At 39.5% G+C, this 126,228-nt stretch overlaps 6 protein-coding genes across 14 annotated transcripts; 3 read left to right on the top strand and 3 right to left on the bottom strand.

Moving 5' to 3' along the window:
* Positions 1 to 20,404: 20,404 nt before the first annotated feature.
* On the bottom strand, positions 20,405 to 22,749 carry trim13 (tripartite motif containing 13). Of its 2 annotated transcripts, none has more exons than XM_084907576.1 (2): positions 22,661 to 22,749; positions 20,405 to 21,963 (listed from the first exon to the last, which is right to left on the bottom strand). In XM_084907576.1, exon 2 carries the CDS (start codon positions 21,955 to 21,957, stop codon positions 20,749 to 20,751), a length of 1,209 nt encoding a protein of 402 aa, XP_084763702.1. In that variant the 5' UTR covers positions 21,958 to 21,963; positions 22,661 to 22,749; the 3' UTR covers positions 20,405 to 20,748. The 2 variants fall into 2 exon arrangements, with proteins under 2 accessions (XP_084763702.1, XP_084763701.1); XM_084907575.1 differs by lacking the exon at positions 22,661 to 22,749 and adding an exon at positions 22,099 to 22,654.
* spryd7b (SPRY domain containing 7b) lies at positions 21,841 to 31,216 on the top strand. Its single transcript, XM_084907583.1, has 6 exons — positions 21,841 to 21,931; positions 23,497 to 23,794; positions 24,755 to 24,871; positions 25,292 to 25,458; positions 28,945 to 29,047; positions 30,039 to 31,216. The coding sequence occupies exons 2-6, from the start codon at positions 23,689 to 23,691 to the stop codon at positions 30,134 to 30,136; spliced, it is 591 nt and encodes a 196-aa protein (XP_084763709.1). The 5' UTR covers positions 21,841 to 21,931; positions 23,497 to 23,688; the 3' UTR covers positions 30,137 to 31,216.
* A 180-nt stretch (positions 31,217 to 31,396) lies between these two features.
* kpna3 (karyopherin alpha 3 (importin alpha 4)) lies at positions 31,397 to 51,302 on the top strand. Its single transcript, XM_084907573.1, has 17 exons — positions 31,397 to 31,622; positions 34,200 to 34,244; positions 38,403 to 38,492; positions 39,681 to 39,710; positions 39,832 to 39,884; positions 39,978 to 40,073; positions 41,655 to 41,740; positions 46,664 to 46,750; positions 46,870 to 47,039; positions 47,353 to 47,397; positions 47,544 to 47,675; positions 47,765 to 47,893; positions 48,231 to 48,335; positions 48,612 to 48,683; positions 48,972 to 49,134; positions 49,266 to 49,360; positions 49,469 to 51,302. Exons 1-17 carry the CDS (start codon positions 31,554 to 31,556, stop codon positions 49,565 to 49,567), a joined length of 1,566 nt encoding a protein of 521 aa, XP_084763699.1. The 5' UTR covers positions 31,397 to 31,553; the 3' UTR covers positions 49,568 to 51,302.
* Positions 51,303 to 53,992: 2,690 nt separating this feature from the next.
* On the top strand, positions 53,993 to 70,000 carry LOC146370864 (RCC1 and BTB domain-containing protein 1-like). Its single transcript, XM_084908901.1, has 12 exons — positions 53,993 to 54,134; positions 57,160 to 57,407; positions 59,929 to 60,079; positions 60,162 to 60,328; positions 61,778 to 61,936; positions 62,034 to 62,141; positions 63,561 to 63,703; positions 63,780 to 63,970; positions 65,330 to 65,456; positions 65,571 to 65,722; positions 65,934 to 66,064; positions 68,850 to 70,000. The coding sequence occupies exons 2-12, from the start codon at positions 57,282 to 57,284 to the stop codon at positions 68,988 to 68,990; spliced, it is 1,596 nt and encodes a 531-aa protein (XP_084765027.1). The 5' UTR covers positions 53,993 to 54,134; positions 57,160 to 57,281; the 3' UTR covers positions 68,991 to 70,000.
* phf11 (PHD finger protein 11) lies at positions 68,354 to 79,538 on the bottom strand. Its single transcript, XM_084908899.1, has 18 exons — positions 79,271 to 79,538; positions 77,375 to 77,479; positions 77,156 to 77,289; positions 77,005 to 77,039; positions 76,813 to 76,916; positions 76,038 to 76,108; positions 75,878 to 75,927; positions 75,711 to 75,790; positions 75,599 to 75,621; positions 74,340 to 74,410; positions 74,156 to 74,244; positions 74,019 to 74,038; positions 73,661 to 73,695; positions 73,509 to 73,561; positions 73,120 to 73,279; positions 71,662 to 72,042; positions 71,498 to 71,569; positions 68,354 to 70,725 (listed from the first exon to the last, which is right to left on the bottom strand). Exons 1-18 carry the CDS (start codon positions 79,370 to 79,372, stop codon positions 70,649 to 70,651), a joined length of 1,662 nt encoding a protein of 553 aa, XP_084765025.1. The 5' UTR covers positions 79,373 to 79,538; the 3' UTR covers positions 68,354 to 70,648.
* A 722-nt stretch (positions 79,539 to 80,260) lies between these two features.
* On the bottom strand, positions 80,261 to 125,996 carry mcf2lb (mcf.2 cell line derived transforming sequence-like b). Of its 8 annotated transcripts, XM_084908897.1 has the most exons (34): positions 114,125 to 114,647; positions 104,346 to 104,429; positions 103,157 to 103,271; positions 98,166 to 98,256; positions 94,625 to 94,744; positions 94,380 to 94,496; positions 93,239 to 93,388; positions 92,992 to 93,116; positions 92,277 to 92,391; positions 92,085 to 92,204; positions 90,806 to 90,997; positions 90,519 to 90,710; positions 90,147 to 90,306; positions 89,405 to 89,463; positions 89,238 to 89,323; positions 89,020 to 89,086; positions 88,815 to 88,930; positions 88,638 to 88,707; positions 88,450 to 88,542; positions 88,003 to 88,095; positions 87,771 to 87,896; positions 86,551 to 86,772; positions 86,365 to 86,457; positions 86,195 to 86,273; positions 86,018 to 86,120; positions 85,761 to 85,867; positions 85,399 to 85,491; positions 84,860 to 84,919; positions 84,271 to 84,336; positions 84,045 to 84,122; positions 83,505 to 83,614; positions 82,630 to 82,742; positions 82,438 to 82,541; positions 80,261 to 82,341 (listed from the first exon to the last, which is right to left on the bottom strand). In XM_084908897.1, exons 1-34 carry the CDS (start codon positions 114,618 to 114,620, stop codon positions 82,262 to 82,264), a joined length of 4,095 nt encoding a protein of 1,364 aa, XP_084765023.1. In that variant the 5' UTR covers positions 114,621 to 114,647; the 3' UTR covers positions 80,261 to 82,261. The 8 variants fall into 8 exon arrangements, with proteins under 8 accessions (XP_084765023.1, XP_084765024.1, XP_084765019.1 ...); XM_084908898.1 differs by lacking the exons at positions 84,860 to 84,919; positions 114,125 to 114,647 and adding an exon at positions 125,446 to 125,996 and having other exon boundaries at positions 86,018 to 86,087; XM_084908893.1 differs by lacking the exons at positions 84,045 to 84,122; positions 84,860 to 84,919; positions 114,125 to 114,647 and adding an exon at positions 125,446 to 125,996.
* Between the last annotated feature and the right edge of the window lie 232 nt (positions 125,997 to 126,228).

Raw genomic sequence — 126,228 nt, 5'->3', positions numbered from 1 at the left:
ACAATACCAGTAGGTTCAGGTAACATATAATTGAATCATAACATCTCAATGGAAAATGTAAGGAGACTATCTCCGATCGGCATTCTTCCAGTGTATCTGCTAAAATTGGGGGTTTGGGGAAGGCTTGCGAGGCCGATGTTGACTTTGCATTGGTGAATAATATTTTCCAGCCTACTTAGTAATGTTTACTCCCCCAACATAGTAAGTAATGGTTCCCTAGTAGTAGTAGTAGTAGTATTGCTATGATACCTGCACCTCTTTTTAAGTCAACTTGAATATAAGGATTGCTGCTCTCACACAGCAGCAAAGTGACCACCAGATGTCAATAAGCAGATTAACTGCTGCCTGTCCTCAGTCTCCTCATCCTTAGCTAAAGTGCCTGAGGTGAAATGAAAGAAATTTGTTCAAATTTTGTCAGATTTTATATACAGATCAGCATCGGTAAGCCTACTACATGCTACACAGTACTCAGAAAGCTGTGGACTCCAAATCGGCTGCATAGAGCAACTTTGTTGCAATAACACACAATGTGCTTTGTGGCAAGCAGCATCACTGGTTTCCACCTGCTATACTGTTGTACACAGTGGTAACCTTTGAGTATTTAATGTATTCAAATGTAATGTTAGATGAGTATTTTCTTTATTTCAGGCCTCATTAGTACTACTGATATGTTCTCTGATATCATTCAGTCAACCTGAAACCAACATTTAATTGAGTTAAGCGTGTCATACTCAAATCTAGACACTTTGTTTTTATAATAGCACAAAGTCATTTATTAGTAACTTGAATTAGATGTGATTGTATGTCCCTTTAATGTAAACAATGGCATCATGTTTAATGAATATTGCCCTTTCATCAGCTTACAGCAGTTAAGAAAACAAAACAAAAAAAATTATTAAAATCTGCACTAATCTTACTAAACTGACTTATTTTCAGAGCTAGAAAGCATTATGCTACCTAAGGACTGCCGTGACTTCAGTGTGTTTCTCATAAAACTACAGGCCAGTGTTTTGGCATCAAAGTATAGTACAGTATGTGAGTAGTGTAAATTCTCATTTTCTCGGGTATAGAAAGCAAGAACAGTATTTGGTAATGTTCCGAGCACATTGGGTACTTGAAGATTAAGTAATAATTAAATAAAGCGCATTAAAAACCAGAATGTTCCACCACTGTGTGTATATCATTTTCAATATATTACTGTCATTCCAGTATTTACTTGTTTCACAAATATACATCATGTAAAATAACAGCTTTTTTCAAATGTGGTCTTGCATGCATCAAAAGTTAAAATTTTTCGGATAAATAGGCTTAATTGAAATGTTTCTGGACACAGGTAAAAAAGTGAGACAGACATAAAAGCAACATCATCTCAACGCCGTGACTTATACAGTGTGAGCGTAGGAATATTGCTCAGTGCCAGTAAATACAGTTTATGAAATCTGCCAGAGGTAGTAGTGGTTTTTAGATACATGCCATTAACTAAACACAGTTAAATGTCATAGATAGCATCTAGCAGAGAGCTCGCAATAGACTATCAATAAAAGAAGGACTGGCCAGAGGGATGTTTTTATTATGTGAGTCTCCTTTAGTCTTTTGAATGCCACTAGAGTTCATAAATGATATTAGACACACTATAGTCATTTTAAAACCGTCTGCTTGGCTTTGTGAAGCTTTCGCAGAGACTTTTTGGTGTATTTCTTGTTCTAGTGACTCTAACTGTTACAGGATTTTAATTTTAATGTGCTAATTTGATTAAGGGGCATGCAAATATGCATATAAAAATGATTTGTTTACATTGTTTCTGTATAGTTTGGGTCTTAGAAGACCTGTGTTGATCCTGCTGTTCAAACAGTACTTGGCTTTATCTTTTTTGTCATCCTCAAATTTAATGATAAAGAACATAAGCCCAAATATATCGGCAGTCATCAGCTTGAGGCAATGACCCCCCCAAAAAAAGAAAACACACCTAGACAAAGTGCTCGTAACACCCAAGGTAACTCTACTGCCCTAAGATTAACTCTTGCTTCTGTTTAGACTTCTCTGTTATCCCTCTCACAAATCTGCCTTGAAAATAAATAAATAAATAAAAATAGGTGGTGTGGGGTGTGGACAGTTTAGTTGAGATTTTTTAAAAAACAAACTACAAGTTCAGGAAGCAGCATGAATAATGTTTTGTTGTCAGATTTATATTTAAACCTACCTTGAATGGAAAACGGCTCTCATTATGTTACACACCAACGAGGCCACTTTCACTCAGGATGCAATAACACATGTCAATGCGGTTATGCTCCATTTTTTTTATTTTTCATCCATCAGGCATGGGATCATTTGGCCTTTTGGCACATGACTTCTCATTTAGTCTGGAAAACACAGTATACTCATCATCAACTGGTATCAACGGAAAAAGTGTCCAAGAACACAATTTTAGGATGAAAATTAGGCGACTTGTGCTGGCTTTGTGACTGATGCTCGTTGTTTGCAGACTGCATGGAAGTCTTTGCTTATCCTTTGGCTAATATAGAGAATTTCTCTGCTTTAGCCTAGCCTTCTGTGGAATCCCTTTTTCTACTCAATCTGCATTAACACCAGGACAAGTATAGTTTGTCCCCATAATTGTCCTCTGTTAGTGATGTCGCTTTAGCCTGTCCAATGAATTGTGCCCACTTAATTTGATTGCTGTGAGAATGTGTGTAAGCTTATGGAGTGAACAAGTGAAAAGGGCTTCTTGTGCTGTAACATCTGAACTTGCTGGCCAAGCATGTGATAGTGTTTAGAAGAATTCTGGCTGTTAGAGTTCATCTTTTTCTTTTTTTTTTAAAGTGTGTTTTGCGTTCACCTGAGCAAGTTATCTGTCAAGTAACTTTATTGAGCGAAAGTTTGTCATAAAGCAAAATAAGAAACATTATTTACATGCAAACGAGTCGCATGCATGTGTGGAGTGCACGTGTGTGTGTGTGTGTGTGCCAAATTTTAAAGCACCCAAGGGCTAATGTGACCACCTTTCAGCCTTTGTGCTAAAAAAAAAAAGGTCAGAGGTCTCTGTTGTGTTTTCAGGATGACCTGCTAGTGACTATTAGCCATTGACAAATGTGATGTCCCACAAGTGTGCGGGCCGGACCCCTCCAAAGGGGGAGGTGTCGTAACACGCCCCACGCTAACCTCCGAGCCAACCCCACCTCAACTAGTGCATACACACACGCTCTGCCCTGCTGACAGGAGCACAAGGGGGCAGCTGCTACAGATGTCTAGAGGGGGAGGGGAACCAAGGAGACATCAATGGAGAGTCTCTCTCTAGTATGGAGTTTTCTGTGGGGCTCATTGTGTTCTCTAAAGACCAAGACGAGGGCCATGTTAATATAGTATGCCTATGGTATCTTCAGCTTCGTTTCAGGCTGCGTTGGTCATAGGGCTGCCTCGTGCATATGCTGCTTTCAAAAGGAACTCTACTTTGATCCGTGCTGCCAAATGTTCCTAAATGTTACACAGCTTGATATTTACCAAGAAGAGTGGCAGAATAAGCGGTTTCTCTCCTTAAAAGTACTGTTTAGTCTCGAGTCTAGGATGAGGTGATATTTCTTTGATTTTACAGTGTGAATGGATCAGACTGTAATTAAAAATCACGATTATCCAAATTTCACCGATACAGTGGGAGAAGGGAAAAAAAGAAGAATTAATTTCACAACCTGCTCTGTTGTGTTGGTTGATTTAATCCAGCAGGCAACAATGTGCCACAGAGAGCTGACAATGTGCGTACACTCTCCGATCTGCAAACACCTAATGCTCCTGAGCGAAGTTAAATCGCCTGCAGTTGCCTTAAGTTGACAGAAATACTGCAAACTTTGTGTTTTCTGTGCTACATAGGTGTTTATTCCTGATTTAATACCACCATTGACCCTCACTCACCCCTTTTGGGTGCTATTAATGTGCTTTTTTTGTCTTTTGGGTTTGTTTGTTTTTTTAAAATAAAGAACGATATATTCAGCCTGTTACTACTGCCTATTTCCCCACCTTTTCATATCACGCAGCCCCAAGTCTGGTGGTGGTGGTTTTGGGGGTGGGCATGTTTTTGAAGCACATGAATCAAGTTGGAAATTAGCCCTTGGCTATAATCTGGTATGTTTACATTCATGTAATTTTTTTTTTTTACATTTATGTTCATTAACATGCACTGTCCTAAATAAAAATACATAAATAAGTGAGAGAACCAAAATAATGTATAAAAACCCCTCACTGAGTGGGTAGCGGTTGAGTGTAACAGCCAACCATGCACACGAGTCATCTAAACTGAAATCAAATTATGCTGAACTAAAACTACCCCAGCGTAGCAACTTTGCAGCCAGGTTTGCCTGCAGTGGTCAAACACCATGATACGTGACACTGTGGCTCTTGTTCGGCGCGTCTACCAGAGGACAAGGGAGAGCTCCACTCTGTCTCAACCCTCAAATGAAGAGATGCATTATGATGTGGATTTCATTTAGGCCTGCAAAAAAAAGGGGGAAAGAAAAAAAGAAAAAAAAAGCTGCCGTGGATAACGGAGCAGTCTGAGTAGCATGGCTCATTTGTGTAGTGACATGTGACTTGTGTTTTCGTGAGTCATAAGGATCTCCTGCCTAATGGAAGGCAGTGTGTGCTCATGTGACGGTGACACAATGCAGGATGAACTGTATAGTGTTCACCAGAGCTCAGCTTGGCTACTGTTTTGGCACTGCTAATAGAGACCCATGAGGGTCTTGTTAATTTTTATCATAGTGAAACCAAACAAACCACAGTGTCGGTCACTTTAGGGTTTGGGCGATGATGATTACGCTTTTTGTTTGTTTGTACACTAAGGATCAAAGCTGGAAGCACTGCAGAAATGCATGCATGCACTCGTGTGTATGTTTGTGTGTGTGTGTGTTTGTAATGTCTTTGAGTACTGCATCCTATTCTTCCCATGGTCATAGTGGTGTTTTTGCTGGCTCATCCCTGCCTCTCCACATGCCTGTTTAACAACACAGAGCTCCTCCTTACTGGCTTCCTGTCCAAACCAGTTTATCTGTAAACAAGTGTGTTTTTTTTCCTCTCCACCCTATTGTCCACACTACACCAGAATGCATACACAATGGGCGCCCTCTCTCTCCTGGTCTGCTTTTGTACTCAAAAAGTAAAAGGCATTATGTTTTTACTACAATATACTGCAATGTAAAGAAATTATGCGCTTCCTGAAATGCTCTAAAGACATATTAAGTATTTAAAGGTCATTAGCACGAGTCAAAATGACTTAAGGCACAGTTAAAAACTAATAGCCGTTGCCGCTAATTCTTTTTTCCAGTGGAACCAACTGCTCACATAGCAGGTGAATGCTATGTGTTGTTATTATGTGTGCATTGGGATGAAATGGCTGTCTCTGTTTATCTTGCCTGAGGTACACTATGCTACAGTAGATGTGATAACAGTGGGGTTATTGTAGTAGAGCCCAACCCGTACGTGCTTTGGCTACCGCATGTATACTACAATGGTACGTGTAGTTATAGAGTGTTGCCAATCTAATCCTAAATTGAGAGAAAACGGTTATCCCATTACTTACTTATGGAAGGTGTTATTTTAACAGAAATGTCCAAGCCCACTTTAAAAGGCGTGGAAATAAATCAGTGAAAAGTTCAAAAGAAAAAAGTGTAGCCTCGCTAAAAAGGAAAGTTAATTAAAATTAGGCACAGCAATATGATGTCACAGCAATTTAAGATAAGAAAGCAATGTTTGAACTGTGGAAAATAAAACAAAGCCAACCTCAGAGTGTGATTGAAAAGAGTTAGGAAGGAGGACTTTAACTGCTGTCTGAGCCTGTGTTACCTTACTCAGTCAGTGCTTTTCTTTTTTGCTCATTGTTACATTAACATTATTTGGTTTGCATCTTCATAGCCTCGGGACTGTTACTTGTTGACCTATAACACAGATGTTAGACTTCTGTCTACAGTATGCTTAATTTGGCTATTCTTGTCTTTGATAGGCCTGTCACTCCAAGGCAAGCATTTTAGTGCTAACGGCAGATAACCACACCATCCTATAAATGACTAACCGAATTTGAATAGACATTCATAGTGCTTATATGAGAGATGGTAAGAGAAGCATGGGAGAAGACAAGTAGAGAAGTATTTCAAATTCTTATGCATCCGTAGGAAGATGCTTTTACATGCTTTCCATGGGATCGATCCTCCTATATACAATATTCTATGGCAAGTATAATTAGAAAGATTGCTTATACACTGGCAAAAGCCTTAAGAAGAAATAATCAGTGAGTTGGAAAAGAGCAAACTATTGTAACCCCAAGCATAAGTGCAACATCCTTGCTATTTTGTTGTGGGTCACTATGGACTGAATTTGCTCAGTGTAGCCAGTACAAATGGATATAGTTGCAGGTGTAAATAACTGTAGCTCTCGGTAAATGTTTATTCCTGTACAATCATGCCTGGTAGGACACATTATGCGTGTATTTCTAACGATATAGATTTTATTCTATGAATATAGGCCAGCTTGTATTCTGTTGATTGTTTTTTACACACACTCTTTTATTCCCACTTTTACTATGTATTTAGACAGACTGCAATGTTTTGTAAATAGTGCGCAGTCTCTATTAAGAGTATTCGTGTCATATCAGAAATCCTCGTATGAACTAGTTTGAACGAAAAGGGTTTCCCGTTAGTTGCTGCCGTAAAAGACACTGCGAGGCCTGAAGAGTTAATTTGTTGATCGCTGCGGTGGGCTGCGAGATCATTCGAGAGTGCATTTTCAGCAGCCAATCAGCAGGCAGACTCTACACCGTATTTAGCCAATAGGGCGAATGGAAGGCTCTATCGAATTTGAATGAGACAAGTCTTTCGGCGCCATTTTCGAGTGAACAGCGATTGCCTCGACAGCTGCGGGTAGAGGATGCTGCGAATGTAGAAAGCTGTTCCGAGACGGGGGGGGGAGAAACCAAGCGCTCAAAAACTGCGCTTTTAGAGAAGGAGTCGTGTTATTTCAACGGAAACACAGGTAATTGTAGCCTCAAAATATTTAAATTGATTTAACTGGAGTGCACGAACGGACTTAAGGCGAGGAGTACGTGGAAAAAAGACCGCGGAGGGGAGACGTTAGCCATTTGGCCAGCTTTGCCAGCTTGTACTTCTTTAGCAGCTAGCCTACTAGCTTAGCGTGCTAGCACGTAGAGAGGGATATCTGACTTTGCTGCACTGTAACGGTGAAAAAAAAAACGAGAGCGGGTCGTTTTAGTCAGGAGATGAGGAAGAATTATTTGGGTGAAAAAAGACTTGATGGGAAATTATACCACACTGAAGACGCGCTTCAATCGATTGTTATTAATCAAAGTTAAACTATAATGGACTATTTATTTTGCGCTGGAGCTCAGTTTTGAGCGGGAGGTGTAAAAGCTGCCAAGCTGGAACAGAGGCGAAGCGCATTCGGCAGTGTCAACAAATGCACACGGCACCTACGCTGGCTTAGGAGGGAAAAAAACCCAAAAGGAGACCGGAACAGACACAGTGCTTTTTGTAGGAACTTAATTTGACCAAGCTTTTTAAGTTAAGACAGGCGTTTTTTCCGAGCTGCTAAACTGCATGTGTGATGTTGGAAGTGTTTTGTGGATCGTTAGACAAAAAACACCTGGTAAGTTTATTATTATATCCCTGTATGACCTATATCCCTGTAATGCCCGCAATAATAATGACGGAGTTTTGTTTTATTTCCCTATCTCTGTCATGAAGTGGCTACTAGCGTTTTTTTTTTTCTGTTTGTTTGTTTCTGGCCGTTACTAGTGACAGGTTGTGTTATAATGCAACTCCGATGACTAAAAATATGACTTTATCTTATCTAGAGTTGAGTACTTGCTTTAAATTTGTGTCAATATATTCTAATGCCTCAGATTAATGTAAGATGATCCGTGTGGCTCTTAGCCAAGGGACAACAATCATAACTCGCGACATGATGTTTCTACTTTAATAGCTGTGTTAAAGGTTTGACGAATGGCTGTCACAGCCACTAACGAAGCAATAAAGTTGAGGTAAGGTTAGATTTACAAAATAAAAACGCACAAAAAACGAGGAATTGGTAGTTGTGGTGATTCCCGTGGCATGCTGTAATGTTAGGGTATTCGGTTCATTGTAGTTTGATGTAAAAGACTTGGAGCCACTGCTCGCTGCCTCCCTTTGCCCCTTCCTTTCTGCTCTTACTAGCGTCGCAGCAGTTTCTGTGTGCCATGGACCCTGATTTAATTCAAATAGAGTGAACCGGGGAGGGGAAACTGCGTGGTCTAACCTCTAACGAGTGACCGAAAAAATGGGCCCAATCATGACGGGTAGGGGCTATTTTGTGACCTTTTTTCAGTATTATATTTATTTAGTTCTTAAAAACGAACAGGACTACTCGAGAAATAAAGCATATTGAAGGAAAAGAGAGGCTCCATATAATTGCGCGTCTGAACCCGCCCTTCTACTTCCTTCCAAGTAGAGATCGGTTTAATATGTTACATAATGTGAGGCCTTCGTATCTTTTGCAGTGTAGCCTTTATTCATACAACTACGTATTCACATTAGTAAACAGGTGATCTTGCTTAAGTTTATTTGAAGAAAGAAAAAAAAACTCTTTCAGATGAGGGATCTACAGAGTGTAGGCACCCCTTTCCATTTTTCTTGAAATGCATTTTTTTTCTAGGACCATGGCTTACTAATAGCATTTTCCCTGGATTTTTATTTTGTCATACATATTCTGCAGCAGTAAGTAAAGAATTGTTTTAGGTTTGCATGACTTTGAATGAAAATGTAACTAAATGGTTGGAAACAACAAAGTTGTCTTCTGTGGAATTACATATTACACCCATAGTATGATAATTATTGTAGAAGTGGGGCAGCATTTTTAAATGATTATTTATTTATTTTTATAGTGAAACTTCTAAACCAAGATTTTGTATATTTTTAAGGGGAATTGGGTTGTGGCAATGAGGGGAAAGCTCTTTCAAAGAGACATCAGAGCAAAGAAGTGAAGGAGGAGAAAATTACTGTACAGCATCATCTGGTGTGTCAGGCTTACAAGAATAGTAGATTTTGTGGGATTATGAAACTCTTTGAATAGTATGATGACTTAAAATGTGACAGGCATGTGATCACCAGTGTTAGGAATAATGCAGTACCACGTAGTGTACGAAAAACTGGAACTCTATATTTAAACCAAGTTCCCATTTCATTCTACTGTAACTGCCAGTTTGAAATTACAGGTTTTAAAAATGTTTCATTGATAATTAAACCATATGTTACCCCTACAGTGTCAAAAACGCTAAGTGGGTCACTACACTTGAGCAGAATTAAAGAATGGGTGTAAAGTAGAGCTTGGACAATGTAGGCATTTAGACACCTAATTGTAAATATTTAATGGATTCTTAACATTTGTCTATCTGCTTATTTCGTACTAAAAGTTGAAACTGTCAGCCTGTTGAACCATCGTGGTGTCAGTTTAGCAAGAGGCAGTAAGTTTTTAAGCTATGTAGTCAAATGTTTGTAATACTTTAGGTGGATGAGGGTATTGCTGAGTACTTGGTTGTTAAAGTGTAGTTATAAAACAAAGTCACACTGAAAATGTTTTGTTTCAAAAATCGAAAAGTGATAGAGTGATTATAAATGACACTTTGTTTCAGTGTAGATTATTATGAAGTGTTTACAATATCTAATTTTGTCTAGTTTAGTTGAAGTGGGCTTTAATGTTACTATATTAGCTGCAGCATGAGTAGTTATTTGTGATATTAGTATTGAAGGGGAAAAGTGAGAAATTGCACCTCTAATGTCTAGAAGAGAGCGGGCAGCACCTTGTCAAAGTGAAATTTTATGATCAAAATATAGTATCAAAGTAATATTTGGACTCTTGCTTGCTGGTAACTAGGTTTTAAAATGTTTCTAATGTGCTCATATAGGTAAAGTGGGTGTAAATATTTACCTCATATTCTTTTTAATTTTAGAGTTACAATGCAGCATTATTCTACCACCCCTCACAATCCCTTAAAAAATATTAATGCAGTGCCTTCAGTTGATCTCTATTAAAAGCTACAGGTTTATGTTTCCTCTCCGTTCTGTGGTATTTGCCTTTTCACACTCTTTGCAGAGCACCGATGTGCTGTTTCAGACATTCTGTGACTCATCATTCTTCAGACCCCTCTGGCAAAATAGGCTCCCACCCCCCATTTCCTGATAAACTGTGACTCTCTACTTGTACTTGCTCACATGTGCTGTAGCCAGACTGCAGAGAACCCCCACCCTTCTCTCTCTCTCTTTTTTTTTTTTTTTTAAATTTTTTTTTCTTGCAGTGCAAAGTTGATAGTATTCAAATTTGCTGTGATAGGGACAGCTTTGGATCTTTCTTTTCTTTTTTCTTTCTTTCTCTCTCTCTCTTTTTTTTTTTTTTTTAACACTTACTCGAGGAGTTGGCCTTGGCTTCAGCTCTGCACCATTAAATAGAAGCTGTCAAATGGTCAGTCACTTTTCTGGAACAGTTTTAAGCACTGGTCATTCTAGTTAAGCCTCAAGCTTAGATGTGATCTTTTGAGAATGTGTGCTGATTTGCATGATGATTTTTCTCTTTCTCTCTCGCTCTCTCTCTCTTCCATCCTACAAAGCATATAGTCTAAGGCTGATGGTACTAGTTACAGCAGCTAATTGCCTTGCCACATCTTTAAATACTGCCCTTCTATTGGCTTTATTATTATTTTCTAAAAATGTATTTTTGCATACACTAAGTGCTATAGTGCATATAGCCTTACATTTCTTTAACTAAAAAGTTGTAAGGTTAAGCAGTGTAAGGATTAATTAATCTGACTTTTTAAAAAAAAAAAAGTCAGTTTTATGTATAATTGTTATCGTTTCATCACATTTTTTTGTAAATCTGTTCAGTGGGGAAGTGCACTTTTGAGGTCATCCTAAAGTAAGGTCATGTGTCTCGAACACTGAAGTGATTAGGCTGGTCTGTGTTCAGAATATTAGTCATTTTAAATGGTCCAGTACAGCTCTCTAAAACATGTATCTTTAAAAATATATATTTATTTATTTATTTATTTTTTTAAGTGAAGTTGTGCCTCAGACAGCATGTTTAGAAAGGTATCAGCTGTTACAATGCTAAGGAATAATCTACTAGATGATTACATTTTAGATTTTAGGTAAGTAATATGATAACCTGCTGCAGCACCACCACTAAGATTAAACATGGCAAGAGTCTGCCTCCTGGTTAGACACATGGTGTTTTCATTGGTGTTTTTCTGTGGCACAAACTTTTTTTTTCTCAGTTTTTTTTTCTTTTCTTTTTTTTTTCCACACAAGGGTTATAGAGTATCTCACAGTATTAACTAGTATGCCGTCAGATTGGAAAGATTTAATTATCCAAAAATATTCAACGCATTTTTATGTTATTATTTTTATTTTATTGCCCTAAAATAAATTACACCTCACCCACTACCCCCAGTAAGGGAATGTGTTTGTGTTCACATAGACCAGATATTTTCATACAGTGTGACAAACAGTGTCTTATTTAGTTAGTGTTAAGTTTTAAAACTATTTTGGTTTATTTCCAACAGTAATATAAACCCATGTAATTTTGGGTTTACTGCTTTATCTTGTGTCGATTCACTGGTGTGTAACTGTCACTCTAGCTGTAAGCAGATAAGTCGAGCCTAATAAGGAACCTGGTGAAAACGACAATCATTCTTGTAATGTGTTTTTTTTTTTTACAGACTTTTTTACAGACACACAATAATCATAATACACTGTTTGTGTATTTATTTTTTATTTGTGTTGTTTAAAGTCAGCCAACTGCAGCAAAACTTTACATTTTTTAAAAGCCTTATTTTTGGCAGATAAGACTTTTGCTTGTGTTGTGTGCTTAACTTTTTTTTTTTTTTTTAAAACACTGAACTAGGACAAGTTACTAAATTTCACCTAGACATTTGTGCTTTAATAAGCAAAACAACAAAAACAAGTATAGTCTGTGTTTGTGTAATTGCTGCATGAGTGTATGGGTGTGTGATTCAACTCTCTCTCACTTTGCCTTTCCTTCCTCTTTTTGCCCCTCTTGCATATGTAAGCATGCACATTCAACATACATGCTTACTTAGATCCTAATTTCAGTCTTACTCATCGATCTGTAAGTACTGCTTGAGTGTAATGAAAAAACTTCTAGCAGCCATTTTAAAGGTTGTGGTAGTTGGGATTTTTTTTTTATTTTATTTTTTTCTCATTTTTTTTAGTATTATTTTTTTCAGGGTAGTTGGAGCCCAAGGTTTTCTTAACTAACCTCATGCTGTTGGTCAACTATAAATCGGGTTCTCAGGTCGTACTTTTGATATTGCATCACAGTTTACAGCATTGTCTGCATCCTGTTTATGGCTGCTCTGTCTTTTGCGACAGTAGGAGGAAACTTGAGAGAGTTCAAGTTTAGGAGTAAAAAACTGGAGAGACCAGAAATGTATTTGGTTAGTACTTAGTGGTACACAGTTGAATTACTGTTTATACTGTAGTTCAGGTACAGCAGTTGTTTGGATTAAATATTTCACCACACATTGTGGACGTACTTGTATATTTAGATGACAGACACTGCTGTTTGGCATGGGGGAGTCTTACAGTGTGGTCCGTACTTTCTCTGGAAGTGGTTAAAAATGGCTTTAACTATAAATAAACACTTAAAAAAAATAAATGAATGGAACAATGAGTCAAATTAAGCTTTGCATATTAGTTGATTGTTGTTTGCACCAAATTAGTTTGTTTGGAAAAAATATTGCTGGAGCTTCTAGGGAATCCCAGTCACTGCTTTACATGTGTGAGTGGCCATGCAAATGTAACTGGCTTTTCTTGAATTAACACATACTGTCATTACAGTGCTGTTTTGTTTTTTTTGTTGTTGTTTTTTGTTTGTTTGTTTGTTTTTTTTGTTTTTGTTTTTTTCTAGAAAGGAACAAAGCAGTTCTTTATTGGTAGCATCCTTGGACTACTGTGAACAGTAAAACTATTCATCACCTTCTGAGTTGCTCTTAAACAGCTCTTAAAGGTAATCTGCCTCTTCTTTTTTTTTTAATTATTTTTTTTCTTCCCCCCTGGGGGGGGGGAACATGACAGTTGATTCCTTTGTTATTTTGTGGACTGATCTATTTTGTGTGGAGATGATGAAAAGATCTCATGCTGTGTAAATATTGCCCAGTAGTTGGTGAAACATTTCATCATTAATTGTAAAGCTGTGGCACAGTGAACATAGTATATTTTTACCCTGTGCAGTTGTCTTGCCATATGCAGAACAACAATGATTTGGCTAGGCTAATCCCTGATGTTTATCTGGCTTACATGCTACATGAAACGGATTTGTAATTGGGTAAGGATATAGCTTGCTTGTAAAATGGAGAAGAAAATGTCTTAGTGTGGTTCCATGCACTGTAACTCTGGGATGGCCAAATAGTTTTAATCAGTGATATTTTTGCAAAGACCTTGTCACATGGATGGATGTGATTGCTGTTCCCTGTTTTTTTCGCAGTTGATGATTTCAATGCGGCTCTCCCTTTACTTTGTGCTTATACTTGCAGAAGACTCTGTAAAACAGACCAGAAGAGGCTAACCCAGACCACTTGATCTGGGGAGGTGATGGGTTGTCATGTCCATGTCCCTTTTGCCCAACTGGGTGTAGGAGGTTACTTGACCTTTCAACCTTGGGGTCAGGTGACTCTTTAAGGTCATTGTATGGGTAGCAAGTGTCTGTAGGAATGGGTTAAAAAGGCTGAGCAGAGAAGATGACATGTCCGGGCATGCTTCCTTTAAAGGAGAGAGAGAAAAATAGGGAGAGGTTAGAGTCAGTGATGTGAACAGTTCCACCTGGACTTGGAAAGAAATGATCAGCTTATAAGGAAATTGTACAACTTACCTGGTTTGTTTCTTTGTGTGCTTTTTGTTAAGTATTTTAGGTTTGTTTGATTGCAACTTCAGTGTAGATCAGGCTGTTCTGCAAAAAAAAAAATGGTGTGTACAAACTAAATATGAGATGAGAAAATTATACATGATTATTCTGCAGGAAAGTAGATCCACTGTAACAATAGTGGGCTGTCATTGTTTTTTATAACTAGCAAAACCTTCTTGTAAATCAGTGAATTTATTTTTCTCATAAATTTATTTATTTATTTTTTATGATTTTAAAAACAATGTCTGATGTCATTTCTCACCTGCAGCTTTGCAGAGCACACTCATGTCTTCTGTCAATTTTTTTATTTAATTTTATTTGAATGGCTATTGCAAGTTATTCCGTTTACAAAGCTTAAAAACGGCAAATCCCTGTGATCGGGAAGTAAGTGTGTGTAGCATTTTTGTTTGAAGACTAGTGTCTAATTTTTGTTGCACTCCTAACAGGCAGTGTGGACTTTATTAGCCTAGGAATAAAACAAGAATTTGCCCCACAAATTTGGCAATTGCACAGTCCTGGTTTGTAGTTTTAAATTAACAGCAGCTTCAAATGTCTTAACTCTGTTTTCTTAGTAACAATCTTATTTTTATTCATTTTTGTTTTTTGTCATTTAGGTGCAAAAAATATTTTAGGTATGCATGATATCAACTGTAAAATTAGAATTGAGGAAGTGTTTAATTTCATACTGACTTAGCTTGTACTATGTTTTTTTCCATGTGTTTTTTAATGTTAGGCAATAAGGGACATTATCTGTGAATTACAGGCTGGACTTCTACTTATAAACTGGGTAAGTAGAAGAGGGAAGTGGAAAGGGGGCAAAAAAAGTACACCACACTAAGTGGTCTTCACTGTTTTTCCACCCACCTGCCACTCTCAGGTAGGTCTGGCTGAGTTGTGCTGTTGCACCTGTGTTGACTACATTGGGTTACGCAATTGGGCTGTAATCATGAATGCCTCTCATTAATAAAGATGTTTAATTTGCCTGAAGTCAGAATCACGCGATGTCCTTTAGATATCAGAAACTTTGCGGTAATGGCACAGGAGGTAAAATCAACATTTCTATGCAGGCTGGTATAACAAGTTTTAGTTTGCCAGTCATCATAGTTCAAGTTGCATCTGTTTAACACTTTATTGAGAAATACAACATGTTTGGGGATTTTTAAAGTCAAATTCAAATTAAAGACTTTTGTCTGTTACAGTATAAAGATGAAAGCAGTGCCTTTGTGCCACTATTGTTGTTATCCCTACTCACACCTTCATTATCACATGAAAAAAAATGTTTGTGGCTTTTCTTTTCTTTTTAGTCTTTCATGTGAACTAGACTGGAGTTTGTGTGAGAAAGAAAACAACTGCCGAACTTATCAGTGTCTTTTTGGAGAGGAAGTATGCAAGAGACTTTATCAGATTCAGGCTATCATGTCCATTTCAGACTAAGGTCATAATTACAGGTCCATTGAGACCTCTAGTGGTAACAATTGTTGGCCTAAATCTCCCATGGGATTATTATCGGGATAATGTTTGTTTTAACACCTTCTACATGTTTTAAGATTTAAATGTTTTGTTGACATTTACTACAGCAGCCTAAAACTTTTTACATCAAGGGTGGCACATTCTTCAGTTGAAATAACTGGAAGATATTTTATTTGCTGAGCTGTTGTTTTATGTTGTGGGCAGATTGCTTTTTTTTTTTTTTTTTTTTTTTTTTTTGCATTTGCTTTCATCTACATTTCAGATGACCTATTGTGTGCTGGCTCCTGAAAAGGCAAAATATCTGTTAGTATTCATGCAAATTTTATATTTGTGGTCTCTCCATATGACCCCCTTTCTTTGTTTGAATTTTATTTTTTTAAAGTAAACTATTATTCTTATTCTTTTGATTTTGCCCTATTTTAAGATTAATTTTAAACCTAAGTTATTTTCAGTAGTTTCTATGGAGTATGAACAGTGAACTGCACTATATGCTAGCTTTACACTTGGATGTTTGAACATCTGCCAGTAGCACTAATGGGAGTGGAATGAAAATGCAACAATAGTTTGCAAATTTACATTAGGGCGAAATTTAGTAATGATTTCTGACTTTTAGAAAAGTGCCTTGTCAAATAATTTTACACTGCTGACATAAATCAGTCCATGCCTTATTTGCAAGGGTGTAAATAAATAGTCATTTAATTTTGACTCCTACTTGTGTTTTTTAATAAAAGTAGATTGCAAAATCTTTAAACTTCAGATGTAAAACTATAAGTACATTACGAAGTCAGTGGACATTGGTGCTCCTATAAGCTGCTTGGCTCAAAGTTGAGGGGAATCCTAATTGTAGAGCATACAATAATATTTCTGTATTTTAAATGTGGCAACAGTTTGGGGAATACGTCTTCTAGTTTCAACAGTGCTTCATGCATTGAGCAATATCTATAAAGAAATATATTTCCAAGTTTTGTGTGGAAGAACTCCACTGGCCTACACACAGCTCTGACCTCAATCCCTTTGAACAGCTTGTGGATGAACTGGAGGCCGACAGCTAGCCAAGGGTCCAGGCCTTATCATCCAGCATCATTGTCCGACCTTACATTGTGGCTAAACTGGTGCAAATCTTGGCAGCCAGGCTTTGAAATCGTGATAAGTGATTTCCTGGAAGAGTGCAGCAGCTTAGTAATGCCCATAGAGTTTTGAGATGAGGCTTTCAAGAAACGCAAGAGTGTGAAGCTCTCCTGTCTACATACTTTTCAGCACAAAGAACACTTTAATACTTAATGTTAATATTTTGAGAATGACTTCTGTATTATATTAAACCTTTTCTCTCTCTCTTTGTCTTTTTGTTTTGTGTGTTTCAGATGCCGAGTCTCCTTGGCCACTTTAGGAGAAGACTGAAAACTTCAATCTGATTCTGGTGATCACCTGAACGTCTTTAGGTGGTTTAAATAATAGGTAATGGCTCTGTATCCATCCGTAAACATGTGCTAAGGATTAGAAGGCCAGAAGATGAAGACAGCGCAAATAACACAGAAGCAGAGACGGTTTTGAATGGAAGGACCGCAGCAGCAGTTCTGGTGATGTTGTAGCAGCACGGAATGGTTTGTGGGTTATACTGAGATGCAGGCCATACTGTGCTGCCGCACTAAAGCCTGAATATACTACATAGCTATTATCTCACAGTCTCTCCACCAAACATACTGTTGCAGTGAAAGCTTGAGGTAACAGGTAACGTACTGTCACTTTTGCATAAAACGGTAGTCTTTACTGACTTGAATTAATTTCTCATAGCCTTTCTTCTCCCTCCCCCCAGCTGTGATGCGAAAGTTGTTTGGGCTTCCCCATTCTCATTTTCTGGTCGCCTTACTGTAGCAGCACGTAAATATTGGAGTTAACACTCTAGCTGAAGTCTCCAGTATTGATCGTACTGCTGAAGCAAAGCGGGCCACTCACAATCACAGCAACTAACCACCACTGAGTGTACTCAGACCACTCAGGTGGTGGCAAACAGAGGCTGGCCTTTAGAAATGTTTACAGGTACAGGTTGACTCACTGATTCTTACTTAATGTCTATTCCATATTGTATTGACATGTAAAATATGTATACTACATTTTATTACACTTCACTATTATGTGTAAATCTTTTGAGAATAAAAACGTTTTAATTCGGTTTTGTCTGCAGTGTGTTTTCAAGTTGTCATGCTAAACTTGTGTCGGTGTGGTGTGTTTAGTAGTCTTTAGTTTAAGGGACAGGAAAAGCGTTTGTGTTCCTGATAGCGGAAACTATTAACGCGGCTTTAAGAAGCGCCGCCGTCCTTGGAGAAGAAATGCTCACAATGGCCTGCGTGGCCTTTCTGCAGCGCTGCTGGGATATTTAGGCCTATTCAGCAAAGCGCAGTGACAGATTTGCTTCGGATTCAAATCGTTACAATCATGCTTGGATTGTCACCCAAACACCAGGAGTGCTTCTGAAAAATCAAGATGAATTCACTGTCCGTAGTGTGTTTAAAAAATAAATAAACCAAAATAAAAAGAAAATACGGTTTTTAAAATAATTTCGGCTCCGTTTATTCGATAGTTTGTTTTCTTTTAATAACTTGCTTATAGCGGTCAGAATTTACCTTATATTCTTTTGCATTATAACTGCCTTTATATATTTTAATCTATAGCGATATATTTTGTGCACTAAATCTGCAGTTGTGCTCGGGCGGCGGGCTAAACCCTCCATTTTAAGTCCTGCCAGGATGATGCTGACGATGATCCAGATTCAGACTCCCTTAAATAAAAAGCGTTTAACTTCGATTTACAGGCCTTTGGTATAGGATCGTTTAAGCTGGTTAATATCCGTATTCTTTCAAAACATCACGTAGGCTTTATGTGGGTGTATAAATTAGAAAAGATTAATAGAGAAGTTGACTGCGTTGTTACACTCCTCTGTAAAGTTATACATACCAGACCTTTCCGTTTTTTAAAGTTTGTATGAAACACAAACTAAGTGCTTGCATTTTCTTTCTTTTTTTCCTTGGGAACAGTGAATTCTGTCTAGTCCAACATTTCCCCTTTTACTGACGAAACGCAGCTGCAGCAGTTTCCTTCCATTTGGCCTTATGCGCCTTTTTTGTTATTATTATTATTATTAAAAGTTCAGAAAATCACGTATTTATGAAACTAAGAGAAAAATAGAATTGGTGCATTTAACAAGGGTGATATTTATGAATTTCTAATAAAAGAGTGTCAGGGGTTTTATTATCCCTGATTTATTTCTTTGCAAGAACTTTTGAGTTTTACGAAATTATACAAACAATATAACCCTCGTACTTGTATATACACATTAAGCATATTTTATACCATTCGTACGGATTTACTAAATTATCTATAATATCTTAATCTTTAATATTGCCAAGACTATACGGTGGACATAAAACAGCTGTGTGTGTGTGTGTGTGTGTGTATTGACAGGGTAGGTGGGAAAGGGGGGAAAAATGTTACTTATAATTTTGGAAATATTTATATCTTGTCTTTCTAAATGCTATGATTTAAATGCTCAGTGTTGTATTTAAATTCCATTATTTTGCGCATTGGAAAAGCAACAGACTCCGCACACATCAAAATGTGGAAGCAGCGATAATCGACGTGCAGTCTGAAATTCCCTATAGTGACAACATAGTGAAACAATTCTATCACTGCTGATATTTTTAAAAAATGCATATTTACCTGCTTATACCTTTCGACGCATTTTATTACCTTTGCCTACATTAATATACGGCTGTACATTAGTTCCCATATCCACCCCCACACCAAGAGAAATTGGTTCCTGGGTAAAATTTGTACCCGCTAATGAGAAAAATAATGGGAAAACTCATTATTCAATAAAGCAGCAATTTAAAAAAAATTACAATCACATGCTGGGTTTAAAAACGTCCCAGAGTGCTGGAAATGCTCCAGAAATGTGATATTTGCTACACTGAAAAGATTATTCACAAATTATTTGAGTATTTAGTGACCGCCGAATGTCCAGATGAGAGCTTGGAGTTTTTTTATTCTCACTTTTGGTATAAAGCGGCTGACCGTGCGCTGTCTTTATGGCCGTGTTAAAAAGTCAGTTATACAGCCGCCCAGTAGTTTTGTTTCATTTTTATCTAGTTAACATTTAACAGGCTGTGTTTATATTTGCGTGAGATTAAAATTAAATATTAATGGAGACTCCTACTTTTATACCCATGCTGTATTTGCCTGGCAACAGAAAGCTATATATATGTACATGCGTGCCATGACGTAGATCCTGAATTATGGTCAGTGCTGACATCACTGATTCGCTTTGTGGTGTGATCTTATGGAGTCTCCCTCTCCAAAATGCATATAGGGAATACATAAACAACAGGATAACTGATCCTTAGTCACAATCCGCTGTCCTTTTACTCTGATCCATTAAAAAAAAGAAAAAGCCAAGTATCTGATTTGAGTTAACCCAGATTAATTCAATTTAACCACGTGTTTTGAGTTTTAGGCCTCAAAGTTACTTTCATTTCTATTCAGACGCATAGCAGAAAACCAGAGAATATACACACTTCTATTAATTACCCACTCTGCAGGATTGACTTCACTGTCTGGACACAGTCATGCAATGAATGAGTTGCATAACAACAACAAAAACTAGTATGCACCACTGCCTGCAGATCTATGATCTGACAGACACCTATAAGGATGTAAGGTTTCATCCACACACGTCAACGAGCGGTGTGATCACCGGGAGCTGCGGTGTCTGCAGCCTGCTGAATTTTTCACACGGGCCCTGTTATGTAACGCTTATAACCTTGAAGAGGCTGCAGCATCACTGTGGCGCAGAAGCCTCTGTGGGAGAGAGGCCGTGGATCACACTGCATTCTTTCATTACGCACTTGCTTACTTCATCGAATTGCATTTACATGTATACATTTGGAAAAAGCAGCCCGTTCTGAGCTGTCGCATTAAATAAAAACAAAGAGTTGACTCAAATTTCTCAGATTTATTTGTGAAAATCACGTTGAACAAATATGAAATGATTTGTTTTTTTGTTTTTTTTCTTTTTTAGGAAAAAAAAAGGAATCGATTGCACATGGGAAAAAAAGTGAATTGGTGTTTACTTGATGAAAAGACTATAACCTCAGAGGATTAAGGGTTGATTCGTTTGATTCTATGGCTTCATCGAGGTTGCAGCTTGTTCAATAAGGCAAAAAACAAACAAACAAAAACAACTAAGACAATGTAAACAATTAGATGTTTTAAAGTACTCGCTAGAGTTTTACATCTCACTTGTCATGTGTAAATTATCTGACAGCTGTGAGTTAACGCTGTCTAGTTAGTGGGTAATTTATAACTGTCAATAAAGCGGGCAGTAGAGTCGATTAACTGCATGATATATTTCTGACCTGCATCAACCACATCTATGTAAATGTCCTTGATTTCCTGGAGGCACGCACCGGTATGTGCAAAGAGAGAGAAAAGTGCAGCGAGAAGTGATTCAGCCTCCCTGGTCACATACGCTGTGAAGGTGTGCGGCAGCAGCAGAGAGAGCACCAACGAGCTGATAAGTGTGAGGATAAGAATGCTGATCCATCTGGGCACTGCCATGCGTTTGTTCCCTATTCGGTAGGAGCCACTCTCGTGGGGGACCGACATCCTGTCCACTTCCCTGAGCCTCAATGAATCCCAGTTTTTAACGTCGAAATTACGCACAAGGGGACCGACGTCCATGTCTTTCCGAGACGGCAGTGGAGTATTGTTAAGCAGCTTTAACTTGTCCCGGAACTCTTGCATCTGCTGCAGAAAGCACAGGGTGTCGGAAACGCTCCCGAAAGACCCAGCGATGCTGAGCGCCCGTTTCTGCTCCTCCAGCGCTGCGCTCAGCTTGCTGATCTCCGGGTCGTATGCTTGCATCACCACCAGCTTTAGTGTTTCGAAGTCGGACAGGATCTCATTCTTTTTGCATTCAAGGGCACTGATGAGTTTCTCGAAATAGTTTTTTACCTTCTCTGCGTCCTTACTGACCGACAGAAGCGCCCTTTTCTTACTGGCTTGTAGTGTATCCAGGCAGGACAGGTAATCTGCGCTACGCCAGTTCTTCACCCCGCAAAGCAGCTCATCAAACGCCTTCTTTTCCCGTTCATACGCATCCTCCAAGGAGCAGAACTTGTGCCCTTCGTGGTCATTCGTCGCTGCGCAAAATCCACATATTAATTTCAAGTCGGTGGCGCAAAATATGTTAAGAGGCTGACCGGAGTGTTGTTTACATGCAGACATTTTGGGTATAACCTTTATTTTGCTGAACTTCTCGACTATCCCGCGCAGAGAGTAGTTGATCTGCAGGCTGTTTGCGCCGTTGTGGGGGGTCTCTTTGCGGCAGGTGGGGCATTTGAAAGGTGTCCTAAAAGCTGGACCTCGATTCCCCTCCAAGAGTCCCTCCAAGCATTTCTTGCAAAAGCTGTGTGAGCACAGCAAGACCCGCGGGTCCTCGAACAGACCGCAGCAGATTGGGCATGTAAGTTCCTCTTCTAGCTGCTCCATTGCACCCTGCAAACACATCATCCAGGCGTCAAATCGATACTCAATTTGGAAAACAAATGAAAAAACAAACCAACAACAAAACAAAACAAAAACCCAACAGCAAAAAAAAGGACACGATAAAACGCACTACACAATACGCACCCACTAAGGGATGCCTCCCCATAAGGCAGAAGATGCAATATTTGAACACGAAAAACAATGATGCAGCATCGCAAAGGATACAGATTTGGCTGTCACGTTCCAAATGTGTGTGGAATATCCCCATCCCGAAAGTGAAACCGACTCGGATCCCTGTACGCGCGTAAAAGCTTGGATTGAGCTCTGCCAAAAGCTCCGTTTGAGCAATTTGGGTCACGCAACATCCTGATTTTTGATGTATCTCAGTTGCCAGTTGGCGTTGTAAGAAACTTTTAAAAAGAGAGAGAGAGAGAGATCTCTGCAGGTTGGATGCGAATCAGAATCATCAGTAACTTTATAGTTAACAGTAAATCATTATCTCCTAGCTGTGTATTGCAAAATAGGACGGTGGTTAGCTGAGCTGAGCCCCTAAATCCTCGTCGTCTAACCAATCCAATGCGACAAATTATCGACAAACAGCGCTCGCGTTAGAGTCGATCCTGTTGGCAAGGTACTGAAGGAGGGCTGTGACAGATTTTGCAAGCGCATAGTAACATGCAACTACTGGACCAAAAGATTCACTCACCAGCTGCTGACTGCTGAGACGCACAGTGCAACGCAATCATGGCGCTTGTTGCTGTGCAGACTTCGCCCTTTTCCGGGTTTGGAGTTAACCATTTCAGTGGCGTGCCAAATATTTTCTGCAGCATAAAAACTCCTCTATAACAGCGCACTTATAATTCAAACTGCACATAAATCCATACCGAAATGAAAACTATTGGCGTTTTAAAGCGATTTGACAGGTTTCCCCTTGAAGATCGGGATGTTTACGTTTTTAGCCCTGCGGGTAATTTGCAGAGGATCCCTGCTTGTCTGTTGGGGGAGGGGCTGTTGCTATGCAAAACATTCCAGCGTGAAAAACTGTCAACTAGGTTTTAGTCGCAGCTTTGCCGTTGCACGTTTTTTTTCTGCAGTGGACTACTTCTGTCCCTCGTGTTGGCACTTGTCAATATATACCTGCAAACGATTTACACGCTAAGAGGCGCACGTGTGGACCCCCATCTGTATTAGCTTATATATATATATATATATATATATATATATATATATATATATATATGTGTGTGTATGCATATTACAAACTACATTTAAATGCTTTGTTATTATGGAGCCTCAAGTTTGAACCTAAACTGAAAAAATAATAACTTAAAGTACATCAGGTGCACTGTGCTGGGCGAAATCAAATCTACATGGGTACTCTTCCATTAGTAGGCTATGTATCCACCATTAAACCTTTGATGTTTTCCCTCCAAAATTCACTCTCTCTTCGTTTCGGGTTATGTAACATCGATATCCAATAGTTACTTAGTCACGTGTAGAAATGTTGACCTTGATTTTCTTCCCTTGTTTCCATGCCATCAGGAGCAACTGCCTATCTTAGGCGCTGTGATTGGATACAGCAGGGGTAGCAGGGGCTTATGCTGCACCGCCCTCTGCCGCTGGGTGTCGCCGTTGCGCAGCGGGACCTCTTGACGCTTTGACGTCCAGCGCTCTTTGGTTTCTGGTCTAAGTTTGTTTCCGGATGTTCGGCTGGTGTCGTGGAAAAAAATAATAATGGCTGCGATGTTTACGTGTTGTCTAGGCTGCTGCGGAGATGGCGGATCGGGGCATATTCCCCTCAAAGAAATGCCCACAGTTCAGTTAGATACTCATCACATGGGTAAGTGAAGTTTGCGTGTAATTCTTGCTGCTCATGTAGGAGCAGTTTATGTCTACACACGCCCAGCTGCCTCTCTCTCCGTGTATGTGTGTGTGGGAAGGTGGTTTGCTACTTCCGCTGCTACTTCTAGCTCGCTAGCCGATAGCTGCTAGTAAATTTTCCTGCGCTGCTAGGCTAAGTGTTTCTGTTTGTTGCAGTGAGCTGCCCTAAAACGTTCATTTGGTAAACTTTCAACAGGGCTTTCAGTTGTTGCTAACCGCAGCTTGACATGACACAAGACAAAGACAGCAACAACTGACCGGACAGAAAATTGAACCTGAGCTCTTTTACAACTGTTCATGGATGGAAGCTGTCAGAATCCCCCTCTTTGCGCCCCAAAGAGAATTTAAGACACACTAAATTACTGTGATTTTAAGCAGAAAGCTGTATTTACTTTGTATCTTTGGACACAACGGATTAATCAGCTCGTTTCAATGTTCACTGATAAATGGAGAAATATACACATTTGTCCATTTTTATCTTGGCCACAACATTGTAAAGTATGACCTACTGCTTCCTGGAGATCTACTTAAGTAGACTTCACAACCGGTTGTGACAGTAGAAATCACGACACGTGTGCTTTTGTATTTGAGGGGGAAAAAAACATGTTCACCTGTCTCAGCCTCTGCACATTAAGATGGAAGTGAACTAGTAATTTTTAGAAGATACAATCATAATTTAAAAGTTATGATATTTTTTAAATGGTAGTTGTTACCGTAAAATTAAAGGGATGGCCTCGCCTGGATTCATCATAGAATTACAACTTAAAGGCTATTTTTATTAAAGTGGTGATGGTCTGGATCAGAATTATTACAATATTAATAATGTAAAAGTCTTTTTAGCTGTTTCACGGGTATCATGTGATCTAGAAAGTGCATATTATAAGTTGAAAGTAAAATCGAGCCTTGCTTTGTCTTGCAGGCACAGATGTTGTCATTGTAAAGAGCGGCCGAAGGATATGTGGAACCGGAGGCTGCCTGGCCAACGCTCCTTTGCACCAGAACAAAAGTTATTTTGAGTTTAAGATCCAGTCCACTGGTGAGCACTTGGTTTTTAAGCCTTTTAGTTATCGTCTTCTTTTCCTTCATGATTGCAATTTTCTGCGTTCCTGCTGGGAGTTATTGACACACTATTTTTAGATGCAACACTGATCTTGTGACTGCATGCTCACTGGTTCATGCTTACTTTTTTTTTTCTTCTTGCAATGACCATATTTGAAAGCACACATTATATTTTTGTACATGTAGTTTGTGGTAAATGAGTGATTGAGATGACATTCTCAACAGTTTTAAAACATATAATCAGATCTCAGTCCAGAAAAACATTGTAGTAAAGTTTGTAACATAGATTGGAAGTCATCAAATATCAGGATAGTTTGGAATGCACGTTTTAAAATGAACATGTTATTGGTGTGTGCCCTTCACATCTTCGTACTTGAGTGGTGTGCTTTGTGTGTAGGTGTGTGGGGGGTAGGTGTGGCAACCCAGAAAGTGAATCTCAACCAAGTGCCTATGGGCAGAGACACAAACAGCCTAGTCCTGAGGCACGATGGCTCCATTTACCACAATAATGAAGAGAAGAATCGTCTACCCGCTAACAGCATTCCTCAGGAGGGGGATATTGTGGTAAGTCACAAAAATAATTGGGCTTAATTACATATTTAATTTTGATGCCCTGATCTTTGAAATGTTTAAGTGTTATTAGTTGGGCTGTGAAGCTAAAAATGGAGAACTGTTTTTTGGGGAGAGGGTTTTCTCGGAATCTCGTGGAATCAATTAGAACTGGGGTGGGAACTAAAAACATTAACTTTTATCCTAAAGGCTGTTCCAGAGATAAAAATATCTTCTGTTGTAAGTACCGAAATGATTCATTGCAGAGAACATACTCTACACAGCTGCTGATCACCCTTTTTTATTACATATTATTGGAATCGTTCACAAAACTGTCAGGACTCTGAAATAAGTTTTAAAAAGATACAAGTTTAATGAGTTCAGACTTGAGGTTGGAACAAATTGATTTTTTAAAAGCAGATTGATGGTGTAGAAATTCCAACCATGCTCTTTATAGGGCAATGTTTGGTTCTGCCACTACTATACAGTTTTACCATAATTTAAACTTTGGTCACCGTGGAAACCCTTCAAGTCTGTTAGTAATAGTAGTATGAGTGCACCAAAGTCACCTGCCTTAAAAGAAAGCAAGATGCTATTTCTACAGATTAACTTGACATACTGGAACTTAGGGCTGCTCGATTATGGCAAAAATGATAATCACGATTATTTTCACTGAAATTGAGATCTCGATTATTTGACGATATTTATTTAACAATAACAATGTATTGAATAATGACTTTAAAGATTGTCAAAAATAATATAAAATAGTGTGCAAATAATGATAACAGTGCAAATGTTTGCAATATAAAAAAGAAATGAAAAATGTAAACATCTATGTTTAGTGAACTTTGCAGTGTTGCTCTGTGGTGCAGCTACGACACTGTAGCAAAGTTTACACACTATGTCTACTTGATCCACGTCTGACTCCGGGAACCCATAATGTTTCCACACCACTGAAGTTTTTTTACCTCTCTTTTCAACCAACAGCAGTCACTCTCCTCTCCAGATAACTTCTGCTTAGCTTTCCGAGCTTCCCTCGGGTCCTCTTAATCAGCGGTCCCCAACCCCCGGGCCTCGGACCGGTACCAGTCCGTGAGTCGTTTGGTACCGGGCCGCGAGAGTTGAGGCTCAGGTGTGAAATGTATAGTTTTCAGGGTTTTTATCGGTTTTCAGCGTTATTTTGTTATCGTTTACTCGGTTTTCCTTGGTCTTTTCATGTGTGTTATGAATACATTTTCTTTTTTTCGGTACCGGTACTAGTTTTATTTTGTTGTATTTGTCCGCGACACCTTAAAGGCCGGTCCGTGAAAATATTGTCGGACATAAACCGGTCCGTGGCGCAAAAAAGGTTGGGGACCGCTACTCTTAATTGTTGTGACACGTGTTCGAAATGCAGAGAGGTGCGCTCAATTTGCCACAGCAGCGCGAGAGTAAAGCACGAGGGAGGGGCTAATAATCGGCTCAGTCATTTTTAATGATCGTTGAAAGCCCAGATCGTAATCGAGATTAAAATTCGATTAATTGAGCAGCCCTACTGGAACTACGTAAATGCAAAGGAAGAAACTTGTGCAAAGAGAATTATGAACTCTTTCCCCCATAAAGACATTTGATGACCTCCCCTGTACCCTTTAATGGCGTTTTTTGACACAGACACTCCTTTTGATTCTTTTCCCCATAAAGACACGGTTTGATGACCATTAGAGTAGTTTCCGTGTTTTTCCAAGGATAGCTGCATAGGCAGAGACCACCCTCGTAATTTCTGATGTGAACCCAGTTATTTGGTTTTATAAGCAGGCCTAAACTTTGACAGAAACCACTCAGATCCCAGTAGACTCTTAGTAGGCTTTAAAGGGGTAAAGAGTAAATCTATAAGTGATTATCATTAATTTTATTATGACACAAAGTATTTTCATTTTCATCAAATTTAGATCAGTCACTCACTCTGCACTGTGTTTCAGATTTAGCTGTTTGAATCTTGTCTGACACACACGGAGCAATCCATCTCTGCAAATATTTTTGCTAGAGAAACCAACTTGTATGAAAGTTGTGATTGATCACTGAGTTGTTATACTGAGATTGTTTGACGTGTGTGACTGTGAACATGCACACCATACACACAATTCAAGATGAGCTTATATTTTTCAAAAAGCAATAGGATTGATCAGATCCAGCATTTGATCTGTGGTGTTTGTTCTATCCTATATGATGGTATTCTGCAGCCCATGTGCAATGAGTCTGCACATTTAATATCCTTTATTTATATCAAATAATCATAAAGACAGATGCTGTCACAAAGTTAAAAAGAATATAAGTGCACGGCCTCTCTCAGAGACAGTAACTGGACAGCTTATTAACAGTCGGTGCTTTTCGACAGTTGTTTCTATGTAAGTAAGGTGAACTTTACACAGCTTGTAACTAACTAGCTTGTAAGGTTGTGGTGCAACACACATGTACGTTATCATCTGTTCTCTTTATCACTTCTTACTGGAACACTAGGCAGCTAAACAAACTGACATTGGCCCTCACTAGTGTTTCTTGAGTGATTCAGGCTACTTAGGCATACTTCTAAACTCTTAAGTCTTTGATTACAAAGGCTAAAATTTAATTTACGGGTTCAATTGGCTAAGTGCTGATGATTATTGCCTCTTTTCCGCTGATGCAGTGCAGTTTTGAGTCAGTTCTCGCTCGGCGCCTTTTGAGTACAAGCTCACAGCATCAGGGATAGCTCAGTAGGTAGAGTGGCGGCCCCATGATCAGAAGGTCGGGGGTTCGACTCCACTGAACGGCTACCCTGAGGTACCCCTGAGCAAGATACCGTCCCTACACACTGCTCCCCGGGCGCTGCATTGGTGGCTGCCCACTGCTTCACTGGGTGAATGGGTTAAATGCAGAGGAACTATTTCCCTATGGGGACTAACACGCACACTTTACTTTACTTTTTACACATTTTGACAGGTTTGAAAACCAGCTGTGTGTGGCAGAAGTTGGGGTGATTTCTGTGGGAAGAATGTCATGAACACATTCAGTCTGCGGGCTGTAAATCATCTTTTTTGGGGGTAGCCCCTCCCATTGATGTCAGTGGTTTCAGCTTTGGGAGCAGCAGTTTTGTGCTACAGTGTTGGTGGGTTTGTTTGTTTTTGCTTTAAATGCCTAGAACCGGTTTTGGATTAGACACTAACACTTTATTGGTGGCAGAGATTTAGCATGAAATGCCTTGGCATGTTTTTTAAATCCAACTTTGTCAGTCACATTTTCATTTGCCATAAGAGGAGAAAGCAAAGAAGTCTGTGAGATGGGAACCTTAGTGTCTTGTATTGTCTTCTTGTCTTTGTTTATTTGATAGAAGTTCTGTTTAAAAGAGAAAAAAACAACTTTTCCTGCTTCTTTCAAAATATAGGAAAGATTTTAAACATGGCACAGATGTAAGCTGTGACCTCCCGAGATAAGATACTTCAACAAGAGTTTCATGCTTTTCTCAGCTTGTGTATTTGTGTTCCTCAGGGAATCACATATGACCACGTGGAGCTGAATTTATATCTGAACGGAAAGAACATGCATTGTCCTGCCTCAGGGATCCGAGGCACTGTATACCCTGTTGTTTATGGTAAGTTGATTTCATATGTTCACTAGTTACCAATGATTGCTAACTATATGATCATTGTTGCCTTACTTGAATATAACAAAAAAAAAATGTATGGATCTTTTTGTATTCGTTACAGCAGTTACAACTTGATTCCACTAGAGGGCTATATTGCACATCTTTGCACAGCTGTTCTACAGACAGGCTGACAGTTTTAGTTGAATTGAGTTTAATAGTTTTTAATGTGAATATTTTGCCACACACAGGAAAGAGTGCTCTATTTGAACTGATCAAACACAGCTTTCATCGGAAGGCAGCGGCCTTGCCACGGAGAATCAAGACATGCATAATTTCGTCCAGTAAAAAGTTACTGCAATGATTTCAGTGACTTGATTCAGTTCTCCATCTGATGTGTGGAGCTTGTCCAGATAATCAGCTGGCGGTTTTATGTTGGACAGCACACATGTAGGATGTTTGCTCTTGACCTGAACTCACTAACTAAAGCCGTGATCAGAATGCAATCGCAAGTGTCCCAAATTGTATTTAACATGGGGGGGGGCATCACCTGGAACCTGATCACATCACCTTTAATTTGGACTGATTCCATGTGTACTTGTAAATCAGATCTTGGTGTAATATTGTGGCATAAACAGCCAAATCAGAATTAATTCGCTAGCATTTCCTGAGTGTCTGAGAGTTGTAGGTAAAAGTTGATGAAATCTGTTTCATTTATGCCCCCAATCCCAACCACTGCAATTCTGCATACGCAAACACATGTATAATGTGCTGTTTTCATCCCTGTGTTTGGTAACATTCTCAGACAACACACGTACACAGGCTCAGGTTGAGGTTTTGAGAGTTTATCTTATAAACAGAAGAAAACCTAAAGCTGTTTTCACAGAGTATATACTTTCAGGGTCTTTAAAGGTGAAATTCAACCATAGAAAAGTTAAGATGTGAACAAGAATACAGTGTCTGAACTTATGATTTATCGTGTCTTTATCTTCTGTTCTAGTGGATGACAGTGCCATCTTAGACTGCCAGTTTAATGACTTCTATCACACTCCTCCACAAGGATTTGAGAAGATCCTCTTTGAACAACAAATCTTCTAAAGGAGCACTTCGGCCTCGGCCCCTCTATATGTTGTCGCCCTCCTCTATATCTCTTAGCAACCTCTGTATCACTACAGTTTGACCTTAACTGGTAGTATCATTATGCGTGGCTTGGAGGCATCTTGTTTCGTTCCCCCTGTTTACTCTCTCTCCACTGCTGCTCTGGATTGACTTTAGAGTACCCATGAAGAAGTGGGGATTTCTCTTCCTTGTTCGACTACAATCGGCTGTCACAGTCCATGATGATGGAAAGATGTAAAATCACAAACTTATGTAAATAATAATCAATCTGTATTAATTGAAAACCTTTCAGTTGCTGCTTTAATCCACAATACATGTGTGTAGATAACAGACAATGGATGTAATGGTATGTTCACTGTTTTTGAGGATGAGAAGCCATGTGTTATTGACATTGCTTTATATATATATATATATATATATATATATATCATCCAAAATATCATACTAACATCTCAGCATACACCCTGTATTTATTTGTATTTATTTGGTTTCCAGATCAAAGTTTGGCATCTTATTTTTTTGATATAATATGTATTTTGTTTTGGCCAGCAGAAGTTAATGACCCAATGAAGGGTCAGCTATAATTCTAATACATTAACTATTACGCTGCCTTTTTGAATTATCACGCAATGAAAACATGGAGGTACCGCAACACCTTTATGATTAATGTCGCTGCATTATTTAGAGTTGATAGGGAGATTAATACAAACAATAAATCAGTGCACATTCCAGGAGGTGATGGTGCTGGAAACTGACATATTTCTGAAATTGGAAACACTAATATATATAAATCACTTCTTTGAGCAGCCCTTTTTTCACCCTAAAAAATATAGATTGTGTGTATTCTAACTATCTGAATATTTCCAGAGCTGGTGCTGGTCGTCTCTGATTAGAGATACATCAGAAACGTGGAGTTGTCGTTATGTACAGGCATTGCATATCCGCTGCTGAAGTGTGACGAATAAATATTTCAAATGCTTGTCCTTGTTTGCACTAATGATGTTATTGTATGAAACCAAATATTGTTGATTCATTAAAGTTTTGTGTCTGGCGGCATCATTCTGGACCACTGTCATGTCTTGAGATTGTAGATCATGAAGCTGAGTATTTTTCATTTGCCTCGCTGTTAACGTAGCGGTTTCGCAGCTTTTTTACGTCCGAAAGTCGTCGTCGTGCGCAATAAATCGCAGATGAATTTATTGTCACTGCATCGAGGAAAGCCGTGGAAACCAGGGCAGCCCAGACAGGAGGTATGCAATAACTCCTCCCCTCGCTCTGCGATCTGTTACGTACTCCTCCCTCTCTTCGGAGCCAGCAGCGGCGCAGGAGCTGCCGTGCCTCGTCTTTCACGGAGGAGATCCCGAAAGCCGGAGTAACAGCTAAACCCCATACAGCCATGGCAGAAAACGCCGGCTTAGAAAACCACCGCATCAAGAGCTTTAAAAATAAGGGGCGTGATGTCGAGGTGAGCTGACATATAAATGCTAGTCTTCGTAACATGACTCGAATTAGATTTATGTAGAAAACGACAGTCTTTGGGCCTCCGTGGGGAGCCTGGCCCCGGCAAAGCTCCCTGCCAGCCAGCCAGCCTGCTAGTTAGCAAGCTAGCTGGCTAATGCGAGCTATCGTGAGGAGTTCGCCATCAAAGGTGCTATCTTGCTACCGGTAAAATTCCTCGTAATGAACCAAAGGTGGTGATAGCTATCAAGTGCGTACCAGTGGCTTGCAAATATTGTAATGTTTGTGAACGATAAACTGTGTTCTATTTGAATCGTTGGAACTGGGGAAATTAAAGGCAGACGATGTAACTGTCAGTGCCAGCTAGCGTTAACTAGCTACTTGCAGAGACACCGGTCACAAGCAAGGCTGGGCCCTCCCGGCTCCGTAATCCTGATGTTCGTTCTGTTTTACAGCCAGCTGAACTCAAATGACACCCGTTTTAACTAGCGGCTGTCTCACACAATTGCCATATTAAGCAAAAAGATAAGTGCGTGTGTAATTAAATGTCTGTTCCACATCCACCCTAACCAAATATTGCCCCTCCTTGTTAGCTTGCTAATGTCAAGCAAATGACTAGCATGCGATGCCAGGTGAGGCGGCTGAAGAGGGCTGCTAACTAAGCCACTAAATGGTTAGCTGAAAGGTAGTGATGCGGTGACCTTAGCTTTACGGTACATTTTCAATCAGAAAAGCAAACTACACTGAAATTGCTACAACACCACGATGAAGTGAGGAGAGTCACTTTAGGCACAACATTAAGCTTGCATTGCTGTTAATAATAACTTTTTCTGACACTGCGGTTTTTTATGAAATTTCTTAAGTTAATCTTAGACATATTTCCTTATAAACAGTGCTGTTACAGAATAAATGGTGAGGACATTCATATCAGATTCGCTGCTAAGACTCATTCTAGAAAGCGCCATCAGTAGTCTGTGTGCACAGCTGGCAAATCTACGCTGGGCATTTTGCAGCATCATTCATCTAACGAGTCTAATTATAAATTTCTCTGACAGCATTTGACTGCAATGCTCATTGACATGATTACCAAACCATTTGGGTAAAGGCTGGGTTCAGAGAAGTCAAGATAAAGGAAGCTGGGACCAAAGGCTGTAATGAAGTACCAGATATCTAGACTTTTTTTTATTTTTTTTTAAAGATTACATATGTTATTTTTTTGAATTTCATCAGAAAACAACGCTCAGCCATGGCATTCACCAACAAAGACACACTTGTGCTGGGTTGTTCTGATCTATTAGTAATCCTGTGATAATCCTCAAACAAAGGTATGTCTGGAAATGGCCTTTCAAAAGCCACCAGTTTCCAGAAAAACTCCAGTTTCTAAAAACACGGATTGAAAACCTTTGGGTGGTTGTTTTGAAACTTGGAGTCACTTTGACAAGCACATGGCTACTATGACAGGCAGATTTGTGCAAAGTGAATTCCGGATGCTATTTTTGACAAATTGTCTGACCTGGGTCCTCTTAAGAGTCTCAGCGTGAATTTGAGTTTTTGTAAACGAATGACTCAGACTACAGCAGAGGGGGGGGAAAAAGCCAGTTTGGGGTTTTATTTATTTAGGTCAGGCATAACAGATTGCTCTTCATGTCTGACACCATTTGCAACAGCAATGAATTGCAAAGCAGTAAAGTCTCGCTGCTACAGGCCATAAAACCCTCCTTTGTTTTACTGCACATCATACACAGTGTGGATATTGGACAGGTTGTTTTTTGTTTTGTTTTTTTGACTCCCAGTAACAAATCTGAAAAGAGTTTGTTTGTTTTTTCCTCCTCTTTTGGTGTGTCTGGTAGTGCCTGTGTGCCCTCATCAATTTTAATTTTATTTACACATAATTGTTGTACCAGTATTGTAGGAACTTTTAAATCTTTTAGGTCCATCAAACAATCAGAATTTCAGCAATGAATCAGTTTAAATGTTTTGGTCTAGTTTAATTTCTCTTGATAGTCAGGCTGGACGGCTACTTTTCATCTCGGCAAAGGAAAACATTTTTCAGCGTACGCGTCGTTATTGTTGTTTTGCCACGGTTGGGAGACACCTCTGCTCTGCAGCCTCCCAAGTTATGACTTTCCCAAATTACGTAAGAGGCTATTTAGGAAAGCAACATGAACCTCTTCAAATAGTCACAAGATCTGAGACCATCTCAAACTGTTCTGGATGAATTGGAAACCCAGCAGACGCACAAATACAGCAATTAGTTACTCTCTTTCTGAGTTGTTTTATTATGATTTCACTTTCAGTTGGATTGGTGATGGTTGCCTTTTGTGAGATACAGAATCTTGGTTTTTCATCAATTTTGTGTCACCTGTTTTTGACTAGTGTTTTTTATTTATATATATATATATATATATATATATATATATATATATATATATATATATATATATATATATATATATATATCCATTAAATCACTTGGCGTAAAAGGCTACAGTTTCTATTTTCTAACCACAGTAAATGACATGATTTCTCAAAAAAAGTGGGGGGAAAAATTTCTCATTTCCTGTTGTGTTTGTTTTCATTGCAGACTATGAGAAGACATCGAAATGAAGTGACAGTTGAGTTGAGAAAGGTGAGAAACAATGCCCCATTCATCTACACACACAAGTATTGCAAACCTTTTTCTGTTTTTCAACCAATGGATTTGGGCGTATTAGGCTTTAACATGGTTCATATGGATGTTTCACATTAAGAGTTTCTACAAACGCTTGGGACATTTGGGAAGAAATCTGCCTTTGCAACCTGAAATTGCATAGACTGAGGGTTTAGCTTTAGCAGTGCTTTAACCAAAAAGTAGCAGCAGATTCTCTGTGCCATCTGTCTGCCTAAGAAGCATTCAGGCACATGATTGAGCTATAGCATGCTTGCCCTTGTCCAGTACACAATCACTGTGGTTAGATGCACATCCGGGTGTGTAGACTGAGTAAATTACAAGCCATTATGCCGTTAATTAACGCAGCTGGATTGATTAAAATAGGATTCTGTGTGTTCTGTCAGAAATGTGAGACGGGCAACTGAAAAACAGAGCTGAATAGCTGTATTAATAAATGCAGCTTATGAAACTTCTATATTTATATTTTGTAGAGCACAGTGAACATCCTGATGCTGTTAATAGAAGATGATCTGCACTGTAGGTCTGCTTCAGGTGGTTCTGCCAAGAGATTTGCATACTCAAAAAGGACTGGGATTACTTCTGATAATTGTTATGCCATCTGCAAATGTATTTTTGCAGTAAAATAGGATCTTAATTGAATGCAGTGTGCGCCAGTGCAACAAAAGTACCAGAGGCTTCAGAATATATTCAATTTCTACTTTGTGTTGCTAAATTATGTAAAACGGCAACACAAATGGTTCTGGATTAAAGTTTATTTGATCAACTTAAATGCGGAGTTTACATTGAAAGGGCAAAAATAACCTTAATTGTTTTATCTTCCTTTCCTGTCTGCATGGAGTGTTAGCTTAACATATGAAGGGGAGGTAGATCCCCTCTACCTCCCCTTCATAAGGTGTCATTTGGGTATTTATTTTGTTCTGCACCACAAAAAGAAATCAGTATGATGTTATTAAAATGCAAACACAGATTTTTTTTTTAATCCACTTTACCTAATCAGTTTATTCACTGCTAGTATGTTTAGTTTTGAATCCATATTTTTGGGGGTATTTCAAGGATTGGCCAAATCGTTAACCTCTAGGTATATCATCACTTTTCATTTGCTGGGTAATATTTTCAGCTAATTGTGCTGCTTCTTTAGGGTGTGGAGTCATTAAAAGAGATGTGATTCAGTTAACTGATCTTAACTGAAAAGAAGTATTGCATTCATTCTGCTCTCTGTTGTGGCTTCATCAGTGAACACTATAAATGAGTTCACTGAAAAGTCTGCGTGTCTCAACAATACCTTTTCTACCCGATCACAAGTGATGTGCTGCAGCTTGTATCATGTTTTTCTGTATGTAATTCTATTGGCATTGCTCTAGTATGGGTGTTTTCTATTGTTTTGTTTTTTTTTTGTTTTTTTTTTTTGGGTGTGTGTGTGTGTGTGTGTCTTTAGACAACTCCCTGGCTGTTCTATATACAAGAACTAGAATCCATTTAGGTTATGTTGTTGAAGCCATTCCGACAGAGGGCTCCTAATCTGTTAATTTGAGTTATCAAGTAATCCCAAGTTTGCATCAGATTTTTAAAAAAAATTTTTTTAACATGTTTGAGAAGAATCATTGTTTTTGTTGCACAAGTTGTTAGTCTTATGTAGATTTCTACAAATGTAGCCTTTGTGGACACTTTAAAGTGCCAGATAGATATTCCTTACAGATCCTGCAATTAACACCATGAGGACAAAGTCATTTGTAGATATTTTATAGTCCGATTTTATGATTTTAAATGACTGGAAGCCGGTCCTCAAGAAGCTTTAGATCAGAAACAAGATCTGTATGATCATGCATTGAGACTTTGAAATTTGTCTTTCATTGAAATTGTGGCTCTTAAAGATTCGAGCTGTTTACCAGCAGTTCAGTTTTTACAGCAGGGAAACCAAATCCCAAGTGAAACCACTTCTTAGAAACTTTCTTTTAAGCTTACTGATGTGTCAGAGCCTGTTCTCACTTTTATGTAGTTGGAAGCTGATTTCAATTTATTGCCACTGCTAGCTTGATGAGGAATATAGCAGGTTTTAATGTTCGACTTGCTAGGAAAATGGGAAGTAGGTGGAGTAATTTATTGAAACTTGTGCAAATATGCATGGAAACATACAGAATATGAGTCAAATTCTAATGACCTTGGAAGTCAATATTTTGTATGACCACCATTTAAAGCTCGTTGGATGTTGCCTGCTTTTTTTTTTCCTTTTCTTTTCTTTTCCTTTTTATTTATTTATTTTTTTAAAACAATCCCACACAGTTTCAATACTGTTGCCTCGAAGGAGTCATTTTTGTATTTTTGTTGTTGTTTTTATGTTTGTTTTTTGTTTCCCCACCCCCCCACCCAGGTATGCTTTTTGCAGCGTGTTTGGGTTTGTCATGCAAGGTGGTGGATTAAAATTTTATGGTACTTTTTTCTGTTCATAATTCCACCTATTTTGCGAACACCTCCAACACCACTGGCTAAGATGGAGCCCCAAACCATGATGGTGGCTGCACCGTGTTTTTCAAATGGGTGTAGATACACTCTTATTGACAGTCATTTGAACTATAAATTTCAAATTTGGATTAATCTCTCTAACTGAGCACTGACTTTCAGTCTAGTTGATGATCAATTGAAGGGTCAGATGCATCTCTCAGTTCTGTGAGAGGATCCCCCCCTGACGATACTTCTTAAGGACATGACTTTCAGATGCTGTAGAAGATGGCCTGGCTGCTTTCTTTCCTTTTGTAAAGCTCAAGACTCTTGTGCAGGGCTGTATATTTCATGTTAAAAAAGCAAAACAAAAAACTAAAGCTTTAAGATAAATGTAGTGGAGTAAATGCTGTGCCACTCTTTAGAATCACCTGCATGTTGCAAGAGGGAAGCTGGCTCCTCTCAGCTTGAGCAAAGTGTACAGGAAGTCTGCCATATTTAAAGCTCCAAATTAATGTCTGCAAATACTTAGAGATAACTTTCTTTTATTTTCTTCTTGATTTAGTTTAGCTGTGTTTGTCGCTGTGTAAAACAAACCACAAGTGGGTGGGTGAAGCTAGAAACATTTTCTTCACATTTAAACTTTGCATAGGTGGTTTGATAGAGGACCTTTATTGGTATTTTAATGTGAAAATATTGACTGCTTATTTATTTTTAAACTGACCCTAGGCCAGTTGGCAGTTGGTTAGGGTAAACAGGGTTCTGTAGAACCTGCAAGAAATCCAGAAGCATGTTTTTGTTCATGTCATGTTCATTTTAACCACGTGTGTGAAATTGACACACTGTCCCTGTGTTTTTGTAGTTCCCAGTTTCCCCATATTGGAGGGGTATCTGGTTAGTGGAAGGTGAAAGTGACTCTACTCTAATTTAGTGTAAAGTGAGAGAAATTTATATTGACTGTTTCCAAGTAACATTTCTATAAAAATCTGTTCTTAGCAACACAGCATTGAATCACTGAACACTATTAAGACAGTTGCCATATATAATCACCACACTTGGAAAAAGAAGCGTATAAGATGTATAAGACCTTCTAAACTTGAAATTCAAATTAACACGTAGTAAACTGTGGCATTGTGCTTTCAGGGAGAGTCGGAGAATGTTGGTAAACTAATGCATAGAGCAGCACAGCCTTCAGTAGCTGGGGATGTTGAAACATAAAATATTACTGCTGAGGTGGTCTCAAGTCTGGTACATTCCATTTGGATCAGAGGAACAAGAAGCACTGCACTAGCTGATTAGTCATCAGTGACGCACATCGGCACTCTGAGCTGGAATGTAGGGCAAGGGAATCTCCTCCTACCACTGACTCGCATGTCCTGTAGATTGATACCGAATGAAAACGTTTGATGGGGACGCAGAGTGTGTTGAGGGTTAAAGGGTAAAGGTTCAGCGTCTGTTTGCTTTGTGGGTTCTCCTGCAGGCATTCTTTTCTGGATTAACCCCTATGATACGGGATTCTTTTCATCTGGCATGCTGGATCTCCTGCAGAAAATGAAAAAGTTTGGCAAAGAGAAAAACGCTATGCCTAGACTCACTGTTGGTTTAAGAATTCATGAATGCATTAATGAATACTTTCATCTCCTCCTCTCATTGGTCTTCTTGTCTTTTTCCTCTTGTCAGAACAAACGAGACGAACATTTACTGAAGAAGAGAAATGTCCCGCAGGAGGAGAGTCTGGAGGACTCTGATGTCGACTCAGACTTCAAAGGGGTAAGTGTGGGTGTGTGGTGGGTTTGATTTGAGTGAGCGAGATGTAGCGAAACCGGACTACATGGATATCAGGTCAGAAGGGTTAAAAAGGTGGGCAATGTACCGCGTATGGGATATGTCAATAGGATTCCAGTTTAAAAAAAAAAATCACTTTAATCTCTCATCTTTTTAGATGACGAGGTTGTTAATTAGTATGCCAGGTGATACTGAGAGGAACCCCACTTAATTATTATTTTTTTTAATTATTATTCAGCCTGCATAGTTCTCATACAACCAGGGGAGGATGAAGAGAAAAAAAAAAGCGTGACTTTGTGTAATATCTTGCCAGAAGCCTGAACACTAGGTGTCAAAAGCAGGGAGGGTTCATCACACTGTTAAGACTTAACAGTGACTAATGCCATAGAAGATCCCAGTCTTATAAAATCTCAGTACAGACTTTGACTCACTGTAATTGCAAGAATTGTGCAAAATTGTTTAGAGTCTTGTAGTTGGGTATAAAACATTTCATTCACCCCATACCAAAGCCCAGAAGAAACGTTTACCCCTTTGGATTTTCAGAAACAAAGGTAGTCTGATATAAAGGTCGAATGTGCAGCTTTCTGCTTTTTTTGTCTTCATCAGTATTATCTGAAAGCAACCAGGAATTTCACATATGTGCACTAGAGGTGCTCCCTGATGAACTAGCAGGTGCATATTTACAATACCAGTTTATTATTTGACTTGTGAGGCAGAGAAAGAATGTGTTGCAGTACCAAGAAATACACAATTGTAATGCACTACTTTGTAAAATGTAAATCTTACAACCAAGCCAACTGTTTAACAATACGAGCAAAATCTGTAGTGATTCTGAATGTGTCACAACAAACAGCAAGTAGGCTATGCAGCGTTAATGCAAATGGCTAATTTTTGTCTTAACGTGGTTCACATGATGAGCCATCTTTGCAGTTGGTCTGCAATGTTCTTCATCTTTTTGGAGTCTTTCCTCTCAAAATGATCCCACACTTTGGATTTCCTGTCCAGTCTAGTAAATTTAATGAAGTTAGTTAGTTAGTTAGTTATATTAACCCCGAATAACGAATAAAATGCACCATAGTGACAATGTGTAGCGTTAGCTCTTCACTTGCTATTGATTGCATGTTCTTAGCAAATTACGACATTGCTAATATTCTTCATTTTCTCTTTGCTTAGCAAAATGTTACGCTCGATGCCATTCTACAGGTACGTTTATCTCGTTCACACCTTTTAACAAATATTGAATCCTTTCCCAAATGTACCAGCAGTACCACCCTAACTTTTGGCTAGTTATGCTGATGTCTGTTATTGTTCTTGTTCACTGCAGAACGCTACCAGCGATAATGCGGTTATACAGCTCAGTGCTGTACAGGCAGCCAGGTGAGTAGCTGATGAAACACGTTTGTATAAATACCAGTTCTTCCTTGTGTTTTCTGGTGTTAACTTTTATTTTTGCATTCGATTTTTTTTTAGAAAACTGCTCTCAAGTGACAGAAATCCTCCCATTGATGATTTGATAAAATCTGGGATCCTGCCTATTTTAGTCAAATGCCTGGAAAGGGATGACAAGTAAGTGTGCTTCCTAAGTAGTACTTTTTTTTATTAAAGTTTTTTAAAATTATTATTTTGTTTAGCTTTTTGTTAATGTAATAACTTTTATTACTGATCCTGCTGCATCATTTCTCTGCTGTAGTAGAATCATTGTGTGCATGAGAGTGTTTCCCACTGTGTCCACACGTTAGAGTGTGTGGAGGCATGCAGGGCAGCTGGCTCGTCCTCTCAGTACAAGCCAAGCCAAATATATCAACATTCCTGTCTCTCGGAGTTCCCCAATTCCCAGGACCTTGTGTTCACTGAGGGGGGGCAGGAATGAAAAACTCGAGTGAAAGAGCTTGTAAGGAAGTAATTGTAAAGATTTTACCATGGCAACTAACAGCTGATAGCATCATGTTGACATTATTAGATATTTGTACATCAGGACTGAACTATTAAACTAGTTGATTGGGGGGTTTTGGGTTTTTTTACCCCTCTCCACTCCTCCCCACGCCAGCGATCATCACACTTCACTTCACCTAATTGTTGCCAATGCTGTGGCTATATTTAGCAGCTTTAAACACCCCTTTTTTTTTTCTTTTTCTTTTTTTCCCCCCTCTTCCCCAAAAGTGCCAAACAAGTAATTAGGGAATAAACACTCAATAGTGCTGCACTACAATGACAAGCTTTTGCTCTCTGATGGCAGACACAGCACTGCTTTGTGTGTGTTGTTTTCAGTGAGTGGCACTAGCAGCAGTATCCTTAAAATATTCACTGCTGATTACTATTGAAGCTCCTGAACCCGAAAATCGTATTCAGGGCAGCCCTTAATATGTTGCCATAGCGCTGTGGCAGAAACCCAAGCCAGCTCAGCTTGATGTAAAGCCTCACAATAGAATTTACAGCATGAAAACCTCTGCCAATTAAAAATGGACAACCTATCCTTTGGAGGTCTATAAATTATCTGTGAATGCCTGGCGGGGCAGGAAATAAAGCGGGTCTCTTCACAACTGGTTACCTCCCAAAAAGAAGCTGTTTTATTCTTTTAAATCCCAGAAGGTGAAACTTAGAAACTTCAGATCATGACAGGTTGTCTGATGAAACATTTCTTTGGGAAGACGGAATTACCATCCTTTGTTACAATTAGCTAGCATTTGGCTGGTGGGTGGCGTGAGAATCACTTTTATGTGTGTGATTTTTATTTTGTGTTGCATCAGTTTTCCTAAACTCATTTTAATGATGGTTCTCCATTTTGAGTGCAGTTAAACTGAATGATACAGTTTCTAGACCTTTCTGGTGTCAGATTTGTTATCTGTCACAAGATTTTGGACTACCTGTATTAATTCTGCTGTTGTAGTTATCTTTTTCTTGAAAAGCCAGCCGTTGAAAACTCGGTTCTCTAAATGAGCACCACAGTTTGGTTAAAGCATGTTTTGCTCTAATTAGTTCAAGAAGGCCCAAAACAAATATGTTAAGAATTTGAAATGGCAAGTGGGGGGGGGGGAGATTGCACATGGATATTATTAATCCCTGCTCCTTCCATTCTGTCTCGTTTACTGCAGAATAAATGAGCTTACTTTGTTTTCTAACTGGTTTTGTTTTTCCTCTGTCTTACAGCCCGTCGCTTCAGTTTGAGGCAGCTTGGGCTCTGACCAACATTGCCTCTGGGACGTCAGCACAGACCCAGGCTGTGGTTAAATCCAGTAAGCTGACCCCACGGTTCATGTTCCCCTGTGTTACCCCTTCAGTCTGTGTTTATATTCTGTCTGCAATTTGCCAAGCAAGCATATTTATTTATTTTTTCACCCAGTAAGGCTTAGTTAGTTTTTTTTCTGCCTCAAAGTAAAACATGGTTATCTAATAAAGCTAACATGACTCTATAGCTAAAACCATGTTTAATATTCAAAAGATAAGATGGCTGTTAGAGATATGGAGCAACTTAGTTTGAAATTATGGAAAGCCCCATATTAAAAACATGCTTGTTTGCTGAGAGTTATAATGAGGGGTAATTTATACTTAGACGTCTACATGGCACATTTAATCATGTTGGCATTTAAAAAAAAAAAAAAAAAAAAAAGACACAGCATCCCTTTCTGTTGCTGGGAAAGCTTTGTGCTCACTTGCTATCGGTCTAACATATTTTAATGATAAATTTGTAAATTTTGAAGATCATGAACAAATTGGTTTAGACAAAAGGTTTCTTTATGGTCCAGCCAGTGCATCGAATGAATCATACTATAATGGTTGTAGTGTATGTATATATTTGCATTGCACTTCCATTTTCTCTAGATGAGTGGGCCAATCTTCACAAAATTAGCATAAACACTGCCAAGGCACTTTGAGTGCCAACATCTATGTCAAAGGAGCTTGCAAAGAAAAGCATCTGGACTTCTTTAAGTTTACTTGAAGACGTTTCACCTCTCATCCGAGAAGCTTCTTCAGTTCTAAGGTCAAATGGTGGAGAGTCCCAGATATAAACCTAGTGGGAGTATCCCCCCACAGAGGGACAAAAGGACCCCCTGATGATCCTCTAATCGCCTGAGCCAAGGTGTGAAACTGGGTGTGGGTCCCAATCAGCCAGAGTTTCGGGTGTGTTCATTGTGAAACCTGGCCCCACCTTATCATGCGAATTCCTGAGGTCAGATGGCCCAGGATGTGAGTGGGCGTTAAGGCGTCTGGGAAGGGATCTCAAAACTGGATTATAGATGGCAGAGAGTTGGTGTCGTAAACCCCCGCCTCTGTTCAAAGATGGTCGCTCACAGTGGACATAGATGGCTTCTTTCACTCCTCTTTCAAACCATCTGTCCTCTCTGTCCAAAATGTGAACATTGGCATCCTCAAAAGAGTGTCCTTTATCCTTAAGATGCAGATGGACTGCTGAGTCTTGTCCTGTGGAGGTGGCTCTTCTGTGTTGTGCCATGCGCTTGTGAAGTGGCTGTTTGGTCTCTCCAATGTAGAGGTCTGGGCATTTCTCGCTGCACTGTACAGCATACACCACATTGTTAAGTCTGTGTTTTGGCGTTTTGTCTTTCGGGTGAACCAGTTTTTGTCTGAGCGTGTTGCTGGGTCTGAAATGCACCAGGATGTCAAGCTTGGAGAAAACTCTCCTAAGTTTTTCTGATACACCGGCTACATAGGGGATGACAATGTTGTTGCGTCTGTCCTTCTTATCCTCCCTCGTTGGTGTCTGGTCTTCTTTTCTGTGCCTCTTTGCTGACTTTAAGAACGCCCATTTAGGATAGCCGCACGTTTTGAGTGCTTCCTTTACATGTGTGTGTTCCTTCTTTTTTCCTTCAGGCTTAGAGGGAACATGTTCTGCCCGGTGGTGTAGGGTCCTAATTACTCCAAGTTTGTGTTCCAAAGGGTGATGGGAGTCAAAGAGGAGGTACTGGTCCGTGTGTGTGGGCTTCCGGTAAACTTCGATGTTGAGTTTGCCGTTCTCTTCAATGTGCACAGCGCAGTCCAGGAAAGGCAAACAGTTGTCCTTTGTGTCTTCCCTGGTGAACCTCCTCCCATCACCCTTTGGAACACAAACTTGGAGTAATTAGGACCCTACACCAACGGGCAGAACATGTTCCCTCTAAGCCTGAAGGAAAAAAGAAGGAACACACACATGTAAAGGAAGCACTCAAAACGTGCGGCTATCCTAAATGGGCGTTCTTAAAGTCAGCAAAGAGGCACAGAAAAGGAGGCACAGAAAAGAAGACCAGACACCAACGAGGGAGGATAAGAAGGACAGACGCAACAACATTGTCATCCCCTATGTAGCCGGTGTATCAGAAAAACTTAGGAGAGTTTTCTCCAAGCATGACATCCCGGTGCATTTCAGACAAAAACTGGTTCACCCGAAAGACAAAACGCCAAAACACAGACTTAACAATGTGGTGTATGCTGTACAGTGCAGCGAGGAATGCCCAGACCTCTACATTGGAGAGACCAAACAGCCACTTCACAAGCGCATGGCACAACACAGAAGAGCCACCTCCACAGGACAAGACTCAGCAGTCCATCTGCATCTTAAGGATAAAGGACACTCTTTTGAGGATGCCAATGTTCACATTTTGGACAGAGAGGACAGATGGTTTGAAAGAGGAGTGAAAGAAGCCATCTATGTCCACTGTGAGCGACCATCTTTGAACAGAGGCGGGGGTTTACGACACCAACTCTCTGCCATCTATAATCCAGTTTTGAGATCCCTTCCCAGACGCCTTAACGCCCACTCACATCCTGGGCCATCTGACCTCAGGAATTCGCATGATAAGGTGGGGCCAGGTTTCACAATGAACACACCCGAAACTCTGGCTGATTGGGACCCACACCCAGTTTCACACCTTGGCTCAGGCGATTAGAGGATCATCAGGGGGTCCTTTTGTCCCTCTGTGGGGGGATACTCCCACTAGGTTTATATCTGGGACTCTCCACCATTTGACCTTAGAACTGAAGAAGCTTCTCGGATGAGAGGTGAAACGTCTTCAAGCAACTCAAAGAAGTCCAGACGCTTTTCTTTGCAAGCTCCTTTGACTACGATGACCTGGATGACTGAGAACCTTCACAGACATATTGCCAACATCTATATGACACACATTTTATACAGATCCCACAATCATCCTTTTTTTTTTTTTTTTTGTACATTTGAGAGTTCAGTTAAGCACCAAATGGAGTGTTGGATTGGAATAGTGTGTCACACAATATAATGTACACTATTGCCAAAAGTATTCACTCAGTCATCCAAATCATTCAATTCAGGTGTGCCAATTGCATCAATGTTAATGTGTATAAAATCAAGCACCTAGGCATGCAGGCTGCTTCTACTAACATTTGTGAAAGAATGGGTTGCTCTCAAGAGCTCAGTAAATTCCAGTTTGGTACCATAATAGGATGTACCCAGTGCAGCAAGTCCACTTGTGAAATTTTCTTGCTATTAAATATTCCACAGTTGACTGTTAGTGGCATTATAACAAAGTGGAAGCTACTGGGAATGACAGAAACAACAGCAACTCGGCCAAAAAGTGGTAGACATGATGGTCTGCACAGAGGTCGCCAACTTTCTGCAGTCAGTTACTACAGACCTCTAAACTTTACATCACCTTTAGCTCAAGAACAGTGTGTAGAGAGCTTCATGGAATGTGTTTCCCTGGCCTACCAGTTGCATCCAAGCCTTACATCACCAATTGCAAAGCAAAGATTTGGATGCAGTGGTGTAAAGCACACCACCACTGACTCTAGAACAGTGGAGACGTGTTCTCTGGAGCAATAAATCACTGATCTCCATTTGGCATCCGATAGATGAGTCTGGGTTTGCCAGTTGCCAGGAGAACCGTACTTGTGTGACTGCACTGTGTCAATGGTAAAGTGTAGTGGGTTAGTGGATTATTGTGTGGGGCTGTGTTTTAGGATTTGTTATAGCGAAAGGCACTCTTAATGCGTCAGCATTCCAAGACAATTTGGACAATTTCATGCTTCCAACTCTGTGGGAACAGTTTGGGGGCAGCCTCTTCCTGTTCCAAAACGACTGCGCATGAGTACACAAAGAACGGTCCATAAAGACATGGATGAGCAAGTTTGGTATGGAAGAGCTGCACAGTGTCTTGATCTCAGCCTGACACAACACCTTTCGGATGAATCGCAGTGGAGACTGTGAGCCAGGCCTTCTCATCTAGCATCAGTGTCTGACCTCACAAATGTGTTTCTGGAAGAATGGTAAAAAAATTCCATAAATACACTCCTAAACCTTGTGAAAAGCCTTCCCAGAAGAGTTGAAGCTGTTATTGCTGCAAAGGCTGGGCTAACATCATTTTAAACCCTGTGTATCAGGAAGGATATGTCACTCATGTTCCTATGCATGTGAAGAAGATGAGCAAATACATTTGGCAATATAGTGTGTCATAGCATCATACTGTAATGATTGTAACACATACATGTTTATGTTCCCATAGTAAGTTGAATCAAATGTCTGGATTTCACATCACCAAGTTGTGATTGTGACCATAAAGAAACAGAAGTGAGTATAGGTCCTCAGCATTTTGAGAGTGATTGCGTAGAGCCAGTTACCAAACCATTTCATTAATAGCCATAACACATTACACCATGTGTTACAGCTGTTTTTATAGTCATTTAACACCTGAGCCATTACTGTGCCCCTGTAGAAAGCTGTATCAATTAGCATAGAAGCCTATTGTCTAGAAGATGTAGTACTTGGGAGTATAGCTGAAAGCTTTCTTCATAATACAGAACCATCTCTAAAGTGGAGAGGACCTGCTTGTATGAGGGGTGTATGTGAAAAATGACCATTCATCTCACCCCTCCATTATAACTGTTAGTCCTAAATGAATCAGGTGTCAGTTTCATCTCTGTTAGTCTCTATAGAAATACAAATGTCTTAACCCATTGTGGTCCAGCATGGTTGCAGAGTTGGAGCAGATGTAATGATGGTTCAACACATTACTGTGCGTAAGGCAAAAGTCTGTGTTGGCTCATTCTGCAAGACAAGTGGTGGACATTTGGACTCATGCTTTGTTTGTTTGTTTTTTTTATCCCCCTTGCTAGGTTCTGATCATTTTAAAGGTGGCAAAATAAACAGTCCATCACCCTGGGCATATCTGATAGTTTAATTTTTGTGCTTGCAGATGCAGTGCCCTTGTTCTTGCGACTGCTACACTCTCCTCACCAGAACGTATGTGAACAGGCTGTGTGGGCTTTAGGAAACATTATAGGTGAGTGTCCCTCTATGATAGATGTGCTTTTTGTTTTTTATTTTGTTTTTATTTATTTTAATACTGCTTGGAAGCAACCATCCAGAGTTCTGTTGACCTCTGCCCCCTTGCACAATCAGGTGATGGGCCACAGTGCAGGGATTATGTCATCTCTCTGGGTGTGGTCAAGCCCCTGCTTTCTTTCATCAATCCATCAATCCCCATCACCTTCCTCCGTAATGTTACCTGGGTCATTGTTAACCTCTGCCGCAACAAGGATCCACCACCACCCATGGAGACTGTGCAAGAGGTGGGTGTGACTGTATGTGTGCGCGTGCGTGCGTGTGTGTACCAGCTCTCATGTGCCATACAGATGGTTGTGTTTCTTTGCATTTGACTCTGTCACGGCAGGCTGAGTCACGCTGAGCTTTTACAGCACATTTTCAGTAGCCAAATCAGCCTCTTCACCCCGGGGAACTTCTGACTAGAAAGCTCTTTCGCTGACAATTGAAGTCTGGTTTTGACAGCTGTTCCTCTTGTGATGTTTTTTTTCTCCTGTTTTTACCTTCATCTATTCCTTTGCCTACTTCCAACCCACTCACAACCTACTTCTTTCCCCACAGATATTGCCTGCCCTCTGTGTGCTAATATATCACACCGACATAAATGTAAGTATCTGGCTGTGCTGTGATTACTCAAGTTATCGGTTTACTAATGTACATAAATTATAAAGACAAAATTTAGTGCTTAGTTTTTTCAGTTCTAGCAGTATAGTAACTGTCTCAATTCTTACGTGTTCTGACTCTGTGTATAGATCCTAGTAGACACAGTGTGGGCTTTGTCCTATCTGACGGACGGAGGCAACGAGCAGATTCAGATGGTCATTGATTCTGGAGTTGTTCCATTTCTTGTGCCTCTCCTCAGCCATCAGGAGGTGAAAGTTCAGGTAAGACTAATTCAGTCCTCCCACCCGGTCCACACTCTGAAGCCAATTTTTATTTGAAGTTGTATTCCTCTTTTGTTCACAAACTACAGACGGCAGCTCTGAGGGCAGTGGGAAACATTGTGACGGGGACAGATGAGCAGACACAGGTGGTTCTCAACTGTGATGTTCTGTCACACTTCCCCAACCTGCTGACACATCCTAAAGAAAAAATTAATAAGGTATGAGATCCACAGCCTCAGCCTTTAAGCTCATTATGCTTTTTCTTCTAGTTTCTTATAGCTTTACATTAAAGTAAATGGAGAGTAAAGTAGTATTTATTGTACAGATAATGTAACAAGAGCAGGTTTTTTTGTTGTATGTAGTTATTTTATTTAATTACAACTCTCAAGCTTTTTGAGTTTAAGTTAAATTGGTACTAATCTGTACTTAAAATCCATTATTTAGGTGAAATGTTAAAATATTTTTTATTGAAGCAGATTCATTCTATATAATACACTGAATGCAGTCTTTCTTTTTTTTTTTTTTTTTGACCATTTGTGATTGGTCTGTTTGCAGGAAGCAGTCTGGTTCCTGTCCAACATTACAGCTGGGAACCAGCAGCAAGTCCAAGCTGTGATTGATGCTGGTCTGATTCCTATGATCATTCACCAACTGGCTAAGGTTTGTGTGTGGTTAGAAATTGGGGGAAGGGGGGAAAAAAGCTCAAGATTCTCTCTAGTTTCTGTTCAGTTCTGTCCCTGCATGGTACCAGACACACGATGTATAAATTCACCTTGGCATTTAGTTGCACTGACACCTTTTTATATTTTCTAGCCAGAAAGCAGAACAGTTTCTGATAGAAGACATGGAGACTGAATGCCTATTTGGCCTACATATTGTGTGTATTTTGGCAATTTGCTGTGTAGTACGTTTTGGTGACAGCCTGGCTCTCTACAGGGTGATTTTGGCACTCAGAAGGAGGCAGCATGGGCCATCAGCAACCTCACCATCAGTGGGAGGAAAGACCAGGTGAGCTTGGCTTGTGGACCAGACAAGATTTTTTTTTGTACTTGGTTTAAAAAGATTTGCTACAGTGAAATGGGTATATGTTGTTTTAATGAAAAAAACAAACTGCATTTCTTCACTGCAGTAGGAAATGTTTGCCTCATTGTTTCTTTCAAGAAGCAGAAAAATAATAATTGTAGGCTGAAGCTACACAACATTGACTTAAGTTATGAAGGTCACTGTGAGTGCACTTTCCACACTTGTAACCATGTACCTATGTTGTAATCAAGTATGGATGTGGGGTTTGTGTAGGTGGAGTTCTTAGTGGAGCAGAATGTCATCCCTCCGTTCTGTAACCTGCTGTCCGTGAAGGACTCCCAGGTGGTGCAAGTCGTCCTGGACGGCCTGAAAAATATTCTCATCATGGCAGGAGATGAAGCCAGTACTATTGCCGAGATCATAGAGGAGTGTGGAGGTCTGTGTTTGATGGTTTCCTTGTATCCTCTTAGAAACTTGGTGCAATTGGATTGTTTATCTTACTGAAGTTGCTTTTTTTTTTTTTTTTTACAATGTTTGTTTCTAAAACTGTTGTTTTGTCTTTTTCAGGTTTGGAGAAGATAGAAAATTTGCAGCAGCATGAGAATGAGGATATCTACAAACTAGCCTTTGAGATTATTGATCAGTACTTTTCAGGAGACGATGTGAGTTAACCGCCACCATGCGTCTCACTTTCTGTTATTTTGGATTTGTTTTCCTTTTTGGGCAATGTCTTACTCTAGCATTCGATCTTACAATGTTCTTTTTTTCAGATTGATGAAGATCCTAGCTTGATTCCTGAAACTACTCAAGGAGGAACCTTCAATTTTGATCCAGCTTCCAACATGCAAACAAAGGAGTTTAATTTCTAAAAACCAGGATGTTTGGTTCAACCAGTTGCACGGGTACTCTGTAATCACCCCAGACATTCATCCATCTCTCCTCCAATCTGGCAACCTGGTACAGAAGGATATACTTAGCATCACGTCAACATGGAAACTCACCACTGAAGGGTTTACCCACCCCCACCTCTGCACTATGGGGTGTTTTTGATTTTTTTTTTTTTTTTCTTCTTTTAAATTGTCATCGTTCACAGAACACTGCAACCCTTCATAGGAGTCCTTGTTATACAACAGGCACATTCACCATCTGGCAACCTGCATCAGGAAGATTGTCAGTATTTTCTGCCAGTGCTTCTAAAATGTCACACAGAAAGGAAACCAGAAGGAAGGAAAAGCCTTCACGGAAAGATTCAATTGCCAAATGTCAAGTTCTCACAAAGACGGAAAAACATAAGCACATTTTCAGACACATGAACACGCATGCATATACACGCACTTTTTTTTTTGACACTTAGAAGAATTTGTGTGCATACTTCAGTTAGAAGCCATCATATCACTCATGGGGAAGAAATACTGCTGTTTGTTTGTGCTTTATTTTGTGCTTTCCCCTTCCCTGGATTGTCCTCTAGTGTTACTTCACCCATGCACACTGACATACTACAAGTACATGCATTAATACATTTCGTGACACTGATTCCTGATAGCCAGGGCACACCAATACCCTCTCTCTCACCCAGTTTAAAGAGTTAATCCCAGAGCTAAGCCATGATTAACCACGGACCCCCACTGCCCTCCCAGGAGAGTCCTTGGGCAGGTGGAGGGGCGAAAGGGCTCTAAGGCAACAAGAGGACTCCGTGGCAAACTGACTGACGGGACTTCTGACTCAATGGCGTCACTTTTTTAATGTGACCTCTGTTGAATTATCAAACTTACTGTTTGTTTAAAAAAAAAAATCATCAAAAATGTGAAGAAAATGCCATAATTCTTTTTTTTTTTTTCTTCCCCAACACAACTGTTAAGACCTGCTAATTGCCTGCTACTGATTAAGCAAAGCGGCAAAATTTTTATTTTAACGGATGTGAATACCTGTCACGGGAGGAAGCACCTTTGGGCGAAGGCACAGAGACTTAAGAGGAACACGTCAGCTGTAGCGTTTATCTCCCCCCGCCACCCACAGGACATCCTCCTTCTGAGCTCAGTCACGTCCTGGGATTCAGTAAACTATTTGCTCGGGACTCCCCTGTAATGTGAAACTCTGAATGGAGGGAGGGGGTTTAACGAAAAGAAAGAAAACAACTTAAAGCTAAAATCATCCTAATTGCGATATGACCTTTTTTTTATTTTAAATTTCGCTACAGACAAATTGGTTTCATGTTTCCGCTTCTACTGGTTGGGTCTGTGGAGCTTCCTTTGTATTACTATTTTATTTTTTAGGTTTTCTTCAGTCTTATGCACACGTCTGAGAGGCATAACGATGTCTGACTGCAGAAACGACAAAAAGGACCTACACTCACTGAAGACTAGACTTGTACAACGAGTGCAGGTCCTGATCTTTACACTACTTTCGATAAAGAGGTCACATGTCATCACTCAATTTGAATAACTGTACAAAAACGTGATGTGTATCTCTCCTTGCCGTCTAATGAATATATATTTACATAAAGCCTGTACAAAGCTGCTGCAGCTGACAGTCATTGGATGGACGATAACTGTCAAAGATGGCTGGGGAGGGTCTCTATTTTTTTTTTTTTTCCTCCTTTTTGAAGCAATATTGTTTTATTGTTTTTACTTTCGACTTGCATATGTATTGTGATGACATGCTGATAAATTGGAACAGGCTGGTTTTGTTTTTTTTCCTCCTCTCTCTGTAGTGGTGACGGGCTGTTTAAAATGTACCGTCCCGTGTCCTGGTTGATGTGCAGGCTTGGGGTAAATGTGTCAAACTTTAATCCCAATCATAGCCCTGGTCTGGAAGACTTAATGATCCCACCCCCCCGGTTGGCTGCTAACTACTTAGAGGGGTTCAGAGCTGGGGTTTGGGGTGGGGATTGGGGGGGTGGGGCTGGGGGTTACACTGGGGCTTTAAATACTGAGTGGGCTTGTTATGAGCAGCCCAGGCTTTTTTTTTTTTTTTTTTTTTTTTTGTTTTTGTTTTTGGTTTTTTTGGGACTAGCTGTTTATTACTGAACAAAACTATAGAGAGGGTGTACAGTCATGAACTAGCAGACTAGACCGAGCCACTTTAAAGATTTACAATTTCGTTGCCTTGTATCCGCATTGGATACAAGCTTATGTTTGTTGCAAGATTTTTACTTGCTAATGAAAAGTTGTTTTAAATAAAATAATAGGAGAAAAGCAACAGACAGCGTTTTGGCCTCTGATTGTTTGTATCTTTTTATAAATTTTAGATTGAATTCTTCTCTTTAAGGTGGCTCACTGATGCTTTCAACTCTTGTGCATATTAAAGACGAGAATGAGTTGAAAATCATTGTGCCTTTTGTTTTTCATTTCAACTACAGCTAGGTTTTATCGAATAGAAACGAGACTGAGTGACTGGAGAATCTCTAAATAGGGGACGTGGCTTTAGTAATGCGTAGTCTCCTTGTTGTTGGAGTTTGCCAGTAGAAATGGTCAATGCTGCTCTCTGCTGTTGGAGAGTAACTTGCTTCCCTTCTAATGTCATTCACTGAATATTGTATGACACCATGCATCCCGACCATTTACCTCCCCTCCCCTTCTCTTGGAAAAACCACAAGCCATCATTGCCATATTTCAGTCGGGGGGGATTCTGATATCTCCTCCTCATCTTTGACCCTCAGGACATGATCTGTGTTTCTGATCCTAACCAAAATAAACTTGCTGTTTAGCCGTTGGATCTTTCGTGCTTTTGTGACTCACACATATGGTAGCTGTTTTAAGTTGTATGGATGCGAGTTGCTTTCTGCAGGGATTCATTTGATCTAAGTGTTTGTGAGGAAGATTGAACTCCCTTTGAGCTCAGTTTTTACGCGCTCTGAATATATTTTAAGGATGAGCATCGCTTCCTTTATGTGACTTTAGCAGGCTGACCACCTTGTTATGAAAAAGCAAATGTAAAGTACTCTTTCTCCTTTCTTTGGCTTGTCCTCTTTATAGGTCAGACATTTCAGCAGCTAATTGGATATTTATTTGTGGTTTGTGGCTGTCTTTCAAGTAATTTTTAGAATTTACTCTGCCACCCTAATGTAGACTATACCAGACTTTTGGCTCTGCTGTACATATTCACAACTGAAAACTAGATTAGAGGAATAAATGCCTCATTTGTGCTGTGAATGTTTCCGTTAGCCGAATCCTTACGTGAGTGTTGATGAACACACTGGCTCACTCAATGATTAACTTGGACTGCAAACACTGAATCTGGGTTTCCTGTGGAGTACAAAAAGAAGCAAAATAAGATAAGAGGCCTCCAAATGGAACGTTAATCCTGCTTGACCCAGATCCAAATGCACCAAGTTAACCGCGTGGGGAATTGTTTTGTTTTTTTAGGGGGGGTGAAGTACAAGTATTTTACATAACATGGTGCATTTTGGAAGAATATGTAATCAATAATTCTAAAGAGGCACACTGCAAATCAGAGAATGGGTCATCTCTTGAGCGAGGATGCTAACTTCTTTCTTGACCTTTGGAAGAGCAGGCGACTAAAATGTCCACTTAGATCTGAAGGTTTTGGTTGCATTACAAAAGCTTCCTTTGCAGATCCGGGCACTCGGTTGTCTTGAAACTTAAAAAAAAAAACCCAACAAAAAACAGGGAGAGACACTCAAAGTATATTTCAATGATGAGAAAATGCAATCAGAGAAAGAACGACCTTTTATTATAGAGAGGTAAGGCAAACTTTATTTTCAGAAGATGTTTTTCCTGCTGATTCTGGTACCTCTGGGTAAAATCTGATTTTTATTTATGTAGTCTGACATAAGCAATGTACATAACTGATGTTTAAGACATTAAAGAATACAGTACTTTAAACTGTGCGTCAGGATTGTTCTTTACACTTACAAATAACACACAAACGCACTACTAGTCTCCCCACCGCATCAAAAAAAAAAAAAAAAAAAACCTCCATGAGTATAAAAATATTATTAATTCTGAAATTTGGGCTGCAAAAGACCAGATGTCTCCAACTTCAAATCCTAGGTGTTTATTAAGTTTTGGTTATATCCATGTTGCATTTTGGATACGGCATAAAAGAATATCTAACAAAACAGTCTTATTTTTCTTAAACCTGACCAAATATTCCTCTTCGGCGAATGAATGTGAAATCTAGTGTACTACTTGGAGGTTAACTACATACTAATCCAGCCGGAAACCGCAGCTAGATTTGGTAGGAAAATGCGAGGTGGGGATAGAGGCGAAAGGGAAAAATTGGTGAAATCTGCAATCGACTGTGCTGGTCTTAGAATCACGTGACATTATTTTTCTCCTCACTTCCGCAAATAAACGCACTTGAGCACGGCGGCCGTGGCAGAAAGTGAAAACGGACTGTAGTCAGCCGTTATGTGCCATGGTGAGGCGGCCAGGAGCAACCGCCAACGGCCGTAGAAGCAGACCTGCCTAACGGGTGAGTCAACGGGAACGTATTAATGTTGTAACTTTTAAAAAAAACAAACCAACTGAAATGTGTTTTTAAAAAAGTCTTAAACGCTAGCTGTAGCCAATTAAAAGATAAGTTAGTACCGATTTTCCCAGCGGGTGCGTCCAGTACCAGCTGCATTCACGGTGTGTTGTGATGCGTCAGCTGGACTCACTGTGCTGAGTAATGCCTTTGTTAACAATAGCAAACATTAAACAGCAAGCTGTGGTCATGTAACAGTAACTACGAGTGGTTTTAATCATTACACATGATGCAGGTGGGAGGGGTGGATATTTACGGGATGACGCCTGTGTTGTGTCAAAAAGGGATTTTCGGCATTTGTCAAAAATAAACAAATAAATAAATAGTCCGTCTTTAAACTGTTGTAAATTACTTGTCAAGCACATCTCTTCTGAATGATACCAAGTTAGTTTTAGTCAGAAAGAACATTCATGTCATAAGGTAGACGCTTTTAACAGGGGAAAAAGGCTTTTATATATCCTTTGACTCCCATCACCCTTTGGAACACAAACTTGGAGTAATTAGGACCCTACACCACCGGGCAGAACATGTTCCCTCTAAGCCTGAAGGGAAAAAAGAAGGAACACACACATGTAAAGGAAGCACTCAAAACGTGCGGCTATCCTAAATGGGCGTTCTTAAAGTCAGCAAAGAGGCACAGAAAAGAAGACCAGACACCAGCGAGGGAGGATAAGAAGGACAGACGCAACAACATTGTCATCCCCTATGTAGCCGGTGTATCAGAAAAACTTAGGAGAGTTTTCTCCAAGCATGACATCCCGGTGCATTTCAGACCCAGCAACACGCTTAGACAAAAACTGGTTCACCCGAAAGACAAAACGCCAAAACACAGACTTAACAATGTGGTGTATGCTGTACAGTGCAGCGAGAAATGCCCAGACCTCTACATTGGAGAGACCAAACAGCCACTTCACAAGCGCATGGCACAACACAGAAGAGCCACCTCCACAGGACAAGACTCAGCAGTCCATCTGCATCTTAAGGATAAAGGACACTCTTTCGAGGATGCCAATGTTCACATTTTAGACAGAGAGGACAGATGGTTTGAAAGAGGAGTGAAAGAAGCCATCTATGTCCACTGTGAGCGACCATCTTTGAACAGAGGCGGGGGTTTACGACACCAACTCTCTGCCATCTATAATCCAGTTTTGAGATCCCTTCCCAGACGCCTTAACGCCCACTCACATCCTGGGCCATCTGACCTCAGGAATTCGCATGATAAGGTGGGGCCAGGTTTCACAATGAACACACCCGAAACTCTGGCTGATTGGGACCCACACCCAGTTTCACACCTTGGCTCAGGCGATTAGAGGATCATCAGGGGGTCCTTTTGTCCCTCTGTGGGGGGATACTCCCACTAGGTTTATATCTGGGACTCTCCACCATTTGACCTTAGAACTGAAGAAGCTTCTCGGATGAGAGGTGAAACGTCTTCAAGTAACTTAAAGAAGTCCAGACGCTTTTCTTTGCAAGCTCCTTTGACTACGATGACCTGGATGACTGAGAACCTTCACAGACATATATATCCTTTACTTATCCAGGGAGAAAGTCTAACTGACATTTAAAATGGCTTTTTCAAGAGAAAGCTAGCCAAGAGGGCAGCAAAAATTGGGGGAAAAAATAGAACATCACAGTTCTTTTGGGATATTTAAAGTCACCTTAAAGGTGTGGAGCAATTGTAATGTGGATGCATAACACAGAGTCATAAAGATTATTGCAACAAAGGTCATTTCTTTATTTTATATATGACCCCTTTATAAATCCTGTTGATTACAGTCTACCAAAATAAGCAAAGATATTACACTTAAAGTTTTAGTTAGTGTTTAGCACAACACTGATTTAGCCGTGTTGTTACCAAACAAAGAACCTCTGTGACCCGGCTTACTACGCTTTTAACACCCATTTTATCAGAAAACCTTAAGACCTTGAGGATCATAAGCTGTGTTTACCCATAACCATATAAGTGAGAGTTAAAACAGCATGTGTGTGTGATGAATATAAAGTAGAAGATTCTCCAAAGCAGAATTATACTTTTTAAAACTGAGTTAGAGTAAGCTACGGGGGAAAGAAAAGTAAGGATGCAACGTTACATTTGCCCAGCTCGCAGTGTCATCTGATATCGGTTGTGAAGAGCAGAATGATAATTTTTGTAGCACTTGCTTGAATCTGAGCAAGAAGTAAAGGCTGTACACGTCATAATTCACCTTGCTGCTTCTGTGAGCAGTCACATCACCAATGAACGGTAGTGGCCTAGCTCCACTGGCATCCATATAAACTTAAACAAACAAACAAAGCAATTACACAGAGTACAACATGTAGTGAAATGCTTGTGTCCGAGCTGCGGACAGGCTGTAGACGTAGCCGCACCACTTACATTGATCAGAAAGTTTGTTAACTTGTTGCCTTAGGTCCCAAGACTCATATGCTCTAAAGATTTCCACTAAACTTAGAGAAAGAGCATTAAACTTTGCAGCTCTTTACTCCTAGAATCAGATGCAGGCCTTTTGGTCTTGCTGAGGTTCCTGCTGCACTGATTCTTTTAAAGAATGTAGCAGATTGTTGATTAGACTCCACCTAAAGTTTTTTTTTTTTTTTTTTTTTTTTTTTTTAAATCTCTGATATGTTTTATTTTGTTTTTTCCACCTAATGATGACCTCCTCCACTTGCACTGATGTCTCTTTGGACCTCATATTTAAAATTACAATAAAAAGCAATAAAATGTAAATTAAACACTTTGTCATGAAATAACAAGTGAATAGCCTTTATCTGGCCATAAAACTTCTGAATATGTATGAAAATGGCTGTACTTCCAAAACAGCCATTGACTCTTTTTTTTTTTTTTTTTTAACAAACCAAAAACCCTTGACTTAAACCTGAAGCCCTTTGAATTAAAGCTACACTGAATTAACAATATATTGTGAAAAGATGATTATCTGGAAGACATTACAATTTTGCTTGTGTTTGTGTCCAGTGACTGCAGCACTGGCAGCCTTGCCTCTTCAGACCTTCCCCCTCTCCCTGTCCCGTGTCCCACCTGTGGATTGAAGTTCATCCTTCTAGCCTGCCGCCCTTGCCACATACTGTGAGGACACCATGGTGGATGTAACCAAGTGGCCCATTTTCAGCCTGATGGGGCCTCAGGAGCTCGCTTCCATACGGAAAGCATGCGTGTTTGGATCATCTGCTAATGAGGCCATCTACATTACCAATGATGATGAGGTGAGGGGTCAGAGGGAAAACAGGGTTGTGGTTGTGTTAAAAAAGAGCAAGATGACTGAAAGCTTTGAAGCTTGCTTCATGTTGCATAATTGATAGTCAGATGACCTGTTGTTTTTCCACGTTTTTAGCCTTTAAGCTACATTTCATGTTTACATTATTATAATTTCATTCAGCCTAGTGTGGATTGTTGGAGTGTCCTACCTTGAAAACAGCTGTTGGGTTCAGTTTACACCGCATTCAACTTTAATCAGTGGTAGAAGAAAACATGCTTACAGTAGGTAATCCACCACAGAGCATGCTTACACTGCATTGCATTTTTTTATGTCAGTGTTATTGTAGCATGATAAACAGAGACTGCCTCTCAGTAGCTGTGTGTTTTAAGCTGTAGTACTCAATATTTCTGACAATAGCTCCAGGGAAAGAACCAGATTTTTCATCTGGAGACCATAAAGAGACCCAAAAGTTAAAGAATAAATAACAATAATAACAATTTTAAATGTTGTATTGTAACAGCCTGATGTGTAAAGATTGCAGTTGAATGCTAGTGTTGAAAATCAGTTATTTGCCATTTTAAAAAAGCTCAAAACTGTTGAGACTTGCTGAAAAGTATTTATTCACACGATGTAACACAGAACAACAACAGGTGCCTCAAGGCGCTTCACCTTATATTGTAAGGTAATAAAGACCCTACAGTAACTCAGAGAAAACAGAGAAACCCCCAACAATCAGATGACCCCTTTTAGCAAAGGCTTTGTTAAAAAACAAATAGTTTCGGAAAGAAAAGAAGGCAGGTTTTACAGGGATATTCAGTGTATCACGGTTCACAAAGCATTCACAAGTTCTGCTGTCTGAACACTGAAAAGATGCTCCTGAAAGATGAGAATTATCTTGTAATTACAAAATTACAAAATAAGCTTAAAGGGTTCAAGACAGTTGTTTAAAAGGATGGATCTCTGGTCCTTTCATCCTTTTTTTAATTCGTACTAAAACTTGCAGTAGCTAGCTAGATGATTTGAATTACTTTGATGTTGTTGGTGTTTTAGCTCAGTGGTTCTCCAGGATTCTGCAACCCAGCTAAGGGGTTTTAAATTTTTTTTAAATAAAATTTATATACACAGTTTATACCGTGTTGTGTGTCGTTACCTCTTAAGATGTTGATTCCACTCTTGTGAAAGTGTTCGATTATGGTGATGCAAGGGGATCTTCACTGTGCTTACATATGCTGGATTCTGTCTATCATGGAGCACTGAGATTTATTACAAACCTTAAAGCTTTTAAGAGTCACATGCTGTACATTGCATGCTTAGGTGATCTGCTTTGTCATTTTGAAGACTCAACCACCGATATAGTCTTATTGATAATATCTTGGTCTGTTCCCATCTTACTGACTTACATTGATCAGAAAGTTTGTTAACTTGTTGCCTTAGGTCCCAAGACTCATATCTTCTGTGTGCTCTAAAGATTTCCACTGAACTTAGAGAAAGAGCATTAAACTTTGCAGCTCCTTACTCCTAGAATCAGATGCAAAATTAACCACATTTAAGGAACTGGTCTCACTAAATGAACTTAAAGAGACTGCAGTTCCTTCAGCCTGAAAATGTTTTGCCTGAATATTATTACCCTCGTTACTAACACTGACTTATTATAAAGACTGTTGAGGTTTCAGGCTTTAATTTTGGTTGGTTTCGTTTTTTTAATCGGCTGTATTTTAGTGTAGTTAATTTGTGTGTGTGTGTGTGTGGGGGGGTGTCTGTGTGTATTTGTCTGTGTTGCATAAAACAGAGTTGCATAACACACACACCTCTGTTGTTTGTACTGCTGTCTTTCTTGGCAAGGACATGGTTGTGAGTCATATTCTCCTGGTTAAATAAAGGTTAGCTAACTAACCAACTAAATAAATAAATGAATGAATAAGAAAAAGTGTTACTGTTTGGCCAGAAGAAATTCTATGTTAGTTTGTCATAAAATGATTTGTTTGTAAGGCTGCAAAAAATCACTCCTTTTGGTTTGTATCTTGGCACATTATCTAGCTCATAAGCATTAACAAATATTTGAGTCAGTCTACATTATCAGGTGATGCGAAACCCAAGCCAGCTAAATCAATGTTAAGATTTTAGGAGAAAGGGGGGTCCTTTCCCTGGCTCCTAGAAATGTGAGCACCTCTGCTTTAACACATGCTAAGTGGCTAAATCGTGGTACCACTGTGATAAGAAAAACACTTTTTAGAGGTTTGTGAATGGGAACTTTGTCAAGTGTAAAAAGATTTTTCATACCATTGTAATGAATTTAAGTCAGGAAAGAAAATGCACCTTTCTTTTAAAATGATCTTTTCTATTTGTGTTATTGCACAATTAACACACATCTTCCTCTCAGTGTTGCCTGCTGGTGTTGATGTTTCTGTGTTTGTACTCTGACCCGTTCCCTACTCAGCTGACTGGCGCTGTCTGTTTAGCACTCCTTATCACCAATCAACACTGAATTCTTTTTTTCTTTTTCCCTCTCCCCCGACCTCCACACTCAGGTGTTTGTGTTTGGGCTGAACTGCAGTAACTGCCTGGGAACAGGGGACAGCCTGAGCACAATTGTACCCAAAAAACTGGACTTCCTGAGTGGCAGAAAGGTGGTTAGCCTGAGTTACGGTAGTGGACCCCACATCCTGCTGGCCACAGAGGGTAGCTTAACAAAAGATGTAATCCTCCTCTTTACAGTTGGATTAAAAAGTGCAGGAGAATGACTAAACTCTTTGTATTTCAGATGGAGAGCTATTTGCCTGGGGCCATAATGGCTACAGCCAACTGGGAAATGGGACAACCAACCAAGGAGTGGCTCCAGTGCTCGTGTCTGCCAACCTGCTCAATAAGAAGGTCACAGAGGTGGCCTGTGGCTCTCACCACTCAATGGCTCTAACTGATACAGGAGAAGTGAGTTTGTAGGAGTTAAAGAAGAGAGACAAAAATAATTTACTTTTACAGCAGATTTACAGAGAGGGAAATACAGACGCCTGTTTGAAACTTTTCTAATTACACAGGTGACTCTGCTCTGACTAAAGCTGTTACCTAGTTAATGGACCCTAACACTTACCCGTATTCCAGTCACAGCTACATTTGAGCCCCCTGAGTTAAGAACCTGGAAGAATAAGCCCAGCCACAAGGAATGTATTGTGCTTTGAGTTGCTTCACACAGTTAGTGAGCTCTGTTAGATGCTGGCTGGTCAAACTTTTTTTTCCCCCTGTTTTTAATATGAGGGATGCAGCTATCTTGGTAGCCAGAGAGTCTGTGTATTTTTCTTGTTATACAGCTGATACAATAATCACATTTGGAACTTAATAAATCCATCATTCACTGCTGTGAACATGGCTGACATGTTCTTGCAAATCTTACAAAAAAATTAAACAAACAAAAAAATTAAACAAACAAAAAAACAGTAATAACCATAAAACATGAGCCAAGTCAGCTCACTCTTTGTACAGTATTTACATTTAAGGGGATAGTGTTATATTATTTAGTATAATATATTTACATTTCATTTGTTTTACACATACTTTCATAAATGATGTTATTAAAAATAAAATATAAATGCATACGTTTGTAGTACACTAAAAATGAGATAAGGGTAGCATGACATGTTTGCTTTGATTTCAAACATTATGGAGGAGTAGGTAAAAGATTATAGGTATTGATTTGTAAATGACTTAAATAACACAAATAACTTGAGCTTATTATATAATAGAATAGCTTTTTATTGTCACTGTTACAAGAACAATGAAAGGCAGTTTGGCATTTCTCCATGTGTGTGAAGTACACAATAGCGTAAGTATTTACACAATAACAGAAAAATTTACATTTACACAAGAAAGATATGTACAAGTTATACATACACCTGCAAACATACATGCACATACATACATATATGTATATATACATGTATGCATCCGTACATACATACACACACATATAATATTATACCTCATCTCTGACAGTAACCATGCAGCTCATTCTTTCTCTCTACAGTACTTTCTTTAAAGATGTAACACATTATGGGGTCGGCTTAAAAAAAGCCAGATGTGAAATGTAAAAGTGAGGTCAGAGGTCAAATGTGACATGATATTTGGATGCAAACCATAATGTGATATTTATAATTCCCATATATCATTCCTTGTATGCCTTTATGTTGTCAGTACAAACAATGTAAGCAGTAAGAACTATCATTTTAAGTAGCTTTATATTACATTGTCACTTTGACCTTAAGATAAATCTGTTGACTCGAAGGAGAAGTGAGAGGGGGTAATAACCTTTTCAAATTATTTTTAAAGTATCTGGCTTTTATAGAGAATTCCATCCTGTTCTTATTCTTAACTTTTGCCTGGCAGGTGTATGCATGGGGTTACAATAACTGTGGTCAAGTGGGCTCAGGCTCCACAGCGAACCAGCCCACACCCCGCAGGGTGTCCAGCTGCCTGCAGAACAAGGTGGCTGTGAGTATCGTCTGTGGTCAGACCTCATCCCTGGCAGTAGTGGACAATGGAGAGGTGATTTTTTTTTTTTTAACTTATCCTGGAGCTTTATGAAACAGTATTGGCTTACTCTCACTGAAGCAGCACTCATGTTCTCTTTTTGTCTCTCTAGGTGTACGGCTGGGGCTATAACGGCAACGGACAACTTGGACTTGGAAACAATGGGAACCAGCTCACCCCCTGTCGACTTGTTGGTCTGCAGGGTTTATGTGTGCAACAGGTGTGAGATTACACACGTCAGGTTACTGTGAAACAATTTTCCTACTTGTATGAACTTTTTAAAAAAATTACATATATTTTAATGTTTTTATATGCCTCAACTACAACTAGATCCTGAGGTATGATGTTTTTGGGTTGGGCAACTCTTAGGAATGCTTTGAGGGAATTTGGCAAAAACAAGGACCCAGGAATGAACTGATTATAATCACTAGACTTGTTTGTGTCAGAAACTCAATAATCTGTATGCTAATCATAGAAAACAAAAATCCACACATACCAGTATCTAAAATGATATATAATAACATCTCTATCCAAAATATCAAAGGTTAGGCCTTTTCTTATTTTTTTTTAAATGCAGAAAAGTACTTTCATAAATAAATTAGTAAATTTTACTATTCCTCCCAAACTGCAGTAAGTTGTTTCTTTCGCTGAAACAACTGAAAATAAAGTGCTCTGCTGCTGGAAAGAAAATGAAAACGAATTGCTGTCATATTATCTTGCTGTACAAAAGCAGTTACAACAAATTTCTATAACAAACCAAATGTCAGGAACTTACATCATTTACTAATATATTTATAACTTCAACAGAAAGCAGGATATTGACCTGTTTCTGTTATTTCGCTTGTCTCCATAATTGTCCTTGTAACTGTTTCAGTCCTTTGACTGTTCATACCGAGGCTGCTGGATTATAGCAGGCTTGGAGCTCTGGATAATTTTAGCTTTAGCTTTGTTTTATTGGTCTTCCACCGTTGTGTCTTCCTCACTCACAGTGAAGAACTCGTCATGCATGAGTTCTGTACGAACGACTGTTTGTTGCACATGTATGAAAGACTGTACATTTTGGATTACAGTTTATATTTGCTTTTATATTTTATATGTTCTTTTGTGCAGAATAAATGGCATAAGTAGCTCTATGTTAGATATGGACATTTATGCAGGGCCTGTGACTTTATTTATTTAAATTGTAGTTGGGTTTATATTCACTTGCTTTTATGTTTTGTTTTTTTTGTTTTGTTTTTTTTCCTTAAATGAGCATTCTTTACAGTAATGATTTAAAATCTTAGCACTCCTGTAAAACTACTGCCAGAGTAATTATAAAACACCAGAATTTGAGTGTGATGCTGTATGTTGTCCAAAAAGGAGTGAAGTTCCCAAAATACAATATTTTACACAGGAATCTTTGTATTATTGTAGGGTCTACCTTACAATATAAAGCGCCTCGAGGCAACTATTGTTTTGATTTGGTGCCTTATAAATAAAATTGAATTGAAACCACAATTAAGAGGCTGTAATAAGCAAATCTGTAGTACAGAATGTATTAAAAATGTTGCTAATAATTTAGTATTATTTTATTTATTGTAGACAAGAGTTTAAAATACTACGTTATATTGAAAATTGTTTGATTTTTTCCCCTCTCTAGATCGTGTCAGGATATGCACACTCCATGGCACTAACGGATGAAGGGTTGCTTTACGCTTGGGGTGCCAACACATATGGACAACTGGGCACTGGCAACAAGAGCAACCAGCTGAGCCCAGTTCAGATTCTGACTGAGAAAGAGAGGTGAGGTAAAGCATCACACATCTAACTCATCCTGTCCCTGCACCACCATCCACTGACTTCTCTGCTCCTTTAACAGAATTGTAGAGATTGCTTCCTGTCACTCCACACACACGTCAGCTGCTAAAACCCAGAGCGGTCAGGTGTACATGTGGGGCCAGTGCAGGGGCCAGTCCATAGTGCTCCCTCACCTGACACACTTTGCCTGCACCGATGATGTCTTTGCCTGCTTTGCCACCCCCTCAGTAATGTGGAGGCTTCTTTCAGTGGGTAAGAGAATGATCTGAAAGAGTTCAAGGATAGCACTAATTATGTAGTATTACTAATTTTTGGATTTCATTCCATTAACCACAAATGTATGGCTATTGATCACTGTTTGTTTTATGAAGCTCTTTTTATTTGATGTGCAATTATAAAATGTATTGACTCCGCCCATAAAAGATAAAAACCTTCCCTTATTTGTCCACTGTTCTCTTCAATGTCGTCTTCTTGTGCACCTCTCCTTGGAAGTCTTACATGCCAGCTTGTGTCAAACTGACCTTCACTGAAAAGTGAAAGTTGGTTCTTTGGCTATAACGTGGAGACCAAAGAGCATCTCTGGCTTGTATTACGAAACAAGTTCAGCACACCCAGGCTTTCATTCCTTTATCTGGCTTTCCTTATCCCAACACTTGGAATCAGGCTAAGCGGTCACACAAAGGTGGTTCACAACTAGGTAAATCAACCCTAAAGATGTAATGTAAAAGACATTTTAGTTAACAAAAAATACAAATAAAATATATCATTTCACTTTTGGAAAAAATGAAATGATGTTGTGAACTTTGAAAACTAAATTTTTAAAAAAAGACTAAAACTAACACTCAAACTAATAAAAACTAAAGTAAACATTTTTAGCTTTCTAAAGTGAAACAGGAAAACTTACTGTGTAGCAGGTTATCTCTACAGTGTAAACTGCCTTACATAATACAGAGAACCCAGAGTTAACCCTGAGGTTAGCTGGATAAGACCAAATCCTACTTCCTAGTCAGGCTTCTGGTTAGAAAAGTGACCGGGGGAATTCTTTGTCCCGATGTGATTTTTTTTTTTCAGCGTCACATTTGAAGGGATGCAGTGTGCATTCCAGATAGCTCCAGGCAAGTGGTAAGAATGGGGCTTCCAGTGTGAGCACGAAGATGACCTTGAAGGGTACAACAACCATATTTAAATTAGGTATGGGTTTCGTGGGAGGAGTCAAAAAAGTTTTGCTCTCACTACATATGCACGCTGTAAAAAAAAAAAATACTTAAAACTCTTTAATTTATTTTATTTAACTAGAGAACACCTTACAATGTTTTTTGTTGTCCTTGTCCATTTTTTAAAAGTGTAATGCTGGCCTCGAACTAAAAATGAGCATATATTTATCAAAAAGTAATAAAAGTTTCAGTTTCAACATGTGTAATGCTGTCTTTGTCTTGTCTTTGTCTACCAAATATAGGGTTTAAAGGTTCTGAAAATCTTTCAGTGTTTTCTACACAGCTTCCCACCTTTTTGGAAGTGGGATTGGTCTCATTGCTATAGTTGTTATCTTTCTGTTGCCAGAGCTTGAGTGTTGTGGGATCTGTATGTGTGCCGTTTTTTTCCCCCCTCCAGAACACGATGACTTCTTGACTGTGGCTCAGTCTCTGAAAAAGGAGTTTGACAACCCAGAGACAGCGGATCTCAAGTTCTGTGTTGATGGAAAATACATCTATGTCCACAAAGCAGTTCTCAAGATCAGGTTTGAATTTAACAGCCAAGCTGGTTTATCGGGTTGTGGGAGTTATAAACCGTTTAAAAAGAAGAAGCAGAAATGGTTCTTGTAACACCTGTGTCTGTATCGTTTGCTGTGCAGGTGTGAACATTTCAGATCAATGTTCCAGTCTCACTGGAACGAAGACATGAAGGAGGTGATTGAAATAGACCAGTTCTCGTACCCTGTGTACCGCTCGTTTCTGGAGTTCCTCTACACAGACAGTGTGGAGTTGCCTCCCGAGGATGCTATTGGTCAGTCCCACATACACTTCACCACATGATCTCTGAGTGATTTCAATACTACCCATTGACCTAGTATCAGTGATATTGGTAACAACGATATCTATTTGTCATGAGTTTATTACTTTTTTGTATTTTTATTTATTTCTGTGAAAGGGACTACAACTAAAAGTTCTTGAATATAATCATAATTCCAGTGCTGTGTGGTTCTGTGTGCGCTCAGGGCTCCTGGATCTGGCCACCTCCTACTGTGAGAACCGCCTAAAACGCCTGTGTCAGCACATTATCAAGAGGGGAATCACCGTCGAAAATGCTTTTTCCCTGCTGTCTGCCGCTGTGCGCTATGATGCAGAGGTTAGTCTACCAACTATCAGCTGCATGTGTGATAATATGCAAATGTCCTTGAAAGCTCTTTTTACTTTGAAAAACACATGTAAAATTGATATTTTAGATTAAATCACAGAAAAAATGCTGGCTCCCTTAGTTCTGTTTTGTGAAAATCTTTGTTTTCTAAATAAGCTTATTCACTCCTACTGAGAACGCAGTAAGAAGGTTGATTTCACTCACAGGTCTGTACAGCCAGTATGATGCTACAGCCAGCAGCCTGTTTTGCATAATTAATGCAAACAAGAGGGAAACTATTAGCCTGTCTGTACAGAGGTAATAGAAAGTATTTGTTAGCATAGGTTTCAATTTCAAAGCCAGACATGGCCGTCTGGAACTTTTAATAGGACCTACCAATAAAGTCTGACATTCATTTTATTATGACTTGTGTGCTGGTAATTACATTTACATTAGCATTAATATGAAATCCTGAAAATGCTCCCACACTTCTTTAATCAGTTAGGCTACAAATTAGACAGAACATAAATGCTAAAGCATCTGGTTTTCCAACAGTAGCTGTCACCGTCACTGTGAGTCACACATATGTGAACCTGACAGACACCACAGGCAGGTGAACCTTATGTGCAGGAAAATGACTCAAATCAGGCAGTGATTCACATTAGGTAGTGATGCTAGCAAGCTTAAACAGTGGGGGAAAAAGTGGTGGATAAATATAGACAATGAATGTATTTGGGCTGGTATTTAAAGCAATTTCTTAGGGTTACTGACCTCTCAAAAGAATTTTATACTACAAGCCACATTATTAACCATTCACACACACATTATTATCAAGCTAATTCTTTATATACATTGCTTTGTTGCAATTTGCAGTATGTTGTCCAAGGAAAAGTCAGTGGGAATTGAACTACCCACTTTTTCTTCCCCCAATAATGCGTTTTGTTGTTGTTGTTGTTGTTTTAAAAAAAAAAAAATTCTTCAACACAAAAAAAACAAATCCAAAAAAGAAAAGAAAATTGTCTCAAAGTTGTGTTTAATCCATTGATGTAACAAATTAATAACGCTGCATAGTTAAATGCAGTGTTAGTAATGATTAATGATGAATTATTCTTAAGTATAGTTAAACTATTAAACTATTCCAACCAAAATTTTTCATAAAGTTGAAAAACGAGTCTCCAGAGCCTTTTATTGTGCTTTAGTGCTCATCCCAAAGGTTTAATCTTTCTGTACTGCCAGTCACAGTGAAACTGCCTCTGCTTGTAGTGCATATGTTTGGTATAATTTTACTATAAACTTTTCATAGTTTATACTATTCTGCTATTCAACTGTCGTTTTATTTTACCAATATAAATGTCATAAAGACTGTTCTTCCTTACCAACTTACAGAAAAAATATGTATCAAAATTTTCAGGCCTGTGTAACCTTATAACAATGCAGCCGAGTCTAACTTATTATTTTTATAAATCACTGTTCAAACTTTCAAGAGAAGTGTAGAGGAAAATAAAATACCTGGAAGTTAGACAAAGTTAGGCCACTCAGTAATATGGCCCTCACCCTGAAAAGTACAGTGTACTTACTGTTTCTTTGTTTCCAGTAAAAACCTAAATTGTTATCCCCTTAATCATTTGTCCCTTCTTTTAAGTATTTGTGGTTAAATATAAAATTCTAATTTCAAATAAAATCCACTAAAATTTTGATTCATTTTTGTTTTCAGCAAGCGTTTGTTGAGCCTAGAGAGTCAATTGTGCTTTTGTGTTTTTGCAAAAATACTAAGCTGCAATATTAAAATGAAGAATTTTTAATTTCATACCTCAGTTCTTCATGTTCTTATGAAGGACTTCATAACTGCATGCATGAATGATTGAAATCTTTCATTCTTGAAGCCCTTTAAAGATTCAAAGTTTAAAAGTAGATTTTGCTCTTGCTGGGGTGAAAAACTTTTGTTTGTTGTTTCAGAACAAATCTGTTTGAGGCAGCAGAGAAAAGATAAAGTAACTTTGTTAAAACATTCACCTTAAAAAAAAAAAAAAAAACAGTTAATGAAAACACCCACCAGTCCTGATTGGTGGATGACCAGCTCCACCTGCTGATCCGCAGCTGCCTCTGTAGTCATTTTCACACATGCACTGCAGCCCTGATTTGATCTTTTATCCAACAGAAGTGAGAATGCATGACCCAGTCAGACTCAACATTAATCTGCTTTTAACCCACCAGCTCAGCAATACAAAGACTATTTGATGTCATATTGTACCGACATGTCAGCAGGGCTACTAATAGTCTGATGCATCCACCACTACAGAGTAAGTAAGTAAGTAAGTTTATTTATTAAGCGCTTTTCATAGACAGGTAGTCACAAAGCGCTGCACACAGAGATTAAAATAAACAGTACGATAATTAGCAAAATGCACAATATACACAATATAGAGTTTAAATGTAAATTAAAAATATAAAAATGTAAAAAGCATTGGTCAACAGAAAGCCCACAGAGTGGGCATCATGTGTGCTGCCTCCTTCCTCCTGCACCCTTCATGCATCCACTCCGTTTCCCTCACCTAACAACACTAAGTTACATGTAGTGAATAAAACACATCTGATGCAGACTGTTGGCAGCTGTGTGCTACATGAGAAAAAAGCAAACCATGTGTGAGCAACTGGGGCTTAGAACAGTGGAACTGGGAGGATCACCAGGATGCAGGAAGCTGGGTCAGCACTACGAGACACTCAGACTCTCTGTTGTTGGAGCGTTTGACCAAGTTGAAGAACAGTTTATTTATTTGTGCTCTTCTCTGTCACTCAGGACCTTGAAGAATTCTGCTTCAAATTCTGCGTAAATCACCTGACTGAGGTGACTCAGACTGCTGCTTTCTGGCAAATTGACGGTAATCTGCTCAAAGATTTCATTTGTCGAGCCAGTCGCTGCGGAGCCTTCAAAAATTGACCACGTCTCAAGGTACTGATTTGGGCTGATGCAAAACACACGGCTGGACTCCAGGAAGGATTTTGCCTAATACATCGTTACCATCAGATGGAGATTTGCACATAATTTCAGTAGAAATCTTTAGATTTACCATCACTGTCAGATTTGTGGTTCATCTTCTTCCAGATTACTGAAATGACTAAAATCAGAGCTGTAAGGTTGCAGCATTGTTCCATATTGCTGTTACAGTAGCTGTTTCCAACAGTGCCTGACTTTTAATTTACACATTGTGTAAAGTAGGAGCTCAGATTAATGGAGAGACATGACAATGCTTGAACTTATTTGTTTTTAACTAAAACTATTCTTGCCAGTTGCCTGTGATGGCTTTACTATTTCTAGTATTCTGTTTAAGTGACCAAGTTACTTGTAGATTTTGCATGTGTACTTTCAGGATGAGTTTACTTCTCTTTACTATAAGAGGTCATCATAGTTTGGATGTCATTTAGATTGAATGGTTTTCAGTTTGAAGTATGAGAATCTAAACTTTTTTTTAAATCCTTACAGTATTTAAAGACAGGACACTGAGCCTTAAGCCTTAAAGGCTTGATTAGATCTGTGTAGGTCAACTTCAAGGCTTCCAGTTTTCTGTTTAGATTGTAAGATGGGAACTTGGGTTTAATCTTTACAATTTTTTGCATTTCATTCTTGATCATCAGATTCCATATGTTAGATTGAATTATTATAAGCAGCTAAAGCACCATAATTTATATTTACAGGCAGTTAAACATGCCTGGTTGTCAGTTCACACAAACCAGAAACGTATGAATCCAGTTTAAGGCATGTGACCTTTCTTAGATTTCAGTCTGTATGTTGAAAAGAGAATTTTACAGTATAAGCATTTATAAAGTGGTTTTTGTAACTTCTGCACTACTGCTGTGAATATTTTTGAAAGATATTTGAAACTGAGGGTTATGAAGTGCCAGTTAAATTATCTAACCTATGCAAATAAATAAAAACACCTTGATCATCTTGTTATCTGTAAACTTCTCAATGAGACAAAATGGAGAAAGAATACTATGATTAAAAAAAAAATAAGTTAAGTCAGAAAAACAGCACATCAGGTTTTTCTTTGGGGTGCCAGTAAACCAGAACATGTTAACACTTTCTGCAAAAATGAAAAATATAAAATGATGAGAGTATGGGGAAAAAAAAAAAACTGCTCAAGTAACTTAACTTCAAGTGATTACTCCAACACATCTCTGGCATACTGTCATTACCGCCTTAAAACATTTTACTTTTTAAAACTCCTCTTTGATAAATAACACAAGAAAAAACAGACACTGAACATAGAAATTCCTTAAACATTATATGGTAAACCTTTTTTTTTTTTTTTTACAGTTTAAGAATCTTGTGGGATATAGTTTGATATAAATCTTTGTATTGTACAATAAAAATATAGAAAAAAAAGAACAGTCTTGAATTACAAAAAAACAAACATTTTTAGTAACTCAAATACAGCAAAACAAACAAACAAAGCCTTGAATCATTTCAGTTAATCACTCAGCTAAAATATCATTCATATTAAGGCCTACTCCATATAAAAGTATAAATATTTTTTTTTATAAAATGTAATCACAGACAAAAGAACCTAACTTTAATAGCTAACACTGCTCATCAGCTCATTTTCTCAGTGCTGAGACGACATCTTTCATCGCTGCCGCTGCCTTCTGCAGTTCCATTTGTTTTTTCTGTAGCTCTGTAACCACAGTGAACTGTCATTTAGTGATTACACTAAAAAAAGGAGAAACATCTTTTAAAAGTAAAACAACAAAAAGTAAAACGACTTAATAGCAATTATTTCTACAGTATGTTTTTTTTTCCAAACTTCTGAAATAGTTCCCAAAGAGCTTTTAGCTGGAAACTTGGCAGTTCAGTAATGCTGTGCACTGTGTCCTTAATAGATTTGTGGAAACTTGACTAGTGGAGGACAAAAACTGTTGCAGGCTTAAAGGGGATAAAAACAACCTGCAGAAGATGAACAGTATCTGAAAGTCACATCATTAAGAAAAAACCCCCAATCAAAGACCTGGCAAAGGACTTGAGAGGTGCATCTGGTCCTGCCATATATCTCTGCAAAGTGTCCAGGAGCTCAGTGACACAATCCCCAGTGTCACAGTCCCCACAATCGTGCCCAGATGTCAGATGGTGTCTAATCAGCAACATTAGGACACAAGTTGGATCAGCCTGTCATTGCTATTTTTAACTTGATTAACTTGATATTTGAATTATGCCCTTATACAGTTGTAGATTTTGGTTTCCACTGACCATTGCTATTTCATTTTTCTCATTGAATTACAGAATATATCAATACACAGTTTCCATGGTATTGTAAATGCTATGAGTATCTATAGGTCATCTGTTGAAATCTCTTGAAATGCTATCAATGAAGCAGACATTAACTTCTGTTAACCAAAGAGGGTAATCGGCCAACTAATACCACACCCCTAGAGCAGTACTGTGTACTTTACCTTCTTGCTGCTTAGCCACAAATTCTGACAATTTTCCAGAAGCTGCCATCACCGACAGTGCAAGATCATATTCTGTGGAGAAAAAAAAATACAATTTTCACAATCCCCAGTTTAAAACATTAAAAAAGGTCAGACAGAGTCTCATAAGTGTCATGCACCCTTACCCTCCTGGCTGGCCTGATCTGACTGGATTTTGCTGGAGATATTTTTCATCCCATCAAGGAAGTCAGTGAAGATGGCCTCTGTACATCCTGCTGCATTACAGCTTTTCCAGAAGCTGCTGGAGTCAATTTTGGGCTCTGGACTTGAGGGAAGTGCCACAGGAGAGGAAGAGGAGTTAATGGATACACTGGCGCGTTCAGGCGGAGCCAGGGCTATGACCGAGCTAGTGCAGGGAGGTGAAGTATGAGACTTCAGGGAGGTGAGGTATGGAGATTTGGACTGGCCAGGAGAGGGAGGGGGGGCAGTGGAGTTTGGGGGTGAGACAGAGGATCCAACGGTGAGTTGACCCAGGGTTTGGACAGCGTTCTGCTCGGGACTGGACCCTAAGAAGAGAGTTAGTTCTATAAGTAATCCCAGCTTTTTATCATTCCAAAACCCTTACTCCTGTCTGATTCTTAAAAAAATCTACACATTTCATGCAACAGCAACTTCCTAAGCTTTCTAGATAAGTGTTTGACATGGCACAATTCTTCTTTCTACGTTTTTCAGTGAATGTGTCTTAATAATTTCATTGTGTGCTTTTTCAAACAAAGCTTGCACATAACCTTCACTTTGTGTTTTATAAATGTGAAATACTCTCGTAGCGCGACTTCTTTCTCATTCATAAAAATCATAAAGATTAATCAGCCACGAGATTAAAATCACCTGCCTTAATATTAGATCTGCTTTGTGCCACAGTAACACCTTTGAGCTGTCAAGGCAGGGATTCCACAAGCCCTCAGCAGGTTTCCTGAGGTATCGAGAACCAATATGACAGTAGCAGCTCCTTTAAGCTGCAAGGCAGGGCCTCATGGATGCGTCTCATTTTGTCAGCAGATCCCATAGATGTGCAATTGTGTTAAACTACTTGCTGAGATCAAAACTCACCAAGAAGTGCTTAAAGTTTTATATTCCTCTTTTTTTGCAATCAGGATAGTCCTTTTTACACCACAAAGCTACTTCCTTCTTTTATATATAGCCTATGGCTGTTGTAACTGCAATCCATAGCCATCAAGTTTGTGCGACTGTAGCTTTTCTCCTGTGTTACTGGACTACACAGGCCTTGGGTTTCTTTAATGCTGTTGCCTTTTTACTGGTTGTCCTTCCTTAGGTTCTCCTTCCCACCTTGGGTAGGAAATAACTATTGGATATAGGGACACAGCCCAGAGGACCTGCCGTTTTTGAGACCCAGTCTTGTTATCACTGGGCTTGTCAAAGCCACTCAAATCCTTAAATTTCCCATTTTTCAAATTCAAACACATCAACTTTCAGAGGCAATTCTTGTTCCCTATAGTAGCCCACCCAGGCTATACAGGTGTCTTTGTAGTCAGATAAAAGTTTTGCCTAACTGCTGTGTAATCATTATCAAAGCTCTTTGGTCTTATAAAACATTTCATCAGTCCCAGGAGGAGAAACCTTACCCTCGTGTTCATCTACGACCGGCTCTACATCTGCATTAACCAGAACATCTTCAGGTGGAGCAGATTCAGTCTGAGGTGAGAGTTCACCAGCTGACATTGTAAGTGACTGGGTCTGTATGCAGATCTTTACGGGAAGCAGCAGACTCTCTGACTCAGCATCCTCAGAAGACAAAGAAAACATCTCATCCCACCTCATATGAATCCCATGCAAAAAGAGGGATTTCCTTTAATGACAAAATCTATATCTATCTATCTATCTATAGATAGAGAGATATATATAGAAGACCAAATCTTCATAGTTCTAAATTACCAAATATTAAACGTATAACAAAAAAAAGACCATTTATAGCTGCTAAAGACAACGATTAACACAATATCAGAGAACTCACTGATTCTATGATTGTGTCGTCTTCATCATTAAATTCATCCTCAATGCGATTTCCTAAAAGAACCAGACAAGAGGAGTTTGAAAAAAATAAATATTTATATCTTTAAAAAAATTTTTTAGCAAACTATACACACTGAATCAACAACTGCTTACCTGATAAAGACCCAGCAGGACTCTTGGTGTCTCTTCTGTAAAGTGGAGAATATAATTTCAAAAAATGACCCTCTGCTGACATTTTTTACAGACCAAGAAAAGAAAAAGTATGTATGCAAAAGCCCTTTGGGGAAAACTAAGATTTCATAGGGGATAATTGCATTCATAAGACATGTTTGTGCCTTTTGGTGGTGCTTTGATAGGCTGCAATTTACTGAAACTTGCAGGTAATTAGCTTTACTGGTTAACTCTGGACAACTTTTTCATAATTTTATATACATATAATTAGGAATTACAAATATTAGTGAGACACCCCCCCCCCCCCTGCAGAAACCCCTCCAAAACTAGCAAAACCTACCTGATAACCTCAGGCACAGTCTGCCATCACGAGAAGAGAAATCAACACGTGACAGGACAAAGATGGAGACTTCAAATTATTAGACATATTCAGCATACAGTGATGTTATTGAAGAATTAATGAATGATTAGGCGTACTTCGAGCTCTGGAACGGAGTTTGCATTTTCATCTATATCCGACTCTAATGGGGCGTATATATCCATTGGAGTGTTATTGTCATTGTCAACTATATATATATATATAAGATAAAAGAAAGGGGTTTGTTAGCTAGAGTGATAAGCCCACAGAGGTTACATTTTCTTCCCTTGCAACGGGGTTGACCTGAATTTGAAGAATCGGAGATTCTCCTCTTCCAGCGACGAAGCTTAGGTTTCAAGAGGGTCTCCTCCTGCCTGTAACAAAGGTAAGGAATCATCACAACTGTTTGCAAGGTTTGCACCACTTTTATTGTAACCAACAGGACACAATTTGCTCTTCTCATTTCTTTATATTGTCAAGCAGAAATGTTATTTTGTTGTTTGTTGTTATTTTTTTAAAGTGATCTTGAGCAATAGCTCTCTCCAGGCTTTCTGAAGCCTTTCAAAATACCAAGGATTGGTATAAAATATGTGTAAAACAGTTTAAAGGGTATAAAATATATATATATATTTTTGCACCAGCAAGGTTATTCCCAAAGAGATTGTAGCTGAAAACCTAGCAAATCTCAACATGGTGTGCAGTGTAACCTTAAAAAAAATTTGAGGAAACGGCACACATGGAGGGGCTTAAAAGCTGTCTACAGCAGATGCACAGTACTTCCAGTATGGGCAAGTCATGTCACGCCACATCAAGACCTAAGAGATGCATCTGGTCCAGATGATCCATCTACTGTTCACTAAAGCGTCATCAGAAATGGTTTCAGTGTGGCTATTAAAAAGCCATTATTAATGACGTGAAACAGGAAGGAAATTAACAGGTCTTATGGAGTAATGAATTCAAATTGGTAAAATGTTGTCCAGTATGTTTGGAGGACGTCAGGAGAGAGGGGCAGTCTACACTAATCTGGTGTAGATCGGTCATAATTTGTGGCTGCATTTCAGCCAGTGGCATTGGGGATTTTGCCAAAAACGATGGAACATAAATCTAGAAAAGGAAGATTTTCATCCACCATACAATACCACCTGGAAGGTTTCTGATTGGCAAGAAGCCTGGAGAATTATTCCTGTAGAACACTTAAATAAATTACAAGATTGAAAATAAATTGACATTTCCAGCTATTCATTCTCTTTTCCTTATCCAATATTGCGGGTCTAAAATGGGCCTATTTCCCATTTCCTAGCAAAATATAAAGAAATGAGCAATGACTTAAGACTATATAGAACCACTTGAGTTCCTGACTTGTTTTGTGGGTGAAAAAAAAAAAAAAAACAACTGGGGTTTTAAGTGTGAAGTTGTTTAAAGTAAGAAAGAACGAAGGATCGAACTGTACAGACTTTTAAAATGAGCATTTAAGCTACAATATTAGATATAAAGGTGATATTCTAGCCAAAATTCTGAACGTAAAATTATTGTTCAAGACATAGCGAGCATCCCATACTTACTTGTCACAGTCACTCAACCGTCTCTGTTTAAAAAGCAAAGACAAAAAACTGTAAAAATAACAAGCAAACTTGAAAATAGAACTAAAAAACTTTAAGTGACTGTGAACAACACCTTGGAAGAACTACACATTGTACTGTTAGATGAGCTGGAGTCATAGCTGTGTACAGAGGATCCAGCTGCGGTACCTTCTCCTGCCAATTACAAAGCAATTTAGTATTTGGCACAATGAAAAAATAACGACTTCATAGTAAATGTCAATCTCTCTGGGCAACACTTACCGTCGGTGTTCTTCTTAAGTGACGCAGGAGCATGTTTGTCACAATATGACCTAAAAACACACATCTGCTAATTACAATGTGATACATAAGAAACAGAAAAATTAAACCACAGACAAATAAGTCAAAAAAGGGGGAAAAAAAGATGTTTGTAAATACTCACATAACAATGCTATTAGACAAACTTTCCAAGCTGATATTACCTTCTCTCTTCTCACAGGTTAGGCAACATACCTCATGAAAACAAAACGGATTGGTTATTTATAACAGAGGAGAACGCACACACAAATGCACCACATAGCTCGCAGGTTAATGATTATAATCTCTGGCTCTATTCCACTGGTGGAGGTTTCTTCCTGTTAAAAGGGAGTTTTTCCTTCTCACCGTCACCAAATGCTTGCTTATGTGTTACTGTACACACTTTTACCTTACAATATAAAATACTTTAAAGTGAACGTTGTTGTCCTTTGGTGATATACAAATAAGGCTGAATTGATGATTGATTTTGTAATGGTATCATCAGACTTGTGGTCATGTCTTTGACTGAGTCTGACTCGAGTATGTTCAGCACCCCAACTGCTGATGTAGGAAATCGCACAGACATGCATGTGTAAAGTCTGTGCTTACACTGTTATTTTGCTTAATTCCTCATGGGATCTACTAATTTTGACCCATTTGGTTAACTACAGAAATTAACTGTTCAGGTCTGTGTTTATCAGTTAGTGCATTGTTAGCAAATTTTAGTCAATCAACTTCCATCTGTGCATTCTTGCGATCCATGCTACATTGCTTCACATAGCAAAATTTGGCCTTTCGTTAAAATTACTAAAAAAACACACACAAAAACAACAAACCTAAAATTGCAGGATCAAGCTGCTATAGAGAGATGGAGCCCCCCCCCCAAAAAAAGTCTGTTTTAGTAAATCCATAAATCTAACCTTCGATGGTCCAGGTGCGTTGGGGTTTGGGGAGTTTTTGAGTTTTTTGGAGGTTCTGGGCTTTTTGGTGGAAGAGGCAAACTCATTTGTGGAAGCGCTTTTTTCTGGTCATGAGAAATAAAAATGAAAATCAAAGTCTGTCATACACTGAATAAATGGTGACAGGATAAAGGATAAAAATTCAAAACTTACGTGTTTGCTGCTCAGAGTGAGATGAGCAGTATATCCTGTTAGAAAAACACATTTTTAGACAACTACAATTGTCCCAAGCAGTGCACAGCAGGAGTTTTTATTTTTAGGATAACTAACTCGACAGGCAATTAAGCAGATCTGTTAAACTGACACATAGCGCCCATGGTCATCATCTTCAATAGTCGTCGCTCCCTCTTTAAGAGCACACGGGTAATGGTAGGACTTTTTGCAGCGTTTGACTTCACACCCAGCAGTGGCTCCCCTTTTCTTACAGTAGTTACAGGTCTAATGCAAACAAAGGAGTAAAACATTTAAACGTTGCTCCCAGTGCGCGCCATACTTTAAATCACACAATTTCTAATATATTTACCAGCTTGCTTCCTCGTTTCACCTCATTCTGCACATCCCCCACCGAGAAGCCAAACAGGTCATCGAACTGTGGTGAATCCCGGCAAAAGATACCAGCAGAAAATAACTGGAAATAACAAACAATACGAAATTCACGTGAAGGACATAAATGAGCATGAAGTAGAAAAACTGTAAATGGACTGGTTCTTACAGAGGGCTTTTCTACTCCACCTTACCACTCAAAGCACTTTATGCAGCATGAATCATTCACCCAAGCACTTTTCTTCTATGCTTAAGTACTTTCTATCCAACATTGACACTTCAGAGGACACATTGAAGCAATTGGGCCCTGGAGGACTGGACTTGGACTGGAGGAACCACGATTGAACCCAGGGATTGAACCACCAACCTTCAGATTAGTAGATGGCCTGCTCTACCTCCTGAGCTACATCTACCCTAAACTTGTGAGTTCATAAATATGGCATTTGTCCTAAAGCAACTCAAAAGAGGTTAAGGTAATCCAGGTAAGTAATAAAAACATGGCTGTACACTTAGATATAATCAGTTAAAATAATAGATTCATGAAGGAGTCTCTAGACAATACTACGCCAACTTACTTGTTTACATGTTATCAAGTTTTTTTTTTTCTCTCAACCAAAGAAAGAATTTGTGATCACACACTTTAGTTGTCTTCTGTGGTCTTTCAGGCCTTTTGATGCTGCTGGGCCAAAAAGCGATTGCCTACCAAAAACAGATTTCCAGTATTTGCCAAAAAAATGTATCCCTCATGAATGATATAAAGTCATCTTGAGCCACAAGGTAGAAGCTGCAATCAGTTTTTGGCAAAATGACTTTTATATATCTTATTTGTCCACATAAAAAGTCTCAGTGACACTGACAAAAATAGCTTTAAGAGGAGCCAGGAGGACAGCAGAACTACATGGAACCCTTGGAAATGAGTTATGGCAGTGTTTTCCTGCTTCTTAAGAACGTACCACCTTCATCCGTATCCACTGTGATGCCATTAGAAGCATATATGGTACAAACTGTGCCGATTAGTGTTAATCGTCGCATTTTAATGTTACAGCTATTGCAACAGAACTCATCTTTAAACTGCTGGAAAGTTTATATGCATGAATCAATTTGTACGTTTATCAAAGGTGGTATAAGGTATGGAAGCCCGTTTCCGCCACTAAAAAAAAAAAAAGGATCCATGACTCAAAATTTCGAGTTATTTTCTCAAAATTCCGAGTTACTTTCTCGAAATTTTGGAAATATTAACTCGAAATTTTGAGAAAAGTAACTCGAAATTTCGAGTTAGCGCTGCCAATCAGTAATCTACGTGAATGACGTCATTTCCTTGTTACCCGGAAGCTGAAGCCCTCAGCTACAAATGCTACAGCTAAGCTACCGGTATTACATCCAGTCGTGAATGCACAGATTGCTGAGTGTTTTCAGCCTGGCTTCACAAATGATGAAATCCCTGTGTTATTAGCTGAATCACATGGTGTTACTATCAGCAAACGTACTCGCGAAAGCGCCAATTTGTTGGGATCCGTTTTTGAGAGCGCGTTCCTCTGTGCCATATGCTTCCGGGTAACAAGAAAGCGACCTCATTCACGTATATTTTTGATTGGCAGAGCTAACTCGAAATTTTGAGAAAAGTAACTCGAAATTTTGAGAAAAGTAACTCGAAATTTCGAGTTATGGATACTAGCTTTTTTGTTTTTATTTAGTGGCGGAAACGGGCTTCCATAATAAGGAAATTAAAGGCGTCAGGAAAAATTACTCGTGTGCGTTATTTTTATAACTTGTCCACAGTTACGTTGTGGACTTAACCGCTGCACTGAGCGGTGAATCACGTCCTCGTTACACACGAAATAAAGACGAAGAACAAAACAAGCGTGCTTGTATTTACCAGGCAGTTCTGATGAGCCGTGACTTCATCTTTAGTCGACAAGGCTCCGGTTATCTTCGTCTCTTTGGATCGCTGACAAAGTATGCAGGCCACTCTGCTCATTTTTTACCAACAAACACACCGCTTCCACTTTTTCTATCACGCTTGCTCGCATGCGTCCATGTTGAATCAGCGCTGCTGTTCAAAAACGATTTCTTATCTACTTCGCCGCCCATTTCTTTGGGGTTGCCAGGTTCTATCAGAAACATCCTCCTTTCAGTCACCACCGCATGGAAACGCATTTCAATCGACGGAGAGAGAAACTGATGCGAAATTGCGACTAATATCTATCTTCTTTGGATAACTATTTTTAGGTTACCTTCACTTTAATACCCGACAAGAAAAAAAACTAACTAACCAACCTTTGGCTGCTCACCAAATAAGATTCATTATCGGCTTATTATTTCCAGTGACTATAGAGCTATGATATTAATCGATAATAATACAATATTTTGTATTTTTTAAAGTTTTTTTTTAAAATTAGTAATAAAAATGTTCTCTGGCTGGGGAAAAAAAAGTGGAGGCAAAAGCAACCTACATTGCAACCTATATTAGTTCACGGTTCAACCCTTTGTCTATCTAAGGAAATGATCCTTAATACTATTTTAGAAAAGTTTCTTATGGGGTTCCAAAAGCCGTAAATAGTGTGTGTGTGTGTGTGTGTGTGTCTCAAATACCACATTTCAATGAAAGGGGTATGTTAGTTCCTTACTACGATTTTTTTTTTGTTTGTTTGTTTGTTTTATTTATTTATTTATTGGGGGGAAAGCCATGAAAAGACCTGGCAACCCGTTAAATTGTTTCAGTTTCGTTTCTCGCTTTTTGTTGTTAGCCTACGACCACAGCTCTTTGAGAAACAGCTGGCTACAGAAATGTTTCAGGATGACTCAGAAATCAAAAACAGAAGGCTTCAGATTACATCTCAGCACCGAGAGAGAGAGAGACAGTAAGTGAATTGTCACAAGTCATTTATGTAAAAAACAAAACAAAACTGGACAAGTCACAAAGCAGTGACATCACCATACTTAATGTACAATATAGCATCTCCTTTAACAAACATATGACAGACACATATTAATAAACAATATCTACATTCCAAACATTTTCCCTCTGCTGGGAATAAGTTAGCCTATACAGTGATCTCCCATTATTCACATGGATACATTTGTAAAACTGTAGCATATATGAAAATGCACAAAGAGTTTGACCAGGCTATCAGAGACAAAAGCAAAAGGACAAAAGCTCACACACACAAACTCTGGAGAGCTGGTGACAGAACAGGTTTCTAATGACAGACTGACAGCAGACAGGAGGAGAGTTCACAGACAACAATAAAATTAAAGAGTGGATGAATATCTGTGGGTGCTTCATACAAATAAATAAACATTTTTTTAAAAAAGTGGACAGAGAGGTGGCTCTCAGGAAAAATTCATTCAAGCTAAAGAAAGTGGACATTGCCCTCTTTCTCATTCAGAGTTAAAATATGAACTCCTGAAGAAATTAGTGCATGTGAACACAAAGACAGCTGTTGTCCACTAACCTCTCCCCACTTTTAGTGTGAGCATAAATAGATGCATTTGCTGAGATCAGTCCTGCTGGCCCATTCATACATCTATTACATTATCAGCACGTGGATCTTCTGTCTCCATGACAGATCTATACAGTGAAATTACCATATGCATGTGTTTTGTTCCTTCACAGTAAATGTATAACATTCTGAATGTGCAGTGTATGTGAGAGGTTAGAAAAATGAAATAAAATGCAGTTTTGTTTCATTAACTCATGACTGCCAATGGCAGGAAAACACAGCAAATATGTCTCCTCATATGCCACACAGGGTGAGATCCTATATGCTAAAATGTGATGGAAATACCCCCTGGTAGCCCAGCCCCGTTGATTTTCATGCTGTCAGCCCGGTGTTTTTTCTTGGTTAATTGTTCTTTAGGTTGATAATTAATGATCTATAATCTATGTTCAGGAGGTAAGCATCCCTTGGAGTAAGGAGTAGGAGGTTGTCATTCAGACTGTCATTGTCAGAGAGCAGTCTTTGCCCTCTTAAAGGTGTGGCTGGTTTGTATTTGCTATTGGCAACTCAGAAGAAGAGCTTTTTGGAAGAGCTGAAGCTCTGCTGGTCTTTTCCTATTATGGCAGGTGTGCTAGGACCTTGAACACTGGGACATGGGGGCACTGCAACATGGGACCTGTCTTTGATTTCTTATAATGAAAAGAACAAGAGAAAAGATGTGTTCATACCGGGGCATTCCCACTGAGCTGTAAACATGATGAAACAGGCATATGGAATAGCAGGTGTGCCTGCATTCTTCAGGTGTCGTCTGTCACTCAACCAGGGGTGCGGCCACCTCCTGGAGAGCAATGTGGGGTGTTCCATTTGTGTAATCTGTGCAGCGGCATCTTGGGGAACACCGTGTACATTTGTGAGGTTCTGTCAGCCTGTGGATTCACGTTACCAGCCACTGGTTGACTAGAAGATGTCTGTTCCTCTTGATGCTGCTTTAAGTCATCCACTTTGTTTACTGCCACTGGCAGTAAGGAAGAAGTAAAACAGTACAGAAGTTTGATGACTGTGGTTCTGTGAAACCCAAGATGATTGCCAGTCATGCTGGTCACTTGGAAAATTTCAGCATGAGAAGTTTCATAGAGCTCATATGTAGCCTACCAAGTTATTTATAGTGCATATGCACAGGTAGCCTACACATCATGCATATGGTTTTGTTTATATAAGATTTCAACATGTGCAGACTATGAGGAGACATTTTGTTTACTGCCACCGGCAGTGATCCTAGAATTCATAAAACTATAGTTACCTTTGTAACTTCTGTTTTCTGTGGAAAATTGACAAAATTCATGATTACATATGCTGGCAAAACGGTACAGATAGCCACATGATGTAGGAGTGATGGCAGTTTGATGATGAAGAAAGTGCCGAGTATTTCAGGGTTTGATATCAGAGAAGCTCGTGTAGGTCTCACTGCAGCTAGATGATGTGCTGAGGTTCCCAGAGCCACTGCCTTCTGTTTGAAACACAGCCACATTGAGGAGTTAATGCATGTGTAACAAATGCATGTCGGATTTTGACACGATTTATTTGGGACTGTTTCTTAGAATACCTGAGCTGGTGAGAGACTGACAAGACTTTGATTTTCCAATGAGGTTGATAAGATTAGCAGCAGGAATCCAACCCTCCTTAGATGTGTTTAAGTTACGCACAAGCCTAGACACAAAAGTATAGTTAAACCAATGCTTCTAAGTTATAGATTTTTTTATTAGTTCACATAGATAATATAAGGTTGTAACCTCACCACTGTCCATCGTCCCCCTCCTTGACCAGCTGCACTACATCTCCGCTCTTCACAGAGAGCTCTTGAGCGCCACCGATCTCATACTCAGCCGTCACAGTGTATTTTCCAGCACACTGTTCATAGTCAAGATAAGAGACACATTCAAGAGAAATTCAGCAATCTTTCCAGATCATGAGTAACATGTTAAGATAATTCCATAAATGGATTTCTATTAATGTCACACAATGCAAAAGACAATTGCATGCCTTCAGTTACCATAGGCTCTTCCAGACCTCCAAAATCATGTTTCATGCGTGTTGAATTGTCTCTTCTTCACTTTACACTACAGTTTTAGATCTATTAGAAAGTAATGACTTTATGACAGTTCTGAAGTCATTCTGTGACAGCTCAGATTAATAAGACTCGGCAGTAATTGATATCAGAGTTTTGACAAAAGGTTAGCAAGAGTGGAAATCAGCTTTAAGCTTTCAGCTGTTTGTGGAAGACTTTCTTCTGAATTTATCAGTATTGGAAAGCAGCAGCATCCTCCTACGAGCACAACAGTGGTAACTTCATCAAGTACTTATAAAGTTACAGTTTTAAACTGTTACTATTAACTAAAGTGTACAGCAATACTTTTCTACAATGGCAGAAAGACTTGCACACATTATATAATATAGCACGAATACTGGGAATCGTTCCATCACTGTTGTCTGAAGCTATGAGCAACACTGACATAAAAGTGTATTCTATTTCTGCTGGCAGTGTTATGGTACCAACAATGATATCAAATGTCTGAAAACTTTGAATGTAACCTTAGATATAAATACTGGATACCATAGCACCAACACTGTGATTACAAGCCTGCTATCTGTTAGTCATACACAGTGACTCACCAGCTTCTTGCCATTTTCGTCTTCTGGGTCAGAGTTAAGAGGATCTTCAGCGCTGGAGTAGCCGTCATGTTCCCCTGAGGCATCGAGTGACAGGGAGGCTTTATTCCAGCCTGAACAGAAGAGGCAAAAAACAAAACAAAACGGGTGCTTAGTTTGCAGCAACATTCAGCCTCAGCTACTGTCAAACATGTACGTGACCTGAAGGGAGAGTGGTGAGTGTGGAAGAACCACGATAAGGTCCCCATTGTTAGAACAAAAGTGGCTAAAATCAGGAATCCCAGATTACACAATCAGATCCACAACTATGCACTACAGAAAAACTCCAAGATGGTGGAGACTGGCATGCAACTTCATATTTTAAACTTTCTTCAAACAGAGGTATAAAGTGGGCAGGCAAACATGCCTCTGTGTCAGAGGGTATTCTATGATTTTCTCTGCGCTTGAAGGGGATGTGGAAAAGACAAACGCGCTGCCTTTAAAAGGTTCATAGCAGTGAAACACCCTGACACAGCCAGCTGGGGCAGGTTAGTGCCAATATACCTCTCCACTTTGTCTGTAAGAGACTAGAGGTGCTGAACCACCTGGCTCTGGTCAGGTGGAGGGCTGGAGGACCTGCATCTGAGGGACAGGAGGCAATGGAAACACAGCTAGTCACTTTTCCTGCAGTAGCTGCAGCCAACCAAACCTGTGTAAGACCTTGGATGTATTCAAGCATTATGGAAAACAACTAACCCAGCAAGGAGGCTATGCAGTGGCTGAACATTACCTTTAAAGCCAAATGGTGTGGGATCACTCTGCCGTTTCGTCTTGTGATCTGGGCTGGTGGGAGATCCTGGGGGAAAAAAGTAAAAAGAAGAAGAGATGAGGTTGAAAGTTAAATCAAGAAAGACATAATTATCAAAAAGTAATATTCAACAGGCCTATTTTCATGAAAGGAATGAAGGAAAGGTATAAAGGAGGCATAGAAAACAGCACTTTCTCAGCTCAGACTCTAATAAAACAAACAAAAGTCAACTAATACAGGGGTAGAAAAGTAACTCTAACTAAAACAGCACCTGCAAAAAGTAGCTGAACTCTGCAAGATTTCAGAATAGAAGCTGCTGTCATAGAAAAAGTGCTTCAGCAACACAGAGGCTGCTCACGGGAGACATTTTGACATGTTACAGTATGCAGGTGTAAGGTTTTTGCACTTCTGTGGTTCTGATATTCTGCATGCTGATTTATTCTGTTTACCCTGACATAACTTTCAACACCTGCTCGGATTCACATGCTTTTCTTAACAAAGTCAAAATGTCAACTGTGGAAATGCCATTACACTGGATGAAATCAAACTGGGGTCTAGAGCTGTGTGATACCTGATGATGGGAAGACTGTCATGGGTAATGTAAAACTTTTGTCATCAGTACTTGAGGGCTCTGTGGAGGGAAGCATGCAGCATTTCTGACTAAAAGGCTTTAATAAAATCCCCCAGATACTTTCTCCAGACTGAGCAACAGTCTAACATTTCAAAAAAATGGCTTACACATTAATTTGATGAAAGTTGGATTAAAAGAAACCACACTCATGTCTTTGTGGTAAAAGTGAAAAGAGTGCTGTCAGAAGTTAGCTTTACCCAGAAGTTGTGACAAAGTCAGGAAATAGGTTAAAAACATAATTGTATATGATCTATGATGATTTATAGCAATAACTTCCTGCAAACTCACTTAAGCCTGATTATTTCTTGTCCTAAAGACATGAGAGTGATCCAGCTTCTAACTGATGTAATATTAGTGTCTTAAGATGATTAAACAAAAATGTATTGCGTCACACTAAATGGAAAAATCTTTTTTTTGTTTCACAGATGCAGAAGATGACATATCAGGTGGATAATGGGAAATCTCTGGCTTGCAGTTACCTTTCTGAGCTTTGAGGTTACTGAAGCCCTGTAAAGTAAAGCGCTTTTTAGCCACAGCAGCTCTGTCTGAGGTCGGGCTTGTCACACCCTCATCTGACCCAGACGGAAAGCAAGGAGACAAGACAGACGGACAAAAAGAATTAAGGAAGAAGGTAAGTTGGGTTAAGAGGGAAGATCAATACAGAGGGAAAATGGAACTTGATTCATTGGGAAATGAGAAGTTAAGACACGAATCAATCATAAGAAGTGGGAAAGCACAGAGGTAGGGTAAAACAGAGTTGATGCAACACATGCATTGCAAATGTTAAAGTTAAAATTTAACAAGAAACAAGGCGGGTATCCCTCATGCGCTCTTCAATCACCTTTCCCTGCAGCCTTTACAGAAGAGGAGGAATTGACATCAGGACTGCAGGACTCAGCTTTCTTCTCTTCTCCCTTTTTAAAGCTCTTCTGGCCTGTCTTGAATGGGCTGCAAGTGGAGAAGAGAGCAACATGAGAAGCTTCAACAATTTCTGAAAGAACTGGCCCAGATTATTAAAAGTTTACAAAGGGCAATCACATGGAAAATGTTCGTAACACCAGTGAGAGAAAGTAAATGAGGTGGGGAGTTCAGACTTACCTGAGACTTACTCCAGTGGGAACAGGTGGAGCATGGGTGGCCTGATCTGGTGCCCTCTGCTGGCTTGCTTCTGAATGACACAAACGAGAGAAAAACAGCGATGCTGGAACATCACTTCAGCTAAGGCATAAGTTATAGAAAAACTTTCATAATGGCTTTCATAATACATGAATGTACCTCTGCATTCCTCCAGCTGGGTCGTCAGGACCTTCCTGATCTCATTTACCCAAGTGGTTTTGACTTCAGCCGTTGGTGCCTGAGACAAAAAGGATGTACACCCCTCAAAATCTAACCATTATCAGAGTATTTGCTCAGTAGTTGTTCTTTATTAGTCTTTGTTTATTTACCTGAACAATATAGACTTCTTCTCTGGAGTTGCACCAAATTTCAAACTTTTTGTTGTCTCCTTTTGCGTTCTCAGTGATGCCCACGGCTCTCATCTGTTCAATAAACAGTGAAGAGAAATATGCATCTTTGTTACCACATCAGTAAAAAAAGAATCAAATGCAATTTGCAACCTTAGATGGGCTCACATTCAGGGACTGCTTGAAGCTGTATGAGGGAGCTTTCTCATAACCTTCCCCGTTCTCCTCTCTCCTCTTGCAGAAGAGCAGGGCCTTCTCGTGGAGGAAGAGGTGTCTCTGCATGGGCTTGAAACGGGCCAGATCCTTAACCTTGGCATGGCCTTTCTTGTGCTCGGTCCACACACTGAATGACCCTTGCATAAGCAGTTTACCCAGCTCACTCAGATTACCCTGAGAAATGAATGGGTTAAAGGGAAGAGATACTTTAATTTAAAAACAAAAACACGCTGGATATGCTCTAAAATAGTTTACAGATGCCCAAGTTTGACTTTCACACACCTCAGTCTTTATGCCAAACGTATCTCTCTTTTGTGCTGTATGCCAGAGTTATCTGAAGTGTCAAGATTATGACAAATATATCTTTATAAATAATTTATATATACACTTGTAAGTGGCTGCCAAGTTTTAACAGGCGCAAGAGCAGAACACTTGTCTAATTTATCCTAATTTCAAAGCTTATCATCATGTTTCCATCTGCTAGATGAAAGTAACAGTGGAATTCAAAAGGAGTTTCACCTTTCTGGACCTTTATATCTCAAATGATCTGTTAACACTTGATCCTTTGACATCAAGGAAGTCGAAGGATCATATCAGCTCTTTTCTCCCAACAGTTTTCACATTTTTCACAGTTTGCACATTATTTTTGAGTGTTACAGATTTGCATATTTGGGCCACAGATATGTTGTTGCAGTGCAGTTCTTTAATGTTTTAAATATCACAAAATATATAGACTTTCTTTCTCGAGTCTTTGTTTGAACTGATTTTACATTTTGATTTTAAAAAAAGAGCTTTTCAGTTTTGCTTCATGTATTGTAAAAAGCTCTATTATATCATTTAAAAGAACAATTTCACCTCAGAACCTATCTGACTTCCATGACATCTCAGTGACATACACTAAAGTATTGGGTGGCAACTGTTATTCCTTGAATTCAGGTGTTAGCAGTCCCATTGCCACAGGTGTAGCCTATAAAATTAAGCACCTAGCCATGCAGTCTCAGTCTACCTTCACAGATATTTGGGCACCTTTGCAGCAGGCCAGTTTGTGAAATTTCTTCCCTTCTAGATATTTAACTATAAACTGTAGGTTATGGTGGCTCTGAGAGTCCATGTAGTGGATGCCAAGCATCTGTTAGGTGACTGATAAACTCTGGGCCTGTTTAATGTCTCACCTCAAATCCTGTAATGGCGATAAGGTGCATGGAGTCATTGACAGCCTTGAGGATCCCCACAATGGAGGTCAGCGCATCCTGCAGGTCGTCAGCCCCTTCACAGCCCTTACTGTACTTCAGCATTTCCTGAAGTTAGAACAAAACCGAAGAAGCAGCTCATAGCAACCACATGAAAACGGAAAAAAACAGTTGTAGAGTCTATTTGATTTGTGGCCAACAGATAGATTCACACCTTCAGTAGCAGCTGGTACTTGGTAATCCTCTGAACCGGCTTCAGGAGATATGAATCTAAACCCAGTTTATGCTCCAGCTTTTTCTGGCATTCCTGATGTAATAAAAAGAAAATGATGTCAAATAAAACATTAACACCTTTTTACTCTGCCCACCTGAGCGTAAATCTCTTTTGAGCTACTGTATCTCACTGAAAAATGTGTTTCACTTGGTAACTTGAGTTGTTATATAATGCTGTTTTTTAAATATTATAGCTTTTAATTTCCCACTGGAAGCTGGAAAAATCAGTTTGCAATTTTTGGTAACTAGGCAACTGAATTAAAGTTGTTTACAAAAAAAATAAAAATATTTTTAAAAAATATTTTTTAAGGGGGTTGTTATTTCCCCAAGCAATGAAATGTTAAATGGGTTAGGCTAACACGAATGTGCTGACGGCTGATTTGTTCACCTGGAAGAAGGCGCAGTCTGAGCACTGCCTCCACAGGCTCTCGGAGCGAGGTTTGTTGTGACAGTACTTCTCATAGATCTGCAGGTCTGTCATCTGAGGGGAAAGCAATGAAAAAGATTTGTACAGCACAGTCCCTTCCTTCAGTAAAATTAGATGTGTGTCTCTCGGCTATCTCACCCTTTACTCACCCTCTCTAAGAAGCATCTACCAACCAACTCTGGGCAGTCTGTGTACTGCTCCAACTCCCTCAGAAAAGTTCTGGTAAAACAAAAAAAAAGAAGAAGAAGGATTTGAATGTGTTTATTGGCCTTAATGTCCAACACAGCACAGATATGATCAGTGACCACCAGATGGCGCTCCGTTACCTTTTGTGGAAGTGGTAAATTTCCGGCATGTTGCCAAACAAAACCTCCTTTTTGTTCTGCAAAGGCGCAGGGATAAGGTGAGACATTGCTGGATTATCCATCTCAGAGGCGTATCCCTGAAACAAACCAACAAAAGCACAATATGAAATACCCAGAGCAGGAAAAACAGAGAGGGCAGGAAACCTTCTGTGGAGTGATTCTACACCTGTAAGACACAGAGCAGCTCCTCCACGTAAGCCCTCTCAGTTTCCAGCAGCTCGTTCATAACATGTCTGCAGAAAGGCAAAGGCAGAGAGATCAAGTAAGGGGTTTGGTGTACTCAGATAGCTGCACGGAGCTTTAGATCCCCAGATAACCCTTTTCAAACAGCCCATCTGCTGTGTAATTTGATTACAGATGAAAGAGTTAGTGTTGATCCCTCACCGCCTGAGCACTGCCAGGTTCTCCTCCTCCTCTGACAGAGAGGTATGTCTGCTGCTACTGTATTCGTTCTTCAGTTGGCCATTTCCCTAAAAAAAGGGGGGAACATTTGATATGGTACAGACTCCAAAGTCTTCAGAAAACACTTGTACAACAGTTTACAAACTCACTTTTTCACAGTTGCCGGAGTCTGTCTCTGAGCATTTCTTCTCCAGCTTTGCTCTGCGTGCTGGGGATGTGAAAATACAGGGATGATTTTCACCTTATTAAACTATGTAATAACTATTAATAACTTTGATCGTTTTAGCTGGTCATGAGGAATGTGGCATAATATTAGAAAAGCTGCATTCAAGGTTTCCAAATACTTTATTATTGTAAGAAGCTGGTTTCAGCTCAGTAATGCTTGCAGCTTGAAACATCCTTTTTGCAACATGTTTATTACACATTGTGTGGCAATTTTGTACAATTAATACAAAGAGGTTATGTGGTTTCTATTACTGTCAATGCTTCAATATACTGACTAACAGAATAGCTGTGAAAAACTATAAATTAACTGGAGAGTGTGTAAAGGCCCTTGTATTTACATACATTTAGGATGCAGGATAAATAAAGAAAATGTATACATTTTTTTTGTCCTGAAAATAGTGATTTCAAGCTAAAAATATATAAATATAAGATTTTTTAATTTCCTTCTACAAGGTTGTTCTGCAATAAGTTATGTATCCTCATTGTGTTTGAACAGTGGAAAATGGACTGTTAATGCATGGTCTCAGGTAATGTACACATAAGTGCTAGACACAGCATCAACAGGCTTCAAGTAATGCTAAGACTGAAGAGCACAAAAACCTGAGAAAGTCTGAAAAGGCTCTGCACTGCATGACGAGTGTAATGTACGGCCGTGTGAAGACTGACCAGGTGAGCTGAGAGGGGATTTGATGAAGGCTTCGGGTCTCGGGGCTACTGGCTGCACAGGCCTGGTTTGTTTAGCTGCTAGCTTCTTGAGGCTGACTCTCCTCTTGTCAAACATCTCCTGCATGGATGCCTGCTTCTGGAAAACTTTCTCCACTTGGTCCTGATGCACAGGAAGCCACCGGAAAAGTGTCACCATTAAATGTGTTATTGATGTATGCCAACATCAGTAAAGTCGTAACACAATAATCTGAGATGGGATATTATGCAATGTTAGACATTAGCACTAATGTGGTCATTTTTGTTGGCGGAAACCTCAGCGATGTGACGTTTGAATGCAACACGTGTGTTCTCCTCTCATGTCAGTCCTCTTACCCTAAACTGCTGGTTCAGCACGGCCTCGTAGTCTTTCCAGATGGTGCTGAGGTCTGTCAGCTGATTCTCGCCTGCATTATCCAGGTAACGTTCCAGCTCCTGCAGGGCCAACTCTGCGCCCTCATGTGATTGACATTTATCAACCGGCTGAGAAGCCAGCAGGTATATGCCATCATCAACCCACTTTGATGCCTGCAGAGGAGAGCAGAGGAGGATGAAAGTGGAAAAACCAGAAACAACACAAGACAAAGGGACTAATGGGGGCATGTATGCAGTTGTCTTCTCACCCGCTCCAGCCGGTGGTGTAGCTCCCTGGCTTTGAGGAGATGGTCCTTCTTGGCTCTCAGATTGTTGTTCACAGTTTCACTGATTGTTCTAAGCTCACTGCATTTGGGCTGAATGGAGTCCTCAGCGTAGTGGGACTTCTGGATCAGTTCATCACCCTCCTGGGACAAGGCTGCAGTTCTGACCAGAACCTCCTGAGGACCAGTGTAGTACAACAGTTCAGTTCTGACCTCAGCTCAGCGGACAGTTTGTTCCAAAGAACAGGACCACAGTTATTGAAAGCACACTGAGATGACCTGAGAGGTCCAGTTGGGTTATAGACACTGAGTGAGTCAAAAATATATGGGGTTGTTGTGCTCACAGGTATTGTGCTTTGAATGCACTGTGCAGCTGTGACACGATTTTCAGGAAATATAAGCCTAAAAGCTCATATTTAAGAGTTCCTGCAAAGTGTAATGAGGTTTTGTCCAGATGAAGCTGCTGATATAGTTTTGGTTCTTGATTTAAAGCTGATTGCACAACTTTTTTATTTAGGTCTTTCTTGCTTAGTATGTCGTTCTCTGTTGGTCAGTGCATAGCACGTTTCAATTTGAATTACTTACGCTTTTACTTTAAATTAGTTTAATTTTTTGTGTAGATTGTTGTATTTTTAGACACAACCTTGTTCTTTTCCCACCCTTGATGTCATCTGAGTTCACTTGCTCCTTGCTAACCTTCCTTAAGCTTTGTTTTTTCTTATTATCTTTATGGACTTTAATTATTCTCACAGTTTGGGAGAAACTCATCTAGTTTGATGTCCTTAAGTTGGACTTTTTTAGCGATCCCTGCGTCCTCTGTGCAGTACTTTATTAGATAAAAGCACATTATGAAATAAGAAAACTTGAGAAAATTGCTGCACTTTAGACATTTTACACATGAATATGAAATATAAAGATGTTTAATCACATTTCATGATGATGATGATGATGATCACTATTATCTGTTCTATCAACCTTAGTACATAAAATCGCAAACAAATTAGTAATTTTGAATGAAATGAAGCACATCTCGGTTTTTAAATTTTCTTACATGAAAGTTTATTTAAAAAAATCATTTAATTTCAATCATCTGCTAAAACACAGCCGGTGATTTGTTTTTGGAGTGTAATGTAATTTCGAAATGACAAAAAAGAAAGCAGAACACCTCCCCTCCACCCCCATCTATATTATAAAGCATCTTATTCAGCTATTTGCGTCCTGATTACAGCTTAGCTTTAATTGTGATGATTCAGGTGTGACTTACACAGACTTTCTCCTCATAGGTTGTGAGCTCAATGAAGATGTGGTCAGCATGGGCTGGACTGATCCCAACCTCAGAGAAGGTTGCAAGTTTCTCAGACACCTGATCCAGCAGAGCCCTCACCTGCACCAGAAACACAAGTTTTGAAGAGATCCAGTATGTGGGATTTCAATATATAAAAAAAGTCCAGCTCACCTCTCGGTAGTTATGCTCAAAGTGGCGCAGTTGAAGACACTGCTCTAGTTTGGTTTGATGTCTCACCCAGAACTCATCAAAAGCTCGTTCTGTCTCGTCCAGCTGAGACAGCAATCTGCCAGGCAAGGCGAGAAAGACGGAGAGGAAGGAGCCAGCGTTAAATCGAGCTAAAGCCGTAGGGGGAAAATTAATGAAGCAGAGAATGCTGACTGAGGTATTCAGATCCCCTTGGTTTTTTGTGTTTGCATGTTTTTATGCTATTTGGTGGCAATAACTATTATGATTATTGCAGAGATCGGTTCTCTCAATGTGCCTTAAAATACCGTCTGACCTCAAAGCATACTGACTTGAAACAATATTCCTAAAATAGCAAAAAGAGATGAAACAGGCCAGGAAAAAATATCTTGCATTTTAAAAAAGGCTTTAATTCTTGTTACGTAAATACATCAGGATGTGAAATGCCTTTATAATTCAGTGCTGGCCTGATATGCTTAGCTCTTAATTTTAACTTAGTTCAAAGCATGTCCAAAAAAATCTAGGGAATCATTATTTATGAATTTCAAACAAATATTCATCCCACAAAAAGTTTAAAGTTCTGTCTCAATCAACAAAGAAAAAAGTGCTCCTCTAATATCTCCTAATGTGTCATGACTGGAAGTTTTTTGGCTTTCAGTCACCGTCCCGCAGCTGTGCCATTGGTGTAACTGGTTCCAACCTTTGAACTGTAGCCAGATTCTCCAGTTCATCCTGGTTCATGTTGTGGTCGGGGTCTCGCACTACAGGCTCATTGATGCTCTCCAACAGCCTGCTGCCCTGACCCAGAGCCACCAGTATATCCTCCTAGAAATACAGAGACAGATGGGGCAAGCATGCATTATCTGAACAGACCAATGAAGCAATTAATGCATATCATATTACTCTTGTAATTTCAAAGAATGCATTTTTATATTTGAAGGTATTACCTTCATTCTTTCTTTCTTGCTGGTGTGTGTGCTCAGAAGGATGGTTGTGGCCTGTATTTCATTTGGGAGTTCAGTTTCTGCCAGCTCAGTCCCAAATGACTGCAGAGTCTGTGCCGTTTTCTTTACCATCAGTGCAAAGCCTTCAATAGCCTGTCACGCGAGACACAACAGAGATTTTCATCGAGAAAATGCCAAATTTTCATTCTCAGGTGATGCTGATAAAATGCACTGTGTTCTTGTAACATGTAAAACAAATCATAAAGTGCACTTTTGAGGGGATTGGCTAGTTCCGAATTGCAGTCTGTAAGTAGAATACTTTATGACAATATCGTCAGTACTCAATTTGCAAATATCACTTTACATTTTAATCTTACCGTATAGGCGGAGGTTAAAGTAGACTGGATGGATCCAGTTCTGGCACTTTTAGCTAATAAGTGATCAAATCTTATCAGCAGTTTAATATCTAATAGAACCGAAAAATAAATTTTTCATGTGCTGCAGCCAACTTACAAGCCAGCTTCCACGTTAAACACAAGTAAGGTGTTCATGGATAAACAGAGTAACACTTATAATCTTCAGGTAATTTCAAATGCTTCAAACAGTTTAGCAAATATCAGCAAATACAAACTATTTCTGTACTGTTTGTACCACAGTGTGGCTGCAAGCCAATTGTGTGCGGTATAGCAAGTTCCCTCATAGAGATGGGTAAAGGTATAAGACAAAGAGGACAGGAGAGGAATTATTTTCAAAGGCATCTGATAAACTGGAAATTTAAAGCTTATGTAACCATGCTTATTTTTTGGTCACCAGATGTTGGATCTATACATACCTATATGTGCTGGATGAAAATGCTGGGGATTTTAGTGCAGGCTGTAGTGGTTAGTTTACAGCACGGTGGCACACATAGACTAAGCAGTGCAGGTTGTGGTGTTCATTGTAAGTGGTTATGTCAAGGGTAGCACATTTCAGTTTAAATTAGATCTTAAAGTATTATTTTTAAATGATCCCGCCCCTAATCTGTACAGCTGCATTGAATATTCCCTTCTGCCAAAACCCACTTTAACCATTGCTTACAGGCATGCAGAAAAAGTTTTTTTTAAAAATGTCTTATGATCAATGGACAGTACTGAACAGTACATACTGTGCGGTGAGAGATCCACTTCTCATGGCAGTACTCCTGTGTTCCCCCGAGCTCCTGGGTCAGTTGGGTGCGATCAATATAAGAGTGCAGCTCAGTTATAGAGCTCAACATAATCACCTGAGAGAGACAAACAACAACATCTTTGAGCAGCTTCTTCATTTTTTTCCTATTTGAGAGGAGAACACAAGTCACTCATGGAATAGACATGAGTGTGTTTTTGCACAGGAGACCCAAAGCGCACGCACCGGCACCTTCATCTTGAACTCATCCTTGTTGAACTTGAAGAGGATGTCGGAGAGTGTGCGTTGCAGAAGGGTAGTGGGCCTCAGAACCAGAACCAGCTGGAGGTTCCCTGGGAAGGAGCCCTGACATAGGAAAGGAGACCGAGTATGTAGTAAGGCAAGCAAGTCAGTTATACATCACACTTCAGTTGTACATGTTCTGTTTTTTTCTTCTTTTGTTTTCCTGCTGACAGCATGGACTTCTCATATATTACTCTCCCCCTTTGTCTCTCCTTCCATCTTCCCCCTTTGTCTCTCCTTCCATCTCCCACGTGATAACACCGATGTGAAGAAGCTAGTAGACTACCAGAGAATGAAGAAAATGTGGAGGGTGCAGGGCGCCATCGCATGCCAGGGACATTAATCTTCGAGATGCTTCTGCATGAATAATGAGGTAGACGGCGTATTCACACATGTGTGCAGGCACATTCAATCAGGTTTTCCCCTTACTCAGTTGACATTGTCAAGCTGAACTGGCATAGTTTTGAGTTGTTTGGTGACAAGGAAGTTATCAATTGATCTCCTTTTTAGACACATCTATTTCACATCTTATCCCTGTATGTGAGGAGTATTTTTTTAGCCCTTTTCACAGCTTGGCTGCACAGTATAAACACTAGGGGACATGTCTATAATTAACTTGATTATTTCTTTGCAAAAAGAAAACAAAGACAGTTGCTTCAAACAACATACTCAGCACAAAAACAGATTTCACTAAGCAAAACAGTTTTGCTTCACGTGTTCAGAACATCCACATAAATCCTTTTCATATTTATCTTTCTGTCCATCTACCACACACACTCAGCCACCAGACCCAATAAAAGCTAATTAAAATGTCATGATTGACACCCACTGACAGACTGCGCACTGCTGTGAGAGCAGTTGGATGAGCACGGAGGGCACAAGCTGATCTCCCTTCTTCAGGCAATACAATAGATAATGCAGCTTTAATTAGCTAATGACCTAAATGGATGGTTTGTCTGATTGGCCATCCTCCTCGAGTGAGTTGGGGAATGCTGGTCCAAGCAGAAGTGAGAGCGAATACATTGTTCATAAAAGAAATCCTCTTGGGAGCAGCATTATTAATGGGATTAATAAATCAATCCATTGTTTGTCCTTACTGACCCGCTGGAAGAAGGAAGATAACTGGTTAAAATGGTCATTCACCATCTGCAGAGATGAATCATGCAATCTGCAGAACATATGGCTCTGTTTGGTAGTGGTAGGTGTTATCACAAAACAGGCCTGTTATTAATTATTTTATGATTAATGGATCTGGCAGTCTTGTGCAGAAACAAATCTGAAACGAGGCACTTTAATGGTAAATCTGGTAAGATTCTATATTTTATCACCGTCAAAAAAAAATCCCAAGAAATATATATGCAAATTAATATCTGAGCCTGTGTGTAGCAAAGCCTGATATATCCATTTCCTGGTAAGAGTCCAGAATAGCTGTTAGGAACTTTAATGTAACGTATTGTTAAACCTTCAGAGAATACATTGAACAAAGGCACTGCTGTGAGTCCTAGTGCACTAGCTAAATATAGTCCAACTAACACAGTGTGTTTTCTAAAACAGTCGCAGGAATTAAAAAAATATATATATTTTTAGAAATATAGCTATATATTCATGTGCAGCAGGTTATCTTCTTTAAATTAAAGTTCTCATAGGCTAAAGGCTACAGACAGTTTTGGGAGCTGACACTATATTATATATCCAGTCTTAGCTTCCAAGCATTCATCCATGTTGCTTGGATCTGTTGTCTCTGGCAGTCATGCACTACTTGCTCTTTGACAATGGCTGACACACACACACACACACACACACACACACACACACACACACACACACACACACACACACACACACACACACACACACACACACACACACACACACGCCTCAGGAGGAGCCTGATAAATGACAAGCTTTAGGTAGTGACAGACTTAATTAAGACCAGTCTACAAACACTTTCTCTCATAAGACTCAGCTCAGCTGTCCTCAAAAACACACTGACCCACATTCAGGCCCACAAGCCCACATATGCACGAGTACACACATCTACATAGACATGCACATGCACAGCAAAAGACAAAGAGCATCACTCCTCAGCCGCCTTATTTTCTCACAGACACAGACCAACACACAGACGGAAGAACCTCCACTCTACAGATAGCGCCACTTTTCATCACCACGTATTTAACAGCCTGGTGGAATCACTTCAAGCAGAGTATTATTACAGGGCTGACTGAATGGCCCCTTATTACCAGCCTGTCAACCTGTAAAAGTCTGCCTTGTGGGATTAATAAAGCTTGATTTAATTTGAAATGACTGAGTGGGTCTCCCATATCTCTGGAGACAGTGGGTGGTAATAGCCATCGTTTGCTCTCCCACTCAGGCATTTCATCTTTTTATACATCTGCCTCCTTCAGTGTTTTCAATAGACACGTGAGGATCTGCTTCACACAAAAAATGCTGTTCTATGTAGATTTCCTTAAGGAAAACTGTCCTACACACCATCTTTGTCATCTGCCGTGTCTGAAAAATCCTGAGATTCTTTTGATTCCAGTGGAGCAATTCTGTTATACTGGAGATCAACACAGTAGCTCATTTTTGTTACATAAAGAAGCTACTAAGCCAAAGAAAAGTGGCCTTCTTCCATTAGTATATGAATCATGGTGCTTGTCAGCAGTCCATTGGTTTAGCTCCAGTTAAACAATACTGAGAGATTGTGTAAGAGGGTGATTCCCACCCCCATCTATATACACTATGGAGCGCTGCCAGTGCTTCATCAACTCCCTACAGAAAGCCTGAAACATGGATGATCATATAGACACTCTGGCTCACTGTACACAAGTAAAGCCTGGGACAAATGAAACATGCTCCAAAATAACATTCTCCTTATTCTGTTAGTGTCAGTTTTCCATCTAAAAAGAAGTAGGATTAATGAGCAATGGAAGAGATTATATCAGAAGTTCCCTCTATCCTCTATCCTGTTTTTCAGCTGCTGCATGAATCATGCAGCAGCTGAAAAACATACAAGATAAAGGCTACTTGCTTAGTAGGTTGTGCAGGAGTCCTTTAAGTGACTCACTTATACTAATTTACTCAATTGTTTATAATAGAGGCCCAAATATCAATCAATGTAAAGCCAAGATGATGAGTGAGAGATTTAAATTAATGTGTGAACAAAACAAACACATTCTGCTGTATTTTCAGCTTATTTTTCCCCATAGCTGTGAAAACACTGGCTGTGATGGTAATGGTCGAGAGCTTATGGCTGTGCTTTCTCATATATTAGTGGCGGAGCTGTTAAGTAGAGGAAGTTACAACATCTTTCTGAGGCCTAATAAGCTTCATCCTCCCATTAGTGATGGTGTACGGACAGTTCCTGTCAAACCTCGGTCCCCTCACTCTCACAGCTGATGAAATATCTGTTTCTGTCCCAGTGAGACTCATGCAGAAGGCAAGTGCACGCTCAGATCTGCAGAGGCAAAGACAAACTTACTGCAATACGAAGCAGGGTCCCCTTTACAGCTGCCCATCGGTCTTGCCGGCGATCAATCACCAGGATGAACCCCACGCCTGTTGACGACAAGCTAGAACACACAAGGAGGAAACGTTTTCAGCACAAACTAAACAGAGATCTGTTGTGACCAGCTTGATGGTTCAGGGGTGAGAAAGTTAGCAGCACAGTGAATGTGGAGGATGTCATATCAGTTTTTTTTTTTTTTTACATGGAAACAGCCTGTACTACAACCAAACGACAGACAAGAAGGGAATTCTTGTAACACAAGAGCTTTAAGAGGGGGGAAAAAATCCTCTATGGCACAGAAGTGAAGCCAAGTGCCTGTTCACAGATTTCAGTTTTGTTGTGCTGCTCTTTATCTTCTTAGACAGCTGGTGCCATCAATAAAAGGAGATACTGTGAAGCGCCTCCAGATTTCTTGGCCACCAGCCTCCAGCCCTCACTTCCCCCATTCCCCTGCTGTCCTTTGTGGTCCCAGTAGAAATGGGGAGGGGATGGGTAAACACTGACAACTACTGACGGCCGCACGTGCAGTTTACCAGCAGAATCCTATCTACACTACCTGAAACATGGGCATCCTGTTTCAGGTAGTGGTAAAGCACCGTCATTACCTTTCAAGCAGAAATATTCCAGTAAGCTTCAAGTATTTGTTTTCACATCTTTCATTCTGCAGCTATTGACTGCGTAGACAAGGTGGCAGCAGTTAAAAAAAGAGTGGTCCGTGTAACAATGAAGGCAAAATGAAAACACAGTAGAGGAGGCAGATCCCAGTGTGTTGCGCTGTTTGAAGCAGAGGCAGCCAAATGTTTAAGACCATTCCAGGATCCAGACTCTGCACCCCCTTCACTGCATCTGTGAGCTAACCAATGAGAGCTGAGAGCTGCTGGAATAAGAGCCAACCAAACCAAGGGTGCATAGCAATGGGCAGCTTTATTAGCCAATCAACGGATCAAAACAGATGTGAGTGAGGTTCTGAAGAGCATTTACAGTGTGCACCCAAAGCTTGCAGTATTAGTAAACCTATTCATGTCTGCCTCTCTAGTTAATGCTGTTACTTACTGTATCATTTACATTACTCATGACACTTCTCACCATTAATTTTTGGCATTTCCTTCCCCTTTCATCTTTTCCTTTTTCTCCTCCTCTATCATCCTCACTTTTCACCCCTGCAGTTTCACACAGTCATTGCTTTACAACTCATGTGCAGAGGTAAAGTGAGACAAGAGCTTTTCATCCTTTCAGACATTTATGACTCCTAAAATAAGAGGGTGGTTTATGCTGAACATCCACTGCCAGGGGATGGGAAATTTAATCATTTGGCCTATCAAGTAGTAGCAGAAATTTGAAGGTAAATGTGAATAAGTGGATGTACAGTTTTTTGTGCAGCTATAAATTTTTTTTTGCAAACACACAATTTCCCAACTACTGCAAAAACTACTCATTTAAATATTCATAGATATTTTCTGGTGCTTTGGGGGCTGCGCATCCATGAGTGTCCTTCTAATAATTGGATTTCTTATGACAAAGGGTACAGAAGCACCTCGAGCTGTGAGTCGAGCTGTGAAAAAGCTTTTGCCCAAAGCCACTGCAGTGATGGGATGAGTCTCCTGGTTTAGTGGATATGCAACACATAACACGCATGGTACAGCTCTGGCCTCCTCTTGTCTTTTAACAGGGCAAAGAAATGTTCATCTGTGTTATATAATAAATAAGAAACAACCAAATTGTTAATTTGTGAATCTATAAGAAACAAAATAAATTAAAAATAAACTTTAATTTGGATTATGCTTATGAAAACAAGACCATTCGCCTGACTTCTAAGGGGGATTTTCTCGCAGTGATTGTATCCATGTTAATTTAATGTATTATGAAGTTGAAATGATTTTCTCTAGCAAAGACCAAATTAATATAGACTTAGATCAGAGACGGTGTGATTTCAGAGAAGTCATTTGGGCCTCTCTTTCTTTCTTTGGTCTTTCGTTATCAACAAAAATCTTACAATTTGATTGTACACACTAACAATTGTAGTTGTGTCTTTGTTGGAATATCACACAATCTGTGTATGTTCAGACAAAACCAATCACACCAATTTTGAGACCTACTGCCAAAACATAGCCGACCTGCTTATAGGCACCTTGCTAATGTGTTTGAGGAGGGAGCATTCCATTAGTATTGTCACAAAAATCGATATCCGGATGCTAATCACTACTAAAAATGACTACAAAATTAGATACTCAATCAAAATATTACCAAAACCAACAGTGAGATCTTTGGGTCCACCCGTTGTGGATAGAGCAGGCACAGAGCCCCTCCCCTCACTAGCAGCTGAACACATGAGTGGTAGTTGACATTTAAAACAGTGAACAACATTTTATGAGGAATTTCAAGAGGTCAGTAAAGCTCCTGTTTCAAGAAAATTGAAGTATTGAACATTCTCACATGTAACGTTAGACATTTAACTATTTGAATGGTCACATTAGAGTGAAATATATAATTACTTCCGTACTTACTATAGTAATATAACGAATGTAGAATGTTCTGTTCACTGATTATCTCATTCTAAAAGTGAGAGTTCAATTTCCTCAGGCCAGTTCTCAAGGTCCTTGCATGGTTTTTGAAGAATTACAAACTATAATTATTTGATGTTTTATACTGGTTTATTTAACATGATGCAAAACAATAACTTGTATTCAAATTGTCTGTGTTAACATAGTGTAACGAGGTCTGGCTGAAGGACTGACGAAATTGATGGCAACGTATCTGTTCATCCATCCCTCTATAAGGCACAAGAACTGCTGTTCTACTTAGAAATATTAGCAGATTTCAGTGAAAGCTGGACATGGTGTTTATTTACTGGGTTTAAACCCTAAGTCCAAGATCATATTTGCTGTTATATAGGCATTTTTTCATTTTTTGCAAGAATTGGTAGGTCCCCTAGAGTAGTGGACCCACTGCAGACACTGGATGTGCCATATTAGAAATTCATACAAGAAGTGAGGAAAAACAAGGTCCAAATGTAAGTGACCTCATTTATATCTGGACCTTGCTGCGGACCTTCTGATGGAGATTGGCATTCCCAATTGTGCTTTGGTAAAAAAAACGTAGTTATGCTTGTGTTGTGATGTGCATGTAGTAAATGTTATATGCTGTAAACTGGATTTCCTCCATGCAGTCCTTATTTATAAAGTACTCTGCAAACCCTAACATTACAGCCAACAAGTGGATTCTCCTGTTTCGGTGCAGCTAGCCAACGATGAAGAATCAGTTAGTGAAAAAGACAGTAAAAATAAAGTAACCACCATAGAATGCTTTTTAGTTTTTGCTTCCTTGCTTTCCACTGAGTTATCGCTTCTTTCACCAGTTATTTTACATAAACTAATCTAAGTCTATTAGCAGCACCCAACCAACCCTGTGACATCACATTCTGTACTGGCACAAGATGGCGCTATGCATTTGCTAAAACCTGTAGCTTTAAACACTTCACAGTCACAGACTGTTAAATCTATGACAATTCTTTTAAGAGTAGAGCTCCATGGTCTTAACCTTTATACGTAGTGTTTCATGTCCACTTTAAGTGTTCATCATGGTCTAGAGAGTGCACCAGCTTAATGCCCTTCCCCCCACAGTCTGTCTGCTGACTGTATTCCCCAAGATACACAAACCATTTACGGGTTCATTTACTGAGTGTTGGTGGATGCAAAGAATAGAGTCAATTAATTAGATTCCTTCATTCACAAGACAAGACCCAAATTAGTTTAGTAGTCAACACATCCCAGCAACCAGCAGGTCAAGCATGCACACGTACGTATGTATGAGAGTATCAACATAAGAAATTATGTCTACAATTAATATCGATCCTGTGGTATTAATTTCAAACAAGCAGCAGCTGTCCAAGGTCAGAACAGACATTTGTCCCTGGATTCTGTGTGCTCCATTCGTGGTGTCAGTCCCTCAGGTATCTCCAGCCATCTGTCTGTGCATTCAGAACAGCTTGAGGCTGGCTCAGCACCATCTCACCCTGTGGCTGACCCTCACTCACTTGACAGAGTGACCAAACAAGTAAGTGCATTACCTAAATTGTATCCAGTTAGGAAAATTAAGCCCATACTGAAATAAAGTTAGCCAAACATTGGCCAACTAACTCTGTATTTACTTCAAGTGATTAAAGCTCCACTGTTAAAGGAAGAAAAGCTGTGCTGTGACTAAAGGCCATTGCAGACACATGGATACAGAGACATGCCTCAGTGAGCAAGCGGCCATGTCACACACACACACGTACACACACACACACACACCTCTGGTTAGCTGTATGCATTATTCAGGTTCAACCCGCTAGAATCACTGCTGGTTTCTATTTATACACAATGAGAAATTTCAGGCAGAATGAAGGGAAGCCAGGACATACAAGATGATAAGCTAAATCAAAAAACATAAAAAATATCATGATTTAAAGAGCCAGGTGATGATTATAAAAGAAATTTGGAGAAACAGTCGCTCCTGCACATTTTTTCCTCCTCTTCTCCTCTGCTCTGCCCACGTGGACAAAGACTGAACTGAAGAACACTTATAAAATAAAGTGTCCACAGGAATCCCAACTGGCCCTCTTCTTTTATACAAAGCTATGAGGTAATTGAGTCTTCCTCGTTGAGCAAATCTAGAGTGAGGCTGTAATAAGTTAACTACTGCCACCTACTGGCAGACTTCATACACTCCTTCCAGTACATCACTATCCTTCCTCTAGTTCAGTTCAGGTGATCAGCATGAAAACTTCCCTAGTTTGAGCCACTTTCAAAGCCTTTCTATTTTATTACATAATATTTGATACTGTCTGGGCCACATGGTTTATCCATAAACCTGGACATGTTCATCAGCAGTACTTTGTTGCAATGACCGTAGAGAAACCAAGGGAAAGGTGGCACAGGGTGAGCGAGATGAGACTTTAATTAGAGGTGATAAAGTTCAGACTTTACCTTGGGACGCTTGTCAGGTAGGTCAACACGTTGTGAAACTCCCTGTCTGTGATCTCCCCAAATGCAGGGAATTCTGGGAACACAATGATGGGGCTGCCATTATCTCCTCTTCCTCCTAAGAAAAGGAAAACAAGACACACTGAAACTTTCCAGATAAAATAGGGGGTTCTGTAAGAATGCTTTTTGTTTAATAGGACATAAGAATAGAGCGAAAAATGCAGTCACAAGGGGGCACTGATGTGAAGACTAGATTGTGATACTGGAGACTGGACAGAAAAAAATACTATATATTCACATAAAAAATATAGTCTTGTAGGCTCTTGTTCTCTTCAACAGACAATCGGCAAAAAGTCACAGGTTTCATGTAAATACATGTTTTCTCCAATACTGATCTCCAGCACATGATTTAAATGTTGCATCAGGTTTGAGACTCAGAGATCATTTACATGAAATAATGACAAAAAAGAAATATTTGAGTGTTCTCACTCTCAATAAGACGATGACAAAAGATTACATAACAATTAAAGATGGAAGGATAGTAAAATAATAAAATGATATGAGACAGAGGGATGCTTCAGTGTTTGCACACAGTGAATAACGTTGACAACAACAGTCTCACCTCACTCACACACACACATGCGCGCGCATGCCTGTCCCTGTGTGAAACAGCTGCTCTGTCAGCGCTCATGACTAGAATATAAATCTCTGCCTTTTTGTCCCTCATCACTATAGCAACAGCAAGTGCATGGTCATGGTTTCAACGTCTGCTTAGATCTTTGTCTGCAAAATGTTTTCCCAATTCTGCCACAGCCACAAGGTCGCCTCTTGGACAGGATTTTTGTCACTGTAGGACTTGCTGTAGCTTGAAATGTCTTTAAAATGATGCTGAAAAAACACACTTTTTTGGAGGTGAAAACACTGAACATGCGGAGGCAGTAAGTCCAAAAAATTCCAGGTAACAGTATCAATGAGGCATGGGCCGTAACGTGATAAACCGTGAAGAGGAAACCAATAGAGGGGAAATTTGAATGGCAAATTAAAGCTGTCCTGTTCAGCTGAATTATGAAAAATTTAAGAGGAGTGCTGATCATTGAAAAATAGCAAACAAAATGACAAATAACCCAGATCCGGTGAAGCAGACAGACAAAACAACAAGGAAGACAAAAAAAAAAAGACATGGCAATTTGACCTGAAAGGAAGGCAAACTTCTTTTGGAGGTCAGGAGTGATGTCAGCAGCGCGGAGAGGACAGCTGTCCAGCTGCATGATCTCATCTGGAGAAAAAAAAAGTTACAAAATTATAAGTAGCAATACATCTGAACCGAATACACAAAGTTTAGCGAAGTCTGACAGATTAATTTCAGGATTGTTTAGACTGTCATGGTTCTAAAAATTTGTCTACCATCTCTACACATAATTCATTAACGAAACAGTATATTGTGGTGCATTTTCATATATACTTCATTTCACCAAAACGCAGGTTACTTTTGCTGTAAACAAACAGTACTGATACGTTAACAGGCTTTGTCAACAGCTCTTGATCTGCCCATGTGCTCGCCTCATACAGATTAAATTAATCAGATTAAAGGTCATTCCCCCAGTTGGAGATAGAGATTGCAATTATACTGGGGATCAAACTAGAGGTTAGGGAGCGTCGTAGGCTAGACAAGCTGTAACATAATATGCAGAAGTGGAAGGAGATTTTAATCACGCAACAGACAACTTTCCAAAATAATTTTCACCACAAAGCACAGAGAAACAGATTAAATACATATTGAAAAAGCTTTGCAGATCCCAGTTTCTGAGCTTTTAACCCTCATGAATATGTATTAAAAGGGACTAAAAACATACTTTATGTCCTCGGTTGGCCTCTCACTACAGTTTGAGTAATCAACTCTTAAATTAACATGTTACTTTCTGCTGAACTATTCTGGTTGCATCACATAAGAGTTTCGGTGTTCTTTTCAACACTTCTCAATGATTTGAAGCAGAAGGGGCTCAACAGGGAAACTTACTTTGGTACACCAGTTAGGACTGGGAAATCATGAATTAAGAATCTGGCTGAAGTGGCAGGGTCGCTTACTGATGTTGGCACAGGCTGCTGTGATGAAGAGGGCAAAACTCTAGCAACACTTACAGCTGATTTAGACTACTGCGGTGAATGCTGTAGGGGTTATGACTGCCTGGTATTTTATATGCAATGGAAACTATACAATAAAAACTGCCCAGAGCTCAACTTGAAACGGATAGTCATACATTATATACATACAATAAAAAAAATGAACATCACTCACTCCCACTGTTAAGACATGTAAACTAAGCCACCTCCACAGGATCCATAAAAAAGCAGTACTCTACTGTAACCCATACATATCATCCACATGTTTCTATATCAAAGATCTAAACAAGCTCTGTGAGCTTTGTTGTGTTTTATTTAAAAAGCTTTTTTATTGGTTTTGAGCAGGGAAAACAAGCAGAGAAAATGTGGCACTGCTGTAATGAACTCTGTACCATTTTCTATGACAGTTTGGTATTTAATTATTTATGCTGAGATGTGTTTTATGTGACGAGCTCAATAATATAAGTGTTACACTTGCCCCAGTGTACCAGTACATCTGTCATCCTGTCATTAACTTTCTACCGTTACATTTAAGCTTCAGATTTATTCCTAGTGCTGATTGGCTGCAGAAGTTTCACCTTCGCTCATATAAAACCCAAGAAGCTGGAGCTTCTGCTCCCTCACCTCCATCAGCACAGGCATTATTCCTGTGTTACTTTTGCAGTTGTGTTTATTATTTATTAATTATGAGTTGAGTAGAAAGTTAGTGGCAATCCTTTTTTCAGTTGTGGTTCAATTAATTTGGGGAAGAAGCTTGAATCAGATGTGTGGTTGTTTCTGGGTTTTCTTTCTCTTGCAGCAGCGTTCTGGCATCTTTTACATCAGGTTCTTTTGAGCCATGGATTTAAGGTCCATAATGAGACCTAATAATTTAATTTAAAAACAGAACACGGGCAAATCTGAAGCACCACTCTATTTAGTTCCTACAGAAACATTCATGTTCACTAAGCTATCCAGGAACAGAAATCTGTATTATATTGAGCCAAAAGAGAGACAGAACATTTATTTGTGCCATCAAGTTTCCAGGAGGGGAGCTTCCTGTAAATATGGATGTGAACACAGACATACTGCTTAACATAAGACTGAAGAGCAATATTGACTTTTGGTATCAGTCTGACTTTGTTGGCTTCATTTTCCTAAAGCAAATAATCCACACTGGATTCACATGTTATTGTTTCACTGTATCAAAGGTGTTATTTTATTCCCTCATCATTACGATCTTTTCTTTGAAAAGGACATTAGTGGGGCCTCTGTGGATCGGGCTTGCTGTGGCACATCTCCTGGTTGCTTGACTGCATTGGGATCTGTAAAGTCTGCAAGCCCAGGCTCTTGTTTATTTTGTGATGTGGCAGTGTCCTGACTGGAGACCGCCACTGGTCTGATGCGCTATATCTGCAGTCGATCATTGGTTTTAATGTTGTGGCTATACTGCAAGCTGTTATGCTTCTTTTGATATCTATAGCAAGAGTCCACAAACATACATAAGGAAGGGGGTGCCTAAAAAATATACGCATGGAAATTATTAGAACTTAAGAGAGACAACATAACGGTAAATTAAATGGTTTGTTAAGCTCATCCTAGCAAACTCAAGACTTGGTAAGCTGACATACATTAGACTCTAGACTCTACATGCACACACGAAACATTCAGAAGAAACCCAATGTATAGAGAAATATACAGAAAAGTCAGACGAATAAAGAGTCTGTCCCCAGAACCATACCTGTGTCCATGATATTCGCCAGAACAAAGCACAGACAAGATATGACCTGGTGCTTTCAGTCCATCATACAGTAATCCTCATTGTTAACCATAGTGTTCCCTTCTTTGCTGTGCATTTTAGGTGACTAACACCATCCCTTTATGCAAACACTTCTCTTAGTGTAGCTTAAACAAACCAAAGTCTTAGTGTCACTCTTTGTTTGACAACAGGTCATATCAGGTTACTTGGCCACCATCATTATCAGAGAGTTAGTGTAGTGGGAAACAAAAACATGTCACTCTCTTCCCTTTTCAAACAAAGCAACACACACATATACACTGTTTAGTGATAGGACTCATTTAAATGTGCCGTCTTCGTCTGTCCTTTGAATCTGTTTTGCTCCCAGCTGTTGGCAGGGAAGCCCGAGGACTATTGTAACATTTATTGAGAAAAGGAACATATATATGTACACTAACTAGCAGTACAATAGGTGTTTCCTTTTTTACTAATAAGGACAAGACTGCAATATTCTTTTTGATCCAGGAAGTCAGACTGTTATAAATGGCTCCCTTGGTGTGTACAAACAGAGTTGGGAGTTTGTCTTGTGATCGGAAGGTTGCCGGTTCAAGCCCCGTCTCGGTCGTTGTGTCCCTGGGCAAGACACTTCACCTACTGCTGATGGCCAGAGGAGCCGATGGTGCGATATGGCAACCTCGCTTCTGTCAGTCTGCCCCAGGGCAGCTGTAGCTTGCCTCCACCAGTGTGTGAATGAATAGTGGAATTGTAAAGCGCTATATAAATGCAATCCATTATTATTATTACATAAAAAAGTCATCACGCCACTATATCTCAAAAAGAAGCGATCTTTGAGGTAATCACATTGCTGCAATTATATCTAATGATATAGCTTAAATACTTTAAAATTTGTTTAAATGTTGGGTATTGCAGGATGTGCCAAAGCCTACAAAGACTTGAAAAACCTGGAAGCTATTCTAGTGGTAATTCGATTTTAAGTCTACATATTAAATAGAAGTACAGGTGACTTAAATGCATGATAATGCTTTGATGAAACAAGTTTCTAACGTATTTCATGTTAGTATTGACAACAGATATGGCAGATGGCATAACAGATCTTGATAAAATAACATAATAAGATCATGTAAACATGTTGATATATTCATTTAAAAGCATCCGAAGTAAAATGGATGACATGTATTTATTTATTTCTCACATGCTTCACCTGTATATGTCATGCATATACCTGCAAACTGTTGCTTTCTTTTTCTCCTGTCCATATGTAAGCTAATATTGTTTTAACACATTTAAAAAAAAACACTATTTTACACAAAATATGCTTTTTCATAGTGTAGTGGAATATGTCATTTTAAAGAAAACAACAATAATAATAAACTGTTACAATTGCCCCCAATAGATTGTCACAGCCAGGGGAAGCCAACGGCGTGTAGCGCGAAAAGGAGACGAAACTGCATTTCAAACAAAAAGCGAGCTGTTTATTCAGGCTGATTAAACCTGAATACAAAAGTCAAAAGGCGAATAGGGGCAAAAACTGAACTAAAACCTAAACTCGGGAAACTAAACTGTGGTTACTATGATTAAACTATGATAACTATGACTACAGACAGGAACATGATTCTGAGCAGGAACATGCAAATAACTATGATGAAAAAACATGAACTGAGCAGAATCATGAAAAACTCTTAACCTGCCGTGACACAGAAGGAATTAACACAGACGACCTGATGCTGAACAAAGAAAGACAGTGGACTTAAATACGTACAGGAGGTGAAAAGGGGAAGTGGAAACACATGGGGAAACAGCTGACACAAATGAACATAGCGACGTTACAGGGAGGAGTAAAATTAAACACATTGAACAAAGAAACACAAGACAAACAGGAAAGAAAAACGAGAAACATGTGACATAACACCGGCTAGACAACATGAAGCACACAGACAAGAAATTCATGAGAGTAACACAGAAGACTTAGGAGAAACATAAACAAAACTAAACTCAAGGCAAACACATGATAATCCTAGATCTTAACATCCTTTCAATATAACATAATAAATCACAAATGCAAAAATAAACACAAAATTCTGGGTCACAGACCCAGCGAAACAGTACATTAAAATCCTGGATTACGAACACCTATGTTATAATGGGCTGTTGATGTAAATTTTTAACACAGGGATAGAACTAATGTAAGTTTGAATTCACAGTCATCCAAACTTTAGACAGCAGAAGAAAAATGCTTCATATCCAAAACATGACTTCATTATATCCAAACCAGCTTTGTCCTTGAGAATTTCTGCAGAAGTTAAGCAACTGTGCAGTCTTTCCATAAGCAGAGAGAGAGGGGGAATCCTAATGAGCATGTGCAGAGTAAGTAATCACTCCAGTTTGTTTCTGTTTCAAGCAACTGGGTGTGTAACACTTGGCCCCTGTTACTGCTGCCCTTTCCCCTCTCAGTCCATATTTGATCTAATCTTGTTGTTAATCTAATCTCTTCTTGTTGTTGATTTTATAGAGCAGAGCCCTTTCACAGCCCTTTTTTCATTAGACATAATAGTAGTCTAATGAAAAAAATCGAATAAAATGGAATATTAGGCATCTTTTTAAAGTTCTGTGTATGAACTAAAAATGCAAGGCACATGCAAGCCAAGAAAAGAACACGTGGTCAGTTTAAAACAGCCCAACAATGAAAGATAATGTGACATTTCAAACACCAAGAACTGCTCTTCACCAGATTTTCAAAATGTTTTTTAGCCTGTACTATGAATTATTGCTTAGAGTGATATTGGCTTAATCATATTGTGTTTGACTATAACTGTGGTCTAGCAAAAAGTAAACAAATCAATGCCGTCAGTAATTTTCAGATGTTAAGATTTTTTGATACACACTGGCCTTCTTCCAAGCTGTTAAGAGGAGTTAGGAGAAAGCAGCATTAAACAAACTCGACAAAAAAGTCATTTAAGAAATCAGTCAGTAACAAGACAGCCAAGAAAATAGGCTTTCAGCACTGTTTTTATAGCCACCTTATGTGTAAGAAACCAAATTAGCAATAAAGGGAGTGCACCTCAATGGCATGACCTCTGTGAAGCCTATCACACGTGGTCCTGTACAGCCTCTGTTTACTGTAGCAGGTGGTTTTAAATCTTGCATGACAGCCGGAGACCTCTGAGGTGGACTCCAAGATTACACTAATCTGCCACATCTAGGAATACACTGACGCATGTGTCTGAAGTTCAGTAAAGTGTACATTTCAAAAGCAAAAACCTGACCCAGTTGCCATCATCAGTCAAATAATCGGACTCATAATCTCCTTCACTATACATGTTTCTGTAGCACTAAGCTTGGACAAATTTATTGTACATTACCCTCCTAAATGTAGGTGTGCAGACCATACTGATCACATACTGACTGATTGAACCTCAGTTTGTTTTAGTAAAAATCCTCTTTTCTTTGAACTGAGTTAGTTTTGTCCCTTCAATGCTTTTAAGGCCAAGCGATAATAAAGGTTCTCTACTGACTGACCCCTACAGATGTTAATCGGAACAAAAACTCTCTTTTCCTCTTTTCTCTCAAATTAACCTAAAGCAAGGGTGTCGCCCACAAATGGCTTTTTAATAAAAGAAACCAAGCAAGTGGATATAGGCTTAGATAAATGACCATATCTGATGTTCGTAACTTGGTAAAGCAGTGTTGTTACGTCGATAATGGCCAGCAGTGCCTGAGGTCATTGGACACAAAGCTGCATGAGGCTAGCCATCTGGAAAGCTCTCACAGGTGCTCGCAAGCTTCTAATGTGCTCAAGTTCACACAGAAACCTCCAAGAGTTTCCACTTTCTGACCTGCCCAACCACACCTTGCACCCAGAATCTCCCACGCAGATCAAATCAAAGCCGGCCCCGACCCAGGCCGGCAATAGCTGCACTGTTTAGAGAAAGGGGCTATTCGGTTACCGAAAAGTCTCCCCCTGAATATCCGATCTGGCTCCTTTTTAACAGCTTTTTTTGTTTTGATTTGTTAACATAACCTTATTTACCTTCTACTATGCATTATTATTATTACACATTATTTTATTAGAGTCTTCATACCATTTGTATCTCCTATAGCCCTTACTCTACAAATCATAATTTTCTCACATGCTTGCATAAACTATTCACACATGCACAATGCTAAAAGCCCCTCTGGCTGTGAATTGAAACAGTATCAGATACTACAAGACACTGAAACTATGAAGTGTTTTTTCCAGTCTGTCTTTCTTTGTATTTTCTCTCCTCAGAGTATCTGTGGTGTCAAAACAACCTAAAGTGAGACAAGGATGTACGTGTAAAAGAGCACTCTTTACATTAAGATGACTGAGATGCTATTATTAGAGCATTCTGCTCTTTAGTGATACAGTAACTATGTCTGTTACAAAAAATATTCCCTCTAAATAATTTTCAAGTAATTTCAACATTCCCTGCATACTCACATACAGACACACAATCACATACCACCTGCTGGGTGAGGCGCTAATGTTCTTTAGAAAGCTTAACGACTGGGATTAGCGACCACTCACGTACACGTTTGTGGGCAACTGGTCAAACTTTAGTGGGTCACAGTGACACACCTGGACTGCCTGCCACTACTGACACAGATTAAGCAGGAGTAGACGAGGGGAAAGAAATCCTGGATTGACAGGCCCACGTGACTGACACACACACGCACATGCAACAAAACAAACTGCCTATTTTCTTGTTAATTTATATGGTTAAGAAATTGCTTCATTCACCAGAGCTGTTCACTTGATCCACTCCCTCTATGTGATCTTATAGTAATGTACTCAAAAAATATAAAATTCAAATAATTAACAGTTGGGATCAGGAAGGGGCAGGAAGCGGAGCAGTGGGGGTCTGGGTGGGCAACAAGAGGGAATAAGGTGCTTAAGGGGTCATGAAGGAGGAGGAGTAGCAGAGATAAAGCAAATGGTTGGAGGAAGGTAAGGGGTGATATTTACCCCTGGAAAAAGAACAAAACAAAACAAAAAAAACCCTATCTTATCTCATTGTGACTTACAGTGAAGGGACTTGATGGTTTTTTGGAACATTTTGCTGTTATAGTTATAGTTTTGCTGATATAGGCTCACTGGTCCCCACTGGAGAAAAGTTTGCTGCAATTCACTGCAAACTAAGACTTCATGTTAGAATGAAGCATTTCTATCCTACTGGGTTTGGGCTCCTATACAGCATTCCCATTAATAAGATACAAGAGGTCACTAAGTTTATTAGAATAAAAAAGCAAATAAATTGCTCTATGAGTATATCGGATTTTGTTCATAAGCAAGGAAAGAGTGGAACAGGAGACTGACAGATGGATTGGTGCAGCGTCTGCAGTGATGCAGAAGCTGCACCGGTCTGATGTGGAGAAAAGAGACCTGAATGTGAAAGCTACGCTGTCAAACTACTGGTCCAGCTATGTTCCTACCCTCGCCCTTGGCTATGTAGGTAGTGAACAAAAGAAAATGATACAAGCAACAGAGCTTCAGCTGAAGGTCTTAGAAAAAGGATGAAAAGCTGTTGTTCCTCCACTTCAAAAGCAGCCAGGTGATGTGGTTTGGGCTCCTGATTACTCCTAAGTGACGTTTTTTTGTGGGCATATCCAAACTGGTTAGTTTGAAGTGGTCTCTGGACATAAATGGCAGAAAGCTGGATGCATAGAAAATTGAATAGTAGTATGGTTCAGTCCCTTCAGAAGATTTACAGAATCTTCTAATATCTCTGTCAGCTTGCACTGTTGCTGCTTGTGGTGGCTCAGCACCTAATCAGAATTTCTTTGGTCAAATGATTTACTGGGTTTGCATTGTGATGTCAGTCATTTCTGGCCCTTGTCCAAAGTCAGTGCTGTGTTTTTGTGTGGTTGTGTGGTTTCTGTGGTATTTTTTTTTAGAGAGAACTAAATATTAGCCTTTCTTTTCTTATCAAAGGTGACACTCCAGAAGAAAAAGAAGGGAGAGGAACTACTTTCTCAGACCATGGATGAACTGAGGCCTGCACAAACGCACAGTATAAGAAAAATAAGAATTATTTGAAAGTTCAAGAATGAAAATATCATGTCTTAATGATTACAAGATACCCCCTTGAAGATATGAGAGCCATTACTTAACCCTTTAAGACCTACCATAGAACCAAGTCCGCCAGAGCTTATATTATATTTTTACATGTTGTAGTGCCATTTTTGGGAGCATTTCAAGTTGCTATACATCAATACAACCATTATAACCCAGATTTTAATAATATGTATGCATTAAGTGCATAGTAATTACATAAATTGCAAAAAAGTGCAATAAACTACAAAAACATTGAAAATCGTTTTTGCTTTTTTAACATATATTTCTAGTTAGAGAAATTTAAGAGGCTTATCTCTCAAAACTGTAAATACAAAAAAGTTGCACAAAATAGTTTCCTACCACAGGAAATTTATTTTGAGTGTCTTCATAGTTTTATTTTTGAAATACACCAATTTTTATATACTGCTGGAAAAACGAAAATAAATATTATACTGCAAATTTGCAAAAAAGCAGCATATGCATCAAAATAAACTATTTCCAGTAGTGCAATATGAGTCCTAAGCATCCCAGAAATGACACAGAAAGGCATAAAGTCAAAGATAACTTTTAAAAACACCAGTATAGGCTCATGAGGCCCTGATGGTAAAAAAAACCCCTACATTTCCGCGAAATGACGTCACGGGCAGGTAATGGCGGACATGCAAAAGTTCGTGCTGACGTCTATTCCAACGTAGGAAGTGATACAAACAGCTGATCGGATCGGCAAAGCGTGTTTCTGGAATATTATGTTTTTGTTGCTGCAAGTGCTTTTTATGCAGTTTTTGCAAAGCTATATGTGGAAGGAAACTGTGACCTAGGACAAGCTGATGGCATAAGATGTAAGTACAACTTCTCCAGTTTCATATGCAAAAAAAATTATTGCGCTAGCTTACGTGGTTGCAGTGCTACCGGGATTTAAAAATAGTTAGGCAAAACAGAGCGTGCCTGCTCCGACCGGCTTTAAAGGGTTAAACTGTTGTTAATGTAATACAACAATAAAAAAGAAAGAGAGGATAAAGAATGAATAGGTATAACTTACCACATAACCAGTTGCAACGGCAAGAAAATCTGTAGTAACTTTCCACCTCCTCAATAGTGAGCTGGACATGAACCCCAATTTCCTCCCTTGGCCCCAAAAATGCATCCGATACTTCCTCTACCATTTCCTCTTTGCTCCTCTGATCTTCCATATCTATGTTTGCATTTTCATCAGTCTCTCCATTCTCCTTTGACGTGTAATACGCCTCAATCTCAGCTGCCCTTCCCTCTTTCATGTCTTCACCTACAACCAGAGAATCTGTGTGTCCTTGAATTACAAACCAGTCCACTTCCTCACTGTCAGAGCACTCCTGTGAGCCTGGACTCACCTGTCCCGCTAGAGTCACCTCTGAGTCCATTTCCAAGCAAAACTCAGGATCTAGCTCAACCTCGATGTCTACATCCATCAAGGAGCCCAAATCTGCTATCTCCTCTCTTCCCATCTTCCTGTCCCAGTCTATGTCTCCTTCACTTCTCTTCTCCAGCATTTCTTCCATGTAGCTTCACAAACAATATCACAACAACAATTTCCCTCTCATCCTGACTCTACCTTTCGCCAGACACTACATTTAACCTCTTGGTCAGGCTGCAGGTGCTCTACAGCCCGCAGACGCAGTAACTGAGAGCACTTCCTATTGCAACCTCAGGTTACCTTCCCTGTATACAAAAGCTACAGTGTACTGCTAGACCCCACCCTCTCTCCTGGTCCAACTACCTTTATACCTCCCCTAAGAGGACAGTTATCTAACTAGCTAAAAAGCCTCCAACTTTACATAACTGACAGTCTGACCAATAAAAAGGAAGTAGTCATGCCTCTTCATGACTAATCAAGAATAGGGAAATAGGTTCTACATTAAGCTGCTGTGCGTCACTTTGGTTATTAAAGGTACTGCAGCTTCCACTGCTCATTTACCTACGGCAACAAAACTCGCGATCCGCGTCTGCCTTATCTCAGGAAATGTGGACTAAAAATACAAAGCCTCCATTCTGACCAACCCATTCAAAGACTGCCTGCATCCCCATTTAACCATTCACTGACTCGATCCATTCAAAGCCTCTATTCTTGTTTACTCCGCTCAAAAGACCCCATTCTTACAAACTTACTGAAAGACTTAATTCTAAGGAGACCTCTCAAAGAAAGACGCTGTCTCTTAATACAAAGTGGCAATTTAGATTCCATTACAGTGAGTTGTTCAAAAGATACATTTCAGTTAAAAAAAAGGCTAATAGACTTGATTCTTTGTCTCCTAATTCAGCCAATATCTATTAAACGAAGATGCAGTGGTGCTAAATGGCTTGGGGAACATACAGGGAGTGCAGAATTATTAGGCAAATGAGTATTTTGTCCACATCATCCTCTTCATGCATGTTGTCTTACTCCAAGCTGTATAGGCTCGAAAGCCTACTACCAATTAAGCATATTAGGTGATGTGCATCTCTGTAATGAGAAGGGGTGTGGTCTAATGACATCAACACCCTATATCAGGTGTGCATAATTATTAGGCAACGTCCTTTCCTTTGGCAAAATGGGTCAAAAGAAGGACTTGACAGGCTCAGAAAAGTCAAAAATAGTGAGATATCTTGCAGAGGGATGCAGCAGTCTCAAAATTGCAAAGCTTCTGAAGCGTGATCATCGAACAATCAAGCGTTTCATTCAAAATAGTCAACAGGGTCGCAAGAAGCGTGTGGAAAAACCAAGGCGCAAAATAACTGCCCATGAACTGAGAAAAGTCAAGCGTGCAGCTGCCAAGATGCCACTTGCCACCAGTTTGGCCATATTTCAGAGCTGCAACATCACTGGAGTGCCCAAAAGCACAAGGTGTGCAATACTCAGAGACATGGCCAAGGTAAGAAAGGCTGAAAGACGACCACCACTGAACAAGACACACAAGCTGAAACGTCAAGACTGGGCCAAGAAATATCTCAAGACTGGTTTTTCTAAGGTTTTATGGACTGATGAAATGAGAGTGAGTCTTGATGGGCCAGATGGATGGGCCCGTGGCTGGATTGGTAAAGGGCAGAGAGCTCCAGTCCGACTCAGACGCCAGCAAGGTGGAGGTGGAGTACTGGTTTGGGCTGGTATCATCAAAGATGAGCTTGTGGGGCCTTTTCGGGTTGAGGATGGAGTCAAGCTCAACTCCCAGTCCTACTGCCAATTTCTGGAAGACACCTTCAAGCAGTGGTACAGGAAGAAGTCTGCATCCTTCAAGAAAAACATGATTTTCATGCAGGACAATGCTCCATCACACGCGTCCAAGTACTCCACAGCGTGGCTGGCAAGAAAGGGTATAAAAGAAGAAAAACTAATGACATGGCCTCCTTGTTCACCTGATCTGAACCCCATTGAGAACCTGTGGTCCATCATCAAATGTGAGATTTACAAGGAGGGAAAACAGTACACCTCTCTGAACAGTGTCTGGGAGGCTGTGGTTGCTGCTGCACGCAATGTTGATGGTGAACAGATCAAAACACTGACAGAATCCATGGATGGCAGGCTTTTGAGTGTCCTTGCAAAGAAAGGTGGCTATATTGGTCGCTGATTTGTTTTTGTTTTGTTTTTGAATGTCAGAAATGTATATTTGTGAATGTGGAGATGTTATATTGGTTTCACTGGTAAAAAGAAATAATTGAAATGGGTATATATTTGTTTTTTGTTAAGTTGCCTAATAATTATGCACAGTAATAGTCACCTGCACACACAGATATCCCCCTAAAATAGCTAAAACTAAAAACAAACTAAAAACTACTTCCAAAAACATTCAGCTTTGATATTAATGAGTTTTTTGGGTTCATTGAGAACATGGTTGTTGTTCAATAATAAAATTATTCCTCAAAAATACAACTTGCCTAATAATTCTGCACTCCCTGTATACTTGTGTAAAGTGTGTGCAGCTTGCCTCTGCATCGGTGTGTTTGTGTGTTTAACGTGGGCATTTGCTTTATGACCAAGGGCATGCAGGTTATCAGTGGCATAAACTTTATAAGTTCAAAGCTAAAGCCACTAGACTGGAAAACTATGCAGCTTAAAGTGAGCAAGATAGTCAAACAAGGCACAGTCCATCAAATCAGGTGTTCTACTGGGCTGAGATCTGGTGACTGTGGATACCCGTTGAGTAAACTGAACTCACTGTCATGTTCAAGGAAGCAGTTTGAGATGATTTGTGAGATAGTAGGTTATCCTTCTGGGAGCAGCCATCAGAAGATGGCTATACTGACACATGGTTAACAACAATACTCAGACTGTGATATTTAACAATGCTCTGTCAGTACTAAGGTGCAAAGTGGGCCATGAAAACATCTTCAATACCAATATAACCCAACAAACCCCCTGAATGGTACAGTGCAGGATGGAGTTATACTTTTATGTTATTTACACAAAGTTGACTCAACCAATCAAATGTTGCATCATAAACTGAAAGTCAGCGTGCCAGCTTAGCTCAGTGGTGGAAGCCACATGCCTTTTGGCTAAAATGCAACAGGTGGGGTTTGAGTCCAAACTGTGGCCCTTTGCATGTCCTTCCTTGCTCTCTCTCCCCTCCTTTCTGCTCGAAAAAGGCTCAACTTTTTGTGATCCCATGCAGACTGTAACCTCGGTTTCCTGTTCTTAGCTGAAAGGAATAGCCCCTAGTGTGGTCTTCTGTTGTAGTCCATCTGCATTAAGGTTTGACATGTTCAGAGATGCTCTTCTGAGATCAACACAGCATTTTCACCCAGAGAACTGCTGCTCTCTGCATATTTCCTTTCTTTTGCATCATTCCCAGTAAACCCTAGAGATGATTTTATGGAAGAATCCCAGTAAATCAGTAGTTTCTGAAACACTTGGACCAGCCTTTTTGGCTAGTTTCTTCCTTATTTTCTGCACAAGGCAAATTTTATTAAACGTTTCACATCTGTATATTTAGAACAGGGCAATTTAGTGCCTGGAATAATGATTTACTCTGGTTTTCTGCTCCATTGTTAATATTCTGTAAAGTTTTACCAATAATAATGTATATGGACTCATTTCTCTTATATTATTATGTGCACATATCCTAGATTATATTTTTATATTTTATACCTTTAGATTAATTTATTATTGAGATTGTGCAATCTGATGGCAAGTAAATTCATTGAAATTTCCTTCTGAAGTAAACTCGATGGTGTATGTATTCTAATGCTCAGTTTGAATTTTAGCAGGTCATCTTGACCAAGTCTACATGTCTAAATGCTGCCAACTCTGCACATGTAGGCACATAGATTAAATATTTGCATCAATGAGCAGTTCTTATAAAGTGGCCGATTAGCATACTTCTGTATACAGTTTCACTGTCTACAAATGTTATTATAAAGGCGGCGACAACTGTGCAAAAATCACTTTGATCAACAAGAAGAGCGAAGGACTGGCAGACTTTGAGTTACTTGCAAATGCAAGAAATCAAACAAAACTATTACACCAAAACATTTGCTAATCTTTTCTCCTGAGAATTTTCCATGGTGTCAGAGTTAATAGTCTCAGTCTACAAAACATAACAGCTAAAAAACAGAGATCCCTCTCTCAAATTCTCCTCATAGCTAATGACTTAAACAGAGCTGGGAGGACAGGAAATGAAAACCTTCCTCTGAAATCTCATAGCTTCAGGTACAGACAAAAATGCACATACTGTGTGTTCAGATCATGCACATTGTGCAGAAAGTATATGCACAAATTGTATATGTAGAAGTAAAACCTACAGCAGGCACTGCATGAATATCTAACAGAATCACAAAGAGAAACATGAGAAACGAGAATATGAAGAATACAAAAGGTTTTAAAATATTTATATAGACAGTCAGCAGGAGAATAGCTGAAAACAGCTGCTTTCTATATCTCCCAGATAAAGAAAAACGCTGAAAAAAGACCCCTGACTCACATGGCTTAAGCGGGACCATTGGCATCCCACTATCCCACTGAGAAACACTCTTCTTGGTTTTCTTCACCATTTCTTTTCTTGCTGTGTGTTAGTAAAAGTGGCAACAATCTGGCTGAGACGACATCAAACTGTTAGCTCAGCAGCTTTAATCAGCATTCCTTTGCACCAGCTCTTCTGCTGCTCTGTGCTGCAGTTTCTGCATCTGCTGAAGAATTTTTCACTGCTTCTATGGAAAAATGTCAGTGCAGCTGCCGAGATGTGCATGTTGGATACTGAAGCAGCTGATTAAGCTGCGCAGTCATGCACTCACACACAAAATGTTATACACATCAAGACACAGAAACAGCCAAGCAGAGGGGGTGGGGGCAAGGGAAGCCCACAGGAAACACTGTATGTGAGTCTCTGGGCGTGATGCCCTACATACTCTAGCCAAAGCTTCAATGAAAAATATATTATGCGCAAATACACACACAGGCACAAAAAGTTGCGAGTATACGTGCACACATGCACACTCACTCTCACACAGAATACACTCTTTTTTCTCAGTCCTACCATCCCAGGCTCTCCAGGAGTTCTTGCGGCTGGCAGGGCTGAAAGGGAAAGCCGAGCCCAGTCCAGAGAATTCCAAGTTCTGCATAAGATGACTGAGGCGGTTCATGATCCGGAACGATGCCTCACCGCCCTCCCGAAGAAACTCATGGAGAGACATTAGAGCTGGCTGCTGGTCTCACCCCTCTAAAACAAACTTTGTCATCCAGAGAGAGAGACCCCTCGCTGCACTTTTTAAAGCTTTGACAGACTCCAAAGCATAATTCCCAAATGCTGACATGGGAAGGATCCTTCTTTTAATGTGCCAGGTTACTCAGGATCACAAAGAGATGCTCTCACACGCGTTCCTGTGCGGAGATGTTTGCAGTGGCTACATATAAGATAAGCCTACTGTCCTCTGCAGAGCCACATTGAGGACTCAAGGCAAGCGCACAGTGCAAAGCTTGCAGAATCACAAACAGCTGAGTCACTGTCTGCATAAACTCTGAAATAAACACTGTTCACACTAGAGGTGAGAACAAGCCCAGGTCCCTTCACACACATTCGCACACAGACCCCTAGTACACACACACATCGTCAGTGGAACTATTGACAACTGAGAGAAGCAATGCTTTCCAAGGAAGGACAAGAGGGGAGGAGGGTGGAAGGCAGCAGAAGCAGAGGGCAGCCGGCAGAGCATAAATCCCCTTCTGCTGTTTAGGCTAATTATACTCCTCTACTCCTGAACTAATCTACCCTTTCTTTCCCTCTATGTCACGGGATTCCTCCATGCATTAAATTCACAGTGCAAAAAACTACTGCGCTAAAGCCAATCACCTGTAAGACTTAAAAAACAAAAAACCCAGCAAAAAAACCCAAGAAAAAACCCCATAAACTTTATGGCAACAGTTAAAAAGTTTCTTGTTACTATGTTGCCTGAAACCGAGGAGGAGCAAACACAGTGGAGAGGAGGTTGCTTATTGGCAGGCATGGGTTTATTTGTGGGTTTTGTGTGAGTGTTTGGCTGGCAAGCAAAAAGGCAGCTTGCACTTTATAGGCTTAGAATAGAGATGAGAGGGGAGATGCACTCTCTCACATACCAATGAGGCACCTACAGCGGTTGGGACACACAACTTCAGCTAGCTATTCAGTGACTTTGTGATGGACCGAGTTGAAAAACAGGAGTCGTCCCAGGAATTATTAGAAAAATATGGTTTTCATTTATTTAACCCCCCAAAATTATATTTACAAAAGTAATAAATGTTGAGCTCATAAAAGAGGTCAAAGAAACAAAACTGAACTCAGGCAACGACCGCAAACAACAAACCAAATGACTGCCCAAACAAACCTAACTGACCTAAACACAAATGACATACAAGGGTATATATATAATGGCTGATCAGACCATTGTGACACATGAGGGGGTAACAAACAAACACAATCATAAATCACAACACAATGCAGTACAATCTAGTTTGTTAATAAAGAAGAAAATCAAAACCATTAAACCCTGAACTCAAATATTTAATTAAATACAAATACTTTGTTTTTAAATGAAAGAAAACACACATTCTCCCCTTCAGTAGGAAGTGGTGGTGTGGTCCAATTATCCCTTTTTGCATTTAGTGGTTTCAAACCCTGGCTACCATCTTTTGTCCAGGAACTCCCAGGGATGATGGCAGGTAAGAAATAAAAAGAAAAAGGTTAGTCAAAAATCAAAGTAATGAAGTGATATGAATACATAAGTAAACTAAATGTGCGCGCTTACAAATAGAACAGATGTATCCAAACCAATCAATAAAGTTATTGGAAACTAAAGTGTGTTACTATGTTCAAATGAAGAAATGAAAATACAAGAGTTACTGACTTTAGATTGTGGCCACGGGTTTGGCCATCACAGACATTCAGCCCTAATCTCCACCTCATCCCTCCATCCCTGTCTTCTTGTTAATCATGTCTGATCCCCCATTTATGACATATTCCACCTCCTATACTTAACTTTCTATTACCCCTTTGGTGTTTGGGCACATACTTACAGTGCTGTGAAAACCTATTCTCTCTCTCTTCCTGTTTTTTTTTTTTTTTTTTTTTTTTTTATATATTTCTCACAGTTAACATATTTTAGATTAAATACATTTTAATATCAGACAAAGATAACCCAAGTATGCTTGAGCTTCAGGGCATGAACTGATGAACTGACAACTTAAATTTCCTCTCCTTCATACAGACCAAAGCAATAACCCAATGTGGTAAAACCTGCAAAGAGCAAAAATAAGTAAAGAGTCTACAGTCATGAAAAAAAACTCCAAAAGTTGTCAGGGCATTTAACTAAAAACCACAAATGCACACTTATTAATAATGGTGCTTTCTTCTGTGCTCCACACACTTTGACCGGGGATCACCAAAGCCATTAGGATTCATCGTCTGGGGACCTCAAATCGAGCATTGCATTTTCTCAAAGTCAAGCTCAGCTGCAGTCCAAGCTGACCAGCTGATGGCTTAGCTGATACCCTTCTACACAAATGACAAATCCTATATAGGGCCTACTTTTTAAGTCTGACTGCAGTTGCAGCAAATCACCATCTTCACCTCAGGTCCACTTTTCATGATTTCTTCTCTATTTAATCAAAGTTATACTGATGCTCTATTCTTTGTCAAGGTCTTACTGCTTCCGTCCCTGCCTCTGGGGTTTCATGTACATTAGAGGAAGGTCACAGGACACAGCCACACCGCTAAATATAAACCACTGCAGATGGAAATCTTCTCTACACTACAGGGGTCCAGACTGAATCTCATTTAGTAAATGTTTCAGTGTATCCTAAAGTGGTGGATATATATAGTCATACATTAGATTTTGTTTTACATGAAACAGTAATTGTAACTAGCAAAAGACAAATTTAGAATGCTTTTACTACCACTCTTGCTATCCCTAGGTACTATATCTCTCTGAGCATGGCTGGCTAGCTGGAAGCTGATAGTTGCCTGCTGGATCCATCTGGTTATACACCTGCTCTGCCTTTAAGGATGAACAGCATAGCCCACTTAGGGCAGAATGAACCATTGACCTTTAGCTTAAAAAGGAACCTGACACAATATAGTATTTGATTTATACACCTCCTTGTTGAGTTAATGTTCCAGCAATGAAACAGTGAAAAATCTGCTCAGTTACAAATGACCATTATCAAAATGTAACCATACTCATGGGAGAGATGGACTGCTTTCAAGCAAAGGTTCATGAGAGTCAGCTCCTTCCAAGCCATAAACTCCCCCACGCAGTATATAATAAGCCTCTTCCACTTGGCTTGCATGCGTGTGCTGCACGATAAATAAAAAATAAAGAAACAGCCCCCCTAAGCTTCACCAGCTGCAGAAGAACACATTCCTGCTGGAAAAGCCAACACCTGTGACTCAGTGAACTGGATGTGTCCTTTTAAATCAGCTGGAAGTAGGTCAAATGCCCAGTTAGAAAGTCAGAAAGAGGCTTCCAATGATTATGGCTCTAAGTATTATATTCATAATTGACCTACTGTTTTCCTTTCAGTTAACTGACTAATGGTTCTGCCAATTAAATTACTGAGCATGGTGCTATGGATCGGTTCATCAGTGTTATTGTACTAGAAAACCTCCACAATTGTTAAAAGGACTGCCATGAAATTTCATGGTTTACACATGACGCTAGTGATCCATGACTTCCTGTACGAAGACAACAGGTGTCTTTAATTGTGATTTTGTGAGTGAACATCTAAGTATTTGATAAACTGCCATAAAGGCTCACACACCCACACAAAGACCCACGCACACATCCCTTAGAATGATTACCGTGGTGATCCTTTAACCTGTATTCTAGCACCATCATCAGGTCAAAGTTTTAATGTGTCTAATATTTTGGTTTATTACCTGTATAAGTGTGATTCGCAACAATCTGATCAAAATCCGTTAGCTTTATTTAATTGCATTTAGGAAAAGCTACCATTTACCCAATATTTTATTTTCTCCTTCCCTTGAATAAGCTGTAAAAAACGACTCATGTCCACCCACAGCTTACTACATTGACGGATGAACTGGATCACCCATCATCTTTACCAAAAAAGGAAAATGCACTCATCTACAGGTTATGATCCAAATAGATCTTTTTGGTTTATATCAGGTTGTGTTGCACTCATGCTAATAGCACTGCAAAGACAGCCAGCAACCAGAAGTTGAAACAGACAGGAGTGCAGTATTCCCCAAGGGACAAAAAAAATAAAAAAATAAATCATTAATACTTCAGCTTTCTACAGTGTACAATGCAACATCCATCAGAGGAGGAGAAAAACAACAAGGAAAAAACAGTTCTTCAAGTTAGATGATGCTAAATCCTATGCATCCTTAGCTGACTCGATTCCCCGAATCTCCCTTTTCCTCACTCTCCCTTCCTCTCTGCTGTCTTCTGTGGTCAGCGTTACTCTCCTCTCTGAGCCGATTACTGCTCTCATTCTCCTGCCACAGCGAATTCCTGTCACACTTCCTTATAAACAGCTACCAGGGACTGGATTAATGTACAGTTTTAGGATAGTATTGCAGACTTAAAACCCCCCAGAAACAATATGACCTTATTTTCATTTTGATTTTAGCTAAGTAGAGTGATGCAATTCTTGATTTGCCTTTAGAGCATTGCATTTTCATTCCTCTAGCCTGGGCATAGCCAAGTCCCCCCTCCTTAGTCAAGTCCACCCACTCACTACTGCCATGCTTTCACCATCTTAAAAATGAAACCATGCAAAGGGGAAACCAGTAAATGCACTTAGTAAAACATTATTTCCTCTCATTCAGGACGCACACTTTAGCTTGACATGTACAGGTGCAAAATGAAATGAGGGTCTGAAAGCTATAACTCTTTAGGGTAGGCTTTTCTAAGTAAGGTTTTACAAACATTAAATAAAATATTAACACACCCAAGTGTTTGGCAGGTTGTCTGTGCAGGCTGTGCAGGCTGTGCATGTGTGCGTTCATGCTTATTAGAGTGGTTGTGTGCTGGCGGTGAGTGGATTAGGGGAGATCTCTATAAATGGATCAAAAGGGACCAGAAGCAAAGATCACAAATCACATCAGTGGCATTAGTTTAGCACAGGAGAAACGTCTGTCCTTGATTTGGTGGCGATAAATCAAGAAGCTGCAAAAGCAGGAGAACGTCATATATAGAGTAGAAAAAAAGACGTCTAACCACAAAAACACCATGAGGGGAGCTCAGGAAGGCAGACCTAACAGCAAAATCAGTAAAAGAAACCGTGCGAATATTCGGAAATGAAAAGGTTATGTTAAATAATCATTCCACGGTTACAGAGGAAGGTCATTGTGTCTCATTTTTTAAAAACACTTTTGCTAATCAGACATATTCCACACACTATAGTTGTCTAGGGTGGAGTACTACAATTGGGGTTAGTGAGGTAGTGTATCACAACACAAACCACCCTGTGTACAGCCTGCGTTTCTGTAAAAAAATGAGACAGCTTTTCATGCGATAGTTTTTCTGTCTATCCGCATTGTAAATACTTTAATATCTCTTTAATGTCAGCATGAACCACATTTTATTTCAGAAGATAAAATCGTATTCCGGCTAAGCACCTGCATGTCTTGAGGCAGAATGATCATGAACAGCAGCACATTCAAGCTTGTGTGGTTTCCTGTACAACATGCTTCGACATTGTGATCCTACATTGGCTTTGTAAACTGCTTTTGTTTTGATGTCCATTTGGACTTGATTCCAGCAAGGCAAAGGAATAATATGTCTCTTACTGTGCCTGCATTTTAGTAATAGTATTTTCACCTATGTCTATGTTTAAGATCAACATGCAACATCCTCAGCAAGCAAAAAATACAATGACCAGAGACAAGAGCTGCTTCCGATTGTGTCGTTGCCACCCACCTATGCTTTGGGTGACGGTCCTCAGTCTCACTAGCAGCTCACCGAGGGCCATCTCCTCTGTCTTCATCCACAGGATCATCCTCCAGAGGGACAGTGGAAGACCAGCTGTCCAGCTAAGAGACGCTTTTGTAGGAAGAAGAGACAGCTTGCCTGCTTTTTGCTGAGCGGTACTATGGAAGAGTGGATGGTGGTGAGGGAGACTGTTGAGTTGAGTAGAAGGGAAGAGGGAGATGCGACAGGGTAAACGAACCTAGGATGTGAGTTAAAAATCTAGAGGAAAGAGAGGTAAAAGGGGGTGTGCGCTGCGTGGCAGTGCGAGTATGCTTGTGAAAAATGAATGCTCTCCAGGATGGACTGGATGCTGCTGAGACAGATGAGGAAATGATGCTGATGCTGAAGCTGTTATGGCTGTGACAGCCTCAGCCACAGTGACGAGTCTCCTGCAGGAAAATGCAGCGCAGAGGATGGTGAAGGAGGGAGACGGGGAGGAGGTGGAGCAGCAGACAGCCTCATTCACACATGCATGCTTCTGCCTCAGCACACATGATGGTGCAGACCTGGCAGGCAGATTGGGGGAGGGGATGTGAAGGTCAGCATAGCAGTTTTGCACAAACAGCTGATCCAATAGTGACATCCAGCGTAAAAGAAAGGGACAACAGCTTTGTCATGAAACATTCGTATCTGCAGAAACAGAGACGGCAATGGTACCAATGCCGGCCATGCATCATTGATTATGCTGCATTGCCACCATGTGACGGCACATGGTTATGACAAAATACAGTA

Source organism: Perissodus microlepis, chromosome 16 (genome assembly GCF_051167445.1).
Source record: "Perissodus microlepis isolate ML-2025 ecotype Zambia chromosome 16, ASM5116744v1, whole genome shotgun sequence".
NCBI lineage: Eukaryota > Metazoa > Chordata > Actinopteri > Cichliformes > Cichlidae > Perissodus > Perissodus microlepis.
The sequence above is the reverse complement of the archived record's forward strand: the minus strand, read 5'-3'. Positions and strand labels throughout refer to the sequence as shown.

Bases quoted from the DNA above. Each gene is read 5' to 3' on its own strand.
- trim13 (XM_084907576.1), bottom strand. From the start codon at position 21,957: ATGGAGCAGCTAGAAGAGGAACTTACATGCCCAATCTGCTGCGGTCTG.
- spryd7b (XM_084907583.1), top strand. From the start codon at position 23,689: ATGGCTGCGATGTTTACGTGTTGTCTAGGCTGCTGCGGAGATGGCGGA. The intron at 24,872-25,291 runs GTGAGCACTTGG...CTTTGTGTGTAG, and splicing joins GTTTAAGATCCAGTCCACTG to GTGTGTGGGGGGTAGGTGTG. The intron at 29,048-30,038 runs GTAAGTTGATTT...CTTCTGTTCTAG, and splicing joins TGTATACCCTGTTGTTTATG to TGGATGACAGTGCCATCTTA.
- kpna3 (XM_084907573.1), top strand. From the start codon at position 31,554: ATGGCAGAAAACGCCGGCTTAGAAAACCACCGCATCAAGAGCTTTAAA. The intron at 38,493-39,680 runs GTAAGTGTGGGT...CTCTTTGCTTAG, and splicing joins TCGACTCAGACTTCAAAGGG to CAAAATGTTACGCTCGATGC. The intron at 47,894-48,230 runs GTATGAGATCCA...GTCTGTTTGCAG, and splicing joins CTAAAGAAAAAATTAATAAG to GAAGCAGTCTGGTTCCTGTC.
- LOC146370864 (XM_084908901.1), top strand. From the start codon at position 57,282: ATGGTGGATGTAACCAAGTGGCCCATTTTCAGCCTGATGGGGCCTCAG. The intron at 60,329-61,777 runs GTGAGTTTGTAG...TTTGCCTGGCAG, and splicing joins CTCTAACTGATACAGGAGAA to GTGTATGCATGGGGTTACAA. The intron at 63,704-63,779 runs GTGAGGTAAAGC...CTCCTTTAACAG, and splicing joins ATTCTGACTGAGAAAGAGAG to AATTGTAGAGATTGCTTCCT.
- phf11 (XM_084908899.1), bottom strand. From the start codon at position 79,372: ATGAGCAGAGTGGCCTGCATACTTTGTCAGCGATCCAAAGAGACGAAG. The intron at 74,411-75,598 runs GTAAGTATGGGA...CCTTTGTTACAG, and splicing joins CGGTTGAGTGACTGTGACAA to GCAGGAGGAGACCCTCTTGA. The intron at 73,280-73,508 runs GTGAGTTCTCTG...TTGTCTTCTGAG, and splicing joins ACGACACAATCATAGAATCA to GATGCTGAGTCAGAGAGTCT.
- mcf2lb (XM_084908897.1), bottom strand. From the start codon at position 114,620: ATGGAAGAAATGCTGGAGAAGAGAAGTGAAGGAGACATAGACTGGGAC. The intron at 92,392-92,991 runs GTTGGAACCAGT...CTTGCCTGGCAG, and splicing joins AATCTGGCTACAGTTCAAAG to ATTGCTGTCTCAGCTGGACG. The intron at 90,711-90,805 runs GTGAGAAGACAA...TCTCCTCTGCAG, and splicing joins TACACCACCGGCTGGAGCGG to GCATCAAAGTGGGTTGATGA.